This window comes from Glycine max, chromosome 2 (genome assembly GCF_000004515.6).
Source record: "Glycine max cultivar Williams 82 chromosome 2, Glycine_max_v4.0, whole genome shotgun sequence".
Lineage (NCBI taxonomy): Eukaryota > Viridiplantae > Streptophyta > Magnoliopsida > Fabales > Fabaceae > Glycine > Glycine max.
In genome coordinates this window covers 5,693,648-5,803,786 of record NC_016089.4, presented here as the reverse complement: position 1 = coordinate 5,803,786, position 110,139 = coordinate 5,693,648, and the positions used below count along the sequence as shown (strand labels likewise).

General features: G+C 31.7%; 17 protein-coding genes across 27 annotated transcripts; 5 read left to right on the top strand and 12 right to left on the bottom strand.

Moving 5' to 3' along the window:
• Nucleotides 1-960: 960 nt before the first annotated feature.
• Nucleotides 961-5,390, bottom strand: LOC100790694 (V-type proton ATPase subunit C). The gene is made up of 11 exons (XM_003518081.5): nucleotides 5,141-5,390; nucleotides 4,977-5,045; nucleotides 4,699-4,826; nucleotides 4,499-4,598; nucleotides 3,933-4,000; nucleotides 3,703-3,844; nucleotides 3,372-3,488; nucleotides 3,049-3,174; nucleotides 2,598-2,681; nucleotides 2,428-2,507; nucleotides 961-1,366 (listed from the first exon to the last, which is right to left on the bottom strand). The coding sequence occupies exons 1-11, from the start codon at nucleotides 5,252-5,254 to the stop codon at nucleotides 1,267-1,269; spliced, it is 1,128 nt and encodes a 375-aa protein (XP_003518129.1). The 5' UTR covers nucleotides 5,255-5,390; the 3' UTR covers nucleotides 961-1,266.
• Nucleotides 5,391-6,971: 1,581 nt separating this feature from the next.
• LOC100789635 (long chain base biosynthesis protein 2a) lies at nucleotides 6,972-12,625 on the bottom strand. Its single transcript, XM_003518080.3, has 12 exons — nucleotides 12,231-12,625; nucleotides 12,087-12,152; nucleotides 11,787-11,875; nucleotides 11,336-11,481; nucleotides 11,108-11,232; nucleotides 10,934-11,027; nucleotides 10,355-10,518; nucleotides 9,626-9,787; nucleotides 8,471-8,597; nucleotides 8,176-8,342; nucleotides 7,969-8,076; nucleotides 6,972-7,467 (listed from the first exon to the last, which is right to left on the bottom strand). The coding sequence occupies exons 1-12, from the start codon at nucleotides 12,354-12,356 to the stop codon at nucleotides 7,372-7,374; spliced, it is 1,470 nt and encodes a 489-aa protein (XP_003518128.1). The 5' UTR covers nucleotides 12,357-12,625; the 3' UTR covers nucleotides 6,972-7,371.
• Nucleotides 12,626-15,649: 3,024 nt separating this feature from the next.
• On the top strand, nucleotides 15,650-18,803 carry LOC100788040 (protein AUXIN SIGNALING F-BOX 2). Its single transcript, XM_003518079.5, has 3 exons — nucleotides 15,650-16,842; nucleotides 17,352-17,847; nucleotides 17,932-18,803. Exons 1-3 carry the CDS (start codon nucleotides 16,391-16,393, stop codon nucleotides 18,703-18,705), a joined length of 1,722 nt encoding a protein of 573 aa, XP_003518127.1. The 5' UTR covers nucleotides 15,650-16,390; the 3' UTR covers nucleotides 18,706-18,803.
• Nucleotides 18,804-21,037: 2,234 nt separating this feature from the next.
• LOC100785382 (cysteine-rich and transmembrane domain-containing protein WIH2) lies at nucleotides 21,038-23,361 on the bottom strand. Its single transcript, XM_003518077.4, has 3 exons — nucleotides 23,120-23,361; nucleotides 22,751-23,015; nucleotides 21,038-21,365 (listed from the first exon to the last, which is right to left on the bottom strand). The coding sequence occupies exons 1-3, from the start codon at nucleotides 23,163-23,165 to the stop codon at nucleotides 21,317-21,319; spliced, it is 360 nt and encodes a 119-aa protein (XP_003518125.1). The 5' UTR covers nucleotides 23,166-23,361; the 3' UTR covers nucleotides 21,038-21,316.
• A 1,718-nt stretch (nucleotides 23,362-25,079) lies between these two features.
• On the bottom strand, nucleotides 25,080-28,085 carry LOC100819960 (exocyst complex component EXO70B1). The gene has a single exon (XM_003519883.5). It carries the CDS (start codon nucleotides 27,410-27,412, stop codon nucleotides 25,283-25,285), a length of 2,130 nt encoding a protein of 709 aa, XP_003519931.1. The 5' UTR covers nucleotides 27,413-28,085; the 3' UTR covers nucleotides 25,080-25,282.
• An 848-nt stretch (nucleotides 28,086-28,933) lies between these two features.
• LOC100818889 (uncharacterized) lies at nucleotides 28,934-33,378 on the top strand. Of its 2 annotated transcripts, none has more exons than XM_003519881.5 (7): nucleotides 28,934-29,395; nucleotides 30,333-30,495; nucleotides 30,715-30,915; nucleotides 30,988-31,233; nucleotides 31,572-31,728; nucleotides 32,038-32,260; nucleotides 32,931-33,378. In XM_003519881.5, exons 1-7 carry the CDS (start codon nucleotides 29,065-29,067, stop codon nucleotides 33,263-33,265), a joined length of 1,656 nt encoding a protein of 551 aa, XP_003519929.4. In that variant the 5' UTR covers nucleotides 28,934-29,064; the 3' UTR covers nucleotides 33,266-33,378. The 2 variants fall into 2 exon arrangements, with proteins under 2 accessions (XP_003519929.4, XP_014620832.2); XM_014765346.3 differs by having other exon boundaries at nucleotides 28,937-29,395; nucleotides 31,572-31,653.
• A 1,076-nt stretch (nucleotides 33,379-34,454) lies between these two features.
• Nucleotides 34,455-37,319, top strand: LOC100500027 (uncharacterized). Its single transcript, NM_001248869.2, is given in 3 exon segments — nucleotides 34,455-34,716; nucleotides 34,803-34,902; nucleotides 36,973-37,319. Coding segments are annotated over 3 exon segments (414 nt in total). The 5' UTR covers nucleotides 34,455-34,536; the 3' UTR covers nucleotides 37,107-37,319.
• Nucleotides 37,320-38,924: 1,605 nt separating this feature from the next.
• Nucleotides 38,925-45,162, top strand: LOC100780559 (probable protein S-acyltransferase 7). The gene is made up of 6 exons (XM_003518075.5): nucleotides 38,925-39,284; nucleotides 40,203-40,385; nucleotides 42,217-42,513; nucleotides 43,432-43,665; nucleotides 43,770-43,898; nucleotides 44,527-45,162. Exons 1-6 carry the CDS (start codon nucleotides 39,198-39,200, stop codon nucleotides 44,878-44,880), a joined length of 1,284 nt encoding a protein of 427 aa, XP_003518123.1. The 5' UTR covers nucleotides 38,925-39,197; the 3' UTR covers nucleotides 44,881-45,162.
• A 1,697-nt stretch (nucleotides 45,163-46,859) lies between these two features.
• On the bottom strand, nucleotides 46,860-49,124 carry LOC100305992 (chlorophyll a-b binding protein 6, chloroplastic-like). The gene is made up of 4 exons (NM_001249067.2): nucleotides 48,854-49,124; nucleotides 48,309-48,411; nucleotides 47,565-47,853; nucleotides 46,860-47,391 (listed from the first exon to the last, which is right to left on the bottom strand). The coding sequence occupies exons 1-4, from the start codon at nucleotides 49,048-49,050 to the stop codon at nucleotides 47,240-47,242; spliced, it is 741 nt and encodes a 246-aa protein (NP_001235996.2). The 5' UTR covers nucleotides 49,051-49,124; the 3' UTR covers nucleotides 46,860-47,239.
• Nucleotides 49,125-50,994: 1,870 nt separating this feature from the next.
• LOC100818351 (F-box protein At4g22280) lies at nucleotides 50,995-53,375 on the bottom strand. Its single transcript, XM_003519880.5, has 3 exons — nucleotides 52,844-53,375; nucleotides 51,592-52,524; nucleotides 50,995-51,451 (listed from the first exon to the last, which is right to left on the bottom strand). Exons 1-3 carry the CDS (start codon nucleotides 53,279-53,281, stop codon nucleotides 51,281-51,283), a joined length of 1,542 nt encoding a protein of 513 aa, XP_003519928.1. The 5' UTR covers nucleotides 53,282-53,375; the 3' UTR covers nucleotides 50,995-51,280.
• A 288-nt stretch (nucleotides 53,376-53,663) lies between these two features.
• On the top strand, nucleotides 53,664-59,402 carry LOC100777370 (rhomboid-like protein 19). Its single transcript, XM_003518072.5, has 8 exons — nucleotides 53,664-53,844; nucleotides 53,937-54,061; nucleotides 56,866-56,926; nucleotides 57,041-57,207; nucleotides 57,579-57,684; nucleotides 57,779-57,981; nucleotides 58,083-58,220; nucleotides 59,067-59,402. The coding sequence occupies exons 1-8, from the start codon at nucleotides 53,821-53,823 to the stop codon at nucleotides 59,161-59,163; spliced, it is 921 nt and encodes a 306-aa protein (XP_003518120.1). The 5' UTR covers nucleotides 53,664-53,820; the 3' UTR covers nucleotides 59,164-59,402.
• Nucleotides 59,403-63,096: 3,694 nt separating this feature from the next.
• On the bottom strand, nucleotides 63,097-64,625 carry LOC100527374 (ribonuclease T2 family protein). The gene is made up of 3 exons (NM_001248243.2): nucleotides 64,326-64,625; nucleotides 63,708-63,903; nucleotides 63,097-63,462 (listed from the first exon to the last, which is right to left on the bottom strand). Exons 1-3 carry the CDS (start codon nucleotides 64,575-64,577, stop codon nucleotides 63,215-63,217), a joined length of 696 nt encoding a protein of 231 aa, NP_001235172.2. The 5' UTR covers nucleotides 64,578-64,625; the 3' UTR covers nucleotides 63,097-63,214.
• Nucleotides 64,626-71,366: 6,741 nt separating this feature from the next.
• Nucleotides 71,367-72,941, bottom strand: LOC100819054 (ribonuclease 1). The gene is made up of 3 exons (XM_003518071.4): nucleotides 72,647-72,941; nucleotides 72,098-72,293; nucleotides 71,367-71,739 (listed from the first exon to the last, which is right to left on the bottom strand). Exons 1-3 carry the CDS (start codon nucleotides 72,896-72,898, stop codon nucleotides 71,492-71,494), a joined length of 696 nt encoding a protein of 231 aa, XP_003518119.1. The 5' UTR covers nucleotides 72,899-72,941; the 3' UTR covers nucleotides 71,367-71,491.
• Nucleotides 72,942-83,349: 10,408 nt separating this feature from the next.
• LOC100817818 (ribonuclease 1) lies at nucleotides 83,350-85,224 on the bottom strand. 2 transcript variants are annotated; one of them, XM_014772886.3, is made up of 3 exons: nucleotides 84,566-85,224; nucleotides 84,048-84,249; nucleotides 83,350-83,805 (listed from the first exon to the last, which is right to left on the bottom strand). In XM_014772886.3, the coding sequence occupies exons 1-3, from the start codon at nucleotides 84,818-84,820 to the stop codon at nucleotides 83,558-83,560; spliced, it is 705 nt and encodes a 234-aa protein (XP_014628372.1). In that variant the 5' UTR covers nucleotides 84,821-85,224; the 3' UTR covers nucleotides 83,350-83,557. The 2 variants fall into 2 exon arrangements, with proteins under 2 accessions (XP_014628372.1, XP_003519927.2); XM_003519879.5 differs by having other exon boundaries at nucleotides 83,352-83,805; nucleotides 84,054-84,249; nucleotides 84,566-85,107.
• Nucleotides 85,225-87,970: 2,746 nt separating this feature from the next.
• On the bottom strand, nucleotides 87,971-89,460 carry LOC100815855 (ribonuclease S-2). Its single transcript, XM_003518068.4, has 3 exons — nucleotides 89,144-89,460; nucleotides 88,601-88,796; nucleotides 87,971-88,358 (listed from the first exon to the last, which is right to left on the bottom strand). The coding sequence occupies exons 1-3, from the start codon at nucleotides 89,393-89,395 to the stop codon at nucleotides 88,111-88,113; spliced, it is 696 nt and encodes a 231-aa protein (XP_003518116.1). The 5' UTR covers nucleotides 89,396-89,460; the 3' UTR covers nucleotides 87,971-88,110.
• A 7,756-nt stretch (nucleotides 89,461-97,216) lies between these two features.
• On the bottom strand, nucleotides 97,217-103,913 carry LOC100817285 (MLO-like protein 12). Its single transcript, XM_003519878.4, has 15 exons — nucleotides 103,481-103,913; nucleotides 103,011-103,068; nucleotides 102,660-102,907; nucleotides 101,485-101,601; nucleotides 101,280-101,340; nucleotides 100,119-100,207; nucleotides 99,843-99,917; nucleotides 99,654-99,748; nucleotides 99,447-99,496; nucleotides 99,064-99,104; nucleotides 98,784-98,957; nucleotides 98,660-98,695; nucleotides 98,423-98,490; nucleotides 98,253-98,313; nucleotides 97,217-97,899 (listed from the first exon to the last, which is right to left on the bottom strand). The coding sequence occupies exons 1-15, from the start codon at nucleotides 103,607-103,609 to the stop codon at nucleotides 97,480-97,482; spliced, it is 1,722 nt and encodes a 573-aa protein (XP_003519926.1). The 5' UTR covers nucleotides 103,610-103,913; the 3' UTR covers nucleotides 97,217-97,479.
• Nucleotides 103,914-106,318: 2,405 nt separating this feature from the next.
• Nucleotides 106,319-109,243, bottom strand: LOC100816742 (MLO-like protein 12). Of its 9 annotated transcripts, none has more exons than XM_041011237.1 (7): nucleotides 108,944-109,243; nucleotides 108,783-108,856; nucleotides 108,587-108,681; nucleotides 107,889-107,929; nucleotides 107,611-107,768; nucleotides 107,483-107,518; nucleotides 106,319-106,816 (listed from the first exon to the last, which is right to left on the bottom strand). In XM_041011237.1, coding segments are annotated over exons 3-7 (660 nt in total). In that variant the 5' UTR covers nucleotides 108,589-108,681; nucleotides 108,783-108,856; nucleotides 108,944-109,243; the 3' UTR covers nucleotides 106,319-106,393. The 9 variants fall into 9 exon arrangements, with proteins under 9 accessions (XP_040867171.1, XP_040867175.1, XP_040867170.1 ...); XM_041011241.1 differs by having other exon boundaries at nucleotides 108,587-108,695; nucleotides 109,032-109,243; XM_041011236.1 differs by having other exon boundaries at nucleotides 109,032-109,243.
• Between the last annotated feature and the right edge of the window lie 896 nt (nucleotides 109,244-110,139).

Below are 110,139 nucleotides of genomic sequence, written 5' to 3'. Positions count from 1 at the left end.
TTTATTGGACAGTGCAAAAATTGATTTTCCAGTTTACAAACAAATAGGGGAAAAAAACTAGTACCGGTCAACTCTTAAAATACCTTCTTGACTAAAAGTTCTATAATTTTTAAAAAAATCGCAATTATCTAAATGTGTATTTGGCAAGTCATCTTATCTAACTTACAGTTTATTTAACTAATTTATAAACTTTTTTTTTTATTAAAATAGAAATATCAAGCACATAGATTATTTTACAAACTTGTAATATTTTTTATTTTATTAGAAATATTTGAACTTATGACTTAAATTCTACTATTATTACTTCATTTTATCCTTAATATTTTAATAAATCTCATTTATTGTCTCGTTTGATATTACATAATTTATTTTAGTAAAATTTCTCCTTTAATATCTTTAAACCAAAAACGTTTTAACAAAAAATTGGCAAGTTAAAAATCGACTAAAGCCCAAAATAATAATTACCAAAACAAATTATCTATAAAATAAAAAAATATATAAATAAATAATACAAAAATATCTTTGCTCTAATCAAATAGTTAATCGCTAATTTTACCAAATTATTCTAATACAGTAAGTTAATAGTTTTCAACAACTTTCAGCTAAAAGCAAACTTTTCTACTTTGAGCTAATTTTTAAACTTTTAGTTATATTATTATTTTTACCAAACATTCCTTAAGTATTTTAACATACATAAATACCTATTAATAATAATTGCTGGTCAAATAAAGTGATGTTGGAAGTTCAAATCTCATATAGTCATAAATATTTAGTTCCACTAAATGAAAAAAAAATATTCAAAAGATAGGGTAAATCCCATTAATTATATTTAATTGCAAAATTTCGTACAAAATATATAAACTATAATTTAGTTACTTATAAAAATTATTTAAATCATAATCTACATCCAATATTAAAATTTCGTACATCGCATGAGTAGAAAAACAAAAAAACTAAAGATACAACTAAAATATTATATAATATATCGTAGATATTTAACAGGAAAATACAACGATTCTAACTCCTCGAGTCGCATAATCACAAACGATCAAACAATGAAACTCATCATACAAGTGGCTAATGATCAAAACTTGGCACCACAAAACTACACTTCAATTCACCAGATCCTTCTGGAAACTTGAATACGCTCAAATTATATAATTATATATATAAAAATAAAAATAAAAAGAATTGAACATGACCCTAATGTACAAAGGAATCCTTCGCTGACCCTGAATGGAGAGGGATTGTTTCTGGGTGCTGCACTCAAACAAGATTGATAGTGAAGGAGACATAAGGGTGGGCATCAGCATCACCTGCTAGGCCAGCCATCCCAACTCCTTCGTCCTCGGTCTTCCAGTAAGCACTGCAGCGAAAATATGAAAGGAACAATAACAATATGAGCACATGTGGCATTAAAGAGAATTATGAAAAAAGTTGAGAAGAAAAAAAAAAAATAATAATAAAAAAAAAATAAAATATATATATATATATATATATATATATATATATATATATATATATATATATATAATAGATAAATAATAGAACTATAAATATGGCCTGTGTGCATCAAAATATTAGGGGGAATCAAGTTCTGCTGAAATGTGTCATAGGAATTGCTGATTGAGTTTCTGAGCATGTTATTCCATAATACCGCCATCATATTACAGGGGTAGGATTAAAGTAGAGTTAAAATCAATTCATCTGGGCATATGAGTAGAGCAAACGATAGCAACGGTAATAGTAAAAGCAAAGACAAAGTGAAAAAATTGAGTTTTGGGGTTTACCAATAATAATGGGTTGGCAATGCCTAAAAAATTTGAAGGCTTCCTTGAAAAATTAAGATAGAATATGTAGCAGTGTAGTGTAACAACGTGGACAGTGTTTTAGATTGATGCTTCCTTGAAAAAGGAGCATTAAATTTTTGGAGAGAAATCACAAGAATTTGACAAGCAGCATTGTTGGCAATGCATGCACAATGTGACAGAAGTACCGATTAACCAAAGTGGCAACAAATTTCTTTTGTTTACTTTCTCTCTTTTCATCTGGTGATTAGTCAAGGATTGTGATGATTGATTAAGAAATCACCAAATATGGTACTGGTAATACTACTCTCTTTGGTGTAAAAAACATGACATGACACCTCTTGCGTTTCTAATGCATTTACCAAATTTTATGAAGATGCATGAAACTGTAAAATAAGACACTGCCCAACAACACATCCAGTGACAAACATAAACAATAGAAGTAGAAGTTTTCTAAAAAGTCAAAAGCATTGTTTTTTTTTATATATCTAAAAGAAGTAAGAAGAGAAAAAAAGAGAAGGATCTTGACACCAATCCTGTCTGTGCCTTTCCGGGTATAAAAATTACTTAAGTATATATATTTTAAGTCATACACCATAAACAGCAACAAGGCACTCACCTGTTTGAGCTACCACTCAACCCTTCAAGGATAGAGCGTACTTTCTTCTCTGCTTTGACTGATGGGGCTAAAACACATGCCTGGAATGACCACAAGAATCAAGGGTCAGAGATAAAATATTTGAAGGAAAAAATGAAGGTGAAAGCTATTGTACAGATGGGTATATCTACCAAGAAAGATGGTGGAAGACCATATCTCAGAATGCTCTCAGTAAATACACGCACTGCACAAAAGTGCATCCAGGAGCTGAAAACCTTCAGGAAAAAAAAAGAAGTAAAAATAACAAATCAGAAGAGTCACAGCATTTATGATAACAGGGCAAGCAGAAGAGATCACAGAACTTGTTAACATTTTATGATAGTGAAAACAACAAAATTTTCAAGTCGACGAACACTAGAAATTTAAATTGAAAAACTAAGGGCTGCTAAAAAATGCCAGCAGTGGTTAGTCACGGAAAACAAAACATATAAGAAATCCAGGATGCAGATAGTCAAGTAATTGACCATAATTCTTTTTTTCATCATCTGCTTGGTTTCTTCCTGCTATCTGTAAATTCTGTATTGTAATATTCTGGGCATATATTCTACAAATTAAATGAAGTGATAAATAAATGAATAATACCTCTCCATAACTTGCATAACACCACTGCAATAGAGAACTCCTCAAACTTTCCTGATCTTCCACCAATTTCTCCAACTCTTGCTTCCTACTGTCGTATGATTCGTGACTGTATTCGAAATCACGAATCTGAGCATGTGATATAAAATTCAATTAAAATACTTCTCATCAACTCATGAATTGATATTGCACACTCGGCATAACATGCCTCGTGCTTTCCCACATATTTCCATAAACAAGTTACTGGATGTAAATCTGTAAAAGGATGAGTTATGCAAATCCTAACAAATTGAAGACAGTATATGCAACTTAAGAAAAGCACTTACTTGGAACCCTTTTTCCCGTGCACTAGTTCTAAAATTGTCTGCAACACGACTGAAGAGTGTTACAGTATAAAGAACATATTCGTTATCCTCATACAATTTCTTGGAAGACCTGGGAACCTAAAATACTTATCTTAATCAGAATAAAAAATAAATCAAGAAAAACGGTCATTTTCAGAAATATTTCAGTTAGAAACATGATTGTACTATTTATAAATTACAAAGACTGTTTTTATTAATCAAGAGAAAACTATTGTGAATCCCCCCATTTATAATAATCTTTGGGAAGTAGCAGCAGATATTTGAGTATATGAGCAAAGAAGGTAACTCTTACCACATAATTTGTCAATGTTTCATAGCTAGATAGCCAATCCTTCTGTGAATACTTGGGAACAATTGCAAGAAGGGTGGTTAAATTTTCTGAAGTTATAATATCCTCAGGTTTTACCAAGTTGGAAAGATCACGGACAGCTAAGCTAAAACAGGCAAATAGGTCATTAAAGTCAGCTAAGAAATACTTATTATATTAAAAAGTCATGATTGTTCAATAAATAACATTCACACCTTCCAGTTTGCTTTCGGTTGATGGCATTAAGCTGACTGCGGATATTGTTATACTCAGAAACACGAACCTGACATAAAACACAAAGATTTAAGGGAAAAATAGAAAATTCAATTTACATTGTGCAAAATGGGGATTCTGTATTTTCCTTTGTTCATCAGTAAAGAACAATGTCATTCATTTTCATGATAGGCATTAGCAACAACTCTGTTGAATTTATGCAAGTTTAGAATAGGCACTACTACCATGAAAGTAACTGTTATTTAATCTTTGTCATTATAAGCTACATGGTCAGAGTGCTAAAGCCATAAGAAAAGCAAACCTATCAAAGCTTCACCTACACTGTTCATTTTCAACAAAATTAAAGTATTATCAATCCGTTACCTTTGGGTATCAATCAAGAAGAAAAGAAAAATCAAAATGCCCATAAAAAAGAAAGAACTTAACATTCCTCAATTGTAAGCAAGACCATTAAATCACCACAGCATATACATCTCTGTAAAGAAATAGCTTACGCATTTGGCACTCACAAAAGCTAATCAAATTATGTCTAAGAAACATGAATAACCTTGAGATCATCCTCAATCTTTGCCACCTGACCATGAATTCCATCGATGATCTCCTTCAACGGCGACATAGTGGGGTACCTAGCTTCATCCCAAACAAACCTGCATCCACCACAAAAGCACACAAAATCTTCATCACACAACACAACAACAAGATCACCAGAAAGAAACAGATCACAGATTCGATTGCGATCGAACAAACCGCGTCAAGTAGGAATCAACGGGGACTCCATCCACCGTCAAACCACTGCTCACCACGCCGGACACTCTCTCCAGCTCCTCAATCTGCCGCCTGATCTTGTGCGACACTCCCTCCACGAAACTGTTCGACTGCACGAACACACACACACAGAAAACAGATCAAGCATAATGAAATTGCAGCCACATTTATCTGTAATTTTCCACAATATCAAGGATCGCAACGGAACCGCAACCGTAAATAGTCGCGAATGTTTTGGTGTGATTGGGAATTTGACGTACCTTGACGGTATCGTCGCTGAGGGAGAGGAGGGAGTCTAGGGTTCCGACGCGGAGATTGGGGATGTTGAACTGCGAATTTGGAGGGAAAATGAGAGGAAAAGTAAGAGGCGCGGTGGTCGTTGGTTATAAAAAAAAAGTGATGTGTAGAGAGAGAGAGTACTTACTCTGTAGAGAGGAGTGTCGAAGGAGTGTTTGGAGATTTGTTCCTGCAGTTTGTTCCAGAGAGTGGATGCGGAATTTTGAACGGGGAGAGACACCACCCAGTACCTCGTCGCCATAACTAACACCTGTGACTCTGAATAATCGATCACGCGGGGAATTACAAATGTACAAGACAGATAGACACTTGTCTGTGATGGAATTTGGAAATGGATCCTGCTTTTTTGTCATGTGTCTGGAGCAGAAATAGGATCTAATACAAGTAGAAAAAGTAGAAAGGAAGTAAAAAGGAAATTATTTTATGAAAAAAAAATCTTATGATTCTGATGATATCAATTTCCTTTAATAAAGACAAAAAAAAAAATAAACATAATTTTATAACAACTAAAAAAAATTACTTAGAACAAAAATAAAAAAATACATGGACAAAAAAGTTATTTAAGTCTATTACTTATACGTTTTGAATTTTTAAGAATAAATTAATTTAATTTAAAAATCGGTATTCATTTATTACTTTAAAATTAAGATAGAAATATATTAAATTCAAATGCAGGTGAATAATAAAATATAAAGTGTCGGTCAAAACAAAAATAATATAAAGTGTGTATAGACTGTGAAATCTATATCCATATCCATCCATATAAGAAGCATTTGAGTTATTAGATTAGAATAAGAAGTTAAAAATTACTTTACATGACTTTAAAAAATTGTGAAAAAAATATGTATAATATAAATTTATACAATTAAATGCCGTCACTTGTTTTTGGATAATAATCTTGAATAAATATTCATTGTCCTCTTCTTTTTTATATACACTATATTTATTTTCTATGCCAGTCGTATTTCGTATTTAAAAGTTTTAAATTTCCCTTAATTTTAGTCATCCCCCTCCCCTGATTTTTAAATTTTTTTAAGAGTGTGTTTGAATGGGAAAATTTAAAATTCTAAGAAATTTTAAATTCTAAGAATTTCAAATACTTTAATTGAAATTCTTTTATTTTCAAAATTTTGTGTTTGGATAAAAAAAATTAAAGTTAATTTTCAACATTTTAAGGATTTCGGGAACTTTCAGGTACAAGAGATGATAAAAGTTAATAAGGGAACACGCGAAGGTTTTACAAGATTCTTTTATAAAAAAAAAAATTCAATTTCTCACATTTTAGAAGGAAATTGAAATTCCACATTTTTAGTTGTTTAAAATTCTGTTTTAAAATTCTAAAAATTTAAATTCTTCAAAAAAAATATCCAAACAATGAATTCTAGATTACAGAAATTCAAATTCTCAAATAAATTACTTTCTTCAGTTAAAATTTTCTATCCAAACAAAAAGAAAGAAAATCACAGCATGCCAAATCCTTTCCAGGCTCATCTTAGTGAAATGTATAAGGACATAGGATCAAGTTGGCTGGGGATAATTAACCTAGCATTTCCTAGGTGCAATCCAATGCATCGGGGAAGCATCAATTCAGGGTTTGTCCATTACCGAAGAATCCCATCATACGCATTTCATGGATAAATACTATTCATCATTCCTTCAAACTACACTTTCAAAACCTATTGCTCTTCATTTCCTCTCTTGGACAGAATCAAGGCATTTTTTTCAAGTTATTAGCTCTCCAAATTTTTGTAATAGGCTTTTGTGAACACAAAAAGAATAATAATACACAATTGAAAAATGTATGTAAGTAAAAAATCAGCAACGCCAGACTCATCGTATTATATTTTTTTTTTATCAAATTGGCAAATGAAATATCATGAACAAGATGTGGGTCGGAAAATTGGATTTTGACCGTCAGCTTTTGAAGAAACTAGAAACCCATGTCCACATGATGACAATTCAAGCAGACAACCAATTGCTTTGAATGTAAAAAACATAGCAAAAGTGGCCTATACACTTTCCAAAGGAGCAGTCCAATGTATCATCAATTTTACTTGTTTAAGCAAAAGTAAGTTTCAAATGCATAACCAAACTGCACCTATACATATTTATCTAATGACTGGGCAAAATAAGAACAGACTTCCCTCCAAGAGACGTTCACTTGAATCTGAGAACAATTATATGGATCAGCTGCTCCGGGCAAAATCCACACTTCCGAAGATGGCAACGAATTCATATACAGAACAACACCAGCCAGTTTGAAACCAATCCCTTGTTTAAACAAATTGCTTTCTTATCACTACAGCTCTATCTTCAGCAGTCTCTAATCCCCTTTCTGCTTAAAGAAAAGCTTCTCTCTCAATCAAACTTCACAGATTTACCCCCTTGTTGCTGCTTTGTTGGTTCAGCAGGGAAATATTTTATGCCAACAAGATCACCCACTCTGCTAATAACCTAACAAAGAAGAACAATCATAGCAAATTACCACACAAAACCTATCATGGAAGTAGCAAATTTAAACAAAACCCTGTAAGAAGCATATCAAAACAAACAAAATGATTAGACATACAGATTGGTCCTTGTTATCTGATACAAGCAGGGGAGAGAGAGAGGGATTTATTGAGTTGCAGGTAGGATATAAAATATTCATTTTCTTAACAAAGGAAAAAAAACAATAGCGCAATAATGTTGCATAAAACCTTATCAGCTACCTTTCTCACAAAATTGACACATTATAAAAAGGGCGCCCTAGTGCCTAGTGGAGTTTGGGAAGGATGGATTTATTCTGCCTTGCCCCCACAAGCAGAGGCAGCTTTTGGGATTCAAAGTTTTAAACCCATGCCTCCAGGTCACAAGGCAGTAACCTCACTGTTGAACCAAGAGTTGCCCTCAAAATTAAGAACCACTTGAGTATTTTTTTAAAGATAACCATTTAATGAAATTCAACATACATACCTGCAAGGCTTTGATAAGGTCTTCCCTTGAATGAGCTGCAGATATGCATATGCGTGCTCTAGCCAGTAGCAGTGGGGTTGCAGGAAATGCCACTGTCACAACAGCAACCTGAAATAAAAAATTGTAAACATTAATTAACAAATTCATTCTTATATGATGTAGGGTATCAACAAGGAGCATAGATAGTTGGATATTTGATGTTCTCACATTCTGCTTGAGGCACTCTCTTGAAAAGGCAGGGATTTTGGCCGGGTTGTAAAGCATGATTGGCATTACTGGAGAATCATTATCCCCAAGAACCTCAAATCCCATCTTCTGCAGTTCTGACCTAAAAAAGTTGCTATTCTCTCGAATTTGTGCAAGTTTCTGGGCACCTATATAGAAAAAACTTACTTCAATGCACGGTAAACAAAGTAGACGAATATTATTTGGATTGATGCACATAAAAAATCATCAAACAATACAAATGCAAAGCAAAGAGCAGAACTAGTGCCAGCCAAACCTCTATTGGAGCCATCCTCTCCAAGAATAACTCTTATGGATGATATTATTTGTTGTGCAGCTGGTGGTGAAATTGAAGTTGCATAAAGATGAGCAGGGCAAGCGTACTTCAAGTGTTGGATAAGGTCCTGACAGTAGATACAAAATTTCAGTGTAAGAATTCAAAATATTCTAATAGTGAGATACAGAATATCCATGATTCGAACCTGTAGAACCAATATGAAACACAAATCAGAAAAGGTCAATTTTCACATGTAAAACAAAAGTATTCCAAGAGTAGCTCCAACAGCACATGAATACAGCAATATTACATAACTTCAACTGTACTCGTATGAAGCTGATAGGCCTCCAATTAAGGTTTATGTTAAGAAAGTAAAGCCCAGTCTGCAGATTTAAGAAAGACAACATAGAAGGGGCAATAAGGGAATTTCACCAAAGGAAGATACAAATACAAGTCAGCGGATTGCAAGATTGAGATTCTTTTAGGGGGAGGTAATTGGTGAGGAGACTTTTTGAGTACCATACATGTATCAGTATTGAACAAATACAAATGTAAATGTATCTGATAGCAAAGCAGCCCATGAGGACAGACCCATAAGGATACGCAACAAACCAGCGCACCTCAAGGATTACGTATGAAGAGGATACGGAAGCAGTAGAATACAAATTGCTGAAGAATCTTCCCAGATATTCTGTCAGCAATTTGTTATAACCAATTAGGATTTATTTACCAGAATTCTGTTAGCACTTGTGCGGCTGGACCATGATTGGTTGCAGCATTGTAGCTCGTATCTATATATACTACATAATGGCATAAATAAAAGGCAGACCAGAATTACCTTCATTTCCTTCTTCTTGCTTCCTTAGTTTAGTTTAGCCAAAACGGTATCATACAACTACACAAGCATTAGTTTTAGATACAAATACTCCAGTCATATTGAAGTGCCATGTGCATCCATTTATTCCATCCCTTTTATTCTATAGGTCCTTTCATTTTATTCTTCATATACAGTAAACTATTTAACCTATTCCTATAACATGGTTGATTTCAAATATTCAATAGGAAAGAAAATCTGAACACCTACTCTGACAGATTTTAGCAACATACTGCCTCAGTTAAACACTAAATTTGGAGTCTAAAATTTAACAAAAGTACCTTCGATCCTGCAATGTAACCTCCACAGGATCCAAAAGATTTGGTGAATGTTCCCATCATAATGTCAACATCAGCAGTATCCACACCCAAGAGCTCACAAACACCTCTTCCTGACTTGCCCACAGCTCCAATGCTGTGTGCTTCGTCCAAATATGTATAAGCCTATAAAGCAATGGAAAAAATACACAAAGTAACAATGAACCAAAGTAAAATGGAAAATAAAACTTCATAATAAAAAGTTTATCAAAAATCCCCCTTAATGTCTGCTAAGGAAAGGAGTGTTACATGAAGGAAAGCCTCCAATACTGTGGCCCACTTTTTCCCCTTCTCTGAACTAGACTTTTAAAGAAAAAGTAGCAGCATGAAAAGTTGTCATGAGACTATCCAAAACTATTCCAACCAAAAAAAAAAAAAAAACTTTTACAGGGAAGTAGGATCTTATTTCTTGTTCATGCCATGCCCTTTATTTTTGTCAATAGCTAAAATTTATCTTAAATGGAATACAGTCTTCCAGGACATAAACCATTTAGAACAGTCCATTAAAAAATTTAGCAGGTATCCTCATTTGTGTAGACTTTCATAAACTGGATTTTAAACTCAAGATTAAATACCACCCCCCATAAAAAGTAAAAAAAAAAAAATGCACAAGGGAAACGGGTATAAATAAAAGAATTGCAATTTGTACATTATAATAATAATAATAACAATAGAGCTACCATAATTACCAACCTTGTATTTTTTACATACAGCTATGACCTCTGGAAGTTTGCAAAGCTCTCCTTCCATGCTGTATATCCCCTCCACAACAACCATTATCTTCTTCCAAGGCCTATGTGTCCTAGGTTGTCCCTCAGCAATTTGTTCTCTTAACACTTCTTCTAGATGAGATGGCTCTGTAGGTAAATAGCCAAGAAGAAAGTGAATAAATAATACTGCAACCTCTGTGAGCAACATCATATTAACACAAATAGAAACAAATTGAAAAAAATGCAACCCAACAGGTAACCAAGTGATCAAAGGACAATAACATACAAACATAACTAATCAAAAGCCAGTTCAGTTACACTTTCTGTTAAATTCTGTCAGCAGATATGAAGTCACCATGTAAAATTTAACTATCCTATACACAGTTAGCATGAAAATAATGGTATGTTGCAAAAACAGCAGCTACCACAATCTCAAACCCATGAACTAAAATGAAGACCTTTCTTTTCAATTTTCATAACAATATGTGGAAATTGAAAAGCTGGCCACTCAATGACTAACTCATAATACTTATTCTAGTACACAGCAAATAAAGATACCCACCGTTATGTTGAAAAACGCGAATTGTTGCTCCTGATCCTCGTGCACCATTAACAATGGAGTTGTGGTTCAATGAATCACTAATAATCAAACTTCCCTGCAAAAGAAAGTTACATCAACGCATAATCATGCAATCATTAGTGTCTCAACAAGGTAAAACCACTAAATTTCACAAACCTTCCCCATCAAGACTGGAAGAATAGCAGAGTTTGTCACATAGCCCATACCAAAAACTATAGCAGCTGGCTTCCCAACAAAGTTTGCAACACACTCCTCCAATTCAAGGTGAAGCACAGTTGTTCCTATTGGAAAAGCCACATTCAAGGAAACATGATAAGACACATGCAAATGTAAACAAACAAAATTCACATTTTAATGGCTGAAATACAAACTAATAGTACCTACCCCCATCCACACGTGTACTGCAAGTGCTTGGAGAATACTTCTTCAACGTATCAACTACTCGAGGCGTGCAGTATTCATCTGCTGCCGCAAAACCAAGATAGTTGTATGATCCCAAATTAAGGCATCTACTTATTTTATCAGTCCGTCTGCATTGGGAGGAGAAATAGTATGAAAAATAGGCATCAGATATATTTCTCATGCTGAAGCTCTAAATTAAAATTTACAACAAATATATATATATTTCAATCCACTAGGGTCGGTTCAATGGTTGAGGGATTTGAATAGTTTGCATGAAATCATAAATATAATTTAAACATCATTGCCATCACCGTATACTAATAAAAAATTGATATCTCAGAAAACAAATCGTCCCAGCCACCTATCTCAGAGAAAAAAATAAAAAAATAATAAAACATAATTATAGGTCTGAAAAATAAACAGAGGATTATACTTCAGTGTCTTGTTGTTATCATTCGAGTGGCGTTCGACTACATCAAACCATGCATCAGGAGCACTCGCAATTGGTCTCCCAAAACAGTCCTGCGAAAAACCAAACAGAAAAAATTTATTAAAAACTTTATAAGTCACAATCAAATATCTGCATTGCTAACTACATTAGAATGCGATTCGTTAGTCACACAAAAATGTTCAAAATGTCCTACACTGCAAAACTGAACGAGCCAATGAACGTTCAATGTTCGAATTTTGTTTTTATTTTTACTACAAAGGAAGCGAAAAGTGAAATAGAAACCTGAATTCGGAGGTACAAGCGGCGAATATAGAAATCTTCGAGCCCTAAGCAGATCGGCGCGTAACCCTGAAGAAACAAATCAACGCGTTGTTATTATTATAAATATAATATCATAATATGCAAAATGTAAAATCTTGTTGGAACCTGAAGATTGTTGGCGCTGCACCAGTCGAAGATTTTGCGGAAGAAATCCCTGAACTGGCCGAAGGCGAAGAGCAAGCCGTAGCTGAAGTAGGTGGTTAAGGCAGTTAAATACGGAATCGCAATCATGTTTGTTTGTGGAAGTAGGGATCTGGATTCTGAGTTTGGAAGCTCGTTCCGCGGTGCGGCGGTGATCGGAGATCCGAACCCGAGAGAGAGAAAAGCGGTGGTGGTGGTGGTGGTGGTGGGTGTTTGAAAATGGAAAGTGTTGTGTTGAGGGAATGTGTTGTGTTGTGTATGAAAAGGGGACCATACAATGCGATGGAATGGAAGAAAGAGAGAAAGGTCCACCTGGCGGCTAAACCAGGGTTCCCTCCCTCCGGTTATGACTAGTTTTTAATCTTTTGGTTTCGGACTCATCATTGGAATATTTCTTTGCTAGAAATATTTTATTTCAAGTTTTGAAAATAAAATGGATCTGACGAAAACAAATTATTTTTTTAATTATGTATATTTTCATCAAAAGTTAATAATTAATCTCACAAAATATTTCAATTTATTTAATAAATAAATTTCTTTCAGCAGATATTTTTTTCATATTCATAAATCAATAATTAAATACATGATTAAGGGACAAGATTAAGTTGTTTGGTTTAACAGAAATATTAAAAAAAAAGAATATAAATAATATTATAAAGTATTTTAAAATATTGAAATAACCATGTCCTTAACTACATCTTCCAATTCTTTCTCCATTGAGTTAGAAGATAAATCAGAATCCTCAATAATTTTAATCATATGCAAACAATTACAAGGTTTAAAAATTACACCTTATATATCAAACAGATAAATGCATTGTATTTGTGTTTGTAATATCAGACAGAAACAGGTGATATCTTTATGTAAATGATATTTGAATATCCTCTTAGGATCTATCAATGGATAATAAAATAAGAGAACAATCCAAATATCAACCTCTCAATAGGCGCGTTACTTGATGTGAACAAACATGTTTTATACAAAAGTTATTTGATTGTTGGTGGAGGATGGTTAAAGGAAGATAAATATCGTGGTGTATCAAGATGGACTAAACATGGAAAATAATCTAACTTTGGTCTCAGTAATATCCTAATTTTTTTCATTTGGAATTTTTATAAATTCAAGAGATCAAAAATTAAAAAAATGCAAATTTATAAATACTAAAAAATGAACAAAATATCTTATAAGAACCAAAATTAAAAAGACACAAACTTACAAAGATGAAATTAAAAAAAATGAAATTTCAGATATCAAAAGTAATAAAATGCTAATTTATAAAAAAAACATACTTAATCCATAATTATCTTAAAATGGACATTGTTGATAAATTTTATAATATAAAATATTTTTATTATAGATAGTAGTCATTATTTCAATATTTCTGTAAATAATATTATGTTTTTAACAAATTTCTATTACAATGTGTTGTTAGATTTGAACTATATTTGAATTTTATTTTTTATATAATTTTATGCAATTTTTATATAATTTGACGGTAAAAATTGTAACATGCTAACTTAGGTTTATTGAGAATTTAAATAATTTAGAACATAAAATTCATAGTTGTAAAAACTTTATCTATTTAGAAGTTTATTTACTAATTTAAGAATTTAAAAATAATTACAAATGCATTTTTTAAATTTTGAAAATATTATAAATGCTTTTAAAATTGATAGTAGTTGGGACTGAATGATTAGATTCATATTTGCTAACGTTAGTTATTTGTAAAAATTTGTAAATGACTTTTTAAAATTTTAAAATTCTAATAATATTATAAATACCTTTTTTAAAATAAGAATAGTTGGAGTTAAATTAGTAATTATAGATGAATGATTCATATATCAAATGCTGAGCAGCTTGAGATGCTGTCTGGTGCATTTGCTGGAGAAAGTGACATGGAGTTTATTGAGAACCAATTCAAGATTACCATATAACTTTGAATGAATCACCATTTTGGTCCTTGAAATTGTAAGAATCCATCAACTTTATGAGGAGCAGGAATATATATGCTATATCATTGAACTTGAATTGCATTGGTGAGACCAAGTCTCAATAACTTACTCTGATGGAAGCTTAAATTCTCAGTTGCCTCTTGTTTTAGAAAAGCCATCCAAGTGGCTGTTCTGTTAGTTATGATGCAGTATAGATGAAGATGATAGTTTGAAATTCAACGATTGGCAGGCTTAATCTGAAGTTTCTCGGGTTATTACAGAAACCTCAAAATTAGGAATTTCATAAGATGGATATAAAAGAGATTAGGGACGAATTAATTAGAATATCATAAGAACCTATATTCACCTCCAATTACAGGCAAATTAGGGTCATTTTTGTCAATTTCTTTATTAATTAGTTAAGTATACTTTTGTTAATTTAATCTATTTCCACTTCAAATAAATTTTAAACTATTAAAATAATTATAGTTTATTTACAAAGAGAATCTAGCTTATTTGATTCAACGGTTTGAGTGTACTAAATTCTTTAGTATTATCTTCAATTTTTATAGATAAACAAATTAAAGATTTATTTTATAGTTTAAAATATTTTTTTCTTATAATTCTTAGGTATTTTTTTTCTTTATAAATATTGATTTTTAAGGACGTCTTAGTTATTTTTTTATATCCCCAACCCCAATCTAGAAAAATCAAATGGTTAAAATCATAATTCATTAGTTTTAATCATTTTGAGCACAAATATGTGTTCCAAAAATTTCCGAATTCCTGTCTGAACTCAAATAAATTAAGGGGAAAATTGAAAAGAAAGCAAGCAAAGAGTGTTACATGACAGTACCCTGCCGTTGTTTGCTAGGCGATAAATTAGTGATAAAAAAAGTGAATGGAAATAATTTGATGCGTTTGGTGGAGAAATAATTTGATAGAAATAATTTTGAAAGTAGTGGGACTAATTATATTATTAGTTTTTATTCATTTTTCTATCATTTATTTATCTTTTTTTTCATTTTTTTTAACAAATACTTTTAATTTTTTTTTTCATTCATCCTATTTTTCTCGTATCTATCAAACATGATTATGTTTATATCAATGCTCCAAGTCGCATTAGCATCTTACTATCATGTTAACATTTTTATTAATAAGTATGTATAGTTTGTGAAGAATTTTGTACATGGTTGATTAATTAAAAATTATAATTAATATAATTTTTTAAGTAATTATTATAAATTTTTTATTATATATAATGATTTATAATCAAATGATAACGCAAACGTGTTATTATTATACCATCAATACTAAGAAAGAATCTAAATCACATAATTAAAATAGTAGAAAATTAAATTCACTAAGTGAGATACTAAGAAGAGCCAATTAAATTAATTCAGAAAATAAAGAAATATTTGATATAATAATTTCGTCAAACCCATATACAGACTTTATCCCATCGTGAAAACCGATGCCAGCCGTTTGATTCGATGTTCTCCGATTTCTCTGGCACGAATCAAGGTGGTTTGGCGGTAACCATGGTTGTGTTCAGCCACATCCCCAACCAATGGAGTTTCACCATGCTAACTCTATTCTATGTTTCTACCTTTAACCATCTAAGCTCTTGTTACTGTTAGTGTTAGGTCTACCATGTAAAATTACAATTACTGTTTCCAGATTCTCGTATCTGTGGACTTTTCTATCATTCTTTCCCTTTAAACTTTTTTTTTTTAATCTTATGTTATCATCATCGTTTGATTTGTATATCATAATTTGCGGTTTATTTTCTTCCCCATCACTTTTTCTTTGTTTTCCTGAGAAAGTTTCTGCCTTTTTTTACCTCCTTCCTCTGATCCTTGCTGGGACTTGTCTTCTGTTTTTTTTATAAAAAAAAAATTGTAAATACCATTTTCCTTGTCTGAGTCGCTACTTTTTCGATTTGAAGTTTTTTTTTTTTTTAGTTTGAGTCTTGTTTAGGGCAGGACCCCCTTTTTTTGTTAGGTTTTCTGTGGAAACTGGAAAGAATCTCACTGGTTAGATCATGGTTATGTATTGAAAATTGAAACTTCAAATTTGCGACCAGTGAAATTTTCTGCAAGTTTTTTCCCTGTTACCCTTTTGTAATTAGAGGGTGACGATTTTCCGGTAAAGTTGGGGGAAATTTGATAGCCTAGCCTTAGAGAGAGAGAGATGAATTTTTTTCCAGATGAGGTAATTGAGCACATATTTGACTATGTGACTTCACAAAGGGACAGGAATGACTTGTCTCTGGTGTGCAAGAACTGGCACAGGTTAGAGAGATGCAGTAGGAAGAGTTTGTTCATAGGGAACTGTTACTCCATAAGTCCTGAGAGAGTGATAGAGAGGTTCCCTGAGCTAAAGTCCTTAACTTTAAAGGGTAAGCCTCATTTTGCAGATTTTAATTTGGTTCCTCATGGTTGGGGTGGTTTTGTGTCTCCTTGGATTGAAGCAATGGTGAAGAGCAGGGTTGATTTGGAGGAGCTGAGGCTGAAGAGGATGGTGGTCACGGATAAGAGCCTGGAGCTACTTTCGCGTTCTTTCATGAATTTCAAGTCTTTGGTTCTTGTTAGTTGTGAAGGGTTCACCACCGATGGACTTGCAGCTATAGCTGCAAATTGTAGGTGAGATGAGTAAATGTGTGTTTATTGGAGTTTGACTTGTCAACTTGCTGATCGTTCAGGTCTGTTTGGGTTTTGGAAGAGCACTAATTGAAGGAATCTAACAACCACTACTAGTTGCTGATTTTGATGTTTTGTCCGTCAAGTTTGGATTTGTTAGTTAATTATCCTCTTGCTTTGTATGTAACTAGTGATTGGAGGAAAGGAGTTCAATTGCTTGAGTATAGCACGTTATCAGTTTTGACTTTTATTTTCAATCCAATATAAGATTATTGATTTGTGTTTATGCATAGCTGATGACTTACCAACATGCCATGATGGTTTGCTAACAAGTTGGTGTTTAAGACTATCTTGAGTTTTATTGTACTATGCATACTCGAGTTCATTAAATTGTCAATTTGTGAATTGTTTGAGATAAATTTCAGAAATGTTCAGAAATATATTCTTTGGATTGACCTACAGGTTGTTAGACTTGTTGTCTTGACTTCTCAGTTCACTGTTATAAAATGTAGGTTCCTTAAGGAGCTGGATTTGCAGGAAAATGAAGTTGATGACCACAGAGGCCAGTGGCTAAGCTGCTTTCCTGATTGCTGTACATCACTTGTTTCTCTTAATTTTGCTTGCCTTAAAGGACAGATTAATCTGGGGGCTCTTGAGAGACTTGTGGCGAGATCTCCTAACCTTAAAAGCTTAAGGTTAAATCATACCGTGCCCCTCAATGCACTCCAAAGGATATTGAGGCGAGCACCTCAAATAGTGGACTTGGGTATTGGGTCATTTATCCCTGATCCAAATTCAAATGTCTTCATTAAGCTAATGAACACCATTATAGAGTGCAAGTCAATAACCAGTTTGTCAGGGTTTTTTGAGGTTACTCCTCGATGCCTTCCAGCTATATATCCTGTTTGTATGAACTTGACAGCTATGAACCTTAGCTATGCAGCAGGGATTCAGAGCAGAGAGCTAATAAAACTAATTTGCCGCTGTGGGAAACTTCAGCGATTATGGGTAAATATATCAGCCTAAGTCTTTTCTTTTCATCTATGTATGCTCTTATGTTGTTGAATATCAATAATTTCTATACTGGTGCAGATAATGGATTGCATTGGAGACTTTGGACTACATGTTGTGGCTTCCACATGTAAAGATTTGCAAGAACTAAGGGTTTTTCCGTCTGTTCGTGTTGGTAGAAATGACCCTGCAGGAGTCACAGAGAAAGGACTTGTTGCAATCTCTATGGGTTGCCCTAAGCTTCACTCATTGCTCTACTTCTGCCAGCAGATGACAAATGCCGCCCTCATAACTGTGGCTAAAAACTGCCCAAATTTTATCCGCTTTAGGTTGTGTATCCTTGACCCAACAAAACCTGACCCTGATACAGTGCAGCCACTCGACGAAGGTTTTGGCGCAATTGTGCAGTCTTGCAAGCAACTTCGGCGGTTGTCACTCTCCGGCCAGCTGACTGATCAAGTTTTCCTTTACATTGGGGTGTATGCTGAGCAGCTTGAGATGCTGTCTATTGCATTTGCTGGAGAAAGTGACAAGGCTATGCTCTATGTGCTGAATGGATGCAAGAAACTTCGCAAACTTGAGATAAGAGATAGCCCTTTTGGTGACTCCGCGCTTCTCATGGACGTAGGGAAGTATGAAACGATGCGATCCCTTTGGATGTCATCCTGCGATGTCACCATTGGAGCCTGCAAGGCACTTGCCAAGAAGATGCCAGGACTAAATGTGGAGATCTTTAATGGAAACGAAAAGGTAGATCGTGATGTGGACGATGGCCAGAAAGTAGAGAAGACGTATTTGTATAGAACACTGGTTGGGAGAAGGAAAGACGCACCAGAACATGTATGGACTCTGTAGGTGTGCATTTTGGCTATTTAAGTTCTTGTTATTAAGCTGTTTCACTAGACTGGTCTTACTTACTGATTAATGGAACTTTGGTCAAGGTCAGTGATAAACCAATCAACTCAACAAACATCTGTTCAAATTTAATCTGGTATACAGTTAATGTGTGGTTTGGCTACCAATTTCTCAGTTAACTGTGACGCCAATAGATTAGTGGCAGGCACAAGAAAGTATCATGAATTGCCATTCTCCGCAGCATTATATTTGAGACCCTAAATCAATGGTGTGAAAATATAACTTACAGGGAAGCAACCTTTAGTACTCAGGACTTTTTTAACTAGCTAAAAGTTCTCTATTTTTGTCTCGGAAGTTTTATCACCAGAAATCTTTTCAACATTGTACACATGCTTCATCTTGGAGCTTGAAAGTATTATAATTAAGAAGATACAAAACAATTGCAAATGTCAAGACTGTCATTGCAACGATGGACAAAAAGAATTTTTAAAAAACAATTAAATTAGTCTATGAAATGCATAAGATTTGTGCTAATGAAATAAAACTTGGGTTGAATTGACCCGCATAGGTTGAATCTCTGCGTAAATATCTCATTGACTAATTTGTGCTTTGAACACCCTCTGGAGTATCAATTTGATGTCTGCACCTCTAGTTAGGTGTCTATGATTAGTTTTTCTTAACTACAATTAAACAGAAGACTCAATTTTTAAAAAAAAATCAAGAACCTAATTATTTTTTTTAAAAAAAAGATAAAAGTTTAGGAATCTAATTAAATTTTTTTATTAGTATGAGGATCCATAAAGTAATTAAACATTTTTGTGCAGTTTTTTTATTAGAAATAATACTATCGTTTAAGGTATATATTTTTTCTTTCCTTATACTTTTTACATAAACAGACAAGACGAATGGAATTTTTTACCTTTTTTTTCATTTTCTCCCGTACCAAATAAATTACAAATAATTCACTTTTTATTTTTCAATACTTTCTTTCTTTTTACTTTCTCTTCTAAATCTAGCATACCTTGGTCTGTTCTTATTTTTTATTTTGTTATAATAGAGCATAACATGTATTTTTCAAGAAGTAATTATTATTTTTCTTTCTATTTACAAACTTGGGAATCTGCAATAACCAAAAAAACACATTATTCAACTTCATCCAAATACTTGGTAACGCCAATCTTTATAGAACATACTCTCTCTTTTTTTTTTTTATAAACTACGTAACATACTTCTATTACCACTTTATTAAGACCATTTAGATAATTTAGTTTCTAACTTTCTATTGAAAATAACAAAAGATGAAAAATTATTCAATTTTGTCAGCTACAGCCACAGCAAAACCAAAGTTTCATACAACAATGATTTTTCGCAAAATCGAGATAAGTACCTTCTATGAGCCAGCATTAAACTCTGAGAAGCTATACAATAAAAAATGTATATCCCTGGCATATTAGAATTTGTACATGAGAAGCTATGAGAAAGCATGTTTGAGAAAAAGACAAAACAGTACAGGTTACAAATTGTAATGTATAAACAGACACTTCAACACTAACACTAAAGTCTATCCTTAGCGTATTAAAATGGTTCGAATTATCAAATCATTAATTCATTCCCGAGCATATATATGAACGTCAAGTTGAAAAACGAAAGGAGGAGGAAATTGCTTAGATAAAAAAACGTTTACACTAGTCCTGCACTCTACTTAACAACTCTACTATAACCTACTAACTTTGTACTAGCAAGTATTTTGCTTAAGATGTTTGATAAGCTATATAAAGTGTGTAAATACACTTGAGTAATTTCAATACTCATTATATTTCAACTTTCAAACATTAAACACTTTTTTTAATCACAATGTCAATTGTTAATTTATTAGTTTTTATTAGCAAGAGAAATTAAATCCACAATTTTTTCTTCATTTTTTTCTTTCTTAATTACCCAAATAACCTTATATCTTCCCAAACATTAAGAATTTGATTTACGTGTAAAGTAAGATAGAGAGCTACGCGTTGGTCGCCTGTTAAAGACTTGTAACAAAAAGAATAATTTGTAGCTTGCAGCTTGCAAAGACTCAAAGTTGAAAGAATAATCAAATTAAATTAAAGAAAAATCTTAATAGGTTATTGCGAACAAGATATTGGTAGGTGACCTGTTAATGGATATTGGATATGCAAAAGGCACCAGCAAAAAGTACCCATTCTCCCTTTTATTCTCTGTTCTAATTCCATTGTCCTTCCCGGTCCTCTAATAGAAGAGGCCTTCACAATTACTTGAAATTCTCATGCTAAGTATAAAAGAAAATGATACTGATGTGTAATGAAGACGAGTAACATGAAACAATTTTAACCATATCATTGTCTGTTACACCTTATAAGAAACGGTTTACACTTTCCAATATAGTGTTCGTACAAAGTAATTCATATACGATATAGACCACATCACAGAAGCTATGCACAGACCAGGATTTAGGGTAGAGGGGAAAGACCAAAGAGTTACAAGAATGACCAAGACTTACCACCTCTCACTTATTATCTAGAATTGTAGCCACATTTCTCTATAGAGCCATAACCAAGCGCAGCAAACTGAAGAAACAACTTTTACGATGTGATTATCAGAAGCAACACTCCTCTAGCACACAACAACAGCAAAGCGCTGCGATGCTGCAAATGTAAATGAAAGATTCTTACTATTAATACCACCATAAAAAAGGAGACAAATTAGAGTACAGAAAGAAAATATTTCATGCAATTCTTTTGTTTTAATGAAAAGAAGTTGATGTCTCAAGCTGAAATAAAACAATTCTATAGCACTTCATTTATGATGCATCAGCAAAGCTAATTGAAGAATTCTGCATACTAAGGATTAAGGGCATGAAACATCTCTGCCTATACTCTGGGTTGAGAATTTATAACAGGAAAAACCTCAATTCAGGAATAACTTCAACTAAATAATCAACTAATAATGCCTTGGGGTCATCAGTGAAAATGTAGAAAGATAGTAAGTAATTAGCAGTTTAACACATATAACAATATTAATATGTATGATTCTATAGCTGTGTGTTGGACATTTCAAAAAGTAATATCTACCTTATAATAATGTTTTACATTCAAAGTTAGTGATTATTGTTTTAGGCATGACACTGCAACTGAGGTTAAACTTGATGCATCATCAGAGTTGTGAAATGTTAGCTTGAGCTGTCTAAGCCCAAGGCAACATAAACCATAATAAATCAAGCCTTAGCCTCCCACTTCTCAACTCTTCTCACTTGCATATAATAGAATAAGCAAATCCTTCCACATTGTTTAACCTCAAATTCTTATTCACTCTTCCATTTGAATGTTTTGTCAACCATCAAATCCGCCATAAATCAACACAAACTTTTAAAGGTTAAAACCCTCACAAACTATTTAACACGAAAATGCTCACAAGCAAAAATATAATTGCCACTCTACCAGGAGAAGTAGATCTAAAGTGAAATAACAAAGCCACAAGGATAGAATAGCACACTCTAAACAAAAAGCTAGGCTGCAAAAATAATAAATAAATAAAAAAGGCAAGATATGTTTTGGATTGCTCAATTTTTGTTAATCCCTATACTTTTTTTAGTCACTATGATGTCAGGACAAAATATCCACTAGCTTAAATGATCAGTAATTTGGGCCGAAAAACCTGACCGACCTGCCTTTCCTTCCGACCACATTTTATCAATTCACAAATGATTCAAATCCAATTCAACTTGAACTAACAATTATTTTAAAAACTTTCATATTTATTTAGAATTAGATTTTTTTTTATCGGTAAATGCTATTTTGTTGGAATGTTAGATTTTATTAGCAGAGGAGATTGAACTCGTGACCTTTCCCCCTTTTCCTTCTCCCTTAGCCATCCAACCCCCCCTTATGTTTCATTTTTTCTTTATAATTAGATAATTTAACCCTCACCTAGTATCATAAATTCTAAAAAAAACAAGAGGACTAAAAAAATTAATTTTAAAATATAGGTACAAAGATTGATCCTAATAAATAAATGAAAAAAACAAACGTACCAGCCTCGGAGGAACGAAAAGCACCCAGGCTCCTCATGGTGGTGATGGTGATCCACGTGCTGGTAGTGGTAGTGCGGCGGCGGAGGCGGCGGTGGATGCCCGTTATCGAAGTAACCCTGATAGGAGTCGTACGGCGGACGCTGCGGCGGCTGCGGCGGAGGGTACCCACCGTATCCGTGAGGCGGCGGCGGCGGCGGAGGGTACCCTTCATGAGGCGGTGCGGATGGGTAACCCGGTTGGGGTGGAGGGTAAGGAGATCCGTACCCTATTAAAAAAAAAATTTATTAATTGGTGAATCTGGTGGAAAGGATGAAAAAATTAGAATAATTGAAATTGAAAAGAAAGAATGATATAGGTTAGTGAGAGTACCTGGGGGAGGGTGGGATTCGTGTGATATTCTCTGGAAATTGCTCATTGGACTTGTTTTCTGAGTTTGTGAGAGGGAAGAGCTCAAATAGTAATCATTCGCCACACCGGACCCTTACCGTCTGCTATCCACTTTCCATACATCTTAACTTATATAAATAGATAATATGACGTAGGAAAAATTAAATATATTAATGGATTATTTAAAATCATGGGATTTCCAATAATTTGGACTCAATAAATTATATATAAAAAAAAATTCTTTTGTGTTCTTGAATGACAAAGGTGTCTAGATGGATACTAATCATAAATAAATTTGCATGACAAAAAATAAATCTAGCTGTATTTTCAAAATTTGATAACTTACTACCGTTGAAACTAGCAAGGACTAAAATGAAGAAGAAATTACAATTTTAGGATTTTTTTTTTAAATCTTGTCAATTTTAAAGATTAAAATGATAATGAATGACAATTTCAGGGAGCAACTTCACTACTCACTCGTAAAAAGATATTAAACACCCTGTGAACACATATCTTTTTCTATCATTGCGTCCGAACGACTTATTTCATTTATACTTTCCCAACTTCCCTTTCCCTTGCTTTCCATGAGTCCGAGACACATATTTGAAGGGTGTATATATATATATATATATTCCAGTTTACTTTGCATTAGTTTTCAAGTTTATATTATTTTTCTAATCAAATATATTTATAATTTAAAAACAACATGTAATCTTTTAAATGCCCATCCTCCTTCCTGTTTAGGGATGGTTATACTCCACCTTGATTGGTAGCGAGGATCAACGTAAAAAATCAACTTTGTTAGGGATGAAAGATGGGGATGAGATTAGTGTTAGGGAGCATAGGGACCAATAATGTTATACTCATATTGACCCTACTACCTTGTTATCATGCCTTGTAGAAATAGGATAAGTCATACTTAACTTTACTAAGCATAATTTTGATATTGATTTAAAAAACATATCATACTAAGTACTTGTTTATCTATAAAAGATTTTTTTTAAAATATTTAATTTGACCCGCATAAATAGTTTGATTTCACCCGAAAGTTTATTTAAAAGCCTACTTTACAATAATTTATCACTACTAAGATAAAGATATAAACAGGTACATTAAATTTTATAGCAATTAAGTCTAATTAATTTGTTTATATCACTTAAACATATTTTGTAATAAGACTTCTATATACCACATAAATTTATCTTTTTCATAAAGTTATAAGCCTAAGTTAAACACTCCATGTAACATTTAAAAAGATAATAACAACATCAAAAACAAAAAGAAAAAAATATTTATATGTTTATTTAAATACATAATATATTAGACTTAAAAGCTTCATGAATGATCAATAATTTATCCTTTTTTAATTAAATAAGCTTTAATATAGAAAAGCTTTAACATAAATTATTTTCTAAAAAAGTCTAACTTAACCTAGATTTGATATAATTAGTTATAAATTCTTATGAACCACTTAACCTATTTTCACCCATACATTTACCTGTATGCTCCTCAGACAATTATAATAATTCATCTACTTTCTTTTCCATCTTATTTCCACTTATTTTTTCTGCATTTGTCTTTTCTTTAGTTAACATTTTCTCGAAATCTTTCCTTCCTATAATTTTCCTTTATCCATCGACTCCATTTCGTGGGGGGGGATAACCGTTGCCCATTCTCCTCTCATGCTTATGAAAGAACAAGTCTTGTATCAACAGAATATTAAACTAATAAAAAGAATTTAAGACAGTATTCAAACAAATTTTGATAGCACTCTAATTTGTAATTTTTTTTATTATTTCAATATATACCTTTAATTTTCTATAATAATTTCGTGCAAGAATATTATAGTTTATGACGGACAAAACTCTAATCACATTCACATAACAGTTAATTAAACTGGGCCAAATTAACAAGCAAGACCAAACATCCAAAGAGGGAAAGTTAATCATCAATTACATTAAAACGACCCAATTCGCCCCAGTGGTGTGGAAACAGAACCACCAATCAAATCAAGGAAGAAGCTTCAACACGCACGTGCCAATCTTTCTCAATTCACTCCCTCTGGTTCATCTTATTTTCTTCATCAAATCCACGTGTGTGCATGTGTTTGACATGGAGGTAATTGGTGATTTTTTATTTTTTTTTCTAGCGACGCCCATGAGGGTTCCCATCAAACAACTCATCAATGCAAGTCTCAACATCTTCAGCTTGATACTTAATATATTTTACAGTTTGCCTTCCGGGATCTAAGTATTGCGAAAACCTTCCCAAGAAGGACCTGTACGCCGGAATCACGAGCGCGGAAATAGAAACCCTAAGCTCCGACTGAAGCTGTTCGTCGTACACCACCCACGCGCTCTGCGTCTTGTGAATCTCCTCAAACGCCGCGTTGAAGCTCTTGAAGCGCTCCTTCAGCACCGGCTTGTGCACCTTCCCGTTCTCGTTCAAACCTTTAGGGCTAAGAGAACTCAGAATCTTGCTCCACGTTTCAACCTGGTAGTTCTTGTGGTAAGTTCTCAGCTCCGTCGATCTCTTGCGACACCACGTTTCTCCCATCACTTCGTAGATCTCCGTAGAGCCTTTTATCTTCTGAACTATGTACCTTCCGTTGTTCATCATGAATATGCAGCTCAGTGGTACTTCTTTGTACAGCTTCGCTTTTCCTTCGAGATTTGTGTCCAGAAGCTCCATCACCCTCATTAACTGCGCCGCGAAAGGTGACACGTTTTCTTTCTGTTTGTTGTTGTTGTTTGGTTTGGTATCTTCGTATTGTGGCCTGCTTGTTGAATCTGCCCGCTCCATTTTGGAGTGTTCTTTGAACACTTCTTCTAAAGTGTCTTTGTATTCACACGCTAGCCTTAAGTAGTTCATGATGTAGCGCGTGAGGGGATGCACCGCGCCGCCGGCTACCGGAGTTTTTCCGGTTTCCGATTTGATAGAGTTCTCGAGGTCACAGAATATCAGCACCGCCGCCTCGCCGAGGCGGCACTTGGCCGAGGTCGTCTCGGCCTTGATCTCCCCGTCGTCGGCGGGGAAGAGGCTCTCCATGTCGGGAATAACGTCCCTCAAGGTCTCGTACATGTCGAGGAACTTGAAGAGCTTCTCGCTGGCGCGCTTCGTCATGGCGACACTCTCCGCGAAATTGAGAAGCTGGATCATGATTCCGCGGGAGAGGTTAGCAAAGAGGCTCGCCGCGATATTGTTCGTCGATAGGGAAGAATCTTGCTCCTTCTCTTCGCCGAACACTGACTCCGCGAGCCTCCACTCGCCAGGGAACCACACGGAGGTGCATTCCTTCCACGTGTTGATCCACAGTGGGATCTCGCGCTCCAGTGGCTCCCACTGCATTTTCTGAACTTCATCGATGCTGAGCTTCTCGTAACCTAGTAGCTTGTGCATTCCGTCTTCGAACGCGTGCCTTCGCGAAAGCGCGTAGACATGGCAGCACTCTTTTCCGTAACCGCCTGTGATCATTTCTTTAGCTATTTTGCTCAGTTTCGTAACCGTTTCCTCCGGTAAACCCGGGAAATCCGTAACCATTTCTGCAGGTGACTCGGGCTCAGAAGATTCCGCCACTTGTTGTTGTTTCCCCTTCTGGTTCTGGTTTTGCTCTGCGGGTTTGGCTTGGTTTCTAGATTCTTCCATTAGAGACCGAAACTCGTCCTCCAAAAACGACATCGCACGCTGCTGAAGCGCGCCGAGGCCGTTGATTATCAAGTCTGTTTTTCCCTTGACCTTGTCCTTGTTTTCTTCTTGATCTTCCTCTTGATGAGATTGAGCGTACTCCGAGAAATGTTTCATCAGCTTTGAGATGCGATTCACGCATTCCAGAAACGACGATTTCTCTTCCGCATTCTCACCCAATTTTGCCTCATTTGTTTCGTACCTCTTCATTTTCTCTTCCACTAGTTGCAAGAAAATGGGGATGAAATTAGGCGTATCGAATGTGGTGACTTCTTTCTTGTTAGCATCTGCATTGTGTTGCTGAGTGGCGAGCAATTTGTCAATGTCTTCTGAAACCTTCTCGAGGTTTGGAGGGGGAGAATCCGGTGGAGCCTCCGCGGTTTCTTCTTCTTCTTCTTCCTTCTTCTCTTCCTCTTTGGGATCTTGGTCTCCCTCGGCGTGATCTGAATCCGCGGCTTTTTCTCCTTCGCCGTCCGTTTTGGCGTCGAGTTTATTATCTTCGGGCTCCGGCGCTGCCGGCGAATTGGTAGTGTTGTCGCCGGTGTTCATGTCTTCGGCTTTGCCAGAATTCTCGGCAAGGTTCTTCTCCATTGTATTGTGATTGATGCGATGAAGATTTGGATTCCCTCAGTGAAAGAAAAACAAAATAAGGTGTTTCAGAATGATAAATGCCAATACAACATTGGAGAATTACCCACTTTGTGTTTTTCTTTTTTCTGTTTTTAATTTTTATTTTCCTTAATTACTTCTTTTTTGGTTTTGATGGATATTGACCTGTTATTGTTTTGGCTTCTTTTTTTTTTTTTTTTCTTTCTAAAAAATTTCGGGGGTTGAGAGTTGAAGTGGTCATGCCCTCATGGCTGATCGTGTGAGAAAGAAGAAAACGAATGGATAGAAAGCTCCGAGACAAAAAATTACACATAAATGTGGCAAATTTGTGCGGTTGACCGTTGAGTCCCATTTACCTTTTTTATTTTTTGTTTTTTAACCAATATCAAAAGTAAATTTTGTATCTATTTTTATAATAATTGGTAATCTAGAGCTGGAAGATAGTGCAATTGTTTCGTGGCATTTTCATACGAGTGACTCTAGTATCAAGATTTTAACCCTTATTGTGAATTAATTTTTTTAAATTTAAATAATTTGGTCAATGATATTGAATGTTAAATTAATTGATTCACTACCAGATATGAAATAAAACAAGTCTTAATATTAAATATAATTTTTTATCATGTGAAACTTACTTTAAAGGATTTATTTGGGTGGTGACAGTGGTGATAAGGGGTTTTTTTTTTATATAATTATTTAAATGTTTAACTTGTGATAAATAATAATTTTTAAAAATTACTACTTTTACTCATGAAATTGAAATTAATTTTTATATTAAATGATAATAATAACAAAAAGCATAACTAATTTTACATTAGTTAGCATTTTAATCATTACAATAACATAAAAAAAACAACTAATTTTACACAATTAAACTTTAACCATTATTATAATAATAATAATATACAAAATTAATTTTATATAATTTTATACTAATTATCTTAAAAATATATATGTATACAGATAAAAAAATTCCAAAAGAAGTCTCACAAAATTATATCTCTTATATTTTACTTTAATTCAAATATTTTTATTTTCTCTATGCAAACACAGTACATGGGGTGATTGCCCCCGGAGAGTTTGAACAGTGTTATTGGCCGATGCCTTGGGGGATCATGTTTCCCCGAGTTTAAATAGTCTTTATGTGTTTCTTCAACAAATTAGTTATCAACAAAATATATATTTACTTTGCTTGCATTAGGGTGAATTTGGTACTTTAGTTGGATAGAAGAAAAAAAGAATAATTTAAAGTAATATGATAAAGATGCAAGATTCATACTATTTTTAAAAGAAATCTGAGCGATATTTTCTTGACAACCACACCAGGCTTAATGTTACGAAAGAGAATGAATCTTGTCAAGTGAGATTTTGACTTGGGAGAGATTTAGTGGTCAGAAATGTGATAGGAAGAATCCAAACACAATAGAAAACACGTGTTATTTATGAACACTGCCAGGTTTTCTTTATGGACTTCATAATTTATTGATCTTAGAGTCTAGACAGTTGTCTTCGATGGGAACGACAAAAAGCTTCGGGTTCTGACCCGAACCCGAAAAGGATGGCTATATCATCACTCATGGGCAAAATGAAAGGTTGCTTTTGCTTTGCTTTGTTCGCATCCTTTTCGGGGGAAAATGAGGTACGGTGGAGGAAAGAGGAGGAGCTTGTCACTGAAACCATTATTTGTTTTGTGTGTAGTGGTGACTGGTTTGGGACTGTTGGTGCTTTCGCTGAGGCCCTTGGATGCTCCCGCTAGTAGCACCGTGCCTCTCTCGAGAGCTTCTTCTTCGGAGTTCAACACTTTTTCCAACAATGGCTCGCGCGTGGAAAGCATCTTGGCGGTTCGGCACGTGGGAGAGAGGCCATGCAAGACGGTGGAAGAAATGGGGGAGGATTTCGGAGGTGGTGTGGGCAAGGAGTCCCTCAGAGTGAGAAGGATTATTCAGAATCATTTTCTTGCCAACGGTACTTTCGCCTTTCTTGCTACCTTGGGTTTCTACTTTCTACTATGTTAGATAAATGCTATATTAATATTGGCACAAGAGAGGAAGAATAACTCAAGTTTTTTTTTTTTTTTGGTTGATTTTCTAGCTAATCTTAATAATTAAATTGGAAGAAAATAAATGATGAGATAAAAAAAATAGCTCTAATGATTCTCATACTATTATTATTAGGCTAAAATATATTGTTGTACTCTCATTATTTTATTTGTTTTATCTGGGTCCCTTACATATTAGACTAAATTAATCTTACTAAATACTGGTTGACATATTATCAGACCAAATTAGTTTTTTTTCCCAACAATTTATCATACAAACGGTGTTAATTTTGCTAATGTCATCAAGTTTGAATGAATTAATATAATCAAGGGCGTCAGACTCCTCGGTTGGTTGAATAATGTGTACAAGTAAGTTGTTATAAACTTCTTGATTAAAAAAAGTTTGAATGAATATTATAATATCACTGAATACTAACATGATGTTGATAAAGGTCTAAAATTAAAGTGAAACCTTTTAAATTTAGAAACAACCAACAGAATTTACACAAACTGAAAAAATAATACAAGAGAAAACTATTTCTCTATTCTTAGTGCAAGTTTTAACCAGGAGATATAAGGCTTGTTGGGTTGATAACAAAGAAGGGAAGGAGGGAAAGGTCGCAAATTTGATCCCTGTTAACAAAAATTAACGATTAACATTTGCCAATAAAATAAATCTGCAAGTTTTAATCTTCTGAAAACACGTAATAAATATCTAAAGTTGTAGTTGTGTCCTCTGAGTTTAATTAGATATACGAAACTATGATATATATATATATATATATATACACACACACACTCCTCGTGCTTCTGTGGAGAACAGTGTTATAGATTAGAAGATGACTTTTTTCTTTTTTGTTTCAGGTGCTTCAAGAGTCAGGGATTTGCCCCCGGAGCAGTTCTGTAGACATGGCTTTGTTCTGGGGAAGGCAAGTGAGGCAGGTTTTGGGAATGAAATGTACAAGGTCTTAACTGCTGCAGCACTTAGTATAATGCTAAACCGCTCCTTGATCATCAGTCAAACCAGGCATATTGGTTCTTTCTCAAGCCAGACTTAGTTTGTTTTTCACTTTTAAGAGCTTCTACATTCTCTCTCAACTGAAATTTAGAGTGTATATCGATGTTTATTGGTCCTTATATGAATGTCTTTGGTAGCTTTAAAGCATAACTTGTGCCAGATCTTTTTTGCGCTCTTCTGTTGTGTGGTCTTGTCTTCCATTATTAATACCTTGTTGCTAAATTGCAGAGGAAAATATCCTTTTGGAGACTACATTTCTTATTCCAACTTTACTTTTACGGTTAAAGAAATCAAGCATTTGTGGAGACACAAAGGTTGTGAAAGCAAATATGGGAGGAAACTGGTTATAAGGATTGATGATTTTATGAAACCAGTAGAAACAAATGTTATCTGTAGCAATTGGAAGAAATGGAAGCAACCTATCATATGGTAAGGTGAGAATAGTCTTGTTAATTATTAGTCTCACAAGCAACATAAATGAGCATAAACTTTATGTTTTAGGTTTCATGGAACAGTAGATTCTGTGGCGGCACAGTTTTTCTTAAAGAATATACACTCTCAGATGAGAACTGCTGCTCTCAATTTGTTTAGTGACCCGCAAGTTCTAGGTATACGGCCTAATGTTTTTGGGGAGCTCATGAGGGTTCTCATATTTCCTTCAGAAGATGTTGAGGCAGCTGTCAATTGGGTTATTGGTGGTGGGGAGAATCCTGACATCTCATTGCATATGCGGATGCTTATGAATAGGTAATGGAACTATGGAAGTATGCGTTAATTTCTTTGAGTGGAAATCATCATGCTTGATTGATGAATTAACTGAAGAGATTTCTGATAAAATGGTTTTACTTTTACTACTTTTGAAAAGTTAATTTAATATATCTTAGACAGAACTCTTTGAGGAGCCAAAGAGTGTTTTTATGCCTTTTCTCTTATGAGCATTGTTGATGCAAAATATCCATGTAGTTTGTAGGCAAAAAAAAAATGCATGTAGCATCAAAACTTTTTTTTTGGGGTAGCAATGGTCAACCTTCGTATAAGATATGGGTTTAAATGACTAATTCTGTTTTCGGCATCCCCTTTTTCAGGTCTGGAAGAGCTGTGCAGGCAATGTTGCGTTGCCTGAAAAAAGTCATACGAAGTCAACATCTAATGTCATCAAGACCAAAGGTGGTTGTGGTGTCAGATACACCTGTTGTTGTTAAAAGTATAATGTATATGTCTAACATAAGTAAATTTGCAGAGGCAAATCATTCAGCTCTTGATTGCTAAACTGCATGCAAATTTATACATGTGTAGATGAAAACATATATCAGTTTTAATACTTAATACCAAAAAAATATTATTAGTTAACAATGAAATTATTACCTGATATCAAGAACTGGCAAATGCTATTCTCAATATTGGCAATCTTCTGTATTAAATGCTTCATTGCTTCATTATCCAATCTGTTTTTCAATTTACGGTCCAAGCAATGATGCATGATGCAACTAACCTATATATGCTATAAAATTTGTGGGTCTTTGATTCTTTTTCATATCTTCTTGCTCCCAGGTTCTTCATTTTGATTATGACAAATTCAGAGGAAGTATGTTTAAAGGTTTGCGCATTACAGATTCTAGAAGGAGGGATTGGGGTACGGCGCCTAGATGGGTTGCTTTCGTCGATTTTTTTCTTGCTTCTCGTGCAAAATATGCCGCCATTTCTGGAGCTCACCACCGTGTCGGGACTACATATGCTCAATTAATCGCTGCACTGGCTGCAGCATACAATCTGGGTATTTCTGTTATTCACTCTACTTATTCTTGTAAGTGCATGTTGGATTTTCTAAGATCACGTTTGTAAGTTAACGTGATTTGAGGTAAATATTCACATATTTAGTTACATGTCAAGGAATTGATTCCAGGGGTCCAAAATTGATTCCAAGTTTAAATAACTTTAAATAGCTTTTGCGTTGAATACAAAAAAATCATGGTGAGATTTGTTATTAACTGCTTTTAGAATAAAAAATGTCACATCAATTCAAAATCAATTTTGTAAAATTAATTTCATTTCAAAATCAATTTTGTCAATGCTTATTCAACACACACTAAGTGATCTTGTTTGGTTTTACGTTGAATTTTCCTAGATCAGGTTGAAATATCAGGCCTAGATACATGTTTACATGTTTGTTTTCATGTTGATGAATTGATTATGAATACAGAATTGATTCAACTTTAAATAGGTTTTTCATTGAATTAAAAATTTATATTGAGGTTTGCTATTAAGTAACTTTTTGAATGAAAATATCCAAACATAAATAATATTTTTTTTTTTACATAGACATAAATCACATTACTTTAAATCAATTTTGCAAAATAGTTTCCTTCAAAATTCAATTTTGGCAACATTCATCCAATCATGGTAGCACAAATTTACCTGAAACATGAAATATTTTTACTCTTCAGGGGACAAGTCTAGTTCAAGGTTTACATTCCTTAGCAGTTTCCAGAGTAATTTGTTGATTGATGGCCTAAAGAATCAGGGTGGTTGGGGCCATGTGTGGAACAGATATGCTGGTCCATTGAGTTGTCGCAACCAGGGCAATCAATGTGCCTTCACACCAGTTCTCCCTTCTGCTTGGTGGGACGGTCTTTGGCAGTCTCCAATTCCAAGGGATATTAATCGTCTGGCTTCCTATGGCATCAAATTATCTGCTCTTGGCACTGTTGATGAAAATTCCCTTAAAAAACACTGTAAGAAAAAGAAAAATGTTGTACGAACCTTTACATTCAAATTGTAGTGTTTGGAAGTCATATTTCTCTGTATTCTTAGTTGTATAACCATAACAATTAGTAAGATTAATTATGTTTAATTCATATATTAATTTATGTGCGACTTGGGTCGCTTGTTCTACTTGTTTGGATTTAGCTTTCATCATCTTTTAATTGTTAAAATGAAGTTTTTCACCCCAAAATATTAAAATGCAAAATATAACAGTTTTTTTTTTTTTTAATGTTGGGTCAGAGACCATGTATATTTTCCAATTCATAGGGTCAAAGGCTACTTTTGCTAGCAGTGTGTGACTTACATTAATCTAAGAGAATTTTGCATATAATAGAAATTGAAAGGTGTTTAGAATTGAACTAAATCGAGCCTAAAATCAAAAAGCCTAAAAAAAACTAAAAATCGTAGAAAAACTGATGGTTAATGGTTTGATTTTTTTTCAAACCACACAATTTGATTTGTGGTTTGACATGCCAAAATTAAATCAAATCAAATTGTGAACATCCCTAGAAATTATTGTTGTAATTAGTGTTTTATTGTTGAATTTTATAAATAATTTAAACTAAATCAAATTATACTAGACTTAATTTTTTTTGTTTGGTTCGGACTAATTTAAGGTTAACACTGCACTGCAAACACTCCTACGAATTCTTCTGTTAAATAAATTGTTCACATTCATATAAATGCAACTAAGACATTACATCACTGCATCTATTCTTTGGCTTGAAATATAACAAGGATGTGAATGTGACAAAACTTTTATCAAGTTACTTCAAGTGTAATTTTAAGAGTTAATTAATTTAAAATAGTGATGGCTAAAATAGTTTATATTTAAAAATTTGAAACATTGATGAAACACTAATGCTCTTAACAAAAAACAAAACAAAAGATCCAAATGAAACTTTTAAAAACATAAAAGACTAAAATAAAAATTTTAAACCATAATGTATCAAAATTAAAGTTTCATAAACACAAAGAATTAAAATTAAAATGAAGCTTTTAAAATATAAGATGCCGAAAGTGACATTTAGTGTTTATGAAAAGGAGGGTGTATTAGTATTGTGGGGTATGCAAATAGCAATAGTGGATCTAGATTTTATTATTCGTTTATTTTGGGCCGTGCTCTAGATGGAGCATGGGTGGGTTGACTGGGCCGACCAGTATCGAAGACCGTCTTCTTCTTCATTCCTCCTTCTTTCCGTTTCGGTGTGTGCCATCGTAGAACTGAAGATTCAGTTCGGGATTTTTGCGCTTCGTCCTCAATTTGCAGCGCGTGAGTGAGGGAACATGGACGGTGCCGAATTGTCCAACATAAAGAAATGGATTGTGATGTATCCTGTTTACATAAACTCCAAAAAAACGATGGCCGAAGGAAGACGCATTGGCCTCGCCAAAGCCTGCGAAAACCCTACTTGCGCTGAAATCGGTGATTGCTGCAGCTATCTGAAGCTTCCTTTTGCAATTGAGGTTGGTTTCTTTGTTGATGTTGTGTTAATTTTGGTTTTGTTTTCATTTCTACTGCGAAATTTGATTATTGATGGATAACTTTACAGATAGACAAGGCGTACCCTCGTGATTTCATGCAGAGAGGGCGCGTGAGGGTGTTGCTGAAGAAGGAGGATGGAACTCTCTTTAATTCAACCATCTCATCCAGTAAGATTTAATCTTTCTACCCTTTTTATGTTTTTTTTTTTAATATATGAATATGAATCTGAATCAATATGTTGCTTTTGGCTATTATTTTCATTCATCCAATGGCTGAACTACATACTGTATTTATGTGTGTCTTGCTAAGGATAGAATTGCTTTTAAACATTGTCAAAGGCCTAGCTAGAAGGTTTGTGTAATGTACAATTGTCAGTGTCATGGTTACAAAATTTTGATGTCTTTTCCCAACTGTGATGTTGGGACTCACTTGGCAATTGGATTGGCCCTTATAGCTTATGGTTACTTTTAATGCGACAAGACACTCTGGCTTCAAGTGAAAATACTTTGTATCAGTCATTTGGATCATCAAGTCTGGCTGTCTGTCTATATGTATGGCACATGGTGTCGAGTTGAGCAAGCCTCTCTTCCAGCAGTCTTATTGTATTCCACTTGTATGACTCAAGAGACACTAGATTGGGACTGGTCACTATGAAGTGTGGCTTGGACTTAGAGTACTATTGGTATTATGAAATTAGATTTGGGAATGCAAGATTGATAAAAAAAAGTCATGTACTCATATGTAGAGCTAATAGTTAAATTGATAAATTTAAAAATATGTGCTTTTCTTGTAGAAATAAAATTTTGAATGACAAGTGGGTACTCTTGACTTGAACCCAAGGAATGAAAGATATTAGCATGCTCTGTATCTATAACTTGATCGACGACGTCTTGTTCTGCCTTCTCATATTTGTGAACTTTTTAAGGTAGTGCCAGTGCTATTAAGAACATAATATGATTATGGCAAAAGTGATTTCTTTTTCAGTTGAAGTAGTTTGTTTCTGGAATGCTGTCAAGAATAAAAAGAAGAAAAAAAAGGAATCAAGGATTTATGTGGAATTGTGGGTAAAATCACAAGAGTAGGAGAGAATGAAAATGTTTCATATGCGTAGCACCACAATCAAATGCACTGGTTTAGAAGGTTGGAAGATTAAATTGATACTAAGAAACTGTGTTAATATGCACTGGTTTATATATGAATGATTTAGTTGTAACAGTTACAATGTTATATATATATATATATATTATTTTTAATTTTGTAGCTTCTTTAGATTTAATAGCTGTTAGATATCCTTTCAGTTTTTAAAGTTGAAAACTTAATTAAGATGTACAGTGTAGTGTACAGTTTAGAAATGGAGGCATGAATACTTGTCTACAGTATCTAGGTCTAATAAGAGTATAGTGGACTGGATTACTGCTTTTACTTAAAGTTGACAATTTTTACATGTTCTTTGACAAATTTTGCTGTAGTCCCGCCCCCTCCTCCCCCTACACTTGTAGATAAAATTCTAATTTATCCGTTACTTGATTACCTTGCTTGACTCTCTTTTTAAATCCTTCAAAGACAGTAGTGTATTTTATAAATCTATTAAAATTCAGTTTAATGCTTTTTTTAACTGTTAGCAAACCAATCCTTCTACTTCAAAGTCTTATTTTTGTTAGCTGCAGATCAGGATGGATTGGATTGCTACCTGGACCATTCAACCCTCCCCAAAAGGAAAAACTTAGATTGTCTTTATTTGGTTTAGTTAATATGAAATTCATGGAAATTTACATGCAAACAGAGAGATAAAACTTATTATAAATAGGCCAGGGTTTGTCTTGTTTAATTGAATTTAAATTGATTGTAGATGTTATTAATAGGAAGATACCTTTTCAGTACATATTTATTAATTAATTTACGAGATGAAGGTTTGAAACTAGCACCGTAGTTAATACTGATAAAGATTTGCTGTGATATAGAATACAAGAGATGAAAGTAATTAGTCCTATTATAATAAATAATCACAAATTGGTATTATATAGATTTGATGTGATATAAAATACAAAGCACTCAAAAGTTGAACCAAATACAGCCTTAATGTCTCTCTGGCAATATAAAAGCAATTTCTCTGTTTACTTTTTTCATTGTAAATATCACTTATCAAAATCGATGAGAAAATTATCCTCTTGTAACTGCGTAGATACAAAGAATCTGAAATATCTAATGCTTTCATTTTTGCGGTGATTGTTTTGCAGGAAAGCAACTAATGGTAAAGGTTGCAGAGATGGTACCTAGGCATCATGGAAGGACCAAGAAGCAGGAGACTTCATCAACATCAACTGCTGGACCTTCCACCAAATCTGGGAAGGGTGGAAAAAAGAGGAGATAATTATGTGTTTGAACATTGTCTTACATGTTGACTTCAAGTGTCATGCTGGATATATTATTTATTATAATTACAATAGGACTAATGACTACAACTGAGTTAAAATTTTCCCACCCCCAATGTGTGTTTTGTTTACTTTAGCAGTGTAAACAGTCTTGCACATGAGTTTCTACATTATGCTTACTGGACATTTTTTTTTCATGGTTTTTTTGTTTTTGGGGGAGGGTGGGAGACCTTCTTGAAGTTGCAAGGGGTGGGTTGAGTTAAATGTATTTGTTTTGATTTGATCTGAAATTTGATGTCATTTATGTATTTGAATATGAATCTGATCCATTAATATAGGACAAGATTGGAATAGTTAAATTATAGAATAAAAGTATATAATTTAATATATATTATAAAAAAATAATTTTATGTATATACAATATTATTTATTAAATCAGAAGTTATTATTAACACAATTATTTTAAAAAATTATATATTTTTTTAAAATATATAAGATATTAAATCTATGACTTACAACAAAATTCAGCAAAAAAAAAAAAAAACTATGACTTGAAATATAATTTTAACTCATCTTCAAAATATATGTGGTTTATTGTTTAAAACTTGGTTGTTGTTTTTTTTATGAAGTAAAACTTATACCTATCACTATCAAAATGAACATCCCGAATCTCGTCATGAGCCAAGACCGCTGAGAACATGCCACCATTTGTGACTTTCAATTCAAGGCACTTGTGGTCAATTGTCATTGCTACGTAAGGGATTTAATCTTGCTACACACGTGCACCTGGTTTGAAATGCTATTGGGCAAGGCTTCCTGTTCTAGGTCTTAATTCCCATGCATGTTTACAAACTACAAACTAGTTACTCACCTATGTAATGCACGGGAAAAGTTAAATCTCATTTATTGTTCATTTAATTTGCATTATATATCGATGTTATTGATATTTTTATTATATCAAATAAAATAATCTAAAACACAAGCAAACAATTATGATACTTATACACATTATAGCATATAAATTTATTTATTTATTACACAAGATGAAACAACAAGGAGGGCATACATCTTACATAAATAAATGTTGTTTCATCTTTACAAAGATGTATGCTATTATAGGTCTTAAACACAAGATTTACATAAGGTCTTAAACATCTGGCAATATATAAAACAAAAAGTAATCGATATTATAATTTTGTGTTAAATTGGCACCTAAATTCTTTTAATTTGGTTTATCTTACATAAAAAATAAAAAAGAGTAAGCATTTGAATGGAATAACACACCTGTCTGTTTAACACATTTGAATTGACATTGTTATTAAGACTGTAACGACAAGAATTAACTTATTTAATGAAATTAAAATTCAAGAATTTATTTACTACTTATTTAAATTAAAAAAACTACCATAACAACATTTCACAAATCCAAAAAACAAAACAAACATTTACTCATCTAAAAACTCAAAAAACTTCTAACAATAACCTAAACATGGGAAACACTATTCGGTAATGGATCTAACACGTCCCTCAACAAAACCAAATCATATAACACAACATATTCAGCAGAAGGATTAAGCATAAATAATCCTAAAGCAGTAAAGTGCAAGCCCTGATCATACATACCAAGGTATCGTTATGCAACTGTAAAAAAAAAGTATCATTAGGTAAAATGAAAAGGAATAAAAAAATTTAAATTAAGTGGAATGTAAAAATATGAGTTACATCCTATCCTATCTTACTGTTAATTGTTTTTCTTTTCTGTTATATTTCCTAGCCACGTCACGCTATATACACTCTGTAAAGCACAGACAAATATACTGTGACAGTAGTCAAATGTAAAGCGAATCCCTTGTTGCTTCTCTAAGCCAACACAAGAAAAATAAAGAAACCCTCACTTTAGTTTACTTCCATTGCATCCACATTCACATTCTTCAGCTCGCCGGTGACACATCCATTATTTCCGCCATGTCCTCCAATTCCGAGCAACCTTAGATTGTCGTCAACCTCTCTCACCTTTTTCCCTTATTTCAACAGAAAAAGAGAGAGAGTGATTTTTTTTTATTTTTTTTTATATAAAAAAACGATACGATATGTACGTTGTGCCTCCACCCCAGCGTCTGGATCCGGGTTCGGGATCCGGTGATTTGCGGGTCTACCAAGCGTGGAAGGGGAGCAATGTGAGTTTTCCTTCCCCAATTTTATTTATTTACTTTTAATTTCGTTTATTTTAAAATTATTATTTTCACCCACCCGCCATTCTGTTATTGCTTATTTTCTATTATTATTATTTTTTTAAATTTTCAGTTTTTTTTTTTTTTACTGTGATCGTTTAGTGTTTTTTCTTTTAGTGGAAATCGGTTTTTGTGTTGAGGAGAAAAGTTACTAACATGGGAGAATGAATCTGGCCCAAGGAGGCTTTGGTGTTTGAATCTAAGAACCTGTTTGGAAAAACTTGACTATAAGCACTTATAGGTGAAGAAACTAAGATGGTAAAATGTGTTGAGCTTTTTCATGAGCTAAATCAACTTATGCACCTTAACTTTTGTTAAAAGATGTTAAATGCAAAGAGCTTTTATAAAAGTTAAGTGCATTAGTTGATTTTAGTTCATTTGGAAAGCTCAATTTATTACCTTTTTATTATTATTTTTTCTCCGACAAGTGTTTATAGAGAGGTTTATCCAAATAGAGCCCTAGACATTTTGGGTAAGTTGAATAGTGAAGTGAGGTTAAGACAAGAATAGTGGGTTGATTGGCCATACATTTTTGTGATGTGAAGTAGATAGTAGTTGCTGGTTATTTTCGAAGATCATAGATATATTGAATTTAGGTAGAACCCTTGTCACTGAATTTGGACAGTACTGAGTACTGACTAATATGTACATTATTTTTATGACAAATTATCTATATTGTGATGTTGAAGTATTAGTAGTTTATATCTTGTATTTGCTTGTCCTAAATTGTCTTTTCCACAGAACTTAAAAAGAATATTATTATGTTAGTGGCTGATGCTGCAAATTTATTTGAAATGTGCTATTGTTCTAGTGGTTTTGTTACTGTGAAAATACTTATTCACTGTTTTCACCCATTTCCTGCAGAAATTTTTTCTTCAGGGCAGGTTCATATTTGGACCAGATGCAAGATCATTGGCCCTGACAATTTTTCTTATTGCTGCTCCTGTTGCAGTTTTCTGTGTCTATGTTGCCAGAAAACTAATAGATGATTTTTCTGATCACTTGGGGATAACCATAATGGCCATTGCTGTTATATTCACAATTTATGTGAGACTCTTTCTCTCTCTTTCATATACGTACAAACACACACCATGCATTCAATTTCGTTCTTTGAGCCTACATTGTTCAACTGTATTGATTGGGAATTTTGTTTATAATCGTGACTTGAGAAACATTTCTCTATGTTACGACTCAGACACACTTGTTTTAAGTAAGCTAGAAGCTGGGATTTAGTTAACTTCTGATTTCTGAATGAAATACAACTTGGCTAATGCCCCTTTTTCCGTCTGCTTATTTGAATGATAACTACAACAAAACTAGCCAAGGCTATAATGAAACTAATATGATCAAACTAGTGCAACTAACATAATTTTGCTCCTGACAAAGAAATGGAATCCATGGCCAAGCCAAGTATTGTGCATTGTGTCATTTTGTTTAAATTAAAGATGATATTTTATTGGAAGGGGAAACAAAGATTGCAAAGAGAAGTTTGAGCAGACATCCTCCTCCTTAAACCAATAATCCAAATAAAATTGCAAGCCTACTGCAAGCACTTTACTGCATAAAAAGCAATCTGAAAACTGGGCGTGGTGAATACAATTTATTCCATTATCAATTATTGTGATTTCCCATTAAGTATCCAAGTGTTTAGTTCTAACTACAGACACCAAATGTCAGCATAAATAGCACTCTGCTATAGAACAGTATTGTCCTTGTTTTTGTGAAAGCCTTTTAACTTAATTGAGATTAATTGCTCCCAAGCAATGGGGTTCTGAAAGATCTCCTGTAAGTAAGGTGTATTCTACAAGGAAGGGGTTGGGAAGTGCATGATGATTACGTGTGGGTGAGGAGGGAAGAATAGGAAACTGAGGAATATTCTTGTTGATAATCTGGGACATAACTGCATGTTGAGCTGGCACTGAATAGTGGGAGAAGGGAATTTGATTGTGAGAAATAAAATATAGGAGGAAAGGGTGAAAGTGAGTTTGGAAGAAATTGAGTGGAAAAGTGTGGAGGGTCTGCAGGTCCTGTGAAGCACTTGCTGTATCTTTTCTTGGGTTCAAACTTAAAAGAATGCGTGACATGAGTAAACATTGTTAATACCATCTTTTTCCTGGACTGATATAATCTAAACATCAATTCCAGTAAAAAATTCTGTGTGGAAATTCAAGAAGGCAGTACTTTAGTTATCCATCAGGTTCCATGCTCACCAAACACAAAATCCTTCTCCATATGATCTACTATGCATTGTAAATTTGCTGTTGTTTCTGAATTAGAAGTTAGAACAGCACATCACACATCCTGTCACCCGTTAGGAGACAACTTTCTTAGAGGGAGAGAGAGAGCGAGAACACTGTAATTTCTGAAGTATTCCATAACTGTAATTGTCTGAACCATCTAAGATTATGGTACATCTATTAGTTAAAACTTCAAAGCTGAGATAAGATTTAGTTCAGTGATAATCTAATAAGTACTAACATTTTCCCCTTGAATTCAGGGTGGTCATGTCAATACAAATTGATTAACCACTTGTGAGTTTGCCTTGTAATTCACAAAATCAATATCTGGACAAGGCCTTGGTGAGTATGCCTGCAGACTAAACTAATAATACATCTCTTACAAATTAGTTTGAAAGGAGAATTTTTTTCTTTACATGTAAATTCTTTCTTTTGGTGCATGTATTACTAGCCACAAACATGGTAGGGGTTTGTCACAACCATTGACTTTTATGTGCTGGTTAATTATCATTTGGGATATTTTGTGATAAGGTGGAAGTACTGGCACATCAATTTTTTTGGATGGCATTGCACATTAGCTGTACTATGAGCAATGAAGTATATTATTTCCTACTGTATGCTGATGCTATAATCTTTTTTAGGTGTTAGTTCTTCTCTTGTTAACATCTGGCCGAGACCCTGGCATAATTCCACGCAATGCACATCCTCCAGAACCAGAAGGTTTTGAAGGTAGTCTAGATGTTGGGGCTGGTCAAACTCCTCAATTGCGGTTGCCTCGAATTAAGGAAGTTGAGGTCAATGGAATTACTGTTAAGGTCAAGTATTGTGATACTTGCATGCTCTACAGGCCTCCTCGATGTTCTCACTGCTCAATTTGTAATAACTGTGTGGAACGGTTTGATCACCATTGTCCCTGGGTTGGGCAGTGCATTGGGCTGGTAAGTTAGACCTTTTGTTTGACAAAATTGATTTTTAATTGTGAATCTGCTCTGCAGAATTTCCAATGCTAGGCAGAAAGACTGACACGGTATCTGGGGTCAGTAGAATCTAATAGTTGTGAAATTTAAAGAGATGGGTGATCTTTTGTTATCTTGGAACTTATTGAGAATAGTTCATATTTTGTACATCGGCTTTGCTGGAAAGTCTAGCATGTTCTAGTAATTTGTTAATTATCAACACTTGTATTTCCAAAATTTAGTTTAGGCTCCTTGAGTCAAAATTTAAACGTAAAATTCATCATTAGAAGATTATATGGTTATATTAATATGATATTACTTTCCAGTTTATTATATTTGGCAATACATAATAATAATGTGAAGTTGTAGAACAGGGGAGTTCATAAATTGAGACATAATGGCTGATGGGGTATATATTGTCCTTAAGGTGAATTTTGTTATGGAGATTTTCCTTTCAGATGTATCCCTTAGAGTTTCTGTGCTTTCATACATAATACGATAATGCTTTTAGTTAATTTAGGAGCATTGAGTTTCAGATTGGAAATCTAGGTTCAATTCTTGTTGGGTGGCTTTCATTTATTAATGATGGTAAAGAGAAATGCTCCTTCCAGTTATTCTTAGCTTCCACTCTCAAAATGCTTTGTACTGGAACTCTTTACTTTTATGGGAAAATTTTAGGTTGGGTTGAATTTAGAGTTAGTATAAGAGATGTCTGTCTTAATATACAGTTGAACTGAACTGAACTATTTTTTTTATTTTTTCCATTTTAGGATTCTTAATGAGCTTTTTATCCTCCTTTCAATTGTATATATATTTCTGGTTTGGTGACTTTTCAGTTATTATTTTATACATGTCATTCTTGAATGTTATGTATCTGAATTGTGCACAATTGTTATGCAGCGTAATTATCGCTTCTTCTTCATGTTTGTCTTCTCAACTACACTACTTTGTATATATGTTTTCGCATTTTGTTGGGTCTATATTAGAAGAATTATGGAGGCAGAGGAGACAACAATTTGGAAGGCAATGATCAAAACCCCAGCCTCCATAGGGTTAATAATATACACCTTCGTATCAATGTGGTTTGTTGGTGGCCTGACTGCCTTTCATTTATATCTTATAAGTACAAATCAGGTAATCATTCCTTTTTAAAATCTTTATATAGTAGTATAATTTAAAGTTAAGCTATCTATCCTACAGGACTTGCAACTTTATATTTGTGTTCATTACTGTTACAGACTACATATGAGAACTTCAGATACCGATATGATCGACGGGCCAACCCGTATAACAAGGGAGTGTTCAATAATTTCTTAGAGATATTCTGCACCAGCATTCCCCAATCAAAGAACAATTTCAGGGCAAAGGTACTGTTAGAATTTATGCAAATATCTTATCATAGAATATCTTAGGTTATCCTCTAAATTTAGTTTCCTTATATCTTAGGATTGGTTACCATATTTTCTTTCAATTTGTATCTCTACTTTATTGGGATTATGATTAGTATAAATAAAGTTTTTAAGTTGTGATAACATTAATTCATTGTAATATATTTCAGTTAATATCAGTTCAGTGTTTCATCTTTTATCTATCTTCCTTGCTCTGTCTAAAATCTCCATAAATTTCAAACATGGTATTAGAGCAATACCATACTCCGTGACTATTCCACTATTTCAAGACCCTCTCTCTGCTGCCCCCCCACCCCACACAAATAGAGTTCCAGTTTGTCCACTTATTTTTTCCAATAAAGAATGCCTATAAAGGATAATTTTCTCGGGTTTAGTTTCCTTGTTACTCATTATCTTTCCGATTGATTACCATATTTTCTAATCTTTTCATGTTTGCTTATGCTTATCTAATTAGTTAGGGTTATGATTAGTATTAGTGTCATAGGTTTTATGGCAACATCAGTGCTACATTTCAGTTAATGTTAATTCAGTGTTACATTCTGTCTCCTTTCTTCCCTTTATACCTAAAATCCTATAATTTCAACAGGTGCCGATGGAACCAGTATTACCTGCTCGATCAGTGGGTGGAGGCTTTATGAGCCCGAGTATGGGAAAAGCTGTTGATGACATAGAGATGGGTAGGAAAACTGTCTGGGCCGACATGGGTAGTACTGCTCTTGATCCTTCTGAAGGTCAATTAAATGAGCGCGTGGCAGTAAAGGATGGGGAATTCGGTGAGTTGTCTCCAGAAATTAGGACAACAGTGGACGAAACGAGTGACCGTGCCGGAATACATCCCAGGAGATCCAGCTGGGGAAGAAAAAGTGGAAGCTGGGAAATGTCCCCTGAAGTTCTTGCTTTGGCAGCCAGGGTTGGGGAATCAAATCGAATAGCAGTTTGACCACTGAGAACAGGCATACATAGCCACTAAAAGTGAAATTAATAGTCTTGCAAAGGGTTTTATTTGTTGTAATTAAAAGATGTTACATTTCTGATGCAGTAAATTATCAGGAAAATTATTTGTATTTGCAATATTGTGGGGGATGAAGGCTTTGGAGGGTGTTTGTTAGTGTCGTTTTAGCCATTGTGCTTCTAGGTTGGAATTGTTGTGTTGTGAGTGAGCTTTTTCCTTTGCCTTGTGTTGTATCACGCTTACCAATTAACTATTTGTCTTACCAATTAACTCTGTCTTTGGTACAGGTAGTCTATGTTGGAGGACAAATAATGGGAAATTGGGAATTATTCTTGCCACTCAGCTTTGAAGCTTGAAATCAAAGTAGTATGAATTGTGAAACCCATGAAAAGAATTCTCAAGCAATCTCATCCCATACAGAATAATTAATTCTCAAAATATATTATGGTTAAAATTTTTAATTGATTCACTTTTTTCTTCACGGGCATCCAAAGATGAAATCCAAGCCAAGTGAGATGAATCGGACTGTGGTATGGGCTGGTTTATAATTTTTAAGGTAAGCTTTTTAAGTTAATAAATCAATGTTGTCAATTGTGGGGTTTACTTGTAGGATTGCTCGGTCGTATATGCTACTGTCATTTTAGGGTTTTTTAATATCCAAAATGAAAAAGAAATTTAAGTTCTTAAAATTAGAAATTAGAAATCATTGGTCATTTATAATTGCGTAGTGTCTGATATGGCGCATCGAGTGCCAACTTGGATATAATGCATACAAATTATATTAAATTAGTTAAAATCTACCTTAAACATTACAATTCATTCACTGCTACGGACACTTAAACACATCAGGCATGAGAACTCGGAATCATATAATCTATTTAAGTCCCTTTTTCAAAGGGTGATAGTTTATATTTTTATTTGCTTATTTACACTATTTTTTTTTTGTCTAGGTCAGAAACTCTGGGTGTCTCTAACACAATAAATCAGAGATTAATTTTGTTTGTGATGCGTGACTATCATTGATTCAAAGAATTTTTGCACATGCTGGGAATCAAATATAAGTTTTTCCGTTAGATAGATCGTTCTTACTTATGTGAATGTAACTTGATCTTATATTTGCACACCAAACCTTTAGATTATTTACACTATTTATCTAAATTATTCTTTTAAATAAAAGTTTAAAATAATTTAATTTCCTTTATATATTGCATTGGCCAAGCTCATAACTAGGTCATCGCAACCTCATAGATCCATTCTTAGCATCTAACCGTGTATTTGCTTAGACGAGGGGAGTGTTGCGCGTCCACTTGGTGCAAATATTACTAGCTTATGCATCAACTGAACGTGAAAAAAATACTGATAGGTGTGTTGCGGAAGCATTTCCAAACACACACTTAAGTATGCGAGAGTACATTCCTAACCAAGGTCATGCTCGAGCACAATTGATGCAGGTGTTATTAATAGAAACTAACCACCACATTCGGGATGCCAGAAAGAAATCACATAGTGCGAATGGATACTGGTGAGATTCATAACAACTAAATCTCCTAAAAAGGTAGAAGTGTGATCAATCATTAATCTGAAACCGATAACTTCCATTAATAATATTGCACACTATATAAAAGAGTACAGTGCACAGCTAAACCTAATTTTGAGTAAAAGGAAAATACATGTTAGACTTCTCCTGACTTTAGTGTCGAACTGTTTTTGAAGCAACAATGCAGCTACTGCACTTGGCAGTCCAAAGCCTGATACTCTAATTTTCACCTCTTGACTAATGACTCCCTTTCATTGACTGGAATGAATATGCATTTCTTAGTGCTGATTTTTTTTTTCCTTTTTTTTTTGACTTGTAGGAATCAAACACAGGTACCAAGGGGTTTAAAAACTCATGCACCCTACTCAAGTTAGACTCCCTTAGTTCTGAATGCTGAATTTGAGACATGTATATAAGTTTAGCTGACTTATTATTTTGCAGGAAAATCAGTTTTAACAAAACCAAATGTTGTTGAAAAGTCGTTAGCTGACATAATATTTGCTGGAATACACCGGATGCCTAATACTTTAGGAAGCATTCAAGGAAATTGGCACTTTGCAGGCTGCAGTTGGTCCAAAACATGTTTTATTCATCATTAGATATGGATGTAATCATGTAATGCAAGTTTTAAACTTGGACTTGGAAGTTTGTTTCAAGCTTTTCTGTCATACCAACGAGTTGCCAGAGTATGAGTTTGAATTCGAAGTTTAATTACAACACAGAGATACCAACGTAGCAACCCGATTCGTTACAAAATGTTACATGGAATTATACAGGTAGCTATTGAAACAAATATTTGATTTTTTTTTTTCAAGGCAAAATCGATTGTGGAATAATGATGTTTCCAATGTTGTTGTGCCATGGGTCAGCCAAGTGAGCAGCCAAGTTCTCCAAAGGTCCAGTGCCGGGATAAGCTGATTGTTGAACACAGAATCCCACAAAAGCCAACAAAGCAAGACGTCCTAAACATCGAACAAATAAAATGTTGTCAATTTTCTATACAACAAACAAATGTAAAATGTTAGTAGTACATCGGTTTTTTAGTTTAATTGATTTAGCAGCGTGAATTGCTGTAAATCCCCCGGTACCTGTGATCGATTTCTACAAATAAAAGAAATAGATATCTTATTCTTACCATTCTTAAGTTCTTTGACTTTGTATTCATGGAATGTTTTAGGGTCCTTAGAGTATCCCAAAGGATCAAAAGCACCACCAGGGTATTTCTTCTTCTCTGGGTCCTTCTCCATGCTCCTTTGGTGCTCCACAAAGGAAATAGCAAGGAATTCAATGGCCAGAATGGTGGGTAGGGTGCCCCATGGAACTGGATTGCCTAGGTAGGTTGCTTGGCCCCCAGGAACTGCTGCCCATTCCTGAGCCTTTACCCAGTTGCCTAAGCCCAATGCCTCTGGAACCAAAATCCCTGGCTGCAAAATATAAGAAATTTCAGCATATTAAAGTTTTTTTTAATATCGGGGACAATGTCTGATACCACGTACTTTTTCAAGTGAAATAAAATTGGATCTCAATATATGACGTTGGCTAGTGTGTTATTTAACAAATCGAGGTTCATGCATACGTATGCAGTATTAGTGTCAAAAAATTCATATTGTCAATCAATCATATCATAAAACATCCTTCATATTACTTGTGTAAGATAGTAATAATAAGAGTGAACAAACTTTTTCTATAATAAGAGTGAACAAACTTTTTTTTTGAGTAAAAAGAGAGAACAAACTTATTATATATAATACTGTGATTAAATGAAAGTATTCATGAAATGTTTACTATCCTAAATGCATGTTTCTGCTAGCATCTTAACAATTTTACAAAGACTAAACAAAACCGCTGTTTTTTTTTTTTTTTTACAAAAGACACTTACAACAGCAAGCATGGCCCATCTGCAGTGAATGAGTTCTGACTCTTTGAACCTCTCAAGATTCTCTGGTACTTCACCAAGACGAAGAGGGTCGAATCCAAAGTCACTGAAGCATAAGAACAAAACGTGCATGCACAAATCAACATCACAACAAAACCCAGCAAACCATTCAAAATCACTTAAATATGCCACAACAAAGTGATTTCTTTTCAGTTCCAATCTCTATTTATTTATATTTTTTACTTTCATTTTTACATTTAATAAAAAACAATGTACTTTTAGTTTGTATAGTTTAGATTAGTCATTTTCCCACTAAATATGTTCAAGACAAGTTTTCCAACAGAGATTAATTCATCAAACTGTAATATTTCACACCAATAATATGATTGCCTAAAAAAATGAGGGTATGAAAACATAAGTTCCTTTCAATGTACACTACATGCTAAGTTCTTTTTCTAGAAAAATAAACAAATCATAATTTCAAGAACTGAAAACATGTTGAAACATTATTGTACTAAACAAATAAAAAAAGGGAAATTGAAGCATACCCAGGTGCTGAACCATCAAGGTAAGGAGGTCTAGGCTGGCCTGGCATCCAGTCAGCACTCATAGAAAAGCGAGAAGAAGAGGCATTGGTGACACCAAAGCTAGAAAGAGGAACTGCGGTGGCAAATCTGGATTTTGAGGAAGAAAGGAGAGATGGGAAGGCTGAGATAGCAGTACTCATCAATGTGTTGGCAGCCATTCTTTCTCAGAGTTTGAAAGTTGTTTTGTGAGAATGGTGTGAAGGGAATGGCACTGGCAATGTTTTAGAATCTCAACACAAGAATATAGGAGAGTGGTGTGGATATAGGCAAATCCAAAAGTGGATTGCCATTGGGTGATGATGTTAGCTTGTGACTTGTTATTGGTCCACGTTGATATTTGTCCATCCAATTTTGATTGATGAAGTGGAACCACTTGTGGATATAAGGGAGGTTTGTGTGTGGTGGAGGTTACATGTCAGATCTTCAAAAAAATCAATAAGATTGTCCTGTTGGTAGAATTGTGTTTTGTGAATGGTGGATAGGTGATTTAAAGTCAAATATTTAAGAGTAAATGGTAATCCCTCATTTTGGGTGAATTGGTTGGGGTGAATAAAAGAGAGAGACAAAGAGAAAAAGAAAAAAAGAAAGATAAGTGATGAGATGAAAATATAAAAATAATAGAATTTAAGTGACTGATTATGATGAATATTATTATTCAATAATAATGTGTTTAGGATATTGATTAAAGTTCATAAAAAAATTAATTAAGGAATTAATAAATGAATAAAAAATTATCATTAGAATTCCATTAAAAATTACATAGCAGTGCAGTATTACATTTTTTTTTTAATTTTTTCAATAAAAAATTTCCCAATAAATAAAACTTAAGTGCGTGTAAAAAAATGACATCTTTATATTTTTTTAAATTTTTGTTACACTTATTTATTTATTTAAGATATAGAAAGAAATTGCATCGAAATAGGTAATTTCTTATTTGATTAAAGTTGAAAAAAATGTAAGAATGATAGTGTAATAAAATTTTATTTCTTCTGTAACAATGAACTCTCTTTCTATGGACTTTAAAAGTAAAGATAGTAGAGTAATTATTGAAAGAAAGCTCTCAAAAATTAATTAAAATCATATAGCATGTTAAGAGTTTTTTTTTTTTTTTTCACTTTCTTTGAATTTCTTTACAAGCTAAAGTTTTGCTTTCACCATCAAAAATTCAAAATCAACTTCGCGTTTAGATAGGATCAGTGAGTTGCCAGACATTATTTTTATTTCCAAATTTCTAAGATCACCAATGTTTGCCCATTGCAAACCCGTTCTTGAGTTGGCCAAAGTCTCGAGTAGTTTTCTCAATCTTAGATTGTGTATTAAATTATTAATCAGAAAAAGTGGCTCCCCTCCGAATCCTGTGAGCAAAATTCTCACTTTGAAGTATTATTCCGAACACTTAGACAATCTCCATGGCCGAAAACCAATAAATTATGAGTCTTCACTGGTGGTGAACTTCAGGAGCCAAGCGCACACACATAAATCTTTTTGAGATGGTTTTAAATAGTTCTAATAATTTGGTTATCACTCTAAGAATGAGAACCAGAAAGGTAGGGAGAAAAATTGATTGATGCCTGCTTTTTGACTTGTATACAACTCTTGTCAAAGGGCTGGTAGTGTCATTTTGGTTATGCTAGTTTGAAGCAACTAGTGGGGATTTGAACAATCAATTTTGATACTCGATAGTGGCCATTCTTCTTCAGCAAATGACAGTTATTAATTCTGCCAACTGATAAATACCATGGGTAAGTATCAGTAGATGAATGTGTGTGGAAATACATGGTAAATTTGACTTTTTACTAATGTATTAAGTTAAGGAGTGTTATATTGGAACAACCCAACTTTCAGTTGTACTTGGATTGCAGGTGTTAAAGAGAGAAAGTGGTGTCACAGACAAAGCACCTTTCTTTCTCTTTTAATGCGACATAATGAAATCACTCTTGGAATCTAGTCTTGTGTAAAATAGTAATATGCTTCAACTTGATGGTTTAATCATTTGCACTGCTATGTAGGATCTTCGTTTCCTAATATCAATAAATGCTATATAAATTGTTACATCAATAAATGCTTCGTAATGCAGGCTCAATTCTAGTGTAAACAGAATATTTTGCTGACTATCCTTCTCCAACACCAAAAGAATAAAAGGTCTGTATGTTTCAAAGACATAGTTATCAAAGAGGCACTATCTTAAATTTAATATTTTTCGTTTGTTAATGCCAAGTAAAAAGAAAATCTGTAACAGGCCTTATAAACAAGACACTTACAATATATCAACCTATAGCTTGCTGTAAGATTGGAGCTTCTAGGACTGGGAGTAATATGGGAAGCATAAAATAAGCGAAAGCTATATATAATATGTAAAAATCTAATGAGTTATGGATGGATATCACTTTAAGCACTTATGATATCAACTCTAGCCTTTGGAGAGTTTTGAAGCAAGTACTCCACCACATTGTTTATTTCTCCATCAGATCGTTGGCATGATTCTTTTTCCACATGCAACGACTCCAATCTAACAAAGCAAGGGGGTTGAGGCATTGTTGAATTGGAATTTGAGAGATCCTACACAAAATTAGAATACATATTTAAATGAAGATTTTGAAATGAAAGACTGACTATTGACAAAAATTTTGACATATGAATGCATACATGTTATGAGCATTAAAAAAATGAAGAGGCAAAAACATGCTAATGTAACTTACATATAGTATCATTTGAAGCGTTTCCCAACTTAGCTTCAATATCTTAACATTGGCTAGCACTTGCAGGCATCTTATGAAGGTTGAACTTGAGACAAACCACACACCAATATACACTGATCCAAGAAAAGCAAGATTGCACGAGGAAGAGAGTTGGTGAGGAGCAAAACCAATGATAGTGAAAGAACTAAGATTTGGTGTAGAAAGTGCAATTTGGAAAGCTTGTGTTGTAAGAAAACTTATGTAACTGGTTATTTTCAAATGGGAAAGGGTAGAATTAGATATACGGAGAACTTTTGCATTGTCATGCATTTCACAATTCCATAGGAATAAAGTATTTAACAAGTGACAGTTTGAAAAGGGTTCAGCACAGTCATTGTCAATTGCTGTAAAATTGACACATTGAAGATGAAGACTTGTCAATGCAGGCAAGTGCAGAGATTTAGGAAGTACTATTCTAGAAGAGGGATCATGCATAAGGCAAAGCTTAAGGGAAGTCAAAGACTTGCTGCAAAAGACCAAAGGGAGGGAATCCAAATTGGGTCTGCTGCTTAAACCTATATACATTGTCAACTTCTGGACATTGTGAAACATAACATATTTGATGACCCTATCTAACTCTTCAGTCTCAATACAGCTGTTGTTAATATCAACATTAAGTAGGGAACAAGAGTCATTTCGACTAGACAAAACCCAAGACACAAATTTCCTAAAATACTTCTTGCATTTGCATCTAAACGGGGAGCGGAATGTGAGATCAGTGAGACATTTGCAGAGGTCTTTCCATCGTTTAGACAAAATACAAGTTTGAACAGCATCTTTTGTGTCCAAGAAACTCATTATATGCATCAGAATGCAGTCTGGCAACTCACTGATTCTGTCCCTCTCGTCTCGCCTCCGTTTCTTCCCCTCTGTTTCTTTACCACTTACCGATACCTGAATCAAGAAAATTACACCAACATACTAGCTTTAGATCATGCAGATATTATTATATCAATAAAATATTCAACAAATAATTTTTTTTTTATCCGAGTAGGAATCAAAGACAGGTATCTGATGAGACCTGCCCCGATCCTGTTGAGTCCTGAAATCAAACTCCCCTAAACTTTTTCATAATAACAATAAAAAAAGACAGATATCCAAGAGTTTACAACAACCTACTCAACTAAGTGAGCTACACCCCCTTGATTATCTTCTAAAATTGATTACTATCGTTTACAAAAGAAAAAAAAAAACTTAGCATATGAAATAGTACCTTGTGATCTGTAGTTGGGAAAACCCAATTGTGATTGATCCACTTGCAGTGTGTCCTGAGCTGCTTCTTGGAAAAGACCATGTTCTCCTCCGTGTCCCTGAAATACACACGAAACCTTCCATTCCCTAATTTTCCCGTGATGTGACCCTCCCACCAGCCGTCGTTGTGAAATGCGTCCACCTTATCGCCGGACTTGAAGTCCCGATGTTTTTCCGGCGGGGGCAGTGGCCGGAGCTGGTGGAGACAGACAACTTCTTGCAGCGGCGTGTGACTTAGTTCATTCTCAACGAGGTTATGGTACTTGACCAAAAACCTGTCGATGGCCCAGCTGCTGACAATGGTGGCGGAAAACCATGACCCGCTGAAGCCATCGTCGTCGATGCTCACTTCCACGGCGGAACCTGGTTTCGTGTAGGCTAAGTCATGTTTAGGCGCCATCGCTTTCTGTGTTAGGGTATCGTGGATTTTTTTATTTATATATAATATATAAAAGGATGTTTTATTTTGGTAAGTCACTTTTAAATTCGGGCTAAATCATTGTTTTACTCTAGTTTTTTTAATACATAAACTAAATCATGAAATTTTGTTTTACATTTTTTTTATCAGCTAGAATTTGTTTTACACTATATATTTCATTAAATTTATTTTATAATAACACTTTTAAACTTTTAAAATAAATTCTAATTTAAAATATTTCACATCTTTAATTACTTTAAATTTAGTTTTATCATACAACATTCATACAGATATGCTACAAATAAAATAATTTAATTTCTTAAAAAAATACAGTACTATATAACAAAATAGTAACGTGTTAGTATTTTATTTGCATCATCACTGTTTGTGTAAATCTCAAGATCAGATCCTCATCTACCACCATTCCAGGTGTAGCCATCAAAACAACGTTTGTTTAACAAAACCCATTATCAGATCAGATCCGATCAGATCCTCTTCAGATTCGGATCACCGCCGAGTCCATGAGCACGCCAGCGCTTTCAGGGGTAACTCTTCATTCCGATTCTACAAATTTCTCCAAATTTCGAAGCTTCCTCATTTCAATTTTTTTTTTGTTCTTTTTTTATTGTGGTGGCAGGGCACGGGCCTCTTCTCTGGATTCACGCGTTTATGCAAGGGCCTTGCGGTGGTGCTTGTTTGCGGTCACATTGCGGTTCAGTTTATCCCTTCAGCTGTTAACTATCTTGCTCTTATTCCCGCCAGGTACCCTGCCCTAACATAGTGAATTGCATGTTACACTATGCATAATTAAAATGTGTATATATGGTTTTAAATTGCACCGCAACATCAAGGTATTTTGACTCTCCGCAACCGCATTGATGCATTTTCCCGCAATTGCCCATAATATAAAGGTTTTTTTTTGGCTCATCGCAATCTAAACCCATCATATGATTTATTATTTATTTACTTTACTAATCATCTCTGATTCCAATAGTCCATAGTTTCTAGTTGTATGGTGGAGGATCGAGAGGGGAGACACTTAAAACTGCGTGATTGTAATTTGTAATGATTATTGTGAGATCCTACCTAAATTCCAGATTTGTATACGCATGTAAAATGACATTGATTAGGAGAATAGTATTTAAATTGCGAGTAACGTGTAATTAAACTTAAATTGAAACCGCTAAGATATGGTTGCATATAATTGGCCAATCATAACGTAAGCTGAAGTTACAAGTTAATGACTCCTAATACAAATTGCATAAGTTTTTGAGGACAGATTAAACTGAAACATTAAAAGAAGGTAGTGGCTGACATTTTCGCAATGGCAACACAGCGGAAAGGATGAGTTGAACTCAAATCACTCACCATGTCACCCAGCAGAGATCAAACTTAACCTCTCATCTGTCAATGGAAGTATGTTGTATCTTGTATGTGACAATTGAACGTATTAGGCAAGGTTTGAAAAATTGGTTTGTGACTGAAGTTTCGGCCACAATGTCAGGTTTTTGGACTCTTTGCAACTGCTTCCTGACTGCTATTGCAGTTACATTTGTCTGCAGTTTCCCTCAATGTCAAGCATTGCGATGTAATTGTTACCATTACCGCAATTTACAACCTTGGTATTAGGTATTAAAGGTATATGTTGCATTACTTGTGCCAAGATTTAGGTGCACCAAATCAAATTCCTTAAATCATGGCTGCTTTACTTGTCGTAAATGATAACAAGTACATAACCTTTTCTAGGATAAATTTTGGTAGGAGTTATTATGTAACGTAATTACATAACAAGTCTAATGACAGTACTGTGGTGGATTTTGCTTGTGATTTCATGTCTATAGATATAATGAAAGTGTCCAGCCAAGTCACCATGCTGTTAACTTTTTTTCCCTCCAAAATGGCTTGTTGGTGGTGATGGGCATTTTTGAATTGATGTCCAGCGAACTCTCAATTGCATGGGTACTGAATACTGACTCTAGTGTCTCTATAAATCTCCTTAGGAAGGATCCTCGGGGTAAGCTGGGCTTGATGAGGACATTGAGCATTTCAGTGGAGGGTTAAGGATAAATAAAATGCAGATAGGATATTTATGTAGCTTGGGCTTAAGTTTTGTGAGCCCGTGGTTGAGCCTGTTTAAGTTGTTTGAACAATAGGTATGGCTTAAAGCATAAGATATTAGAGCACAACAACCACAAATACATAATATAGTTGAGAAGAGTTATCTGATACAGGATGTAGTTGAGAAGATTTTCTGATCACCTCTTATCAACTTTGCCAAATATAATGAACAGATAGAACAAACTGAAAACTTTCATTCGGTGTGTTTAGAAATACTTTTTGAGATTTATAATTTTGAACGTGTAGAAGCTAAAGTTTTGAAAACTTAGTTTTAGAAGTTAGTCTTGATAAGAACTTTCATTTCCCCTTTTGATAATAGGTTGGACAGATTAAAGAAAAAAACAGAAAAATACATATAAGAGAAATGTGACAACAACAACTACAACAGCCTTATCTCTCTAAGTGAGGTTTGCTATATGGATCACATGATATCATTGGGCTTGATTAAAAACCAAATTCTCAAGGATATTATTCACCATGAGATCCCCCTTTACAGTTTCTTCCAGTGTCCTTCGTGGTTTCCCTCTATATCCCTTTTAATGAGGTTAAAAATAATTTTATCTACTCCCCTTAGGGGTTCTATTTGTTAAAAATCATTTTATCTACTCTCTTCAAGATATCAAAAAATCATTGGTGCATTCTCTCTGGTTAAAGATTGGTTTTGGGGGAGAGATCCCAAGCTATTGAAATCTTTAGGTGAGCAACTTGTATTCATTCTTTCTCTTCCTAACTTGGCTTCACTGATCTAGTGCTAAGGGAGATCTCATGAATAAAATCCTATCATATCTTTCTCTCTCTCTCTCTCTAATTTTTGGACTAGTATCAAAGCTCCTGATCTGGGGAGTCTTTCATGGTGCATGCAAGAAAGGAGTCCAGATTCAAATTCTTGGTGAAGGGGGTTTGATCTTGGGAGAAGAAAATGGAAGAAAAGAGGCAGCATGCAAGGAGTGGAGTGACAAGGAGCTGTGTGTGGATGAAGAAGAGGCTAGAAGAAATTCTGGAAGGGTTATGCCTAAGTCTTGTGTTCTGATGCGTCACCAATTGTGTTGACCAATCTTAACTTAGCTTTCATCTTTCGAAGCTCAAGAAGTATCATCTTGATTAATGCCAAGAACTTTATTTCTTTTTCCATACTTTAGTTACTTGGGGGAGGTTTTTCACGAATATAAGATAGAAGTAAAGTTTTAAAACTTATAATATCTACCTGCTAACACGATTTCCTAGTTTTTATGAAAAGAGTTGTTTTGCAGACCACAAAGACATCAAATTCAGGTATTGCTAGATTAAGTATTTATGTTAGTTTATATATAACTGAATCAACACAAAGCTAATTCTTTTTACTACTGTGGTTGTTGGGTTCTCCATATAAGTGTGATTATGTAGGTTACTATACCATCAATATTTCAATTTGTTTTAGAACTTATTTTCCTGTTCTGTTCATTTTGCAGGACAATCCCATTTGCCTGGAATCTCATTACAGCTGGATATGTTGAACAATCTATATATGGGGTATGCACATGCTGCCTTTTGAACTCACTATTCATATTTCATTGTATTACCAGAGTTGTAAATCTTGCTTACAAGAAAAACTTCACAATTAACATGGTTTGTACAATTTTATAGGTAGTGGTCAGCACATTAAGTCTCCTGTTTATTGGGAAGCTGCTTGAACCAATATGGGGCTCCAGGGAATTCTTTAAATTTATCTTTGTGGTTAATCTTCTAACTTCAGTATGTTTATTCATCACTGCTATTGCCTTATACTACATTACAAGGCTGGAGACTTACCTGTAAGTATATAAAATCCATTACAATCTGAGAGGATATTTTCTTTCTGCTGCTCATGATGATTTGTCATATTTTTCTTTCAGAGTATTATATTTCTCCCTTTCCCACACCTTGTGCTACATTTTGGCTCTCCATTTTTAAAATTTTAAAATTAAAATCTAAATGGAGGACCATTTGAAGTTTTATTATTTGTGCTCTTTTGGCTTTGACATTTAGAAAACATTGGAACAGAAGTTCTGTTTTGGTGGTCCCCCAGACTTCCAAGTTACTTATTTTCTAGGCTATCTGTTAAATCTGAAGAGACATTCAGTTTTCTATATCCACCTTGAACAAATATTCTTTTTGATCTTAATACTCTTGTGGAATGTTCTAGTTACATGCCACTTTCTGGATTTCATGGAGTTGTATCTGGTTTCTTGGTTGGCATTAAGCAAATTATACCAGATCAAGAGCTTCCTTTCATTAAGATAAAAACAAAGGTTTGATACTCTTATCCTCTTCTAATTTGTCACTTATCAGCGAAAATAGGTTTATGCAAATGCCCTAAATTTGTTGCCACTTACACCTCTTCAGTGGTTGCCATCTATCACTGTATTGCTTTCCATTGCTATTAGCTTCTGGACACTAGAGGCTACAGCATATCTTCCAACCATTATATCTGGCACGTATATAAGCTGGATTTATCTTAGATACTGGCAGAGGAAACCAGAAACTAAACATAGAGGTGATCTGAGTGAAGATTTTGCTTTCTCCACATTTTTCCCAGAATTTTTAAGGTAATTTCAGCTTTTAGTTTGCAGCAAAAATAAGTGATTAGTTGTAGTATTGTCTGTCTAGATTTTAAGAAACTCTTTTTTATGTTTTTGCTGCCTTGTAGACCAGTCATAGACCCTATCGCTTCAATATTTCATCGAATGCTCTGTGGAAGATATGATGCTTCTAATGATGGTCAAGGCAACAGTCTGGAAAGTGAGCCTTTACCAGGTTCGGACTCAATTGAGGCATCCAGGAGACGGTAATTCTACATAGCTGTTGTTAACTTTAATTGGGTCACTTATTATTGTCAAGTAGAAATTGCTTCTGTGGAGCATGTCGTGCAGGAAAATCAAATAAATAAACAATAGACAGGTGCAAGTGTCGAATCAATTTTTTTGCATATTTGGTTGCTTTATTGGCTTTCTTTTAGATAAATTATTCAGCTCAAACAAAACAGATAAGTTGTTCATAAATGTTCTGAGTGCATATTTTTTCTTGCCTTTCTTTTTCTTGTTTTATTTTATCTAAAAGTAAAATTGCTTTTTATTCTCAAATTTCTAGTTGTCATGTTATCTTTCTGCTATCCATAAAAAAGCAAATAATCTTATAGAAGGAAAGGAATTAGAATCAAAAGCCTGGCTTCTGTCTATTAATACTTTAACTCCTTATCATAGTGGCTAAACACAGACCTTTTCTTTTGGTTTGAAAAACTAGTGAGATCAAAGTTGTACTTGAATCTGGATATGTAATTGATTTTGTTAGGTGTTCAACTCAAGAAGCATGCTATGAACTTTTCCATGTGCTATTACAACACTAACTAAAGCAATCATATTTAACTAATAGTGGAGCATTATTTCAGACAAAGAGTGGAGCATTATTCCATTGAGATATTTATTATTTTGATAAAATATCATAATACTATTCCAAATGGCAGAACTTTATTTTGGAAGAGGGATAGAGGGGGTGACTCTTTTAAAATTCCTTGTCTTCATTTTTTAGCATTATTTTCAGATTTTATTGACTGCAATAACAACTGTTGCATCATTCTTGTAATTATTGTACTGCATATAATAACTTGCCATGCCAACTGGTGCTGTTCATGCAGAGAAAGAGGTGCTCGAGCACTGGAAGAACGATTGGCTGCAGAGAGGTTGGCTGTTGCACGACGTGAGTTGCAAAGAGAGGCTGAGGAAAATGTATAATTCCCCAGCGTTTGTAAATTTTGGATCAGTTCAGGCAATATGCACCTATTAGGAGTGATATTTTCAGAGGTCGTACAGTAATTAGAAATTTTTTGTTTAGGTCAAGGAAAATTTTAATGTGGTTTTGCCATGGACTATGATCTTTACAAAACCGAAGGTTTCTCTTTCTTTTGTCAGATAAATATATTTGACTTTCTTGTGTACTTTACACAAATACATAGAATCTAAAGAGTTTTTCAGTTGTTGTCTCCCATATAAAGACAAACTTTATAATGCAACTGCATGGATGAGGGAATTAGAATGTCATTAGATGTCCATGCAAGTTCTTGAGCTTGAAGAGATAGCAGCCCCAACGTTTTGAATATTGACAGCTTTGGGTTATGCAAGAAGTGGAATCATACACATCTGCCCCTGAAGTGTATTGCAGGGTGCAAGATTTTTCTACCTATTTTAATGTTATGGCTTTAGTTTCATTTCACTACGGCCTACCGTATCCTTGCATAATCGGATATTTGCTGCACAATACATTTTGTGCTCCCAAATGATGATAGTGAAGATTTTTACTACCCGCCATCTGGATTATAATACGACAAAACAACCAACCTCTTGTGGAATCCATGGTTCAGTGGTAAAAGAAAGTTAATAATGATAGTGGAAACTAGCGTATGTCATATTTGGTTATCGTGATAAAATGATGAAAATGCGTTGATGACAAATTTGAGCAAATCTTATTAAACTATTGTGGTAGACGACCTAGTGTTTCCACTTGTAGCCACTCGTGAATATGCAAGCAATTTCTTTGGTTGTGGCATTGGTGGCCTTTTGTGTTAGTTCCTCAAATTAGGGGGCTTGTTTTTAGTCCCTTGTGAACATCCCTAATCCATTTTTTATTAGCTTATTTGAAAAAAAAAATGTTTTGCAAATTATTAGACCGTGAAATTAGGCTAAGAACGGATTGAGTTAACCCGCCAAAATTTAACTGAATCAGCTTAATTATGTTTAATTACTCCAATTAGGGTTTTTTTTAATCCTCAAATAAAAATTTGCAGTTTCTATTCTTAAAATAAAAAAATGTTCTTTTTAGTTCCTTTGCAAGTATGAGGGACTAAAAAAATACAGATTTTTATTTGAGAGAAGGAAAAAAAGAATGTTTTTTGAATTTCAGAGACATTTTTATTTGGGAGACCGAAAAAAATAGACATCCTTATGTATGTGAGTAAAAATATAATTAAGTGGATTTGAATCAATTAAAGTTAATTGGGTTGGTTTGATTTAGGTTTAGATTTTTTTTGGTTTAATCTAAACTAAATCAATTCGATTAAGACTGATTTGATTTGAGTTATTGGTTACAATAAAAAAATAAGTTATCATACTTTTAAGCTTTTGTCTCTGATTGTTATCTATTTTATATAAATTTTTAATTTCATACTAATGCAAAATAATAATACTTATTACTCTTTAATGATTAAATATTTTTTTATTTAAATTTATTTTTTTCTCTAGTTATCACTTTATATATCTCATTAATTTTTTTATTTAAAATATGATAAAAAAAACTCAAATCAATCGGTTTATTTTTAGATGGTTGGGTTCATATAATCAATCTAATTCGATGAACTTCACATGTTAAGTTACCAAATAAATAAAATAAAAAATAAATATAAATAATCTAAATATAATGTCAAAATCACAAGAATATTATCCTAGTAATAAATTGACTTGGCATAAATGCTTCATATAAGTTATCATCATGAGTTAAACAAATGTTATGCAAATTAATAAAATAACATGAAATCCATAATATTCTAGAAAACATTATGTCTAATAAAGTAATATTTAATCATTCAATTCATAAAAACATCCTAAAGGAAAATTCCAACTCGACAGATCGACCTAATCCCTCCCGCCTCTAAATCCATTGGATGCAAAATATGTAAATCGAATTATATAATCTAACAAAACTCATTTTAGCCTGTTAAATAAGTTAACCAGTCTGGTTTAATCTATTTTGACATCCCTAATTATAGGAATACACGATTGCCCTCTTGGACTCGGCTTACACCTCATTTAGTCTAGTTACATGACACACAAAGTCACGTAAGCATGAATATAAGAATACTGTTGACCAGCCATCCCCTGAGAACTTTAATAGAATACTTAAAAATGTTCAAAAACATCTTCCACTTATTTTTTGTTTTTTGTTTTTTTGGGTTTTTAAAACAATTATTTTGAAAATATATAATTTTCAAAATTTAATAGATTTTAGATGAGAAATTGTATTAAATAATATACATTTGTTTTAGAAAACAATTTTCAAAGAATCAAATAGGCTATTAGTTATGTATCTATCAATTAACTATATTATATCTTATTAGTTAATTTTAGGAAATAATCAAAAAATATTTTTATTTATTTACTTTTAAATCTTGGATGTAATTTTGTAGGTAGGGCTTGCGTATGCCTTCCAACGATCTAAATCCTAGGCAAAGCCACAATCACAAATGGCATGACAAGTACAGATGCAGGATTGGAACATCTCATCTTAACTATTTCTTTTTTTTACAAATTAAAATAATAGATATCCAACATGGAGCCAAATGTGAATGAATGAAGTGTATAATACTTAAAAAAATTATGTTGATGAAAACAAAGAAATTAAAAATTATGAATAATCTAACAATGTGTTTCATGTATAATTATATATATTTAAAATATTTTGCTTAGAACTATTTCTAGAAAAATCACCTTGAAAGACAATTATTTTTTCCGAAAGAAATCCTAATCATCCAAAGCTGTGAGATTTTTTTATTTTTTTTAACAAAGTGTCCAATATATGGCTTTACATGAAAAGCGTACAAATATCTGACTTTTGTGTTTTTTCTAAAAAAACCGTTCAATATTTTTTTTTTCACAAAATGCTTCTAAATCGCCTTTTAGACAATGCCCCTATTTAATTGGATCTTTATTTACACACTATACAAGAATGTGCTTTGATAAGTCTTTCGACTAAAAAGTTTTTTAACTACCTTGGTCCTTGGATGAAGTGTTTTTAAGATTTTGGCTAAGTGTTTCTAACCTGTTTTAACTAAATTGCCAAATTTCTTGTAAAATGTAGGTCAACGCATAAGTTGCATATAGTCTCTATGTTGCATGATAAAGAGGAAAAAATAGAAAGAACTTTTACTCAGTCAGATTAGATAAACTGTCAGTTCAATAGTGCAATAACTTTTTCTCTCATTTGAGTCTTTTCTATAAAAAGACAAGCCTTCTCTACATTAACTTAAAAAACTCTTCATGTATTTAATGAACAATCAAAATAGGAAGCCCTCCTTCAACAAATACTTCTCCTTTGATTATAAAAGCATGTCTTAAACGAATATGAGATAGAGAATTGAACGCTTTCTGAACTAATTTCATTAGAAAATACTCTAATTCTTTCATATACATTTGTTATAAAAGATTTGTATCTTGAACTTAAGTTTCAAATCCATACCTATATTGAGTTACCTTATCATCATGTAAACATTTTCAAAGATGAAAAAGACTTGTAAAAAAGAATACTTAATACTTGTAACCTCGTGTCAAGGTTACATATTACTGTTACTTTCAAAATATACTTGTTGTAAGTTGTTATTGTTAGTGAAGATCCTTTAATTAGGTGAAAGGACTTAACGTAACTCTTAAGTTGTAGAGTGAACTAATATAAATTGTTGTGGGTGAAATTGTCTTCCTTTCTCCTTCAGGTATCTTAGTTTCCATATTACAAACTAATTAACTTTTAAACTTATATTTGTTTATTCAAGCTTTCACTAATACGTTTTTAAGAATCGAATAATTCAACTCCCATATTGTGTGTACCCTTTTTTTTTATATCAAACGTGGTAAAAAAAAAATTGTTTTGCACATTTTTGGGCAAATCTTTTCTGAATTTTATTCAAATATTTTATTAATTATTTCCTTAGCATACACTTAAAACCCCTTATTTTGAATACATAGTTGTTATAGGGGTAATACAATAAGGAGATTTTGCATGATTGCATGGTGTTATTACTTAATTGGGATCTTTATCCGGTTGGAATCCCATGTAGGGAAAGATGGGGTCATCATCACATCCTCTTGCCTTATTGTCACAGTCTATAGATGTTGTTCCAGCAGCATCAACACATTGATGGACCTCTGCAAGATAAACATTTCCACTTCTATCTGGCTCACAAACTATGTCAACATTCACACCTAAAGCTTTCCTGAAAGCTTGTAGTATCCTACGTGTTGGATATGGATTTCCACTTGCAACAATACCTAACAATGATATTAAAATCAGATACCTTTATTTAGGATCATTATATTAATGTTCCTTAAATTAGGAGTGAAAATTTCAAGAAAGAACATTATATTAACATAGTAACTCATTCCTAACTGTCAAGGGGATACCAAAAACTCTAGCAATTATAAGATAAATAATGCAACCTCAAAACAACATCACGTTTTATTTTTTTTCCCCTAACTTTTTGTGTGTGAAACATGAACTTGAATTACTTATTTACCTGCATTTGTCAAGATTTTCTTGAGGTCATTTCTCTTTCTACTGTTGAGTGCATAAACAATATAGTCATCTGGCATCATACTATAGCATGAACCAAACATTCTCCATTGGTCCCTCCATAATGACTTGCTCTCAATAAAATTATCAGTTCTCAGATCAGGCCAGTATTTGAGTAGGTCATTCTTGTTTGTCTCCATCTGCATGTATACAATTTATTGAATTCTTCAGCTACACAAACTAATTTGAAGAGTCATGTTTAGATAAACTTCTTGATATATATATATATATATATATATATATATATATATATATATATATATATATATATATATATATATATATATATATATATATATATAAATAACAATATAAAATGAATAATTTTTTTTGTATATATATCACACTGAGCTTTACTAAAAACTCTTTCATTCAACGAGTTTATAATAAATTTATTTAACTTATGAAATAAATTTAATTTATTTTACTTTATTATTTTTTCTTAGGGGAAAATTGAACCACCAAATAAAATCTTAGTCTAATCAGATTTCAAGGACAATCTCCGTGAAGGAAACTTGAAAACAAAACACAAAAAATGTATGGGAATGCAAGAGATACTAACAGTGCTATTTGGCATATTAAATGGTGAGGGGCAATTTCGCAGATCAGGGCCTCCTCTTCTCATGGGATGAAGGTAGCTAATAGTGAAATATTGTGGTACTATTTCCCTGCAACCACCTTCATGTGTCAAGCAATAGGAATTAGGCCACCTTAAGGCTAGTTGTAAATAGTCGTATGGGTTGGCATTGAAATATTGTGCTTCACAGTTAAGAATTCCCAAGAATAGGAAAACAAAAAGGAACTTGCTCTTCATCTTGTATTTTTGTTTTTTGCCTTTGGGAATTTCAGTAGTTTTTGGGTTGTGGTTGAAGACCAAATATCCAATCTTTATATAGAAATTTTCAGCTCACCCTTCCCTTTAATTACTTGTTGATTATATTCAAACATTTAAATTATAGTGACCAACGTCATAGACACATAAAATTGATGGAACCTACACAAATAATGGGCTTTACTTTTTATTGCAATTAATTTGTGGCTTTGTGACTCATAGCATGACATTATCATAGTACTGATTATTTTTCAGGAGAGAATCTAAATCCTATTGTTATGTGACTTTATTGAATGGATTTTATGTGAGATTCATTAAAGTGAACCTGAATTTGGTGTTCAGTAGCAAAAGAAAGAAAAACCTTCGAGGTAAAAGACATTTTTGGTTTTTGGAGTTCAGTAGTACTAGGTAAGAAGGAGAGGAAACTAACGAGGTTAACATCATTAATATTCAAAACACTAACCAATATTGATTGGACTAAGAGATGACAACTATAGATGGAACATGTCACAACAATGGAAAACATACAGTTTTTGAGAAATTGTAATTAGCTAAAGCAAAATTTTCATAGACCGTATAAAATAAAATACACATTTTAACACAGACACACATGTACAGCACACAATTAATCGTGTATTAAAACATTGTAAATGTAGTATTTCTAATACACTATCGTAAAATATTTTCATTTAACTTAATTTGTTTATGTTGTTGCATCCTCTACAAAATTTAGGGATTTCAACCATTTATAATTAATATGAAGCTAATTTTTAAAATGATACAGTTATATCCAGCATTTGATTATAATAACGTTAAAAGATATTGCAGTTTTAAACCAAAATTTAATTCATAAATATATTAATAAACTAAAAATAAAAAATCAATACAATTAGAAGAATTAGGTCTCTTAAATATGTTGATTAGAATTGTTTTCTAATTGTGTGTGTATGAAAAAGGCTCTATGAGTTTGTTTTGGCAAGTCACAAGTCACTCTAGTACTGTGAAAAAGACTGTGATTATAAGTTGGTTTCATAAAAATAAATTTGTTTACTACATGAGCTTATTTAACTTGCTTATATATATTTTTATAAGTTACTTCTATTAGCTTATACCTTATAAGTTATTAACTTTTTTTTTTTCATTTTTTTTATCCTTACTAATTGACTTGTTTTTTTTTACTCTTTTTTATATTTTACATTAATGTCATTTTATATTTATTAACTAATTTATTATCTAATTTCACTAAACACTTCCATTCTATAAGTTAGTTTTTAGAAATTCTCAGCTTTTCCGTTTTTAACTTATAGATCATAAACTTCAACAACCTTATAAATTACTTTACAGAATCACAAAATGCACATTCATGATTTTTATGTCTAAAAAATAATTAGTATATAATTGTCAATTGAAAGATACTTTTTATATAAAAAAATACATTAACAAAATATCTTTCGACCAAGCTAATAATTTCTCCAAAGAAATATTAAACCCACTAGAACGTGATGCATATGCCCATCTCTTCTAGGTAGCCAGCCTATACATACGCAATCTTAATCAATCTAGAATGTAAACAAAGGATTAGATGCAACTTGCATTAAGGAACTACTACAAAAATGAACTTTCTTAGCCATTTTACATATATTAACTTTAGTGCTTTAGCCTCTTATATCCAAATTGTAGAATAAGTGCACCACAACTCTCAAAAAGTTCAAATATAATATTTTAATGTGTCACAAAGTTTAATTATATATTCAGAATGGTTTTTAAATTACAACTATCCAAGTGAGGTACAAATACAACTAAAACAAGAATCCAAATTATGTGTCACTAAACACAAATAGAAAAAAAAGCACTACAAATTAAAACAACTATCTCAAGCACACAAATTAAAATATCTATATTAAAGCACTAACAAATATATCTCTATAAAACTACAAAAATACGGTTCTTCAAATAATTGAGAGACCATAAAAGGATCCTACAAATCCATATGCTCCATCTTGAAATATAGTAAGCTCAAATGTCAATAGATAAAGTGGGCAAAAATTAGCTACCATTCCATTAATGGAGAAGAAGCAAAAAATAACAAGAAAAAACGTGAGAAGAAGGTATTGTGTTGAAAAAACTGCAAAATAAGAAGAAGAAGAAATGAAAGAGGAGGGAGGGAGAAAAAAGAAGAACAGAAAAAGCTATTGTGAGGAGAAAATAATAAATGGCAAAAAAGGTTGATGAGTATGAAAAAAAATGACTTTGTGACTGCAATTAGTGGTAGCTAGCTATGTTTTGCGATTATGAGGCTTGGAATTAAGAATTCTCACTTTCGTATTTCTAAAAGTACTAAAATATTTCGTGAAATAAATGTCTTCTAAAACCTTTTTTTTTTTTATCAACTGAGAATATTACAGCTCGATAATTCATTATAAATGTGCTCATGACGAAATGAAAGGACATTACACCTCAATAATTTATGATAAGTGTGCTTATGACAAAACTGTAGAATGCATATTGTTATGAAGAATATTTATATGATAGATCTTTACTCGTAATTTTAGTTAAACTTTATTTGAAAACTTGTTTATAGGTAATGAAGTTATTAAAATCCGTTTGTTATTAAATATTATAGTAAAAGTGTTGTTAGCAATGTTTTGCAAGTCAAATCTAGTAGCTCGTTCTTCAGCAATGTTATGCTAGTCCACATCCTTTTTTTTTTTGAAAGGCAAAGTTCACATCCTTTTTATAGTGTTCCTGATTATATCAATATTGTTATTATATATTAATGAAATGATATAATCCTCTTACATTAAAAAAAACAATGTTTTGTTAAAAAAAAAGTGTTGTGAGCAATATCTAATTAAAATAATTAAGTTAGGACAAATAAAAAGAATATACATTAATATAAAAAATTCAAGAAAAATATGAAAGCGTTGCTTCTTAAGTCATTATAAAATTTCGGTTATTAAATAAAAAGTATTGTACTTTATTACAAATTAATTTTTAATTTTTAATTTTTAATTTTTAATAATGCAAAAGCCTAACACATGATTATGACACTTTATTGGGAAAATTATTATCCATTAAACAAATTGTTAGATATTTTTCACTTTATGCTTTTATAATTCCCCCGCTCCCCCTCACTCCAATAGCGTCCATTACGAGTACAAACTTGCAAGTCTGCCACTTCCTAATTAAGTGGTAATTAACCAGAGCCAAATAATCAATACTCCAAGGTGGGGGAACCTAACCTTTATTTTGGAGAAAGTGGTATTCATTGGTTGAATGTTTTATATCTGAGTAAGAGTTCAACAATCAATTCATTGTAATCAAGTGTTGCTCGGTTCAACACAAAAAAGTTATAAATACATAATCTTCAAACATAATACACTCTTCATCCTAAAATAAATATCTTATTAGATTATGTTATACAAATAAACTAATAAATAAATTATAAAACAACTTAGAATGATTATTATTTTAGAACGGAAGAAATAGAAACCTTATAAAGCCAACCTTAACATTAATATTACATTAACAAACTAAAATAATACTTATTTGAGATATTCGTAAAAAAATAATTAGTATTACATCAAAAAAATCACATGATACTTATTTTAAGATATATATTTTTTAAATGTGATACTTATATTCAGACAGAAAGAATACATCATACTTTGCTTAAAAAAGAAAGAAATAGTTGTTTTTTTTATATAGTTGGTGTTCTAAATTATAATTTAACAAGTACTAAATTTTATTAAAATATTTTAAAAAAATATATTCTTTCTAAACACTGTGTAGTTATTATTTTCTTATAATATCTTTTATATTCATTATATATATTAGGTACTTTTAATTTTATATGACAATTTCTATTTTTTATTATGAGATAACAATTTCTATTAGTTACGGTGTTTTTGAGAGCTAGCATTTGTATGCAACATTTTTTTATTCTTTTTTATGCGGGACATTTTATTATTTACATTTACCTTTGCAGTAGGATTCCAAATAGTTATTAATTCTTACATTTGATAGTTCCTCACTGATAGTGACGCCGCTGTGATGGATAATAGATTTTTGTGACAAACGCTTATTTGTTACTTTGAGACGAAATTAGTGAAGGAAATTTTCCTTCTCTAAAATTTTTGTCACAAGTCCGTTACTAAAATAGATTTCTTTTTAAGGGATTTTGTGGTGGACTTTTGTCCCTCTTAACATTGTTCGTCACAAAATCGGTCAAAGTAAATATGGAAATATGGATTTGGAGGGGATTTTGTGATGAATTTGTTCCTCTCAAGGTGTCGCGGTCACAAAAACCATCCCAATGAAATTCGTGACAATTTAATCTCGCTCTCAATGTTTATGTCACAAATTGTAATTATACAATTGTCAAGTGACATATTCCATCACAAATGATATTTTTAAAAATTATTTCATTTAAATATATATATATATATATATATATATATATATATATATATTTGAATTATTTTTATATTTAAAATTTATAGAGTTTATGATATATTATTTTTCTTCCCAATTTTTTTATCAACTTAGTAAATATTATTTAATAATATTATAATTCAATTTCATTATTTTAATTAAATATTTACGAGAACATATATAGAATTATATAACTTTTAGAAAGAAGAAAATGAAAAAAAAATTGAATATAAAATATAATTTTAATTAATTGAAGGTATTGTTTATAAGAATAAAAAAGTTCAAACACGAAAAAAGTGAAACTTAAAAAAGACATTAATATTTTTTTTTTATTTTTATCATTATCATCTGTAGTGCAATGAGATTTCAAAGTCAACTAATTTTTTATATAATAAGCAAGAATTAATTTTTTATATATGTAGAAATCAAAGACAAGTATTACGAGATTTTTTTATGTTTAGTACTAAGAAATTTATAACTCATATATTCTTTTCAACCAATTGAGTTGAACTCCCTTGATATAATAAATATATAAATTGATTAAGTTTTAGTGTTGAATAATAATAAGGTTTTTCCCATAAAGAGTATGTTAGCGTTACCCATGTAGTGTAACCCCACTATAAAAAGAGTATTAACATGAATTGTAGATATGTTGCCACACCATTCTCTTTACCTTTCTTGAACAACACTTTAGCAAAAGTTAACATGCTTTAGCTTATAACAGTTTATTCACAAAAAGTGTCATACGACGCGTTTTTTAAGATGAAGAGAAATGTTATCCTTTAAGTTTTTGATTATTTTATCATTTCTTTGGCCTTTGATAGATCTTAGAAAAAATGTTTCAGGACATTTTCTGTAAAATAAATCTCAAATACAAAGTATTAAATGAACTCTTAAATATTTTTCCAGAATTCAACGTATGTTTGCTTTTGTGTGATCTTTGAGACGCAAATACAATACATATGTCAGATGACATATAAGACATAACTTTTAAATATTATAATTTTTTGTATCTAATTAAAATTATTAAAGGTCTTGATTTGTCTTTTGACTCAACAATTATAATCATATTTTTTCTGTCAACACTGTTAGTTTGATTGACACACAAAATTATGTAAATAAATATTTTTACATCAATTTAGTTGACAACATATGTAAAATTATCTTTTTACATTGATTGTATTAGAAATTGATGTAAAATTTTCTATTTACATCGGTCATTAACATGGACACTAGTTTTACAATGCAACCTAAAAATTTCTTATTTTACATTGGTTGTATTGGAAATCAGTGCAAAAATGTTTATTTTTTATAATGAAAAGTGTATAATTTATTGTGGTATTTTTAAACAATTAGAAGATTTGATTGAACTTTTTAATAATTAGGAGAGCCAATTAAAATTTTAATTATAATTAAGGGACCAATTATATAATTAAACTGATTATTTTCCTATAATAACTTATCAACATTAATTGTCATCAAGACTACCAACGGAGCACATCCTTAGCTAATAGTTGTTCATGTGTGTTGAGATGCTTAGCTTGTTTATTAAGCTCAATTATTTCAATCATAATTTTAAAAATTGGATCAATCATTGATCTAGTGAAAATACTAAATCACTAGGTTAACGGTTGATTCATGGGTCACTAATTGAATCACATGTTTCAATCTATATTAAATATATATTTTTATATATAACATATTGTATGAAAATAATATTTGTCACAAATATATTAAATAATTGTATTGGTTTAGTGGTTAAAAAAGGATACAAATGTGTTTAACAAATGAGGGATGAGGGATCTTGGTTCAAGTCCCAAGTTGTTCAATTTTTGTATTTACTTTTGAAATTTTAGCAATGTTTGCGATGCAAGCACGGGTCAAACACGTTTCAGATCAGAAGATAAGCCCGAATAAGTCACAAGTCCGGTTCCGGTCGAACCGCGGCTGCTTCGCTCTCCGTTTAGAAACTGTGGTTCCAACTTTATTTTATTGGACGATATGTTTAAATATTAATTTTAATTTTTTATTTTAAGATTTACATTTAAATTTAAATTTGTCATAACTTTATTAAAACTTGAGAGATATGCAGAGACTAATTAAATCAAATTTTTTATTGTTTCAGAGATTAAGTTATTCACCAATTTAAACATTCTTGGAATAAAATGATTATTTACCTATAATAATATTATTAAATGATGCCTTGACTAGGACAAATGTGGAATCGAAACATCTCATCTTAAATTTTTCTATGAATTAGTAAAATAGTAGATATCAACGTACACGTGGTATATAAGATTAAGTTCTAGCTTGTTTTCGCACATATTTGGTCAAACCTTTTATAAATTTTATTGAAATATTTCATTAATTGTTTCCTTAACATACACTTAGAACCCCTTATTTTCTATATATATTTGTTATAGGGGTAATAGAATTTAGGAGATTTTGATTTCATGATATTATTACTTGGGATCTTTATCTGGTTGGAATCCCATGTAGGGAAAGATGGGGTCATCATCACATCCTCTTGCCTTATTGTCGCAATCTATAGCCGTTGTTCCAGCAGCATCAACACATTGATGTACCTCTGCAAGATAAACATTTCCACTTCTATCTGGCTCACAAACTATGTCAACATTCACACCTAGAGCTTTCCTGAAAGCTTGCAGTATCCTACGGGTTGGATATGGATTTCCACTTGCAACAATACCTGACAATTAGATCACAATCAAATACTCATGTTTAGGATGTTACTTAAATTAGAAGTCAAATTTTCAATGATAAATTCTATAGAAACATAATATGAAGAAACTGATTCCTCACTTTCAATATAATAGGATTCCAAGTTAGGCTTTATTAATTCTTTAGGCCTTAATTTTTCATGAGTGAATTTAATTTCATATGTACTTACCTAAGAGGTTATAATATATAAGGTTGGTTTGACCGTGAATAAAGTATGAAAGAAGAAAAAGTATGAAAGAAAAAAAAAAGATTGTGGATTCAAATATCCAATTAACAAATTAACAATCAATAACTAATATTTGTGGATAAAAAAGAAAAATACTTACCTGCACTTGTCAAGATTTTCTTGAGGTCATTTCTCTTTCTGCTGTTGAGTGCATAAACAATATAGTCATCTGGCATCATACTGTAGCATGAACCAAACTTTCTCCATTGGTCCCTCCATAATGACTTACTCTCTATAAAATTATCAGTTCTCAGATCAGGCCAGTATTTGAGTAGGTCATTTTTGTTTGTCTCCATCTGCATGCATATAATTTATAGAATTCATATAAAATAAATTAAGTTTCTTTGGTAAGTAAGTTAAAATTAACTTCTACACTTAAACTCAAAAAAAAAAAAACTTTTTTCTGTATAGGTCTCGAGTGCCACCTCCTCATCCTAATTTTTCTTAAGAAAAAACTTTTATAAAATTTATCTACAGTTAAGGTCATAAATTAATTTTAACTTATGGAATAAACTTAATTTATTTTACTTTATTATTTTTTTTCAAAAAATCTGTCAATAAAACCTTAGTCTAATAAGGACAATTTCCGTGAAGGAAACTTGAAAACAAAACAAAATAAATGTTATGGGAATGCAGGAGATATACTAACAGTGCTATTTGGCATATTAAATGGTGAGGGGCAATTTTGCAGATCCGGGCCTCCTCTTCTCATGGGATGAAGGTAGCTAATAGTGAAATATTGTGGTACTATTTCCCTGCAACCACCTTCATGTGTCAAGCAATAGGAATTAGGCCACCTTAAGGCTAGTTGTAAATAGTCGTATGGGTTAGCATTGAAATATTGTGCTTCACAGTTAAGAATTCCCAAGAATAGGAAAACAAAAAGGAACTCGCTCTTCATCTTGTATTGTTTTTTGCCTTTGGGGAATTTCAGTAGCTTTGGGTTGTGGTTACATGACCAAATATCGAAGCCTTATATAGAAATCTTCAGCTCGCCTTTATCCCTTTACTTAGTGACTAACGTGACATCACCAACACAAAAACAAAATTAATGGGGCCTACAAAATTATGGTGGTTTTTATTATAAATTAATATTTTGTTTTTATGACCCAACATGACATCATCATTGTACTATCTAAGATCTACAATCCTATATGACACTTTAAGACACATATACTTTTCACGTCAGTTTTACCATAAGAGTGTAGACACTCGATCCTTAGCAGTCAGAGTTTTTGACAGACATGTTATTTCTAACCTATTAATATTTGAATATCTTTATCTATTGGTAGGTAATTAATTATTTACAAAATCACACATTATCTACAATATACAATTATCTTATAGTTTTTATCTATATATAAGTTACAGTTTATCTCTAGCAACATTTATTAACTTCTGGCTATTATCTATATGTTGGGAATTATCTACAAAGACTATAACAGCCTCTACAAACAAAACTCACAGTTATGCTCCATTCTTATGAATATCATCAGGATCTATCGAATCCTCAACACACTCACATTCGCTCACACCTCAAGCTTGCGTGTACTTGTTTTCATATGCATATATTTGTTTATTTCTCCTCATTCATATTCTTAATTACTTGAGCGTCAGAGTCATTTGTTGTAGGTCTTCCATTTTATCTTCCTAACAAAGGTCATCCTCAAAATCAACGTGTGAAGTACACAAGCCCAATTTGGTCACGTCTTTCTTGATATATCCTAGTTCCAGATTTTAATAAGAACAATTATATTGATTACTTAATTACTTGAGACTTGAGAGGATCCAAATCCAATTGTTACATGAGTTTTTATTGAATGGATTTTATGTGTTTCATTAAAAAGAAAGTGAACATCAAATTTTAGCGAGATTTAGTTGTGTTCATATGAGTGAAAATGATCAATCTATTTAATAGAAAATTCTTGTTTGATTTTCATCTTGTGTAAAATTTCCTTAGGTCAATAACAGATATATACTTCAAGTGAAATTAGTCTTTAACCTAGTGGATTAAAATACAATCCGTAATCTCTGACTAGAAAAAAAAATTATGCAGTAAAAAAAACAAGACTTAAAAATATTTAGTAATAAAAAAAACGTTATCAGACTAGTACGTACTATTTGCATTGCATGCACTAATTAGAACGCTTGAAAGTTTTTTTTTTTCCTTTCAAATATTGTTAAATGAAGACAGAGTAATGTTAGGTAAAGATATTTATATTTGAATCCTGTTATTTGTACAACAATTTTTTTAATGTCAACACTGTAATTTTATATTTTATCACTTGTTTATACTTTTCTTCTCTCTTTTATCACGCGACAAAACTAAATAATAGAGACACCTTGTTCAGACTTCAGACAACAGTATTTTCATAGTTGTAAATACAGAGATGGTACGGTGGACCTTATAAATCAACATGGTGGGTTCTTTTCATACATTGTTGTATAAATCTCTTTATCATGCAAGATAATTAAAATACTATCGAAGCATTGGTTTTCAACTTCAGTTCATCAATATATACAGGTGTCAGTGTTATTTCAATTAACAGAAAATATTTACATAAAATATATATGTAGAAACAAGTATATTAAAAATACTACTTGTATACGAGTTCTTTTGTACTGCCCCTTGTACCCATTTATTGATTATACATATATACTTATTTGCTGCTAAAAACATATTAAAAATACTGCTCAATATTGATTGGACTTAGAGGTGATAACTAAGATGGAACATGTCACATTAATAGAAATCATGAACTGTTCTTGATATAAATTGTAATGAGTTAAAGAAATTTTTTCATAGACTGTAAAATAAAATACTCATTTTAACACACACATACAGTACACAATCGTGTATCAAAACATTGTAAATATAGTATTTGTAATACACTATTGTAATATATTTTCTTTAACGTATTTTTTCATGTGGTTGCATCCTTTACAAAATTCAGGCTTTTGAACTATTTATAATAAGCAGTCAAACGGTTTTTTAAAAAAATAATACAGTAATACCTTATAATAATGTTAAAAGATATTATAGTTTAAAACCACAATTAAACTTAAATGTATTGATAAGCCAATAAATTAAAACTCAATACAATTAGAACATAATGAAATATTTTTTTTATTAATGAAGAAAAGGAAAGAGTAGAATTATAAGTGTAAAAAAAATGTGCTAAGTGCATCAACAATTACACAAGGCAAAATATCATTGGAGTAAAGTTTTAGCGTGACCAATGATACATTGGTGGAAACTAGTTCTTTCCTTTGCGAGGATATCAGTGCAAGCATTCTCATCCCGCAAAGTGTGGATGATACAAATTTCTCATTAGAGGGTCAAGAGTGTCTTAATAGATACAATTATCATCACAAACAGGTGAAAAAAAAAAGTGTCTGCTGTTCCATCAGCTGAATAACAACTAAGAAGTTTGTCTCTCTGATGATATGTCTAAACTCATTCTTCCATGCATGGAGCATCCCATTGAGGATTTCAAGGAGCTTAGTATGCATGTTCGTAGTGTAACCTTAGAATCCGGAGAGTCAAAATCCCCGAGAATTCCACACTATACCTCCTATACTTGATGACCTTGGGTTACTTAAAAAACTTCCATTAGTATTTAACTTAACGAAATGAGAAATAGTTGCAGATCATATGACATTACGCAAGTCTCTTGTCGAGGAAGATCCCTTAAAGTGAGTTTGAATGAGTTGACATTGACTTATGATTTGGTTCATAGTGTAAATTTGTGTTCATTCTTCACCCTGGAAACAACAGTGATTACGGGTTTTCCAAATCATCCAACATGCAGTCCCAAAGAGTTGAGAATTACTCCCCATGACATAGTGGTGCAATCATAGAGCATCATCTTTGTTGTAGTGATTAAGAAAAGAAAGAATATGGAGCTTATGCCAAATGGATTTAGCTATTGGGCAATCCCTCAACGTGTGAATCCACGTCTCCTTTACTCCATTACTCTTGCAACAAAAAGAAGAGCAAAACAAATGTCTCCTCCAACAAAAAGCATTAATAGGAAGGCTATCTCTATAGATAAGCCATAAAAAAATTTATATTTTCTGATAGTCTCAAGTTTTAGATTTTGGTCCAGTTTTCTTCACATGTATTTAGAATGGTAAGTCTCCAACAAAGTCACCTAAAAACAGATTTTGCCGAGTAGTAGTCCGAAGGGGATGGGTTTCAAATGAATGTGTTCACAACTTCCTCATGCAGCACTATTTTCTAAACTAATTCATGAACCTCCAACGGAACCATAGTATAGAGAACAGACGAGTTCCAAGAATTTTAAATATATATCATAGAGTTTCAATTGCAACAATATGCCCAAATAGAATCTCATCGTATAGGTTTTTTCTTCATAAAACCACGAATTAATCAAACCCAAAGGATACATCACCGCGCCCCACACGAAAATAAAATAACATATTAAGAGATAATTAGATATCTTAATATGTTATTTTATTGGCTTTTATCTTATCTTCATAAGTTATTGCAATTAGCTTATAAGAAACTAACTTTTATTTATTTATTTATATTTAAAATCCTATTTAATCCTTTACATTTATACATGCCATTTTATATTTATAACTTAACTTATCATTTAATTTCACGAAACACGTTTAATTAAATAAGTTAGCTTATAAATTTTTAACTTTTCATTTTCTAACTTAATTATAAACTTTCAGGTAACTTACAAATTTGAACGATTCTATAGCTAATTTTATCAAACACTCCCTTCTCTGGAGAGCACAAAAATCACAATGATTTTTAAGTCTCGAAAGGATTACATAAATTAGAAGATACCCTTTATATAAAGAAAAATACTTTACCAAAATATCTTTCCAACAAGATAATAATTTCTCCAAAGGAATATTAAATCACTAGCACGTGATGCATAAGTTCATCTTTTTCTTAGGTAGCCAGCCTATATATCCGCAATCATTAGAATATAAATTAATGTTTTCAATATCCAAGTTGAGTAGCACTAAATACAATTGGAAAAAAAGCACTACAAATTAATGTTTTCAATATCATCTATATAGGTGATATTCTTCAATCACTTTTTCACCAATTGAAGTTCTTTCTATATCTCTTTGATGAATAATAACAAATTTATCAAGAATACCATGTTGATAATGAGTTTTTCAAAACCGAATTCATATTTTTTATTTCACTTTTGCTATCATCAATAGTATTATTATAAGTGCCCAGCCTCCATTTTACACTTCTACGTGCCTCCATTCTATGCACGGGCACTGTTCTAGTTACAGGGTTTAAGAATAAAATAAAATACACGATAAAGAATATAAATAAAATAATTTTGCAAAACAAATAAAAATGATGAGATAACATGAAAATTCAAATATTATACGTTGATATTATCTAGCTACTAATTAAAACAATTCGACATCAATTATCAATTTTGATAACTCATTTTAAGTTTTAAGAAAATTATGGAGACGGCAAATCCAAATCAAACAAACTCGATCATTAATGAGTTGGTTGGATTATGTCAATCGGTTTAAACATTTATAGATTATTTTTTATTTTGTAAACACTATAATTTTTTAGAGCAATAGTTTTTGTTTTCTTCCGTATCTTTGCAAATATATAATAACTAAATGTCCTCTAATTAAAGAGACCAAATTAAAATAGTATTTGATTAACAAAATTAATGAATGGTTTCAATGTTAGTATATATAATATTTTTATTTTTTATAAAAATAAAATATTGTATTAGCCTAACAAAACATAAAAAAATCAAGATAAAAATAAAAACAACTAATAAATGAAAAAAATCATGGGTGGGTTAAAAAGATGAATCTTAGAAGAAAAAAAAAAAGATTGAAAAAAGAGATATTCATGGATATTTAGGGATTGCTTTGCCTTTCACTATATTGTAATTTTGTTGTTTTTTTTTTTTATCTCTTTTGCTACCAAAAAAAGAGAGGAGTATTAGCAAAAAGCTAAAATGTGTATGCTAGTGGTGTTTTGTATTTTTTCAATTAACTTAATATGACACTAATCATGTCAGGTTGGATCACAAGTTCAAAAGTTAAAATGTGTATGCTAATGGGTCTACATGAGTTGGGCTGAATTTAACCTGAATCTTAAAAAAATTCAAATTAAACTAATTAGATTGATTTCATGGGTTATTCGTATCCGTTGATATTCCTACTTATTAATGGAAACAGCGTGTATTATTAGAGGTAGATCCATAAAAGATGACAAATCAAATTTTTTAACATAGATTAATTAATAAAGTGGATAGATACTTTAAATAAATAACACATTTAAAAGAAATTTAACATAAACTTTATGACCTTGAAAAAAAATATTAAAACCTTATCTGAAAGGACATTACACCTAGATAATTTCATTATAAATTATTTCTTATAAATTAATGTGCTCATGACGAAGCTGTAGAAGGCATATTGTTATGAAGAATATTTATATGATGGAGCTTTACTTGTAATTTTAGTTAAACTTTATTTAAAAATCTTATAATTTATTAAAACTGTTAACAGATATTGAAAAACCGTTTGTTATTAAATATTATGGCAATAGTTCTGTTAACCAATATCTAATTAAAATTAAGTTAGAAAAATTAAAGGAATAAATAAAATCCATTAATATAAGAAATTTTAAAAAGAAAATATCAAAAGATTTCTTTTGAGTAATTATAAAATTTTGTTTATTAAATAATATATTTGATTTAAGGTATTGAATACTTTATTACAAGTATTTGATAATGCGATATCACACCTTATTTTAAAGAATATTAACCATTAAACAAATTGTTAGATATTTTTCCCTTTATGCTTTTATAAATCTTTTGATTGTTTTCCCCTCCAATAACCTCCTTTACGAGTACACTTGCGAGTCTCTGTCACTTGCTAGTGGTAATTAATAAGTGCCAAACCGATCAAGCAGTGCTCTTAGGTGGGGGAACCTAACCTTTATTTTGGAGACAGTGGTATTCATTGGTTGAATGTTTTATATCCGAGTAAGACTTCAACAATCAATTCATTGTAATTAAGTGGTGCTTTAGCAGTAGTTTTTTTTTTAAATAGGATATTGCTAATACTATTTTTAAAACAATGGTTAAAAAATTAAAATAAAAAATATTTATTATAGAAATGATAAGAAAATGTAAAAAAAAAATTATAGATAATATAATTCTGTCCATCTCAATATATTTTTTTTCTTTTCAATTTGTTAATCAATACTAAAAAATATTGATAAACATTTTTCCGTTTTTATTAGAGTAAATTAGGATCGTATCTCCTACATCCTTTTCTTCAATTGTGTTTGATACACTTCAATTTTTTTACATTATTTTGACTCTTGATCGTTTGATTTGCAAAAGAACAAAGGACAAGGCAACATAAAATCACTTGTTACATATGTTTGATTGTAAACATGAATATATGACAAGACACTCCTAGGCACTGCCATGATCTCATCATAGAACCTCTCTCGTTGAAAACATTTACTCTTTTGCCTCCAACTTCCCCTCATTCCTTACTGAGTTTTTGTCGCCGCCACTACAATTCTACCGCCGTCGTCACGCGTCCGTTGCCATCGAACCAGTGCTCCGGAAAACACCAAGGCCTCAGCGTGCATACCTTGTTCATGCGACGACCATGACCCCTTCAAAGACCTCATCATCCCTTTATCATCCACACGATCAAAGCAAAAACAATCGAACAAGATTAAACTTGATTTAGATCAGGGACAACAAACCCACAAGAAGTCCCCTTGATTTGTTGCGAACATGGTGTTGGCAATCACTCACAAAGGCGACGAAGTAGGTGCTCTAGTTCGGTTCGCTCTGGTGTCGTGGATTTGGTGAAGTTCCAGTGAAGTTAACGACGATGCCGTGGATTTGTTTGAGAAGGAGTGAGGAAAAGGAAAAAATAAAGGGTTATTGTCAAAGGCGTTGCCACTGGCGGCAACAGTTAGAGACAATCGGAGAATGAAGTAGGAGAGAGAAGGACATAAAGAGAAAAAAAAATTTGATAGGAGGGTGCACCAGGTGTATGAACGAGATTAATAAGCTATTCACGGTAAACCACATGACCAAATGGTCATAGGACAAAAGAAAAAAAAAAGTATCAAACCAGGGAAAACCTTATGGCAATATAATTAATGGTGTGTTTGACAGAAAGAAAAGAAATGATATTAAAGATAAATTTATACGTTTTTTTGTGTGAACGGCATTTATTATATTCTAATTTTTTTATTTTATTTTTATCTTCTAAATCAAACCCACCTTTAAGGCATAATTATATCCTTATTATTTTTTCTCTCGTTGCCACTCCTCCCACCTTGTCTAGCCACTATCTTTATTATATATCTTTCCATTATACTTAAAATTATATCAAATTATTTGTGCGATTAATTAAGGGAAATGCTTGTTAGTACGAAAACAGTTTCGTAAAAAACTGCACGACCGTGTATTTGCGTCAATGACTTATCTTTTATTTTAATTAATATTTATTTTGAAAAACAAAATTATCCAGTTTAATTAATTCATGCAAATTCGTGTAAACATTTTAGTACCAAGTAGCATTGCTGAATAATTAATATACATGTTACAATTTGTATATTATTATATATTGGACATATTACGCATAACCTAATATTTATCATATAATATTATATTTAGAAGATATGCTATAATATCTAATACATAATAATATATTATAAGATATATAATAATATTAATTGTATTAAAATATTTATTTAGAAGAATTATATTAAAAAGAGTATTACTCTAAATTTTATATTATTTTACTTATATTATCTATTATCCATCAACTAATGTATAAAATAAAAAGATAAAATTGTAAATTTAGTTTCCTTATAATTTAGTTCACGAATTTTAGTTTTTTAATTTTTTGTAATTTCGTTATTTTAGTATTCAATCCTAAAATTAGACGTTGAGGGTCAACATTGACCGTCATGTTTCACACTTTTATTGAATATTGATGATCAGATGTCACATTTTTATGAGACCTTAATTTCATGCAGCTATTAACGTCAACATCTAATAATAAAAGTGTAATACATCATGATTCACTTTCAATAAAAATGTAACACTTCACGATCAAGACAATAAATTATCGGTCAACGTTTAATTTTGGGATTGAAGATTGAAATAACAGAATTGTAAAAAATTAAGGAATTAAATTTATAAATTAAATTATAAGAAAACCAAAATTAAATTTAGAAAAAAAATAAGAGAACCAAATTTACAATTTTACCACTAAAAAATGATCCTTTAGACATATACGTTGAACGTATTGGTATGCTTGCATTATACCTTCTTGTGCATCAAACACACCCTTAAGCCTTAATGAACTACGATAACAAAGACTTCTAATTTTATGTTAAATGATAAAATTGTCCTTTAGTTTTCTTTTAATTACTACCAAATCTAAACTATCTTTGCCACTTAATGCAGCAGCGTTACCGCCACCTTGAATCGCTCTAGCCCTCAGAGTGAAAAATTGCCCAACATGTTGGAAACTCGCCGAGATCAACGAACAACGTCTGTCCTCCTCCATCAGCGTGGACATGTCTTCCACCTCATCATCAAATTGAACCACCCAAAGTAGTGGCGGCTCATGCGCCTTCACCCAAAGTATCTCCTGCATTTCCATATTCCAAGAGCTCAACGGTCTTCTTCTTGCAACGTCCCTCTTCCTTAGATTCTTCAGGGTATTTGGTCTTGCTGTCTGCCCTAGGATGGTATTCTTTTGTAAAACATTCCGATGTTCAAAGTAACAAATAAACATCAATAATGTCTTTACCTCAAGAATCTCATTTTTATTTATACAAATCTTGTTAGACTTTGGACTTTCTTGCAGACAATTACCATGCATCTTAGCTAATCTGATTCTAAGTATGGTTAAGGAGTTTAATCTCCAATCTCCATTGCCTCTTACTTATGACTTTCCCATCTTGTAATGGGCCTAATACTTATCCAGCTATTTCTGTCGACCGAGTACCTATTGGATATAATTATGAATTAATAATTACTTATTTAATTAAAAGTTGTACTATATGAGAGGAAAAAATTGATAATGGAAAATGTTGAGAGACACTGTTATAAAATTCGGATTGGCCTGTCCGGTCTGACTGGTTTGATCGAAAACTGAACCTGTGATTGCTTCAGACCTTTTTCATATATGCTACTGAGACACTGTCACGCACATAGGTCTGTTGCGCTTTGTTACATGGGTGGCCTGCTAGTTTTACGAATTACGATTTGAATGTGAGGAAGCAAGTTGAAATTTGAATATGATTTTATAAAAATTGGTAAAGTTTTGCCCGAGCCAACAAGCCTTGAACTCAAGTTCCCAAGTTTGTTAAAATAAAAAGCACTACTAAACTTTCCATTACATGAGATAAAACTTAGTATCTAGTTTGCATCTGAATTAAATTTCATATTTTTAATATGCACTGGTCGATGAGGTTCAATTATTGACTTACCCGTTCGAACGTTAACCCACTAACCCAACAAATCTGGTTTTGATAGCACTGAAGAGAGAGGAGTGATCCCTTACTTCCCCTATTTGCTCTCCACCCATTTTTGGTCTGGCTTATGTTTCTCTCACTTGCCGTTTCAGGCTCTTCCAAGATTAATGGAGTTCCTTTGAGACGTACGTGTTAATTAGTCTTATGTTATTGCCACATCGGCCAAAGTAGATGTCTCTGCTATTGATGTTTACAGCTTTGATGACAAATACTTTACAAAGGAAAGAGTGGTGCTACTCTTGTTTTTCATATCCTGTTTTTTTTTTATTGATGTTGATTTTATAATTGCATTCTTATCACTTTCTTGTTAACAGACAAATGAAGAACGGAAAATGTTGTTAGGCAAACCCGATTGGGACGCGTGCTCTATATAAATGTTTTGTCGAATATGTCACTAATTGCTGTCACTGATAAGAACATCACTTCACTGCCTATTTGCATCGCTTGAGACTGAGTTTTAACAATCTATTAATTGTACCTTTCCTTAATTAATTATTAAGTATTTATTATTTTATCAATATGAATTTGCCTATAAAAGGCTTCTTGTGTACAGCACCTAGCTAGACCAATGAATTCGTGAATCAGTAAATTAAGTTTAAGTCAAAGTCAGACAAATTCTCTTCCTTATCTTATCTCCTATGTGTGTTAGTGTGTGGAGCAATATTTCTTCTCACCCTTAATTTGTTTCGTTTCCGTTGCGTGTGAGCAATATTTCTTCTCTCCCTTAATTTGTTTCGTTTCCTTCATCTTTTCTCCTTATCTTATTCCCTTGCCTGAAATGAGCGTTGTAAAATGGGATCAGATAAAAGAAGCAAGGGGATGGGAAGCATAGTGCCAGATTGCCAGTGATCTTGTATATATGATCGATGTAGAAGAGGATCAAACAAGGAACATGGATAATGAGAAACTATATATATAAAAATTTTATAGTAATAAAATTATCTTATATATATTGAAGGGGTAATACAATTAGGAGATTGTGATTGCATGGTGTTATTATTTGGGATCTTTATCTGGTTGAAATCCCATATAGGGAAAGATGGGGTCATCGTCACATCCTTTTGCTTTATTGTCACAACTTATCGGCATTGTTCCAGAGATGTCAACACATTGATGCACCTCTGCAAGATAAACATTGCCACTTCTATCTGACTCACAAACTATGCTCACATTCAAACCTAGAGTTTTCTTGAAAATTTGTAGTATCCTATACGTTGGATATGAATTTCCATTGGCAACAATACCTGACATTTACGAGAGCACAATCACATACCCATATTTATTAGGATGTTCCTTAAATTATGACTGAAACTTTCATGAATAAATTTTATATAAACTTAGTATGAAACTCATTCCTCACTATATATCAAGTGGATACCAATTGTAACAAGAACAACTCAAGCTCAAAACATGGACAAGTATTATTCTTTTTTCCTTAACTTTTCGTGTGTGAAACATGAATTTGAATTTCATTTTATATACGTACATTTACCTGCACTTGTCAAGATTCTCTTTAGGTCGTATCTCTTTCTGTTGTTGAGTGCATAAACAAAATAGTCATCTGGCATCATAAAACAGCAGGATCCAAATTTTTTCCATTGGTCCCTCCATAATGACTTGCTCTCTATAAAATTATCAGTTCTCAGATCAGGCCAGAATCTAAGTAGGTCATATTTGTTCGTTTCAATCTGCATGATTATACAAATTATCAAATTATTCAGCCTTACAAATTTTAAGTGAGATGTTTGGATAAAATTCTTGATAAGCATAAGAAGAAATTAACTAAGATGATAAAATAAATTAAGGTGCATAAGTTTATTTTAGCTCATTTAACTTACAAAATTCAATTCATTTTAAGTAAATACTTAACGGAGAAATTTATGTATAAAAAAGGTCTTATTCTAACAAATTTCAAGGACATTTTCCGTGAATAACACTTGAAAATCAAACGCATAAAATGTTATAACTGTGATCTCAATGTATGGGAATGGAAGAGATACTAACAATGTTATTTGACAGAGTGATTGGCGTGGGACAATATTGTAGATCAGGCCCTCCCAATTTCCTGGGACGAAAGTAGCTAATAGTGAAATATTGGGGCACTATTTCCCTGCAACCATCTTCATGTGTTAAGCAGTAGGAGTTTGGCCACCTTAAGGCTAGTTCTAAATAGTCGTACGGGCTGGCATCGAAATATTGTGCTTCACAGTTAAGAATTTCCATGAGTAGTAAAACCAAAAGGATGCTATTCATGATCATCTTGTATTTTTTGCCTTTGGGAATTTCAGTAGCTTTGGGTTGTGGTTGATGACCAAATATTGAAGCCTTATATGCAAATCTACAGCTCACCCTTCTCCCTTTACTTAGTGACTAACGTGACATTACAACCACAAATAAAATTAATGGGACTTGCAAATATTATAGTGGTTTATATTATAATTAACTTTGTGTTTTTATGACTCATAACATTATCATCATAGTGATTACTAATCCAATTGTTATGTGAGCTTTTATTGAAGTGTGTTTTTTATGATTAAAAGTTTAGATGAATTAAATTTTGAATGCTCATGATATTGTCTTAAGACTCAATGGATATTTATAAATATCTACTAACAAAGGCTTTATATCGATAACCAAAATAAATCATGAGTTTCATGTGTTTCACAAAAAGAAAGTGAACTTGAAATTTTTTTATCGAGGCTCAAATTAAATTTATTTACTTATAAAAAATACCTTATTGAAGTAGTATTATTTGCATTACATGCACTTTGAGCGTTTGAAGTTTTTTTTTTCAGCTGTTAATTTTTAGAGAGTAAATTTTGAAGAAGATATTTATGTTTGAATTAAGTTATTTGTACAACATTCTTGGATATATATTAACAATGTAATTTATATTCACTAGTGCAAAAATAACATTGTACAACATATTTCTATATCATTAATTTATTGCCATACAAGACCTGATAAAGTGTCATACCTAAGCTAAAGTGGAAATTGTTATTGTAAGAAAACGCTATCGATCAAAGGTAAGTAGTACCTATCCCAACTCCATTTCTCCTCTAAGATGCAATCCCTAAGAATTTCCTCTAAAGACTATATAGTCGATCCCTCTCACTCTGATAATCTAACTGGAGATGGTAGGCAATATTGCTAAAATTGAGCTTGCAATCTAACACTAAGTCAATTGGAACCCTATGCAGTCTAACTATCTCTTGGAGGTAAAGTATTAAGATTGTTGCAAGTGCAGTCATGCAAGTAAAATTAAAGATAAGTAGAGTATCGTTTTCACAATTATTGTGATTTAACAATAATAAACCAATTAATCTTTTGATTTGAGAAGAAAGAAAAAAATCAGGAAGTTTCATTTTTTTAATTTATTTAATTGAAAGAAACAAGAATGCAATTGTATTAGAAAATTCAATTGATGCAGATGGTTAGGTTTTGAAATATTTGATTTCCCGGATTTAGTTTATCTCTGATCCCTTAAGCGACAAAATTTTTATTTTTAATTATGAACCTTAATAATGATGAGCAGAATTTGCAACAAACAATATGTTTCGGATTTTTACACAGATGCATACAATTAATATCCTTATTCTTAGGCTTAGGAATTATATGATTATTGAATTTGAATGGTTTAAATCCTGATTTCTCAATTGAAAGACTCAAATTACTAATCAATTTCCTGATGAGATTCAACTAAGGAAAAACAATAAGCATGGATTCAATAACATTTATTTTTCTTTTAGAAAGGATTCAATAACTAATTAGTCCATAAAAAGAAATATCAATTACAATAGGTTTAAATCAAGCTTCATCCTTAATTTTTTAACTGTTATTCACAAATTAACACTCCTATGAATTTAAATTTAAGGAATATTTCTATCATCTTCAATTAAACATAAAAAACTCATGACCGCCTTCTAAAATATAGGATTAAATAAAGTTTTGATCCTTATAGTTTAAGATTATGCAATTTTGATTCTTCAAAAAATTTCATTGTAATTTGATCTTCAAATTTTTATTTTTTTTAACAATTTTGATCGACGCTACTGTGCCGTCAATTTTTAATTTAACAAAAATTACTTAATATGTTAGTCATAACATGACACTAAAATAAAAAATGACGTATCAGTCCAACAATAAGTTGACGTGACATTAACAATAAATTGATGTCATTAGAGATTAAAATTGCATAATTATAATATATCAATTTTAGTAAATGTCCTTAATCCTAAACTTACTATTTATTTTGTGAATTTTATTTTTTAATTAATTAATTTTTTTTGTTTAGTTATTTTTATTTTCTCTAAATTATATCATTATTGTACATTTATTTATCAATCCTCACAACGCGCGTGTTAATGCCTAGTTATATTAAAACCTCTGTACCAAATGAAGGACATTAATTACACCACGATATCGATGGAATGAACATGCATGTGTCACAGAATCCTATGACCATGCATCACAATGGGCATGATATGGGTTGGGTAAAACACAAATGTGGGGAAAGTCACGATTAATAGTTTATTCGAAGTTGGATTTTGTAGATCTAGGTCTCACAGCGGATTCAATGTCAACCTTTTGCATTTTTGTAGGATGAATTTTGTAAAAGATAAATGATTAAAATAAAATTTTTAATCATTTTTAAAAAGATAAAAGATCAAAATAAATTTTAAAAGATAAACGACCAAACTGAAAAAAATAAAAGACAAAAAATATCATTTAGCCAAAAGAAAATTCAAAATGTGTATCACCAAAACCTTTTTTTTTATATAGTTTGAATAGGTAAAAAATTAATCACTAAGTCTTCATGATTCGGAAATTTCCCAAATTAAACACAAGATTCTTGTGATAAACATATCAGAAGTGAAGCTAAAATGTTTATCACTACTAAATAAGATAATAATTAAATTAAAAATATTTAATTTTGTGTAAAATTTATTTTAATATCTTACATAAATTATTTAACATTTTCCTTTATATAAATTATTTAAAATTATTAATAATTAAGATCTCAATATAAATAATTTATATAGATGCCTTTTTTTAAAAAAAAATATTTATATAGATAATAACATTTTTAAATAATATATTATAAAATTTTCTTATAGATAAAATAACATAAATTTAAAAAATTAATTTAAAATTATTAGATTTGAATAAGTTTTGTCGTAAAAATTAATCTCTTTTACTTAGCTTTAGCAACACAAAAATATTCATCTTCTTTGATCTTTTCTTGTGGTTTCTACTCAAACATTTCTTATATGTTGCAATAATAATACTCTTTGATGATGCCACGATAAGCACAAATGTAGAATTGCAACATCTCATCTTAACTAATTTTTCTAAGAATAAAACAATAGACAATAACACGAGGTAAAAAATGTTTAATTTGCACATTAATTAGGTCAAACCTTTTTTTTGAATTTTATTCAGATATTTTATTATTTATTTCCTTAACATACCCTTAGAGCCCCTTATTTTTTATATATATTTGTTCCAGGGGTAATACAACTATAGGAGATTTTGATTGCATGATCTTATTACTTGGGATCTTTGTCTGGTTGGAATCCCATGTAGGGAAAGATGGGGTCATCATCACATCCTCTTGCCTTATTGTCACAGTCTATAGATGTTGTTCCAGCAGCATCAACACATTGATGGACCTCTGCAAGATAAACATTTCCACTTCTATCTGGCTCACAAACTATGTCAACATTCACACCTAAAGCTTTCCTGAAAGCTTGTAGTATCCTACGTGTTGGATATGGATTTCCACTTGCAACAATACCTAACAATGATATTAAAATCAGACACCTTTATTTAGGATCATTATATTAATGTTCCTTAAATTAGGAGTGAAAATTTCAAGAAAGAACATTATGTTAACATAGTAACTCATTCCTAACTGTCAAGGGGATACCAAAAACTCTAGCAATTATAATAAATAATGCAACCTCAAAACAACGTCACGTTTTATTTTGTTTCCCCTAACTTTTGTGTGTGAAACATGAACTTAAATTACTTATTTACCTGCATTTGTCAAGATTTTCTTGAGGTCATTTCTCTTTCTACTGTTGAGTGCATAAACAATATAGTCATCTGGCATCATACTATAGCATGAACCAAACTTTCTCCATTGGTCCCTCCATAATGACTTGCTCTCAATAAAATTATCAGTTCTCAGATCAGGCCAGTATTTGAGTAGGTCATTCTTGTTTATCTCCATCTGCATGTATACAATTTATTGAATTCTTCAGCTACACAAACTAATTTGAAGAGTCATGTTTAGATAAACTTCTTGATATATACACATGAAAAGAAAATAAAAATATGAAATGAATTAAATTTCTTTCGTTAAGTTAACACACTTGAGCTTTTACTAAAAACTCTTTCATTTAAAGAGTTTATAATAAATTTATTTAACTTATGAAATAAATTTAATTTATTTTACTTTCTTAGGGGAAAAGTAAACCAAATAAAATCTTAGTCTAATCAGATTTCAAGGACAATCTCCGCGAAGGAAACTTGAAAACAAAACACAAAAAAATGTATGGGAATGCAAGAGGTACTAACAGTGCTATTTGGCATATTAAATGGTGAGGGGCAATTTTGCAGATCAGGGCCTCCTCTTCTCATGGGATGAAGGTAGCTAATAGTAAAATATTGTGGCACTATTTCCCTGCAACCACCTTCATGTGTCAAGCAATAGGAATTAGGCCACCTTAAGGCTAGTTGTAAATAGTCGTATGGGTTGGCATTGAAATATTGTGCCTCACAGTTAAGAATTCCCAATAATAGGAAAACAAAAAGGAACTTGCTCTTCATCTTGTATTTTTATTTTTTTTTGCCTTTGGGAATCCCAGTAGTTTTTGGGTTGTGGTTGAAGACCAAATATCCAAGCCTTATATAGAAATCTTCACCCCTAGTGACTTAAAGTGGCATTACAACTGAAGGACACAAAAATAAAATTACTGGGACCTACATAAATTATAATACTGGTTTTTATTATAATTAATTTGTGCTTTTGTGACTCATACCATGACATTATCATATTAATTACTTACATAAGATAATCTTTTATAACTGCTACATTAGAGAATATAAATCCAGTTGTTATGTGAGTTTATTGAATGGATTTAATTATGTGGGTTTTATTATAAAAACGATCCTGGTTTTTTTAACGAGTCAGATTGATTAAACTTATTTGGTGATTAAAAATATGGTAATAAAACTTTGTTATTTTGGATTACACTTAGAGCAATATTTGAATTTTTTTCTCCAATTGTTAAATATGTCAGGAGAGATTAATGTTAGGAAAAAGTATTAATATTTGAATTCTTTTATTTGTACAATATTTTTGCATTATTTGTACAATAAAATGAGGAAACCAATTAAGTATTACTCAAGGTTGCTTTATATATAAAGTAGTATTCAAGGTTTCCACTGACCAACGTCATTAATCAACAATATTCAAAATACCAATCTATATTGATTGAACTTAGAGTTATAACTAAGATGGAACAAGCCACAAAAAAATATACTGTCGTTCAATAAAAAATTATTATTTGTGTGATTTTTAAAGTTATTATAGAAATTAATAAACTTATTATATATAATATTTTCTAACTGAATGACTGTAAAATATTTAAATCACCGGTGCATAGTTACATTCTTTTTCTCTAATAGAAAACATAATCACTTTTTTAATATAAATTGTAAATAGATAAAAAAAATCATAGGCCGTGTAAAATAAAGTATGCATTTTATAACACACACGGTCGTGTATTAAAACTTCGTAAATAGAGTTTGTTTCAAAACATATAGTCAAACATTTTCATTTATAACTTAATTTGTTTTTATCTTGCATCCTTTAAAAATTTAGGCTTCTGAACTATTTATAATATTAAGTTAAAAGATACAGTAATAGATTATTTGCTTATAATAATTTTAAAAGATATTACAGTTTAAAACCAAAATTAAACTCATAAATATATTAATAAACCAATAGAACGTAATACATGCAATTAGCAGATAATTAAATAGATCTCTTAAATATATGTTGATTAGAGTTTGATTTCTAATCTTGTAAAAAAAGGATTCTATATAGGAGCACAAAATGCACATGATTAAAGATTTTTATGTCTCAAAAGAATTAATATATAATTATCAAATTGAAAGATAACAAAAAATGTTTCCACTAAGCCAACAATTTATCCAATAAAATATTAAACCCTCTACCGGAACCATGTGATGCATGTCCAGTTTAGGTAGCCAGTTGCCTAGCTATAAGCAATCTTAATTCTTAATCAATCTACAATATAAACTGTATACTCACATGAATACTATTGGCTAATAGTTAGCTTGTATCTTTTAAGCACGTGACAGAAGAATGATTCCTAGATATATAACATCTGTAATGAGAGGAGTTGTCTCTTAACTAACGTACATTCTATTTTTTTGAGTAATTAATCTTATGACTTACACTGTGAACTATCTTATTTTTTGAAACGAAATAAAAACTTATAAGAAAAATGGAGATATGGTTAGTGAATAATTACTTGGATCTGAAGTTTCGAAAAACTAAAGACATTTTTCTGACTGAATCGAAAAACTAAAGATATATAAGATACAACTTGTAGTAAGGCACTAATACTGTACTACAAATTAAAAAAGGATGCAACTTGTAGTAATTAAGGCTCTAATACTGTACTATAAAAAGGATGCATTTTAAATATTTCACTTTTGCGCTTTAAATCATTAAATATGTGAATGATAAGATAGACTATCTAGAAACCTACTTTAGTAATTTCAAACCCCAAAATTATTTTATTTTCATTACTGGGGTACAAGAAAATCGCTAAAAAAATGAACTATTTTAATTATTATTTTTTAAAAGAATACCTTTTCTAGCGTTTTTTTAATTAGAAACCATTAAAAGAAAAGGGACTTTTTTTAGAGCAGATTTAGGTTATAAAAGCTTTTAAAACGTAATATTTAAATATTTCTGTTCAGTATTTCTCATTTATTTTCGTAAAAATTTCTAAGGTCCTCTTTATCAGCGATTTTGGAAAAATCACACTGATAATGAGGAACATTTTTTAGTGATTTTAATGAAAAATTTAAGAGGACCTTTTTTCTTAGAAACTTCAAATAAATATTACATTTTTATAATATATACAATTCATTTGTTTTTAGGTAATTTAGTTTTTGCATAAAAAAAAATAAAGTATATATGGTCAATTTTGCTACCTAAAATTGCCACTAATCACTTTAATCCTTAAAATTCACAAAATTAAAAAAATCCCTAAAATTATAATCTACTCATTTAGTTCTTCTATTAATTAAGATTTATTATCTTTAATGAAAGTGTTAACATGACATATTGATCATCGATGTGGCGTGTTGATTGATGACATGTCACACATGTGTCATATGAGTGTGAATGTGTGATCATATAAGTATGCCATTTGTCATGAATCTTGAAATTACAAAATGATGTCAATTAATTTAGTCCTTGAAATTTTAACACAATGTCAATTAGGGTGCTTTGATTTGCTAAAAAAAATAAGGAACTGGATAGTACAAAAATATTTGTCCAACGTTTGATTTAAAAAATGACTGATAGACAATATAAAATAAAGAATGATAGATTGAACAAATATCAAAAAACTTGTAATTCACTAAACATCAGTATAACATATTATCCAATGTCTAACAAAAGTAAAAATACAACACTATCCTTATTCACCTCCCTCCCTGCCTCCGTCACATCCTTCACCGTGGATTTCTCAGACCGCTCCTCCCTCTCCATTCTCGTTGTCTCCAATGCTTGCCTCGCCGCTGATGACCACCTTTCCCGCCACCACTTTTCCCTGACCGCCCTTGCCGACATCCTTTGCTGTCACGTTCTCCTCTAGTTCCTCTCCTGGTCCGACCTTCGCACCCCCCCTCCTGCAAGCTCATCACCACGCTCTTTCAAACCACAAACCACTAATTGTGCCACCGACAACTTCGACTTCATGAACCTCACCCGCGACTCACAATTTGACATCATCTCGATCCGCTCCCATGCACCATACTCCCCCTCCATCGCCACCATCCTCTCCTTCATAAAAAAGTGCAACGACACCAGAAAATGACTGTGCATCGCCGTGCTGTGATAGATCATGTTGAACTTCCTCCTCGCCAATAGGGACACGTCGTCGGCGGTGCTAAGCTAGTTCTTCTGGCTCGTCATGAACCACTCCGGTACATAGACACATCAAACAATATATAACACAAAATTACTTATATTGTGCATTAACCACCAAACAATGTACAATACATAAAATTGTCTTGTGATTCAATTACTTATCCAATGTTATTCTATTTATCTTGTCTTTTTAGCAAATCAAATACACTCTTAATCTCTAAATTGTAATACAATTTCACTTAAATCTCAAAAATTATAACACAATGTCACTTTAGTCCCTAAAATAGACTTATATTAGAATAATCAAATTTCAATCTTTATTAATATACCTATCCTTTAGTGTCTATATATCTACTTACACTTCGTGCTGGTTTCTTTTAGGTTAAAAGAAGATATAATGGAGAAAAAAAAAATACTTCTTATTAATATACAAGAGAAACAGAATTGGTCGTTAATAACCCTAGAAAACATGAAATATGGACTTGGTCTTCAAATCCAATAGCTCTTCAAAGTCTTCATAAGTTTCTTCCAATACTTACTCATTTTAGAACCAAACTTTTAACATATTTTCGTAAGTTTTTGAGAAGTATACATTTGGAGAGTCCATTTCGAGGATTTTTATATTTGTCTTTCTTATTTGGAAAATATTTCCCCGTTTTTTTTAAAGGATTGGGACTTGATAATTTTTTACACAGCCACTTTCCAATGAACCTCAAAATTTCTATTTTACGAATTTTACTCAATGCCACCAACGGTGGTTCAATAAATACATTTACGAAAAGAATATATCTTATTAATAGACTTTACAATAACTTAGAGATATAAATGAAAATTAGAATTTAATATTTAATACATTAATTAAAAAGTGGTCAAACATTTCTTATATAAAAGAAACAGAAGTAGTATTATTCTAAATTATGATATTATATTTTTTAATACGTAATTAAGATATTATATAATTAGTCTGTCATAAAAAAAAGTCCTTTCAAAATGGTAAATATATTTCTTACGTGTAATTATGGAATAATAAATTGGAGATGGGATGCTTAAATTTAACTTAGTTTTTATTATTGTATTATCACGTGTGAGTGCGTGCACACACATATAAGATTCTATATATGTATAGAAATTATTGCAGTACAAAATTATTTAAAAATTAAAAATCTTTTAATTGAAATTTATTTTTACTTTGAGAACAAATAACTATTTGGATGACAAGATAAAATCATATTAGAGTTTCATTTTAAATTAAAAGAAAAGTAAAAAGTGATCTACTTTTTTTTATCCCTAAAATGATTTACTTTTAAGAATTATATTATTTACTTATATCAAAGAAAATCTAGTTCAATTAGTTAAATAATATGCATACATGAATCATATAAAGTCTTTGATATATTCTTCAATTGATTCCTACCAATTTTAATTGTTTACTTATATAATACTTTCAAATCTCAATGATGTTATACGTGGAATGCACGAAGGATGCCACTTCCACAATTATCTTATTTCTTTCTCAAAGTGCAACATTTTCCCTGTCGAAATAGGAAGTTGCCAAACTTTGCAAACGAAATAATGGTTCTCACTTCTTAATGCTATTCGTGATAAGCATTTCAACTAACATTGTAATAGAGAAAACCTTTTTGTGCATAGATCTTGTAAGATATTTATACAATTAATTTAGGCCATTCAAGAGATATTAAGAAGGAACCAAGTTGCATGTTGTTTAATGTCTTATATGAAAATATCTCAATAATATCTTAAGGTAATCAAGATTATGGCCAGCTTTCATCACTGCACCATCTACAAGTCTTAAGAAAAGCAGACCAAGTTGCTGATAGTGCGCGCTAAGTTTGATTTGTCCCTTCTTAGTTCAGTAGTTACAGTGTTGTGCTCTTTTCATCATGATTTCTAATCTATTTTGGTTGTGGGGGCTGACCCCGTCCATTCAGGAAACAAAAAGCTTGTATAGTATCATTTTTTTTTTAGTTAAAACTGTAATCAGTGGGTGATTAATAAAAGTTTTGTAAGCAAATGTGATTTAATACATCTACAAAATGGCAAATTAGTTTCTTCTATACTTACGGACTAATCAAATAATAAAATAACAAGGTATGTAAATACATTAATTAAATATTTATTCATTGGTGTTGCGAAAAAAAAATATTTTCTTAATTAATTATAAATTAAATCACACAAATCTCTCATGAAATATAATTTTTTGAATGTCAACAAATTAAAAATCTCTATAAATATGATTTTTAAAGTAATTATTAAAAAATCTCTCTCTCTCTCTCTATATATATTTATATATATATTATAATCGTATAATTGAATAATTATGTTAAAAAATTTATATTGTTCATGTATATAAATTAAATTCAGTCAGTATTTAATCTTTTAATAATATGAAAAATATGTCAAGTGAGAACATTAAAAGATTAACTACATCAATGTGAGCAAAGATGATATTGACTGTTTAATAATGGAATTTTGGTAATTTATATGATTTTTTAAAATTTTAATTTAGTCTTTTAAATTTAATTTTATACTTTAGTCACCAAATTGGTACAAGGAGATTCTACTACTCCCAATTCCACATAATAATTCAAATATATCCATTTAACATTATAGATGTTTTCTATTGATTTACTTCATGAATAACCTTTATTACTTAATTTGGTTCAGTATTTGCAGGCCAACCATCGTCTTGATTTGAACTAAAACTGAAATATGTGCCATACATATAATTAGAGTTGAATATGCGGGTAAGTATGCTCGTTTAAGCTCATACCCGTAAAACTTGTCCCGAGATGCTGACAACATAAACGGATTCTGTTTTAACCAGCCCACATCCACAAAAATATAAATTAAATGTTAAACAATTGTCAAAAAAATCAAATTATAAAGAATGACTAAAAATTAAATTAAAAATCCTTTTGTTATCATTTTATACAATTGAAATGGAGGAAGAATGACAAACATAATTGCTTATTTTTTACGTATTTTATATTTTTAACAAATTGCTTCTTCACTTTTGTACAAAGTATGGTAAATTGGAATTTTTTTCGGGAGAAGCCCACTGATTCGAGACAGAAATATTCCAGTAATTACCATAAATCTATCCCCCTGAGTTGTCATTCTTTTCTTAGACTATTTATTTTTACTAAACTAAACTACTGAAATTATTATTATTATTATTATTAAAATAAAGTATAAAAAGCCCGCAGCAGCCAAAAAATAAGTTCATTTAACCCACGGATTAAATGGATCTGGATAAAAAGCCCGTAATTCATATGATCTAAAAAAAATCAAAGTCCGTATATTGTGAGTTGTGGGTTACGCAAACGGCCTACATGCCCAAACCCAAAAGTGCGACTCCATGTATAATCCAATGAAGAAAGAAAGTAAATCCATTATGCCTGAAGTGTTTTTCAAGTACATTACCTGACCTTATTACATCCTTTAATTTATTATTAGGAATCTAAAACAAAATTTTTTTTATATTAAAGGCCAATCTATACTTTTTAAAAATATTAGAGATAAAAAGCAAAACTTTAAAATTTATCAAGAACACCAGTCAATAAAAGTTTATTCAACTATTGATCCATAAAATAACTATACCAAGAAGTAAAAAATAAACTATACCAAAATTTCTAAATTTAATTGTGTAAATCTTTTAGTGGGCTTTTAATTAGGTTGGACATGCTTCAAGTGGATGCTACTGATTGAACATAGGGTTTTTCTTCATGGACCAATCATTTTCTTGTACACCAGTATATTTTGGTATATTCCAACATTGTCCTTCCGTAAAGCTCATATGGATTATAAATTCATAATGTCTTATACATGATTAAACCTATGATTTTTTATTTACAAATCATGCTTGTAAAAAGATATATTATTAAATCAAAATTTATTATGTGAAACTTATATGTATATTAAATATACATTAGAAATTTTAGTATTATATATAACCACATTAATTATTTTATTTATTAATTCAATTGATTAGAGCGTTATACTAATAACACAAAAGTCACATGTTTAAATTTTGCATGGACTATTAATTTTAAATCAATTACGGATTCACAATCCTATGGGTAATCCGTATGAACTTTATGAAATGACAATGTTAGAATTATCCAAAATCTGCTGGATGCACTGAGGAAAACCCTTAAACATATTCATACCATGATCCATATGTAGTGGATTGTGGGCTAAGGGATTGTAAAGTCGCCACCATGAAACGTGATGCATAGTTGATGTATATGTGTTAAGGAGATCCTACTACTTTTAAGGTCTAACCGACATAATAATTCAAATCTATCCATTTGTCGTTATAGATATAATGTCTGTTTGATTAAGCGTTGAAACTTACATTTAATGAAAAATACATGCTCCAACACACAAAAGTTAAAACAATGTGAGAATTTTTTTTTCAACGCCAATACAACTGGTTCGAAAACACACTCATCGTTTTTTAGCTGTTTACTTCATGAATCTCCTTTATTATACTTTGGTTTACTTCAACAGCAAATTATGCCTTCAACAAAGTGTCACTCCTCATTCAGAAAATCGTGCTCCATAATCAAAGATTATGCCTCATTCTTCAAATGCATGGCTTCGCATTGAAGCAAAAGCATGCATGCATTTGAAACTTTGATATGTACAGAAACTGTACATTTGAACCGGTTAACTAAAAACAATATCTACACATCTAATCACTTTCAGCAGTGTGTCTCTTCTCAAAGGAAAACTCTGATGAACTAACTCTGATATCAAGTTGAGAGCTAATAGGCAATTCTGGTGCTGAGCTTGAGCCTGGCTCAAAAACTTGCATCTGGGTTTCTTCAGCAGCTACTGCATGGTGGCTTGGGGAAGGTGAGCCTTCAACATCCCACTGTTCATTTTCATAGTTGGATGTTCTTGGAGAGGTTTGTGCACTCTCACTTCTTCCAGCAAGGTGTCTGTGTAGCAGATGAATTGGAGACATACCATATTGAGGGGTTGATGGCCTGCTTGAGAATGGAGTGGTGTGCTTACTGTTTTTGACATGCTTCTTGGCAGTGTTGTGCCAGTTCTTCAGTGCTGATGCCACTCTCTGATTGAAGATGGTGGGCTTCATGGTTGAACCCATCTGCAAAAACAAAATAAAATCAGTGGTTGATTATATAGTTTGGTAAAAGAAAAAAGACTGAAATATGTTTTTAGTCCCTCATATTTAAAGTTTGTCTTTTTAATCCTCAAATTAAAATTTACATTTTCTAGTCATTCAACTTTGCAAAATGTTTTTTTATTATTCCTAATTCGTGGTGCTTTTTTACCACAGTAAGGATTGAAAAAAACATTTCATGAGTTTGAGAGAGTAAAAAATTACAAATTTTAATTTGAAGGACTAAAAATGAGAGATCCCAAAATTTGAGAGACTAAAACATATTTAACCCAACAACAAATATATATATATATATATGCTTGTATGGATAAGTGGACCTGTGTGACTAGAGCATATAGAGGCAAGGTCACATAGCTGCACAGAAATTGTATCACAACCCTGCAAATTAAAATTGCCACTTAATTGTTAGTTATATATATAATAAACTAATTAATGGTTGTTTTATATATATAGGAAGATGCACTTTTTATAACAGAAATGAACTTACCCCATTACAAGTCTTATGACAATGTCTTCTGTTGTTTCGTGGAAGCAGGAGTTTATGGAGAATTCATACTGAAACAGAAATTATGAAGTTAGGAAAAATCTTACAGTTTTGCATAAAAGTGGTTCACCATAATGTTAAGCATTGCGAAAATTTTCTTCAATGTTGTAGCAATAACCAATATAATCTACTAAGGCACAAATTGTTAAAGAAAAACTTTATCAAGATGGATAAACTTACAGTACTCCAAGAGAAAAACGCCAGTTGAAAAGCATTCTGCAACAAAGAAGCAACCATAAGTTATTTTCTGAGCACAAGAATTCCTTAAATGACAGAATCTAAGAAAAAGAAATAGTGATGTTACCTGAAATAGCACAAGATGAATCAAAAATAGAAGGAGACCAGGACGGTTGAACCAGAACAGATCATCACCTGGCACAACCACAGGTGCACCTTTGACAACTTCTCCTCTGTCTGTAATCTTCAGTCCCATCTTTGTTATGATCATTTGTAACTTAGCACCCACTAATAAGATTATCTGTTAAATTTACATTAAATATAACAATGAGTTATTTATACACTTACATGAAGAAGGGAAATATAGACAAGCATCATAAACAGAATGAGTATTAGTCTGTGCTTACAAATAATGGGATAAATGGAAGCCAATAATAGGAATACCACCCTGTCCACACAGAACAAAAATTTTAAACTAAGATCAGTAGGATAAATTGGAAGTTTGGGACATTTTAGAATTTATATTTTCTGCACAAATAAGTTGCATGATATTGCTGGTGCACAAAAGTAGAAGAGCACATAGTTAATTACGTTCAACAGTTCAAAATTAATTCTACTAAAATCATTTATACTCAACTTTGAAACAAACAGAACCTAAATTGATAAATGATTGCCAAAATTATAAAGATTAAATTTGCTTCTTTGTAACATTGGGGACCAAATTGAGTGATGCGGGCAATTTAATAGACTAAATTAAATTACATTATTAAAAAATTTGAATACTGCGTACCATGTGTATTAGTCAGCAGGAATAGCACCGCAAAGAACCATATGATTGGGCTGCAAGTTACAAAACGATTGAGCTTAAATTGATAATTGATAGTTAAGTAAATGAAAGCAAAAATTAATATATTTTTTTTATTCATAGGAATGAAGGAACTGGTATCATGGAGTTTACAAAAACTCCGCAAATTAATGTAACAGAACATATCCATACCTTATTCCCACTACTACTTTAAAATCCTCCTCAAGTGATCTTTCGATGTACTTCTGGAAATCAAATCTTGCATCACTTCCCGGTGCCAAATGCGCCTAAAATCACAACAAGTATCTTAGTCTTTCCATTTTGAAATGCCCAAAAACAAAAAAAGTCTCGAAATTAGGAACTTTTTAAATCATAACTCACCGTGATGAATCCATGTCGTAATGTTAAATAGTCAACTTTGTTCACAGATCCAAAGAATTGTCGGAAGAAGCTAACCTGATTCGAGCAGCGTACAAAGATATTAGTTAGAAACTTGGAAATTAACTTATTCACACGTCACAAACTAATCACACTAATTAATTAAACACTTGAAATTCAAAATTTGGTTAATGGCGTATTAGTCTCCTTGTGAGAAATTAATAACTCAATTGAGGAATTTTAGCATATTTTATTCATGTTTAATAAACGTGACCTTACTATGGATAAGGAAATTGTTGACTGACTCCAAGAGTTCAAGTGCCTTCGTCCAAACGTTGTGTCCCTTGCAAACCTGAACCTCTCAGGATCTGCAATATGTATACATTTATAAACGGCACAATCAGAAACGGACCATATAACTATATATAAAAAAATAAAGAATAAAAGAGAGATGGACCATATAAAATGGCCGAAAAAGCAAAAAAAGAGACCGATTCTATGGAACCAACCAACAATGGCTACTATTTTCTTACTACTTCTCTCTATAGATAGTGAGTTCCATTATATATCTTGCAGTAAAATCTTAAATTTTAAACTTTTAGTCTTTAATATAAAATTATTAGAGTAAATAGTACATGTAGTAGTGGTGTAAAGAAATTATTATCTACGATAATTTTTATAATAATTATCATAAAAAATTCCAAAAAAAAACAGTGTAAGTCATGATTTACATTTAACAAAAATGTAGTTTCATGTCAAAAACACAAATTTAGTTTCGTTATCGAATTAATATATGCAGATTTTTCCACACGTTATTATCGGTACCTTTAATATCTTGACTATTGATAGCAGCATTTTTTTTTTTTTTAGAAATTGATAGCAGTAATTTATACTTATCTTGCTACTACATTTTCATCACTATAAGTCATTGTATCAAGTATTATGATATTTTAAAAATTATCAACATAAAAATTACACATTATAAAAAATGAAAGTATTATTATAAAAATATTTATAACACACTTTTAATTTTAATTTATATTAAATTTATTGTTTGGTGTATTTTAACTTTTAAGTAATTAAGTTCCACTAAATAAATAAAAAATCCAAATTATTCTGTAAAATTGACCTGCTAACGAATAATGTACTATAATTAAAAATAGTGTTTTTGTTTCTCATCCAAAACAAACGCATGACTCAGTGTTCCACCTAAAAGTCATATCAAACCTGTAAGAAAGTCAACCTCCATGCTATCACGTATATCAAGCCAATTAATATATATATATATATATATATATATATATATATATATATATATATATATATATGGTTGAAATCTTGGCATAGAAAATACGATATCATTGGCTTTATCTGGCACCTAGCTAACAAATGAGTAACACAAAATTGATTTAACTCAGGCAAGAAATTATGAAGTCTTACCGTTATAAAATTGATATTCGATAGTCTTGGTTTCATTTTCCCATGCCCTCCACTTTCTCATCTGCATCCATTGAACCAAACAATGAATTAATTCACACAGAGAGCAACAAAGAAAAATCCCGCACACAAGTTCTGAAACTATATATAGCCTTTGTTTGGAGCATCTTTGAAGTCAAAATCAGGGGGAGGACTGAGTGAGGAGTACCTTAGTTCTTCCCAAAGTCAGTGTTACAATGCATTGCAGGATATGAAAAATGGCTAGCACAAAGATGAATATATGGAGCTGGTGAATCCCATATGCTGAAACAAAAGCAACTTTTCCCTGTAAATGCAAAATCACCCATCGATCAAAACCATCTACAATAATCAACTAATATATATATATATATATATATATATATATATATATATATATAAAAGACTGGCCAAAATTTAAAATATATAAAAAATTATGGATGTTATTTTTAAGTGTGAATCATTTTAATAATATTATTCTAATAGTATTTCTCTCAACATATGTATAACACCTTGATGTTTTAAATTATATCTTTAATCTCATTTTTATACTCTAAGGGTATAAACACTTGTTAGACATTTTTTTCTTGTATCTCATACCATATAAATTATTATATTATAACATTTTTTTATATATATTTCTTTCACTCTTTTGGATATACACAAGAAATTATTAAATAGTTTAAGAGTATTTTATATTTATGAACTCAATCAATCTCTAAGTAATATGTATTCAAATTTTAATTTATAATAACACTTAATTATATTGTATATGAAAATTAGTCACAATCATGATAACATGCATACCACCTAATAATTTTTAGAGTTAATTAAATTTTTAGTCCTCAAACTTTAGGAATTTTTAATTTTTTATCCTTAAACTATTTTTTAAAAATATTTAATCCTTAAATAATTTTTCATTATTATAAATAGTTCCTATAGTTAATAATTCATGTTAAGTATTGAGTTGTCTATAATCACAAATATTTCTTTTACATTTTAATAATATAATATTTTAATTATTTACTTAAATATAATAAAACTTGTGTGTCATGTATGTAACATATAAGCGATATTTAATCTTTCTTGTTTCATGATACTTTATCATTTAACAAATGACACTAACAACAAAGACTATTTTAAACAATAATAAATTCTTTAAGAACCAAATTTAAAAAAAAAATTTAGAAACCAAAAATTTAAAATCACATCTTTGAGAATAAAAACTTAATTAATCCTAATTTTTAAGCAGGTTGACAAAATATTTTTGTTATCTTCGGAAGCCTGTTATAGACAATTTGTTCTTCTTTCTTTCAAAGTTTCAATGGAACAAAAAGCCACAAATTATGAAGATGCTCTACTTGCCTTTTCATCGCACTTGTCGTATCCTTTTGTAGCAAGAACACGCCTTGGTACGAGGTCATAAAATTGTAGGAGTTTCCTAGAATTGATCTGAAAGTCTTCAGATTCATCCTCGGATTGAGATGTTTTTGGGGCCTTTGGGTTGGCACATGGATGCCAAGTGGATGCAACATTTTTTGATACGCATATCTTAGAAATTTCATCTTGCAACACAGTTAGGAGCAAGGATAGGAATCCTAGCAGCAAAAGCTCTGAACAGAAAAATGTCAAAGAAATTTGTTTCTAATTAGAAACTCAAATTCAGCATCAACTATAACAAGAATTCAACCATGAATTATAGAAGAGCAAAAGTACCTCCTTTCACCTTTTCCAAGGCTTCAAAAAGAGCATTTTTGTGTTTCTTTTTGAACCACTGCAATAATTAGAAGTAGCAAATTACACCCCAAGAGGTCAGGGTTGAACAGAACAAGGTACAAGGCAGATATTAGAAATATCAATATTGAATATCACAAAAAAGATAGAATAACGCAAAGGTTTTAAAATAAAGGGTCTGCGATCACGATTTCGGCCACGACATTAAAGTTTTTGGAGTTTCTGTTGCATTGTTCGCAATTTCCTAAAATAGAAGAATCGCAACAAAACCGCCATGGCATCACCACTATTTAAAACCTTGAATAACACTAGATATATTGATGATTATTCATATTATACTAAATGATGGTTAACTACATAAGAACTTTATTATACTTTATGGTTAACAAATAACAGCATTAATAAGCATATCTTTTGAGTAAAACATAAACCCCCCAGCCTAGTTTAATTACCTTTCCAATACCATGAATAATATGTTCTATGACGATTGAAACAGCGAGCAGCACAAAACACACAACCGCAACAGCCCATGTTGGTGTTTCCTCCAGAGTTCGTTCATAAACTTGGGTTTTCTCAGCCATGTCTAACTATTATTCTCAACCGTTGCCAAGACTAAAAAAACAGCTTAATCGAAGATTCGGAAGATTTTTGTGTAGCTATAGTATAGAAAGGGGACTATGCTTTATCCAAAAAATTTGGAGATTTCTATGAAATAAAATGAAGGGGGGTGCTTGCACTTTATGGATTGGTTAATATATATACGAGAGCATGTAATAATGAAAGAGATAAGCGTGTTGGAGTATCAACGTTAGACATGTTCAAAGGTGGTGATTAGTCAAATAAAGAGAGCAGATCAGAAGGGTGACGCAAAGTTGCAGAGTATCCACACTGCTTATACCAACACGGGTCAACAGTTTATTTAAATGTTAGAAGAAAATGGAGATAGATCAATTCTAAGAAAATTAAACAATGTTATATTCGTGTATTTACACAAGTTTTTTTTTTTTGTCTTCTATATATATATATATATATATATATATATATATATATATTATATTAAATCACATTATCTACTACACGTTTCTATTCCTTTGTACAAGATAAAAAAATAACAATAAATATTTGAGTTGCAAGTATAATAATACCAAATTTATTAAAATATTTTTTTAATATTAATTATCTTAATATAATTTATATTATTATTATATTTTATGAAGATTCAAAATATAAAGTACATATAAGTAAGCTAACTAACCAATAGTGTAAATTTGAAATATATAATTTAAGATTGTTGTAACCAGTAAATAATATAAATTTAAAATATGATAAGATAAGGTTGTAGTAGTTAATCGATATGAATTCAAAATACATGACTTGACTTGATGATGGTTATTGCAGCTAAACAGATAATGAGATAATGGCTTAGAAACAAAAGAGGTGAGATATGGATGTCTTTTAAATACTCTGTGCTGAGATAGAAAAAACTGTTACATGTTTCTGAGCAATAAAAAATTGAATTTTTCTCCCTTTCTCTGGTTAATTTGTGCTCTTCCAAGAGTTTTTTTTAACTCAAATGCAGAATAAAATTATTATTATTATTATTATTACTACTACTACTATTATTATTATTATTATTATTATTATTATTATTATTATTATTATTATAACTGTAATCCTCAGTGACAATATGCTTTACCTTTCTTTTTATCGAATACTTTTACTGAACTTTAAAATTAAACTAGCATATGTGTATAAATATTTGAAAAGATAATTTGTTACTTATAATAGTTTTACAAGGCTTTAAAACAATTATCTTCATAAAAAATATTATCTGTACTAATTGAACTAGCAGAGACAGTCAAAGAATAAAAAATAAAAATAAAAGGACAATCAGACTAGCATTTCCTGGTAACTTCTGCTAAATTGACAAGTAAATGGTTTCTTATAAACGGCGCTTGTATTAATGTAAACAAATGGAAGAAAGAAGAGACCAATTTCAGGTTTCACCGTTTCACTATTAAAAAAATTTACATTGTTAATCAATTAAAAATATTATTAGAATAATTTTAAAAATAATTATCATAAAAATTAATCAATTTATTATATATAACAAATTGTAATTAAATAACATTATAAATACTTGTTTTATACTGTTAATACACACTATTTCTTAAAAATAAAAGAACTCATTACCGTGACATATGTTACACAGAAAATTATGCAAACTATAATATATTCAATTACCATAAAAGTCTATTTCTTTCTTTGGACCATCAAAAGCCGTATGCAGCACTTCATTTGAATAAATAAATAAAAGTGTAATATGAAAAGTCTGTCAATGCCAAATTCAAAATAGTTTTTAAATTATTTTGTGCTGAACGTTTTGAGATATTAAAATAGTAGATAAACAAAGGCTCAAATGTATATTAGTTTTTCGTTAATTGGAATTATTTTAGGCGTTCATAGGGATTGCTAACAAATAGTAACAAATGATTGATTGAGGTCATGGATAACGAAAATCTGTTACCGCCAAATTTGCTAAGTTTCATTGACCAGTTCTAAAACGGGAATCAAATCAAGTACTAGTTTTTCGTTTTTTGTTTTTTTTTACATAAATAATAATACCCTTTTGGAAGCAAATTAATGTTTGTATTGTAGCTACGTCTTTGTTCAACAGGATTGGACTTTGTTACGGAGTTTGAGGTCTGAATTGTGTCTCATTTTGACTGCAGTCTACAGAAGATTGAAAAATGGCGAAAGTATCACCGAGCAGTGGTTTTGTATATGGTTGCGTTAACGACCCGATATTATGGATTTAGAGTTTTAAAAGTCTTAGTTTGATTGTATCAGAATTGAATATTGTGTGAAATTTTCAATGAGAAGCAAATTATGAGATTGCTAGAAGCCCCCGGAAAAAGAAAACGTGAATTAAATATAGAAACATATTTTAGTTGTGGGGACCCTTATACTTTTTCTTTTTTTATTTTTTTTTAATAAAAGTATCAAATTAATCTTTCACTTTTGGAGACACTATCAATTTAATTTTTAAGATCTAAAAAATATTAAAATGATCCTGAACTTTACATTCTGTTTATCACGTTAAATACTAAATTTGTGTCTTTTAATGAGTTACTATATGTGCTAGTTAGACAATCTTAATAGAGTTTGGGGCCCTGTTATCACTATTTACCATCCTGAAATTTCATCCACAAATTTTTCAATGAATGTTACAAATCTAGCTCCCTCAACAACACTATACCTAACTTTTCAAATGCATTGCATTGCGTTCATGTAGTAACATTTATTTGATATATATGTACTGAAGCTGTATATTTGAACTTGTTAGCAACATTGTCTGTACAAATCTAATCTCCTCTGGTGTTTCGCTTCTCAAAAGAAAATTCTGATGAACTAAAATTGATGTCATGTTTAGTGCTAATACGCAATTCTGTTGTTGAATGAGGCCCCAGAACTTGCATTTGGGTATCATCTGTTCCTGGATGGTAGCTTGTGGAAGCTTCACCATCCACATCACATTGTTCATTTTCATAGTTGGATATCCTTGGAGAAGTTTGTGCACTCTCACTTCTTCCAGCAAGGTGTCTGTGCAGCAGGTGAATAGGAGACATGCCAAATGTTGGGGTTGATGATCTGCTTGAGAATGGTGTGGCATTGTTACCCTCTGAATGCTTGCGGTGTTTGACATGCTTTTTGGAAGTATGGTGCCATTTCTTCAATGCTGCTGCTACTCTATCATTGAAAATGGTGGGTTTCATGGTTGAAGCCATCTGTAATGTGAAACAAAAGATAATGAAATTAGTGGCCGATTATGTGTAGTATGGTAATGGAAAAAATGCTAAATCAGATTATTTTTGTGTGACTAGAGCATAAAGAGGCAAAATCACATAGCTGCATAGAACTTGTATGACAACCCTGAAAATTAAAATTGCCAATTCATCATCAGTGACACATATCTCTCAGGGTCCGTTTGATTTCCTCATCTGCTTGATTTGTGTTGTCCCTGATCCTTTTTCAAATCAAATATAAAACAAAAATATTTGTCTTGTCAAGTACCATAGTTTTGACAAATCAAATGGACCCTTAATGACTTACTGTCTAATATCCAAAAAATGGTTGTAAATGTGTTTGTACTTTTTTTTCGGTAACAAAAAGACTTACCCCATTGTAAGTCTAATGATAGTATCTATAGTTGTTTTATGGAAGCAAGAGTTTATGGAGAATTCATACTGAAACAGAAAAATTAGGGAAAAGTTAGAAAAACTTGCTGATCACTTTCTTCTTGTAGCTAAACATTACTAATTCCATAGAATCAACATGGAAGTGTCTATTTTTCCTTAAACTTTGTAAACCTCTTCTTCAGTGTTGTGCTAATCAACAATATGAACCAGTAAAGCACAAATTTATGAAAAACTGATCAAGATGGATCGACTTACTGTACTCCATGCAAAATGTGCTAATTGAAAGGCATTCTGCATCATAATAGAAGCAAAACACAATTATTTTTTGGGAAACTATAGTGCTTAATATGACATAACTTTAGGAAAAGAAATAGTGAAATTACCTGAAAGAGAACAAGATGAATGATGAAGAGAAGGAAGCGTGGACGGTTGAACCAGAACAGGTCATCTCCTGGCTCAACCACAGGTGCACCCTTGAATACTTCCCCTCTGTCTTGAATCCTCAGTCCCATCTTTGTTATCATTTGTAGCTTAGCACCCACTAGTAAGATTGCCTATGAAATTTACTCAGCTATTTGAACTCTATAATCAAGAAAGGAAATGTAACTAGCAAAAAAATAAGAAAAAAGAAATAACAGAATGAGTAGTAGTCTGTGCTTACAATTAATGGGATGAATGGAAGCCAATAATAAGAATACCACCCTGTCAACATAGAACCGAAAGGTTAAACTACAAATAAACTATAAATTCAAAATTTCTATCTTTCTGCTCAAATAAGCTGCTTGAGATTGCTGGTTCAGAAATGTAAGAGCGTGACAAGAAGTAGGAGAATGTCTGTTACACCAAGTTAAACAGCATTGTCTGTTAAAATGTCTAGTGATACCGAAACAACAATTTCTTTCCTTGAATTGAATTATATAAAAATCGTCAGTAATTGACATAATTAATGATCAATATTTACTATTATATTTCATTATTTAGAAAATGTTCAACTAAAACCACATAAACACCAATCAAGCGTGACTAACATGTCATATTCAAATCAGATTGAAAACTTGAATATGGCTTAGCACTAGTATTAGTCAGCAGGAATAGCACTGCAAAGTTACAAAAACGTTGAGCTTAATTTGATATTTAAGTTAAGGAAGAATGATAGCAATACTCAGTATATGAGTCCAACTATTTTTTGAATGAGACCCACCACATAGGAAAAGAGGACACACATATATAGTGAGAGAACCACATGAATTTGGTTCGGACAGAATATGTGGGAAAGAGTTTTAAAACAATGTATTACTAACATTTATCTTTCAAGTTATTGAAATTAAAGCAAATTAAAGCAACAGAACATATCCATACATTATGCCCACTACAACTTTAAAATCTTCATCAAGTGATCTTTTGATATACTTCTGGAAATCAAATCTTGCATCACTTCCCGGAGCCAGATGTGCCTAAAATCACATATCTTAAATGTTACATTATTGGATATGTCTTTTCAACGAAAAAGTGCTGAAAACTTTGACACTTCCATTTTTAAACAAGTACAACTCACTGTGATAAATCCATGCCGTAATGCGAAATAGTCACTTTCTGAACAGATCCAGAGAATTGTCTGAAGAAGCTAGCCTGATTCGAGCAGAGTACAAAAGCATAATGAGAAACTTTGAAATTAATTTACGTGTCAGTAACAAACAAAAAACTCGAAATTCAGACTTTAGCTAAAGGCTAATTGAAGAGATTTATCATTTTTTTTTTCTCTATAAATATGTCCTTGCTATCCATAAGGAAATTGATGACTGACTCCACGTATTCAAGTGCCTTTGTCCAAATGTTGTGTCCTTTGCAAGCCTGAACCTCTCAGGATATGCAATACTATAGTTACACCAAAGTTAGAATTTATGATCCATGCATAGTATTACTTAAACCCTCGTCATGCCGACCCTAATATGGGTATATGACCGAAAGTATTCACCATGAAGAAGCATGGGACCAAAATGTTATGTCTTCTCATAGATATACAGTGACTTACAAAGTTACATTAATGTTGAAGTATACTATGTAGTGTAACTTTTAATCCTTTTTAGAAGTCATTATTTGATACATTTAAAAAATTAATTAGCACGTAATATTTAATTACGGGAAATACATATAACTGTAGTTTCACTATCTAGTTAATATATGCAATTTTCTTATATTTTATCAATGATACGTTTCCTTTCTCCAAAAAAAAAAAATCATTGAGGCGTTTCCTATTTTTTGACAGTGAATATTACTTTACTATTTTTGCTACAAACTTTTAATAAATGAATATTAACAATACATTTTATACTATTTACTATTTAGTTTGATTTATGTGAAATTTATCTAATAATACTATAATAGGAAGTATATTAATAAAACGTGAGAAAGGATAATATATCTAAAACCTAAAAATCTTATCAAATCTATATGAAAGTCGACCTCCACGCATGACGCCAATTTTTAATTTGATCTTGTGACATGTGGTGTTTTGTCTCGTTGCATAAAGTAAACGCAGAGTAGGGAATCATTGGCATTATCAACTTCGGCAACTAGCAAATGCGTAGGCCAAAATTGTATTAATTAATATGTAGGAATGTAGAGACAAGAAATTTTGAAGTCTTACCATTATAGAATTGATATTCAATTGTCTTTGTTTCATTTTCTCACTTCTTCAAGCGTCTCATCTGCATCCATTATTGAAGCAGACAATGAATTGAGACAGATCGACAAATTAAAGCCATAAGTTCCGAAAATAAAGAATGGAGTATATTTGAGGTGAAAAGGAAAGAGTATTATTACTTAGTTCTTCCCAAAGCTAGTGTTACAATGCATTGTAGGATATGAAAAACAGCTAGCATAAAGATGAATATATGGAGCTGGTGAATCCC

Coding starts and splice junctions, on each gene's coding strand:
- LOC100818889 (XM_003519881.5), top strand. CDS start 29,065: ATGAGGTACGGTGGAGGAAAGAGGAGGAGCTTGTCACTGAAACCATTA. Junction 31,234..31,571: donor ATGCGGATGCTTATGAATAG/GTAATGGAACTA, acceptor CCCCTTTTTCAG/GTCTGGAAGAGCTGTGCAGG. Junction 31,729..32,037: donor ACATAAGTAAATTTGCAGAG/GCAAATCATTCA, acceptor TCTTGCTCCCAG/GTTCTTCATTTTGATTATGA.
- LOC100817818 (XM_014772886.3), bottom strand. CDS start 84,820: ATGATCATGAATAGCATCCTTTTGGTTTTACTACTCATGGAAATTCTT. Junction 84,250..84,565: donor TCACTCTGTCAAATAACATT/GTTAGTATCTCT, acceptor ATAATCATGCAG/ATTGAAACGAACAAATATGA. Junction 83,806..84,047: donor CTTGACAAGTGCAGGTAAAT/GTACGTATATAA, acceptor CGTAAATGTCAG/GTATTGTTGCCAATGGAAAT.
- LOC100785382 (XM_003518077.4), bottom strand. CDS start 23,165: ATGAGCAATTTCCAGAGAATATCACACGAATCCCACCCTCCCCCAG. Junction 23,016..23,119: donor CGAATCCCACCCTCCCCCAG/GTACTCTCACTA, acceptor TTTTTTTAATAG/GGTACGGATCTCCTTACCCT. Junction 21,366..22,750: donor TTTTCGTTCCTCCGAGGCTG/GTACGTTTGTTT, acceptor TTACATTTGCAG/CATCGCAGCGCTTTGCTGTT.
- LOC100788040 (XM_003518079.5), top strand. CDS start 16,391: ATGAATTTTTTTCCAGATGAGGTAATTGAGCACATATTTGACTATGTG. Junction 16,843..17,351: donor GCTATAGCTGCAAATTGTAG/GTGAGATGAGTA, acceptor TATAAAATGTAG/GTTCCTTAAGGAGCTGGATT. Junction 17,848..17,931: donor GGAAACTTCAGCGATTATGG/GTAAATATATCA, acceptor ATACTGGTGCAG/ATAATGGATTGCATTGGAGA.
- LOC100816742 (XM_041011231.1), bottom strand. CDS start 107,939: ATGTTGACAGGGTGGTATTCTTATTATTGGCTTCCATTCATCCCATTA. Junction 107,782..107,888: donor TTCCATTCATCCCATTAATT/GTAAGCACAGAC, acceptor TAAATTTCATAG/GCAATCTTACTAGTGGGTGC. Junction 107,519..107,610: donor TTCATCTTGTTCTCTTTCAG/GTAATTTCACTA, acceptor ATTATGATGCAG/AATGCCTTTCAATTAGCACA.
- LOC100527374 (NM_001248243.2), bottom strand. CDS start 64,577: ATGAAGAGCAAGTTCCTTTTTGTTTTCCTATTCTTGGGAATTCTTAAC. Junction 63,904..64,325: donor TTAATATGCCAAATAGCACT/GTTAGTATCTCT, acceptor GTATACATGCAG/ATGGAGACAAACAAGAATGA. Junction 63,463..63,707: donor GAAAATCTTGACAAATGCAG/GTAAATAAGTAA, acceptor TATCATTGTTAG/GTATTGTTGCAAGTGGAAAT.
- LOC100819054 (XM_003518071.4), bottom strand. CDS start 72,898: ATGAAGAGCGAGTTCCTTTTTGTTTTCCTATTCTTGGGAATTCTTAAC. Junction 72,294..72,646: donor TTAATATGCCAAATAGCACT/GTTAGTATATCT, acceptor ATATGCATGCAG/ATGGAGACAAACAAAAATGA. Junction 71,740..72,097: donor GAAAATCTTGACAAGTGCAG/GTAAGTATTTTT, acceptor TCTAATTGTCAG/GTATTGTTGCAAGTGGAAAT.
- LOC100780559 (XM_003518075.5), top strand. CDS start 39,198: ATGTACGTTGTGCCTCCACCCCAGCGTCTGGATCCGGGTTCGGGATCC. Junction 42,514..43,431: donor TTGGGCAGTGCATTGGGCTG/GTAAGTTAGACC, acceptor ATTGTTATGCAG/CGTAATTATCGCTTCTTCTT. Junction 43,666..43,769: donor ATCTTATAAGTACAAATCAG/GTAATCATTCCT, acceptor TTACTGTTACAG/ACTACATATGAGAACTTCAG.
- LOC100817285 (XM_003519878.4), bottom strand. CDS start 103,609: ATGGCTGAGAAAACCCAAGTTTATGAACGAACTCTGGAGGAAACACCA. Junction 102,908..103,010: donor CTTGGAAAAGGTGAAAGGAG/GTACTTTTGCTC, acceptor TTTTCTGTTCAG/AGCTTTTGCTGCTAGGATTC. Junction 99,497..99,653: donor AAAGTAGTAGTGGGAATAAG/GTATGGATATGT, acceptor TGTAACTTGCAG/CCCAATCATATGGTTCTTTG.
- LOC100819960 (XM_003519883.5), bottom strand. CDS start 27,412: ATGGAGAAGAACCTTGCCGAGAATTCTGGCAAAGCCGAAGACATGAAC.
- LOC100305992 (NM_001249067.2), bottom strand. CDS start 49,050: ATGGCTGCCAACACATTGATGAGTACTGCTATCTCAGCCTTCCCATCT. Junction 48,412..48,853: donor CTTGATGGTTCAGCACCTGG/GTATGCTTCAAT, acceptor CTTATGCTTCAG/TGACTTTGGATTCGACCCTC. Junction 47,392..47,564: donor AGTCAAAGAACTTAAGAATG/GTAAGAATAAGA, acceptor TTCGATGTTTAG/GACGTCTTGCTTTGTTGGCT.
- LOC100789635 (XM_003518080.3), bottom strand. CDS start 12,356: ATGATTGCGATTCCGTATTTAACTGCCTTAACCACCTACTTCAGCTAC. Junction 12,153..12,230: donor GCAGCGCCAACAATCTTCAG/GTTCCAACAAGA, acceptor TTGTTTCTTCAG/GGTTACGCGCCGATCTGCTT. Junction 11,233..11,335: donor CAGTACACGTGTGGATGGGG/GTAGGTACTATT, acceptor CTTTTCCAATAG/GAACAACTGTGCTTCACCTT.
- LOC100815855 (XM_003518068.4), bottom strand. CDS start 89,395: ATGAAGAGCAAGTTCCTTTTTGTTTTCCTATTATTGGGAATTCTTAAC. Junction 88,797..89,143: donor TTAATATGCCAAATAGCACT/GTTAGTACCTCT, acceptor GTATACATGCAG/ATGGAGATAAACAAGAATGA. Junction 88,359..88,600: donor GAAAATCTTGACAAATGCAG/GTAAATAAGTAA, acceptor TATCATTGTTAG/GTATTGTTGCAAGTGGAAAT.
- LOC100790694 (XM_003518081.5), bottom strand. CDS start 5,254: ATGGCGACGAGGTACTGGGTGGTGTCTCTCCCCGTTCAAAATTCCGCA. Junction 3,489..3,702: donor AAACATTGACAAATTATGTG/GTAAGAGTTACC, acceptor TAAGTATTTTAG/GTTCCCAGGTCTTCCAAGAA. Junction 3,175..3,371: donor CACGGGAAAAAGGGTTCCAA/GTAAGTGCTTTT, acceptor TCACATGCTCAG/ATTCGTGATTTCGAATACAG.
- LOC100818351 (XM_003519880.5), bottom strand. CDS start 53,281: ATGGCGCCTAAACATGACTTAGCCTACACGAAACCAGGTTCCGCCGTG. Junction 52,525..52,843: donor TCCCAACTACAGATCACAAG/GTACTATTTCAT, acceptor TTCTTGATTCAG/GTATCGGTAAGTGGTAAAGA. Junction 51,452..51,591: donor CGCTTCAAATGATACTATAT/GTAAGTTACATT, acceptor AATTTTGTGTAG/GATCTCTCAAATTCCAATTC.
- LOC100777370 (XM_003518072.5), top strand. CDS start 53,821: ATGAGCACGCCAGCGCTTTCAGGG. Junction 57,685..57,778: donor TCATTAAGATAAAAACAAAG/GTTTGATACTCT, acceptor ACACCTCTTCAG/TGGTTGCCATCTATCACTGT. Junction 57,982..58,082: donor TTTTTCCCAGAATTTTTAAG/GTAATTTCAGCT, acceptor GCTGCCTTGTAG/ACCAGTCATAGACCCTATCG.